Source organism: Salvelinus namaycush, chromosome 28 (genome assembly GCF_016432855.1).
Source record: "Salvelinus namaycush isolate Seneca chromosome 28, SaNama_1.0, whole genome shotgun sequence".
In the NCBI taxonomy this organism is placed as follows: Eukaryota; Metazoa; Chordata; class Actinopteri; order Salmoniformes; family Salmonidae; genus Salvelinus; species Salvelinus namaycush.
This window is the reverse complement of record NC_052334.1, coordinates 25,251,305-25,373,200: the sequence shown is the minus strand read 5'-3', so window position 1 is coordinate 25,373,200 and position 121,896 is coordinate 25,251,305. Positions and strand designations below refer to the sequence as shown.

General features: G+C 42.9%; 9 protein-coding genes across 9 annotated transcripts; 7 read left to right on the top strand and 2 right to left on the bottom strand.

Moving 5' to 3' along the window:
* The first annotated feature begins 459 nt into the window (after window positions 1–459).
* Window positions 460–17,228, top strand: LOC120023606 (autophagy-related protein 2 homolog B-like). Its single transcript, XM_038967646.1, has 42 exons — window positions 460–842; window positions 955–1,117; window positions 1,274–1,426; window positions 1,526–1,628; window positions 1,774–1,936; window positions 2,025–2,204; window positions 2,321–2,417; window positions 2,517–2,681; window positions 2,817–2,968; window positions 3,064–3,175; window positions 3,269–3,512; window positions 3,603–3,765; window positions 3,936–4,028; window positions 4,268–4,456; window positions 4,587–4,860; window positions 4,962–5,070; window positions 5,178–5,385; window positions 5,509–5,651; window positions 5,832–5,995; window positions 6,231–6,406; window positions 6,528–6,678; window positions 6,818–7,011; window positions 7,164–7,244; window positions 7,368–7,474; window positions 9,976–10,068; window positions 10,155–10,225; window positions 10,329–10,405; window positions 10,501–10,671; window positions 10,838–10,970; window positions 11,063–11,262; window positions 11,367–11,596; window positions 11,776–11,893; window positions 11,991–12,182; window positions 12,292–12,393; window positions 12,566–12,644; window positions 12,782–13,001; window positions 14,233–14,302; window positions 14,436–14,518; window positions 14,690–14,811; window positions 16,154–16,308; window positions 16,444–16,593; window positions 16,734–17,228. The coding sequence occupies exons 1-42, from the start codon at window positions 681–683 to the stop codon at window positions 16,962–16,964; spliced, it is 6,243 nt and encodes a 2,080-aa protein (XP_038823574.1). The 5' UTR covers window positions 460–680; the 3' UTR covers window positions 16,965–17,228.
* Window positions 17,229–22,542: 5,314 nt separating this feature from the next.
* On the top strand, window positions 22,543–24,403 carry tmed8 (transmembrane p24 trafficking protein 8). The gene is made up of 6 exons (XM_038967326.1): window positions 22,543–22,600; window positions 22,836–22,938; window positions 23,228–23,324; window positions 23,408–23,492; window positions 23,730–24,023; window positions 24,186–24,403. The coding sequence occupies exons 1-6, from the start codon at window positions 22,543–22,545 to the stop codon at window positions 24,401–24,403; spliced, it is 855 nt and encodes a 284-aa protein (XP_038823254.1).
* An 11,574-nt stretch (window positions 24,404–35,977) lies between these two features.
* On the top strand, window positions 35,978–37,906 carry zgc:163014 (uncharacterized protein LOC100038766 homolog). Its single transcript, XM_038967325.1, has 8 exons — window positions 35,978–36,002; window positions 36,091–36,213; window positions 36,349–36,536; window positions 36,642–36,838; window positions 36,966–37,057; window positions 37,150–37,204; window positions 37,473–37,570; window positions 37,680–37,906. The coding sequence occupies exons 1-8, from the start codon at window positions 35,978–35,980 to the stop codon at window positions 37,904–37,906; spliced, it is 1,005 nt and encodes a 334-aa protein (XP_038823253.1).
* Window positions 37,907–38,839: 933 nt separating this feature from the next.
* Window positions 38,840–40,375, bottom strand: LOC120023291 (maleylacetoacetate isomerase-like). Its single transcript, XM_038967324.1, has 9 exons — window positions 40,358–40,375; window positions 40,228–40,279; window positions 40,049–40,116; window positions 39,884–39,964; window positions 39,616–39,741; window positions 39,343–39,418; window positions 39,205–39,257; window positions 39,071–39,120; window positions 38,840–38,966 (listed from the first exon to the last, which is right to left on the bottom strand). The coding sequence occupies exons 1-9, from the start codon at window positions 40,373–40,375 to the stop codon at window positions 38,840–38,842; spliced, it is 651 nt and encodes a 216-aa protein (XP_038823252.1).
* Window positions 40,376–47,080: 6,705 nt separating this feature from the next.
* Window positions 47,081–51,814, top strand: aldh6a1 (aldehyde dehydrogenase 6 family, member A1). The gene is given in 13 exon segments (XM_038967323.1): window positions 47,081–47,104; window positions 47,381–47,542; window positions 48,094–48,183; window positions 48,506–48,672; window positions 48,674–48,768; window positions 48,975–49,081; window positions 49,519–49,561; window positions 49,564–49,698; window positions 50,146–50,322; window positions 50,419–50,600; window positions 51,356–51,453; window positions 51,710–51,741; window positions 51,744–51,814. Coding segments are annotated over 13 exon segments (1,383 nt in total).
* A 23,678-nt stretch (window positions 51,815–75,492) lies between these two features.
* Window positions 75,493–85,151, top strand: entpd5a (ectonucleoside triphosphate diphosphohydrolase 5a). Its single transcript, XM_038967322.1, has 13 exons — window positions 75,493–75,751; window positions 76,226–76,305; window positions 76,617–76,760; window positions 77,135–77,210; window positions 77,809–77,844; window positions 81,199–81,287; window positions 81,386–81,465; window positions 82,257–82,318; window positions 82,507–82,608; window positions 83,397–83,540; window positions 83,760–83,816; window positions 84,851–84,966; window positions 85,068–85,151. Exons 1-13 carry the CDS (start codon window positions 75,493–75,495, stop codon window positions 85,149–85,151), a joined length of 1,329 nt encoding a protein of 442 aa, XP_038823250.1.
* Window positions 85,152–87,545: 2,394 nt separating this feature from the next.
* Window positions 87,546–97,735, bottom strand: coq6 (coenzyme Q6 monooxygenase). The gene is made up of 12 exons (XM_038967680.1): window positions 97,382–97,735; window positions 96,868–97,002; window positions 93,910–93,968; window positions 92,132–92,258; window positions 90,766–90,896; window positions 90,557–90,664; window positions 90,414–90,476; window positions 90,210–90,317; window positions 89,291–89,493; window positions 88,869–88,984; window positions 88,368–88,534; window positions 87,546–87,684 (listed from the first exon to the last, which is right to left on the bottom strand). Exons 1-12 carry the CDS (start codon window positions 97,578–97,580, stop codon window positions 87,655–87,657), a joined length of 1,446 nt encoding a protein of 481 aa, XP_038823608.1. The 5' UTR covers window positions 97,581–97,735; the 3' UTR covers window positions 87,546–87,654.
* A 903-nt stretch (window positions 97,736–98,638) lies between these two features.
* fam161b (FAM161 centrosomal protein B) lies at window positions 98,639–101,713 on the top strand. Its single transcript, XM_038967714.1, has 8 exons — window positions 98,639–98,923; window positions 99,030–99,538; window positions 99,661–99,998; window positions 100,097–100,218; window positions 100,326–100,493; window positions 100,604–100,703; window positions 100,846–101,018; window positions 101,285–101,713. The coding sequence occupies exons 1-8, from the start codon at window positions 98,643–98,645 to the stop codon at window positions 101,355–101,357; spliced, it is 1,764 nt and encodes a 587-aa protein (XP_038823642.1). The 5' UTR covers window positions 98,639–98,642; the 3' UTR covers window positions 101,358–101,713.
* A 6,234-nt stretch (window positions 101,714–107,947) lies between these two features.
* On the top strand, window positions 107,948–111,501 carry LOC120023056 (neuroglobin-2). Its single transcript, XM_038967002.1, has 4 exons — window positions 107,948–108,045; window positions 110,056–110,164; window positions 110,350–110,469; window positions 111,349–111,501. Exons 1-4 carry the CDS (start codon window positions 107,948–107,950, stop codon window positions 111,499–111,501), a joined length of 480 nt encoding a protein of 159 aa, XP_038822930.1.
* The last annotated feature ends 10,395 nt before the right edge of the window (window positions 111,502–121,896 follow it).

Sequence of the window (121,896 nt, the reverse complement as noted above, 5' to 3'; positions counted from 1 at the left end):
GATTGTGGGGATTTAATTTTATAGCTATCGACATACCCTGGTAAGCTTGTCATACTACCTACATATTTGTAATCAAACTAAAATAACCTAGGAGTATTGTCAAACCATTAAAACCTATCATATTTCGCCGGATCCTTTAAGTTAACGTTATGGACAGGATTATCAAGCGAGTAACGTTAGACACCCGGTTTGAGCAAACAATGATGTGATGCTAGATAGATATTGCCACCCATTCTTTATAGATATTAGCCCGACGCTTGGAAGTCAGGGTGGTGTTACTAACATGCAGCTACCAACAGTAATACTGTCTACTTCTCTTCCTAGGAGTGAAAACAATATTGCTATGGTACTGGTACTGAAGTCTTAACTTGTTATCTAGTGTGGTGTTCAAATGTGAAGTTGAGTTTCAATCTTATGTTCCTTTTCATTGATAGGTACAGCAAACTGAAGTTGGAATTATTGCCACATATCTCCATAGAAACCATAGAATTCTCCCTGTATGTATAGGATGTTTAAGCTGACATTTTCCTGATTTGAAATTGCCAGGATGACAAGACCGATACTACCAATGCTAAATTATTTTATGATTAATATATAGTTCTCCAACATCCTTTTTCTCCATATTTGTTGAATACTGAATTCAACAGCCATTTGGCAGCCACCACAATTATCAGACCAACATGCCTTGGCCATTTTCTGAGTCTATAAAGAAGCGGGCATGCAGATACCTTTTGCATCGGTATTTGGGCAATTTCCTACAAGAGAAACTGAGTTTAGATCAGCTTAGCTTAGACCTCTATCAAGGCACTGGATCCCTGGCACAAGTGCCGTTGGACAAGTGGGTAAGTTCAACCTTTGTTGTGTAAACAAATAATAGCAATGGCATAATTGGATTTGTATTGACATAAATGCTTTAAGTATACCTTTGCCTGAGCGCTATTTCTTCCCCTTCAGTCTTTGAATGAGATCTTGGAGTCAGTGGATGCTCCCTTCGAGGTAATAGAGGGCTTCATCCAGACCATCTCTCTGACCGTACCATGGGCGTCCCTGCTGCAGGAGAACTGTGCCCTCGAGGTCAAGGGACTGGAGATGGTGTTCAGACCCAGACCACGCATGGGTAAGAGGACACCTCCATTTGTTTGTTTCTTCAGCATCATTGTACTATGGCTGCCTGCTACTAGTGCGCACACAGCTAACTAGCTAACGATTCCACATCGACTACAAATTGAATAAATCATGTTGACCATGACTGTTTCTTCCTGTGTGCCCCTAGCATCAGGTATGGAACCCATGTACTGGTCCAGCTTCATGACGAGCAGCATGCAGCTTGCCAAAGAGTGTCTGAGCCAGAGACTAACGGATGACTTGGGGGAAAGCTTTCAGCCACTAGAGGGATTGGAGAAGTTTGCAGAGACCATAGAAACAGGTGCAGTACAAAATTACTGTACAATAAGTCAACACTTGATTGGGCTTTTTTCCCAAGGATCAATAGGGTTGATTATGATTTCTACTTTCATTTCTGTAGTTCTGAGAAGAGTCAAGGTGACTTTTTTGGACACGGTTCTCAGAATAGAACATGTTCCAGAAAATTCCAAAACAGGAATCGCTCTTGAGATGCGAATCAACAAGTAAGTTATGTTATAACAACTACTTGCACATTCAAGTAGTGTCCAATAACTTTTACTTAGGTATTCCTGATTTTATTGAGCAGTTTACAGAGCTTTCCACTCTTTACATGAGCTCTTAAATCCTTATCTGTTTTGTGTTGTTCAGGATTGTTTATTGTGATGAGACGGGCGAGGAGAGCTCCAGTGTGAATGTGCACCAGCCCACCACGTTTGCACATAAAAACCTGCAACTGGAGGGAGTCACCGTCTTCTGGGACGAGTTTTCAGAGGCGGCCAGAGCTGGCTTCAAATCCTCACCCATCCCAGCAGTGAGTCTACATCCAAATAATCTCCTGTGTAGTTTTAAGCACAGATAACTGATACTCACTCGCTCTTCCCTTTTCTGCACCCCCTTAGGAGACAGAGGCCAAGCTATCCCCCAGCTGGAACCCCAGAATAATCTGTGAGCCACACCCCCAGTTCACAGAGCCTATTTCCTCTGCAACACCCTTTGAACCCATGCAGATTGGTCACCTTAGTGGCAGAATCGATCTGTCGCTTGTCCTGAAACAGAACCAAACCATGCCTGGAGCAAAGGTTGGGTCAGCATTCTCACATGATTGAAATGGCACAGCATCTGTGAAACTTGGACACACTGAAATGCACAGAATGTCTATTGTCTTGGTCTTTGAAAGGGTATTTTTGTTTTTCAGTTGGATGTTGATGGACAGATCAGTACAATGATCGTGCTGCTATCTCCACGGCAAGTTCACCTACTCCTGGACATGTTTGGAGTTTTTTCAGGCTCAGGTGGGTTTAATGATTGCAATTTAATGATGATATCTTAAAAGGAGCTGCCTCAGAGGTTGTTGAGTGAAACACTATAAGCCTCTGCTTTTGTGTCCGAAGGTGGGCCGGAGTGGGGGAAGGACAAGAGGAACCGTCCCATGCAGCAGGAGGATGAGTATCGGCTCCACATGGAGCTAAACCGCTGCCTGAAGAAGGACTCAATGATGGCCGGGGAAGACCCTGACCTTTTCGAGAGCCAGACCACCAGAACTGTGTCCAGCCGAGGTTCAGATGAATTGTTACCTCCAACCACTGTTTAATAACCTGATGACTTGTATTGAGCTTTTTGATAGTTATTGTAGGCTTATATCTAAATATCATGAACAATTGTTTGATCTAGTTTCTTTCTTGTTGGAGCAGAGGATGTCTTCTTCTCCATGGCTGACATGGACATGTCTCACAGTCTGTCATCCCTCCCCCCACTGGGGGAACCGCCCACTGTGGACCTGGACCTGTCACTCAACAGTAACTACTCCCCCTCTCCAGGAGAGTCTCCCTCTGGCAATGCCACGGTACGTCTCACTGGACTTAGTAAAAGCATCTTAACCTGATCTAATGACATGGTTATTGTAACATAGTGTAATGCTTTGTTCCTTTGTCCTCTAAGAACCTCTGGGACGATTACCTTGATGTGCCCAGACAGAGGGAGAAACAGACCCAAGAAAGCCCTTTCCTGATGCGGGACTCACCACTCCAACACAAGCTGCTGAGGCAGACCTGTAAGAACCAGGATACACTGTCACTACCATTTGGAATAAACTGAGCAGAGTGTTTACAAGTCAGTAATTCACTCATTTTGTACTGTGTTTCAGCCCACCCAACCAAAGCCCATGGTGATGAGTCCAGGCCGGAGCTGGTCTTCAGGCTGACACTGGGGAGCCTGGCTGTGTGTGTTCTCCACATCGACCCCTTGCCCCCACCAGATGCTGCCCCCAGCCTCCTGGCCCCCATGGCTGCTGACTTCTTCAGGGTTGTCTGCTCCGACCAGCTCCCCCCAGCAGGGTTCATCCAGTTACGCACAGCGTTTGACGATGCCTGCCCCTATGACCACCTCAGGTGATCATATTGACATATTTTGCACTTCCCTGCCACCTTAGTAACCTGACTGACTCAATCCCATGTCATATGTGTCCTCTATCTCTCCAGGTTTGTGGCTCAGGGGATGAAGGTGACATATGAGCATTGTCAGGGCTCCAGCCTGCACAGCTTCAGCACAGACGTGTCCCTGGGCCAGATGGAGCTGCTGGAGTGTCTCTTCCCCTCTGAGGCCCAAAGGGGTGTGTCCCTAAGAGGGGTCCAGTACACAGAGGTAAAGGCCTCCCCACCAACAACATCCACAGTGTCCCAGTAATCAGATTACAACACATGGGCATAACAGATATCATAACATAACAGATGTTTAATTCTATTTTTGGATCTAGGCATAGATGGCATGTGCTTGTAGAGATGTTGATGTTTTCTCGGTCTGTCCCACCTCAGCTCCTGACATTTGATACCCCTGTCACCACTGAGGCACCATCTGCCACCTGCCTCCACCTGCTCTACAAACTGTCTGAACGCAGAGGGCCACAGGTAAGAGCAATCTTAGGGAGATTCAAATCTGCAGTGAATGCACCGTAATTAGATTCCCAGTTCCGCAACCCAACTTGCCATACTCTCAAGTAACTTCAACTTAATTCTGCATCAGTCATGCATTAATGTCAAACTGAGATTTGTGTGCATCTCAAGTTAGTATTCGGCCCACAATGTACAGTACGTAGCAAATCCTGTACAGTGCCTGATACAGTACCCCCTTACATGCTTTCCTCCAGGGTGGACAGGTGCGTCTGAGCACCATGCCCAGGAAGGCTGACTTCCAGGTGGAGCTGGGGGCGGTCCGCTCTGAACTGGACATCAGCATCGTGGACCGCCTCAACTCTCTGCTACAGCCACAGAAACTGGTCACCACAGAGATGATGGCATCTCACATGTACACGTCCTATAATAAACACATCAGCTTGGTGAGGACCGTCTTAATACCATCTTTACACAGTCATAGCAGCGATTTTACCATGTGTTTAAGGAAGCTGCCTATTATTGCAATAACTATGAAAAAGTAAATCACCGCAAATTTTTTCATCCACCCCATAGCACAAGGCCTTTACAGAGGTCTTCCTTGATGACAGCCGTACTCCAGCCAACACCCACGTGTCGATAAGAGTCAATGCTCCTGTGTTGAGCCTGGTGGTGCGCTTCCCCATCCCAGACCTGCGTTCGGACCAGGAGAGAGGCCCCTGGTTTAAGAAGTCCCTGCAGAAGGAGGTTCTGTACCTGGAGCTGGAGGACCTGGAGGTGAAGACAGAGTTCACAGGCGGCAGCTCCCCAGAGCAGACCAAGATGGAGCTCACCTTCAGAGAGCTAGTCGGTATGTATGTCACCCAGCTGCTAACGAACAGGTTAGCCTCAAAACCAGAACCACTTTTGATATATATAATTTCTGTATTAATTTTTCATCCATTCGCACAGGGAAGTTCCAGGAACAGGAGGACCAGCCTGCAGCCAGGTTCCTCAGGGTCTCCCACACCATGGATGGAGACATGACCACCTCTGACAGTGGGAAGTTTGACTGGCCCAGGTACTGTACACCAGTCCGTGTAGTACTGTACTGCTTCATGTCATACCTACACCTTGTCTCTTAGATGTTGTGAAACTCTCCTTACTAACCCTCCCCTGCCCCTCCAGAGTGGTGCTGAAAATCAACCCCACCGCTGTCCACTCCATCCTGGAGCGTGTGACTGCGGAGGAGGATGAGGGGGCCGAAAGCCACTCCCCAGAGGAGGAAGAGGAGGAGGAGGGGGGAGGTGCCCACTCACTGAAGGATGTCTGTGATTTTGGGAAGCCTGAACCCTCCCCCTTCTCCTCACGCCGGGTCATGTATGAGAATGAGGAGGTAGGAGCACATTTATTATTGAAACGCTAATTTGAACATAATTAGGACTGATTGATCAACATTTAGTTATGACTGGTAATTAAGGCAACTTGAATTATTGACATTTCTTCCCCTCTCCTTTAGATGGTCATTCCTGGTGATGTGGCTGAAATGACAGAGTTCCAGGAGAAAACCATGAGCAATTCCCGCTTTATCCTAGAGTTGTGCTTGCCAAATGTGCAATTATCATTACCCAACAAGGCCTTTTATGAGAAACTGCATAACAGGTACTGTGCACAAGAAACTGGGGAAACGAATCAAATGTTCTAGGAATGCGAAAACTATAGTATCACAATAACTACTACATCTTCCACTGCTTCTACCACAGCTATTACTTTGACTATTTACTATTCACTATAATTATGATCATTTTACTATGTCTATAATCAACTCCCCCTCTCTTGCAGGATAAACAATGACCTGCTGTTATGGGAGCCCAACGCTCCCTCGCCTGTGGAGACAGTGGAGAACATGCCGTATGGAGTAGGGCTGTCTGTAGCCAGCCAGCTGATCAACGCTGCACACTACACCAAGGACAGCTTCAGCCCGTTCCGCTCCACTGGCCCTGAGGGTGAGACTCTCCCTACATAGTTCAACCAACATCTGCTGCATCTCAACCTCGTTCATGGTTTTCATACGCTGCTGCAAGTCTGTAGTGCACTCTGTTCTGTGCATTAATATTATTGAGATGTACTAATGTACCAGGTAAAAAAGTACTGAAATGTAATGGTTAAAATGTTATTCCTTCATATCAAATGAACTGCAACTTTCCCAACCCATATGACTGTGGTGTCCTGTGCTTGTAGAGGAGGACAGTGGATCAGAGGAGGAGACCATGCACCACTACTCCCCTGCCTCTGAGCAGTGCTTCAGATCTCGCAGGAAGAAGAAGCCCAAGGCCCAGAGCAAGACCTCACAGAGCGTGTTCTCTGTAATCCTCACTGTCAACCACGGCCTGGTGGCTCTGCAGACCAGCGCTAAGGTAACCCTGAGTTACATTTACAATGATCTGTCATTTCTCAGTTACATTGCATTTAAACAGCTGGGTATTCTCTGAGACTGTTTGACTGACTGGTCCCCCAATTTGTATTTTTATTTTCCAGCAGGAGGATAAGACTATTTTAAATAACCGACATGGAGAGTTCTGGTTGGAGGTGAAGAATGGGGTCCTGTTCAGTGTTACACAGTACGAAGGCTACAAAGACAGGCACTACATCTGCTTCCACACCAGCAACATCTGTCTCTATCACCAAGGTAAGACTGGAGACATTAAGCCTGGGCACACATTTGAGGTGGAGCTTCATAGATCCCCTCTGCAAATGAGTCAATATGCCATTGTTCATGGGGATGCCACTGTGTCTGTTACATTGTTTGGGTTTATATCTCTACCTAGGTCTGGTGGAAGGAGACACCCCAGTGTCCGACATCAAGCTGCCCTGCAGGACGCGTCCTCATTGGCTGGAGCCGGCCATCTACCCCTCTGAGACTGATAGGGCGTCCCCTTCCGAGGGCATCGGCCTGGAGGACCACAGCATGTTGTCTGTCGCCGTCAAGATCTCCTCCCAGAACATGGAGCGCAATGTCAAGGTAGGTACACCCCATTTACATTTCTACTATTGGTGTGCATTAACTTGTGCCAGTGTTTCAAACACTAGTCTGTTGCTTGAGAAAGAAAAGCCATGTCATTTTTGACAGACGGGGAGATATGTGCTCACTGTTAGTATGTGTTTCCTCTGCAGGAGTTCCTGGTTGCAGTGGGAGTGAGAGGGACCACACTCCAGCACCGAGTGGTTCCCCCAAAACTGGGCTGGTATGACCAGGTAAACACAACACCTATCCATCCAAGGTGTTTGTGTACGGTCTGAGGCCACAACATTAAGCATCCCTTGGATAGAATGAACCATACTCTTGTCTGATCAGTGTTTCTTTGTTGTGTGTAACAGATTGTGGACTTCCTGAATGTGTCTGATGAGCCTGTGTTGGGTTACATCCCACCTGCCTCAGTCACCACCCTTCATCTGCACCTGTGGAGCTGCTCATTGGACTACAGGTGCTGTTGACTAGACCAGTGTTTCCCAACTCCAGTCCTCGAGTACCCCAAAGCAGACGTTTTTGTTGTTTCCCCAGCTTAACATAACTCATTCAACTTATTTAGGGCTTGATGATTAGTTGGTAAGTTGAATCAGTTGTGCTTGTCCAGGGCTACAATAAAAATGTGTTCTGTTGGGGGTACTGGAGGACTGGAGTTGAGGAAACAGTGGACTACACTCCAGTGTAGATGCGTCACGTTTGTAACCTAACTCGGCTGTGTATCTGGATCAGTGGTTCCCAAACGTTTTATAGTCCCGTACCCCTTCAAACATTAAATCTCCAGCTGCGTACCGCTCTAGCACCAGGGTCAGCGCACTCTCAAATGTTGTTTTTTGCCATCATTGTAAGCCTGCCACACACACACTATACGGTACATTTATTAAACATAAGAAAGAGTGAGTTCTTGTCACAACCCGGCTCGTGGGAAGTGACAAAGAGCTCTTATAGGACCAGGGCACACAATATAATAATAATAATCAATCATTTTGCTCTTTATTTAACCATCTTACATATAGAACCTTATTTGTTCATCAACAATTGTGAATAACTCACCACAGGTTAATGAGAAGGGTGTGCTTGAAAGGATGCACATAACTCTGCAATGTTGGGTTGTATTGGAGAGATCTGTGTCTTAAATCATTTTCCACACAGTCTGTACCTGTATTTCGTTTTCATGCTAGTGAGGGCAGAGAATCCACTCTTGCATAGGTACAAAATTGCAAAGGGCATCAGTGTCTTAACAGCTTGATTTGCTATTGCAAGAAACTCTGAGCGCTGCCCAATCCAGAAATCTGGCAGTGGCTTCTGATTAAATAACATTTTCACAGAACTGCTTGTTGCATTTTCGATGAGGCTCTCTTGTTCAGATATCGGTAAGTGGACTGGAGGCAGGGCATGAAAGGGATAACGAATCCAGTTGTTTGTGTCATCCGTTTCGGGGAAGTACCTTCGTAATGATGCACCCAGTTCACTCAGGTGCTTCGCTATATTACATTTGACATTGTCCGTAAGCTTGAGTTAATTTGCACACAAAAAAAATCATACACTGATGGAAAGTGTAATCCTAGATTCAGATCATTCAGGCGAGAAGAAACATCATCCAGATAGACCAGTCGTGTGAGAAACTCGTCATCATGCAAGCAGTCAGACAAGTGAAAATTATGGTCAGTAAAGAAAACATTAAGCTCGTCTCTCAATTAAAAAAAAAAAATGGGTCAATACTTTGCCCCTTGATAACCAGCTCACTTCTGTATGTTGTAAAAGCGTTACATGGTCGCTGCCCATATCATTGCATGATGCAGAAAATACACAAGAGTTCAGGGGCCTTGCTTTAACCAAGTTAACCATTTTCACTGTAGTGTCCAAAACATCTTTCAAGCTGTCAGGCATTCCCTTGGCAGCAAGAGCCTCTCGGTGGATGCTGCAGTGTACCCAAGTGGTGTCTCGAGCAACTTCTTGCACGCGCGTTACCACTCCGCTATGTCTCCCTGTCATGGCTTTTGCGCCATCAGTACAGATACAAACACATATTGACCACCAAAGTCCATTTGATGTCACAAAGCTGTCCAGTACTTTAAAAATATCCTCTCATGTTGTTCTGGTTTCCAGTGGTTTGCAGAAGAGGATGTCTTCCTTAATTGACCCCCCATAAACGTAACGGACATATACCAGGAGCTGTGCCAGGCCCGCCACATCTGTTGACTCATCCAGCTGTAATGCATATAATTCACTGGCTTGTATGCGAAGTAGTAATTGTTTCAAAACATCTCCTGCCATTTCACTGATGCGTCGTGAAACAGTGTTGTTTTATGAAAGCATTGTCTGTCTAGTTTTTTGGGCCTTTTCCCCCAGCATTGTCCCAGCCATATCTGCGGCAGCAGAAAGAATTAAGTCCTCCACAATAGTATGGGGCTTGCCTGTCCTAGCCACTCTGTAGCTCACCATATAAAATGCTTCTAGACCCTTCTTATTAATGGTATCTGTTGCTTTTATACGTGTCTTACTACTTGAAAGTAGTCTTTATTCTCACTCAAAAAAACTCCTGTGGCTTATTTTTCGAATTGTCATGTTTCTAAATGTCTGTGCAAGAGTGAAGGTTTCCCGCGAGAGAGTAACGGTTAATGTGATTGGATGTTAAGTATTTGACTAGGCTACCTGTATTTAACTTTGTGTTTTTTTGCTGAACACAAGATGGTGTAATTTTATTTTTGGCAGTGAATCGAGGCTAGTCAGGTGAGGGGGGAAAAAACTCACCCAACTTTATAGCCCCGTTGGAAAATATAAATGTACTGTTTGAAAATGTGAAGGGAAAAAAATCTTATTATTTTTTTATTTAAAAAAAATCAAAATGTGAAACACATTTTGTATTTGGCGTACCCCCGACGGCATTGCGCATACCCCAGTTTAGGAATACCTGATCTGGATGATTGTATTTTAACATGGTGTATATCCTCTCTGCAGACCCCTGTACCTGCCACTCAGGTCTCTGTTGGTAGTGGAGACATTCAGCATCTCCAGCAGTGTCTCCTTAGACCACTCATCCTCCACTCTCAGGTACAGTTGCAGCACTGGACGTGTCATTGACAGGAAATCAGAAGTTGAATGTTTGTGTTTCAGTATGTATTTTGTGCTGGTTCTAGGATCATTTTGGATGAAGCAGCTTTGTTCCTCTCTGACAAGAGCAATGCCGTCTCTGTAAATCTAATGCGAGGTGAGACAAACTCTGGTAAAATGTGTTATTCAAAGATGCTTTAACATATTCTCCATTTAAACAGATTTGATTGGACCAGTAACCCATGTGCTTTATCTCCCAGACTATGTGCAGGTGGTAGACATGGGAACATTAGAGCTGAGGATCACTGCTGTCAAACCTGGAGTGGACGGAGAATTGGTAAGAGCTGACAACCTCTGTTGATCTATGAGAAAAGTCTTTCCAACAGCAAGACGGCACCGTTGATCCAGTCTTCTCACTGTGTCTTTTGACAGACTGAGCCCAGATTTGAGCTGCGCTGCTCCAGTGACGTCATCCACATCAGAACGTGTTCAGACTCCTGTGCTGCTCTGATGAACCTCATCCAGTATGTGGCCAGCTATGGAGACCTAGTGACCCCTCCTGGGCCGGAGGCCAAAAGCACCTGTTCCAAGCATAGAGCCAAGGTCAGCATTTATACCCCTCAGATACATGTATGATTTATCATATCAAACTATTGCCTTGAGAGTAGACCAGTTTGGACTGTGTAGAATTTATACTGGTGTAAATACTGTTGTGAGGCAATGGACTGTCTGCTGAGTTAAAATGGTGTTCATGTCCTTGTTTGGTCAGTCGGAGGCTTCAAGCCGGCCCCCTTCCCAGGCTCCTCCGCTCCCCGACGCTGAGCAGCAGATGCTGCAGGACCTGATGAGTGAGGCCATGGAAGAGACAGACAACCAGCACAGCCTGGCCTTGCAACACAATGGTGAGACTACATACAACTAAAATTACTTGACATTTACTACATGCATAGTAGTTGTCTGTGTGATTTTACGTTGTCCTTACTCTCCCCCACAGGAATTCATGAGGAGCAGAATAATGACCTCGACCAGCCTCGCTCTGACCTCTTCCTTTTCCCGGACGAGAGCGGAAATCTGCCACAAGAGCTGAGTCCCACTTACCCTACGCTCCACTCACCCCTCATCACCCCTGCCCCTAGCCTGGTCCCAGAGACCGACGACTTCTGTATTCTAGAGACCCCGGGCTCCAGAGCAGACGTAAGAGCATGCATCTCATATACTTACTTACTCAGCATGTTGAATAACTTGTACATTTTAAGTGTCACTCCATTGCATTGGTGTGATGGGTGTGTTTGTCTCAGGATCGGGACGAGGAGCCCGTGGTGAACAAGTTAATCCCAGACTCCATTGAGATCAAAGACGACCACTTTGGCCTGCCCCTGGACAGCAGCGACTCCAGCAGAGGAGCCCTGAACTTCCCTGTCCCAGAGCTGCGCTACCTCATCAGGGAGATCTCTGTCATCTGGCACCTGTACGGGGGGAAGGACTTTGGGAGCTCCACATTCACCTCCTCTCCAGCTAGAAGTTGGGGGTGAGTGTGTGTGCTTTGGACTGTTCAACTGTTCTTTATTACAACAACAATACTGGGAGATGTGATTGAACTGAGATTGTGTGAAATGTCAGGATGGCTAGAGAAAGAAACGGATGTAATGGTCAAAAGGTGCAACAGATGATCAAGTGTCCTCTGTTAATGTTTGGGTTATGTTGAAGGTGTACCCCACACAGCTCCCCCTCCCAGACCCCAGTCAGACAGGGCAGGGGTGGAGGACGGGCCGGGGGAGGGCGGGGCAGGAACCCTGACGTCCTGATGGAGATCCAGCTCAGCAAAGTAAGAGAACATGACACAACCCCCCTCTCCTGTAACTATACAACATGTTGCCTATGAGTCTGAAGCTAAAGTTTAGGACATCTTGCTCTTTTCTCAGGTGCGGTTCCAACATGAGGTATACCCCCAGGCCCCGGTGGCCTCTGGGTCGGCGGCGGACCAGCCTGTGTCCCGGCAGGTTCTCATCGTCCAGGACCTGGAGATCAGAGACAGACTGGCCACCTCCCAGATGAACAAGTTCCTGTACCTCTACTCCAGCAAGGAGATGCCCCGCACGGCCCACTCCAACATGGTGAGGGACACTGGGCATCTAGAGTAATGTCCATGTGACTGTGGTCACATCAAAGACATGGTAGTGGATAAGGCATGTTGAGGCTGAATGTGTTTTTGTTTTCTTGCAGCTGACAGTTCGGGCTCTGCACATGTGTCCAGAGACGGGTCAAGCACCCCAGGAGTGCTGTCTGAGAGTCTCACTCATGCCCCTTCGCCTCAACATCGATCAGGTGAGCCAGAGAAAAACGTGCTGTTTTTTTCTAGTTAATCATACATCCTTCTAAGGTTTGCAAAAGATTTCAAGCCATGGAAATTGGTAGGCATTCACATGCTCTCATTTAACACGTTTCAGTTTTAATATTGATCCCTTTGAAATGACACAGGCTTTTTATTTTCATGTAGGATGCATTGTTTTTCTTGAAAGACTTCTTTGCTAGCCTTGCTGCTGAAGTTGAGATGTTCTCTCCACCTGATCAAGAAGGTAAAAGATCCTTGGCTATAGGCTACTATTGTATGAAATATGTAGCCTATTGAATAGCATTTTCATCACGTATTTTATTTCATGATTTGTCGCTGAGCAAAATGTTGACCCTCAATGATGCATTTGTTGGCCTGCAGCACTGTGTGTTTCAATGAAGAAGCCGTCTGCCCCAGAGGTCTCGTGCAGCTTCACTAAGAATGGAGGTGGGAGCCAGGACCCTGCCCCCATCATCTCTGTGCCTGCCCAGAGCCGCTCCAGCCTCAGTCTCAACGGCCTCACCCTGCCCAGTAACAGCGACTCTGGGGAAGCTGAGGCTGCCACTGCATCATCCTTCACTGACCAGCCCATCTTCTTCAGGTAGGTGTCCACACTATGTGTAGAGGTGGACAGGTACACTATATATACAAAGTATGTGGACAGCCCTTCAAATTAGTGGATTCAGCTATTTCAGCCACATCCGTTGCTGACGGGTGTATAAAATCGAGCACCCAGCCATGCAATTGCCATAGACAAGCATTGGCAGTAGACTGGCCTTACTGAAGAACTGTGAGTTTCAATGTGGCACCGTCATAGGATGCCACCTTTCCAACAAGTTAGTTCATCAAATTTCTGCCCTGCTAGAGCTGCCCCGGTCAACTGTAAGGTATGTTATTGTGAAGTGGAAACATCTAGGAGCAACAACGGCTCAGCGGCGAAGTGGTAGGCCACACAAGCTCCCCGAACGGGACCGCAGAGTGCTGTAGCGCGTATAAATCGTCTGTCTTCGGTTGCAACACTCACTACCGTGTTCCAAACTGCCTCTGGAAGCAACGTCAGCACAAGAACTGTTCGTCGGGAGCTTCATGAAATGGGTTTCCATGGATGAGCAGCAGCCACACACAAGCCTAAGATCGCCATATGCAATGCCAAGCGTCGGCTGGAGTGGTGTAAAGCTCGCCGCCATTGGACTCGTGCAGTGGAAACGTGTTCTCTGGAGTGATGAATCACGCTTCACCATCTGGCTGTCCGACAGAACCAATCTGGGTTTGGCGGATCAAATCAAATGTATTTATATAGCCCTTCGTACATCAGCTGATATCTCAAAGTGCTGTACAGAAACCCAGCCTAAAACCCCAAACAGCAAGCAATGCAGGTGTAGAAGCACGGATGCGTGGAGAACGCTACCTGCCCCAATGCATAGTGCCAACTGTAAAGTTTGGTGGATGAGGAATAATGGTCCGGGGCTGTTTTTCATGGTTTAGGCTCTTTAGTTCCAGTGAAGGAAAATCTTAATGCTACAGCATACAATGACATTCTAGACGATTCTGTGCTTCCAACTTTGTGGCAACTGTTTGGGGAAGGCCCTTTCCTGTTTCAGCATGGCAAGGTCCATAAAGAAATTAATAGAAGCAAGTCCCCGCAGCAATGTTCCAACATCTAGTGGAAAGCCTTCCCAGAAGAGTGGAGGCTTTTATAGCAGCAAAGGGGAGACCAATTCCATATTAATGCCCATGATTTTGGAATGAGACGAGCAGGTGTCCACATTGTGTTTATTGATGTTGTTAGCAAATTATGAAATATTTGTTTTCATTTGTTTGATTTCCCTCAGAGAGTTTCGGTTTACTTCTGAAGTTCCCATTCGTCTGGATTACCATGGGAAACATGTTTCAATGGAGCAGGTATGTTGTTTTAACAGTCTCTTAAAAACATTGCATACCAGCACATTCAGTTTTGTGTTCAGTGATTCCAGTGTTGACAGGCCTCACAGTAGCACATTTTGCTCATGTTTCCTACGCTGTTCCTCTGTTACAGGGAACATTTGCTGGTATTGTGATTGGGTTGACACAGCTGAATTGCTCCGAGTTGAAACTAAGGCGGTTATGCTACAGACAAGGGTATGTTTAATCAGTACAGTCCCCTCAAATTAGTATGATTCGTTATGATTGGACCTACCAACACTTAATTGGGTCATTCGTTATGTTAAATGATGACACACAAGCACTCTATGTATAGTATGAATAATACAGTATGCAGTAACTGTGAGGACATTATTGGTTTTCTTCCAGACTGTTGGGAGTGGATAAGCTCTTTTCCTATGCAATAAATGAGTGGCTGAACGACATCAAGAAGAACCAGCTGCCAGGACTGTTGGGTGGAGTGGGACCTATCCACTCGCTGGTACAGTTGGGTAAGTAGGACATGTGTATGTTGATAAACTGGTTTTGAGGCACTAATGTCTTCACCTATTAATCAGACAGCATGTTGCATGTGGTTTAATTTGCAAGGGCTTCCTTAAATGATTAACTGGATCTTTGTAAGAAGATTCTGTCTAAGCCTTCCAGCACCACACAAGATACTGTGACAAAGGTCATGCTTTTGGCCAATTGCGCCACACAGGAAATTAGTCTGTAAGCTTTTGGATCAACATAAAAAATACTATTGTTATGCTTACACAGAACAAAAATATAAATGCAACATGTAAAGTGTTGATCCCATGTTTCATGAGCTGAAATAAAAAATCCCAGAAATGTTCCATATGCACAAAAAGCTTATTTCTCTCAAATGTTGTGTACAAATTTGTTTATATCCCTGTTAGTGAGCATTTCTCCTTTGCCAAGATAATCCATCCACCTGATAGGTGTGGCATAGAAGGAGAAGCTGATTAAACACCATGATCATTACACAAGTGCGGGGACAATAAAAGGCCACTCTTAAATGTGCAGTTTTGTTGCACTACACAATGCCACAGATGTCTCAAGTTGAGGGAGCATGCAATTGGCATGCTGACTGCAGGAATGTCCACCAGAGCTGTTGCCAGAGAATTTAATGTTAATTTCTCTACCATAAACCGCCTCTAACGCCGTTTTAGAAAATTTGGCAGTACGTCCAACCGGCCTCACAACCGCAGACAACGTGTGAACAGAGTGCCCCATTGGGGTGGTGGGGTTATGGTATGGGCAGGCATATACTACGGACAACAAACACAGTTGCATTTTGTCAATGGCAATTTGAATGCACAGAGATACCGTGACTAGATCCTAAGGCCCATTGTCATGCCATTCATCCACCCACCACCATCACCTCATGTTTCAGCAGGATAATGCACTGTCCCATGTCTCAAGGATCTGTACACAATTCCAGAGACCACAATCAACAGCCTGATCAACTCTATGCGAAGATGTCGCGCTGCATGATGCAAATAGTGGTCACACCAGATACTAACTGGTTTTGTGATCCACTCTCCTACTATTTTTACGGTATCTGTGACCAAGGGATGCCTATCTGCATTCCCAGTCATGTGAAATCCATAGATTAGGGCCTAATGAATTTTTTCAATTGACTGATTTTCCTTATATGAACTGTAACACTTGAAGTGTAAAATCTTTTACATTTGCGTTTATATTTTTGTTCAGTATGTATTTTAGAGTATTTTTAATGTGTTAATGTATTAATAAACTAAATTAAAGTCAGAAATCCTGATCTTATGGGCCTTTTTTGTATTGACCAAATAAAATGTTCCGCCTGTTCAGTCCAGGGATTTAGGGATCTGGTGTGGCTCCCGATAGAGCAGTACCGGAAGGATGGTCGGGTTGTACGTGGATTGCAGCGGGGTACTGCTTCCTTTGGCACCTCCACAGCTATGGCTGCTCTGGAGCTTACCAACCGCATGGTGCGGACTATCCAGGTAAAAACACACCCTGGTTCAGATAGAATATGTCCAATGTAGGTTGTAACTGTCCTGCATCTCAACTTCTGTGTTACCAGTTTGTCAGGCTCCATAATGTAATGCAAAACAATTTGTTTTATTTGTGCTCTTCAGGCAGCAGCAGAGACTGCCTATGACATGGTATCTCCAGGATCCGATGAGAGGGAAATGAAGAGAATAAAACGGTTCTCTCATTACCGATTTGCTCATCAGCCAGTTGATCTAAGAGAAGGAGTAGCCAACGCTTACAGTGTTGTAAAAGAGGTAAATTGCAAGATGCTAGCAATTTGCATCTCATCTACTTGTAGTGCTGCTTAAAGTGTAACACACTACAAGATTGAGTACAGAATGAAGTTACTTATCAGGACTGTTATAAATCATGTTCAATGTGTGTGTCCCATCAGGGAATCACGGACACTGCTCTGACCATCTATGACACGGCCACACGGGAGCACGAGCAGCGTGGGATGACCGGGGCAGTGGGTGGGGTCCTTAGACAGCTCCCCCCAGCTGTGGTCAAGCCTCTCATCATGGCCACCGAGGCCACCTCCAACGTACTGGGGGGCATGAGGAACCAGATTCACCCAGACGCACGCCAGGAGGAATCCCAGAAATGGCGGCAAGGGGAGGAGTGATTGCCGACTGCTGTCCAATAACTGAAGAGATGATTGTGCGGAATCAGAGGGCGGTGTATTTTGTTTCAGAGAACACACTCCGTCTCAGCTGTTGCAAGGCCTTTTGAGTTTTACAAGCTGGAAGGAACTGACTCTGCAGATTTAATTTTTGATGCAAAAAATCGAATCACATTTTATTTGTCACATGCTTCATAGACAACCGGCATAGTAGACTAACAGTGAAATGCTTACTTACGGGTACTTTTCCAACAATGCCGAGTTAAAGATAAGATAAAAAATAAAATAGAAATAGTGATGCGAGGAATAAATACACAGTAAATAACAAATAAAAATAAAGAGTAAAAATAACATGGCTATATACAGTGCCTTCAGAAAGTATTCAGAACCCTTGACTTTTTCCATTTTTTTTTAACTTTACAGCCTTATTCTAAAATGTATTAAATTGTTTTTTTTCCTTCTCATCAATCTATGCACAATACCCCATAATGACAAAGCAAAAACAGGTTTTTAGAAATGTCTGCTAATTTATTAAATATAAAACCGGAAATATCACATTTACATAAGTATTCAGACCCTTTACTCAGTACTTTGTTGAAGCACCTTTGGCAGTGATTACAGTATTGAGTCTTGGGTATGACGCTACAAGCTTGGCACTCCTGTATTTGGGGAGTTTCTCCCATTCTTCTCTGCAGATCCTCTCAAGCTCTGTCAGGTTGGATGGGGAGCGTTGCTGCACAGCTATTTTCAGGTCTCCAGAGAAGTTCGATCGGGTTCAAGTCTCTGGCTGGGCCACTCAAGGACATTTAAAGACTTGTCCAGAAGCCGCTCCTGTGTTGTCTTGGCTGTGTCTGAGGTCCTGAGTACTGTGGAGCAGGTTTTCGTCAATGATCTCTCTGTACTTTGCTCCGTTCATCTTTCCTTCGATCCTGCCTAGTCTCCCAGTCCCAGCCGCTGAAAAACATCCCCACAGCATGATGCTGCCACCCCCATGCTTCACCGTAGGGATGGTGCCAGGTTTCCTCCAGACATGACGCTTGGCATTCAATCTTGGTTTCATCAGACCAGAGAATCTTGTTTCTCACGGTCTGAGAGTCCTTTAGGTTCCTTTTGGCAAACTCTAAGCGGGCTGTCATGTGCCTTTTACTGAAGAGTGGCTTCCATCTGACCACTCTACCATAAAGGAAACAGGATGCACCTGAACTCATCTTTGAGTCTCATAGCAAAGGGTCTGAATACTTATGTAAATAAGGTATTTCTGTTTTTTTTTTATTCTAAATTTGCTAAAATCTCTAGCAACCTGTTTTCGCTTTGTCATTATGGGGTATTGTGCGTAGATTGCTGATGAAAAAAATGTATTTAATCCATTTTAGAATAAGGCTGTAATGTAACAAAATGTGGAAAAAGTCAAGTGGTCTGAATACGTTCCAAAGACACTGTATAGGGAGTAGAAAATAACATGGCTATATACAGGATGGAGTATATTGCCAAAATGTAGTGGCGCTGAAAAGTCAGCGCTGGTGTAAATAAAACACAATTCATCTCGTAGACTTGTTGCAGTTTGAACTCGTGTGAATCAGCTTGTGTTAACTTCCTAGTACATTTTCCCCTGCAGTGCCTTCATGGTAATATACTGTTGTAATACCATATGTTAGATAGAGGGACTCGTAGGAGCAGTTAATGTAGAGTCATAGAGGTCACTGTCTTATGTCCCTCCCTACTGTGGATCATAATTTATTACCTTAGCTTTGAGGATAGGACTGGATAGTTTTGAATGTTGAGAATCTTTCCATAACGGTAACAGTGAGGAAAATTAATATACCATGTCCTTAAAAGGGACAGAGATAAGGAGTGGTGTCTGGAAGCTCAGCATTTCATTGAATCTTTTTTTAACAATTGTCATAACAGCAAGTCTGTAGTTTGTCATATTCAACATGATCTTATCCTACTTGGTGTCAAATAACACTATATCTCGACCAGAGATGTTGTAAGCTATTGAAGTGTATGCCCCCTAACATTTTATAAGGTTTAGCATATGTGGATATGTATGTGTGAGCTTTATAGCATTCTATGTAACATTTCTTGCAGAGAGCATCCTAAAAGAGTCTCAGCATTGTGGAATGTGTTGCGGTAAAATGTATAGATCATCTGCACTTTTAATTACAAGTGATGTGAAGGTCACTTGTTACCAGTACAATGGGGGGTGTTAGACTTTTTCATGATTTTATGGCTTTTGTCTTCGAAATACATTTATAAGAGAATTGCAGGCTGCAGTCGTACGGTATAATTGCCTGTGTAGCAAGTTCTTTAATGTGCGAAGTAGACTGCTTCTCAATTTAAAAAAAATTCAAATGTCAGTGTGAAACTTTATTTCACTATACATTTGCCTAAGTTGGCTTGTGCTGTCTGGTCTTAAATATCATGCCCATGTTTGAAATATTGGACTAGTGTTTTTGGCTTATTTTGGGGATAGCTCATGTGATACTGCAGCCTTAACATTTGCTCTGAACCCCTGAGTTGTTTTGGACAGTAGTTCACTACAAAAATGTTTAACTGTAATGGGAATTGTAATGCATGTGATAATGGAGAATATTGTTTATTGTACATAAGTGTACAGTTGATCTTCACAATTTGTATTTAAAGCATGAAATATTCTTAAAAGGGAAATAAACTAATGTCCACTGAAATATTTTGCCTTTTGAGAAGAAAACCAAAGATTTTGTGGCCAAACGTTATCTCCTTTATAATAATGTTCATGAATGGAGCATAAAAAATAAGTGTAGCGCCAGTTTGTAAATTTGTTGTACTACTCACATACCGTACTTGTGCAGATATTAATACAACGTAACCTTACAATAGTACATTGTCATGCCCAATACTATCACAGCTTATTAAATAGACACATTTGAAATTCGTGACATACGTCTACTGATTACATTGTTTCTCACCTAATCACCTGCTAATAGTCGGAATTTGGCATCTCCATTATAAGGCAAGTCTGGTTTGGAATGGCGTTTTATTTAACACTGGAAGCAAACAAAGAGTAAGCTAAAATAGTTCAGGTATATTCCTGAATTAGTCAGTCAGCGGAGAGTTAGTGACAGTACAAAAGTGCAGACTGGACCGTAGTTTTATGGACACAATAGTTTTTTCCCTTACAGTGCTATATTTGTACCATATAGTGTCGAGGGGCCCCACGCAAACTTTTTCGTTCAAACTCATCCTTTTTGAATGCTATGGACTCTAGTGAGTAGATCATTTTGTATGGCGCGATATGTATGTCCAATATGACAAAAACGATTGGATTTAAGTTGATGGGCTGCTCTATATAAGGGCCGTCAAATGGGCAGCCACTCCCCCCTGAGTGTAACCACTGTGGATTTGGAAACAAATAATTTTGTACGGTGCAATATGTATATGTCCAATATCAAAAACTCTTTAAGGGGTGCAAATTGAGCAGTAACACTCCTTGGGGTGTAAACTCTGTGGATTTGGAAAATAGAAGTGCTCCTGAGTAGAATGGACCAAACGTTTATTGCGACACAATGTACAGATCATTTTGTAAGGGGCAATATGTATATGTCCAATTTGAAAAAAATATTGGATTTATACTGAACAAAAATATAAACACAACATGTGAAGTGTTGGTTTCATGAGCTGAAATAAAAGATCCCAAACATTTTCCATATGCAGAAAAATCTTATTTCTCTCAAATGTTGTGAACAAATTTGTTTACATTTCTGTTAATGAGCATTTCTCCTTTGACAAGATAAAGGGTTGGGATGTGGTAGTGGAGTTACAGGGCGGGGGATAGAATGACGGTCAAAGATAAAAGTATAAAAAATAAAGTAAAAATAAAACATAACAAAAAGTACGTTTGAATGACACTGAGGGGCAGTGTTTTTACATCTAATACGTTTGCCTGAGGCTGATGCCTTGCAGGTGTTTGTACTCGTGCATATACACACACAATCAAATGCACATGCACAAAGGTAAATAGTGCCATACATACACTCAAACATATTCAGTTGGCCTTGCTGTTATGATTTTTGTTGTCATTGATATCTTTGTTTTTTGCATAGTTTTCTGGTTTCCTTTGTCTTTCTCTTTTGTTCAGTTGCTGGTGCATTGGGGGGTGGGGAATGGAATATTTTTTTTCTCTGGGGGGGGTCTCGGATGATTGAGGGGCAGCTCTTGGTGAACTGTGGGGGGGAGCTTGGGCCGGTGGCTGATGGATCGCTGGTTCCGGTCCCCGTTTTCGATCTTGTGGGAGATCTGTCGACGTGCCCTTGAGCAGGGCGTTGACCCTGGTTGCTTATGTGTGTTGCTCTGGATGGGAGTCTGATAGATGACTGTGGCTGAGGTCTTAATGATGAAATGCCTATGTATTGTTATGTTGTAAATGTGAACATAATGCCCCCATTTCAGATTACTCAGACGTTCCCAATGATTTATGAAAACTTGCTTGATGGGTCTATGTCCTCATTGTGGTTTTACAGACGTGTTTAATACGTTTTATATACACACTTTATTAGAATAGTTATGAAATGAACATTGTTATATTTGGTAACGCTTACTTATTTTCCTTCGACTCCAACACCATTCGATGCATTGAACGGATGTGGGTGTCTACGTAAGGGTGCACATTTTTTTTTTTTTTTACTCACAAAAGCCTTGGGGTCGATACGTAAGGCGTATTAAAGAGCAGTGTGCGGGTTTCTTCTTATTTCTAATCTTATTCACCTATTACCATGCACCTGCAAAAAATATAGCTCAGATGTGCGAGTGTCTTTATCATAATCTCTGGTAGTTTTTTATTTTATTTATAATTTGTTGACGAGTTACAAGATTATGTCGAGATGCATCGATTCCAAGAATGGCAGAGGATCTTACGACTAGTTCAACTGGCTAGTTAACTATAGCTAACGTTAGCAAGCGTACGTCCAGCTCAGAATGGCCAGTGGGTGCAGTGATTGCTCAGCGGGGACATCAGCTTGCTAGTAGCAGTCTGTCCCAACTCAATGTATCTTGAGCTGTTACATTTTATCATCTAGCTGCAGCAATGAAATTGGTTTCAAATCTGTTGCAATTTTGTGACCAGGAGGCTATCTAGGAATGTTACTTTGTAACCGCGCGCGCACCAATTGGACTTTGAAGTTCGCTGACTAAATCAAATCAGTTTATTGGTTGCGTACGCAAAATCAATCTAATGTATTTATCAAGCCCTATTTACATCAGCAGATGTCACGAAGTGCTATACAGAAATCCAGCCTAAACCCCAAACAGTAAGCAATGCAGACGTAACACCACGGTGCAGCGAAATGCTTATGTTTCTAGCTCCAACAATGCAGCAATATCTATCAATTCAACAACAATACACCCCCCCCCAAAAAAAAAAAAATTCTGGTGTCTATTCGTTTTTACGTCGGTGAAAATGTATTCTGGTGTCTATTCGTTTTCTTTCATGATACAGGATCTGAATGCCTTCCAGACAGATTGACAGTGTCTTCTAATATGATGGTAAACTGCGCTTTATGGTGTGTTCAAGAACTTGAAACTGTGAAAAATACGAGGTCAAATAATGACGACATTGATCTTCAGGTCGAAGCTCAAGAAAGAGGTCCGAGTTGGAATTCCGAGTTAGATGACGGTTCAAAACGATTTTCCCCAGCTCGTTTTTTTATGATTTCCAGTTGTCTTGGATACACTGTAGTCGGAGATTTCCGAGTTCCAAGTTGTTTTGAACGCGGCATTCGTGCTTGTGCGTGCGCGTGTGTGTGTGTGTAAAGGGGAGGGATAGAGAGAGGGGGTGGGGGACTTAATACAGTACGCTATTTAGAGCGAGATTGAACGGTGTTTATGCATTCATTTTAGAGATAGATAAATTGGAGTCTACTTCGGAGCGTCAATCCAGATTGACAGTGTTATCGGTTTTCTCTTTCCCTTGGATAACGTCGGAGACCAATCCGCTAGACAGGTTACTCACTTACATTTACATTTAAGTCATTTAGCAGACGCTCTTATCCAGAGCGACTTACAAATTGGTGCATTCACCTTGTTCTTGCTAGACCTACTTTGATATTTTGCTGTATAGCTACAGTATTTAATTCCTGCAATATGCTATAACTAAATACAATTTAAATAATGCATAACAATTTTGTATAGTTGTAATGCATTGCCTGGTTTATGTATGCCTTACATAGCACAATTGTATTGTATGCTGAATTGTGTTTAGAAGTTAGAATGGTCATACTGTCTATGTACAGGCTCCAGAGCAGAGGCCTCTCTAACTCCAACCACCCCATAAGTCACCCTGATATGGATGGAACCAATGACACAGAGGGGTCCAACCAGCCAGCTGAGGTAAATATCATGCCACATAAAAAGTACATGGCAATGAAATGAAAATACTGCAAGCACTTGTGTGTTTTCAGGTTAAACAACAGTCTCCTGCCGGGCAGCAGGCCATGGGGGGAGATGTTGAGGAGAGCAACAGCAGTGGGAATAGCCAGAACCCTGGAGAGAGAAAAGGTGAGACAATTTAGTCTAGGGTTTAACACCCACTGCCACTAAAGATAACTCATAGCTTTCATCCATGTACTGGAGTCTGATGTCTGTATTGCAACATATTAATAAAATAATGAGCATGCTGAAAAATGTCTATTTGACAAAGGATCTCAAATTGAGTAAATATATCACACATTTTTGAACACTGCTCATGTTTGGTTCCCATGTTGTCCTCACATATAGTCTATGGTTGTGCTCTAGCCCAAATGCCACCGCTGAAGCCTCCCTCCACGTGGACCTCCATGGCGATGAAGGAGCTCAAGTCCAAGCTGCGACTGGAGAAGGACAGTGTGGTGACAGTGAAACGAGGAAACATTATGACAGTGCATGTGCCCACCGTTCCTGAGGGAAAGCAGGTGTGCTGGGAGTTTGCCACAGATAGCAATGACATAGCCTTTGGAATCTACTTTGACTGGACCCCTGTCACCAGCCAGGCCATCACGGTCCACATCAGTGAATCCAGTGATGACGAAGAGGAGGAAAATCAGCTAGAAGGTCAGTAGGTACCTCCTCTTTTGGTTTGACATTTTAGTTCCAAACTAATTTAATATAATCAAAATTTTATTTGAAAAGATTTAAACATCTTTAATAATAACTTCTCTTTAAATTAGTTGAGGTTGTAATTGTCTTGAAGGCCATATGTGTTGTCTCATGCAGGACTTATCAACACAGGGGATGTTGAGAAGGGTTCTAAATCATTGGCCAACTCCAACATAGGGGAAATCTTACCTGTGTATCGTCTGGACAGTCACATTGCAGTGCAAGGTGGCAGTCACGAGTATCCAGGAGAAGGCACTTACCTTCTGAAGTTTAATAACTCCTACTCACTATGGCGAAATAAGACTCTGTACTACAGAGTGTATTACAGTGCCTGAGGAACTGTAACCGTCAGCTATTGCATATGACTGTATGACTTACTAGAATTACATTTTTGATTCCATAGAACATGTTATCATTAATTATAAGTGCATAGATTTTTCATCACAATCAGCAGATGTTGCTCGCTCCTAGTCTACACTTAAAATCTAAGAGGACCAGAGAATTATGAAGTGGGACATTTTGCTCATATGTTTTACTGTGTTTATAGAGAAAGATTTGACGTAGCCTTGTGTTTGTGCCATGTTCTGTTTAAAAGTTATGTGCAGTGAGTTAAGGCAAATTGACCATATTTTAAAGATATATATTCTATATATAGTTTATGTACAGTACCAGTCAAAAGTTTGGACACACCTACTCATTCAAGGGTTTTTCTTTATTTTTACAATTTTCTACATTGTAGAAAGACTCTACACATGGAATGCTTTTCCAACAGTCTTGAAGGAGTTCCCACATATGCTGAGCACTTGTTGGCTGCTTTTCCTTCCCTCTGTGGTCCAACTCATTCCAAATGATCTCAATTGGGTTGAGGTTGGGTGATTTGTGGAGGCTAGGTCATCTGATGCAGCACTCCATCACTCTCCTTCTTGGTAAAATAGCCCTTACCCAGCCTGGAGGTGTGTTGGGTCATTGTCCAGTTGAAAAACAAATGATTGTCCCACTAAGCGCAAACCAGATGGGATGGCGTATCGCTGCAGAATACTGTGGTAGCCATGCTGGTTAAGTGTGCTTTGAATTCTAAATAAATCGTTGAGAGTGTCACCAGCAAAGCACCCTCACAGCTCCTCATGTTTCACGGTGGGAATCACACATGCGGAGATCATCCGTTCACCTACTCTGCGTCTCACAAAGACACGGTGGTTGGAACCAAAAATCTCAAATATGGACAGATTTCCACTGGTCTAATGTCCATTGCTCGTGTTTCTTGGCCCAAGCAAGTCTCTTCTTATTATTGGTGTCCTTTAGTAGTAGTTTTTTTGCAGCAATTCGACCATGAAGGCCTGATTTACACAGTCTCCTCTGAACAGTTGATGTTTAGATGTGTCTGTTACTTGAACTCTGTGAAGCATTTATTTAGGCTGCAATTTCTGAGGCTGGTAACTCTAAAGAAATAATCCTCTGCAGCAGAGGTAACTGGGTCTTCCTTTCTTGTGGTGGTCCTCATGAGAGCCAGTTTCATCATAGCCCTTGTTTTTACGACTGCACTTGAAGAAACGTTCAAATTTCTTGAAATATTTCGCATTGATTGACCTTCATGTCTTAAAGTAATGATGGACTGTCGTTTCTCTTTGCTTATTTGGGCTGGTCTTGCCATAATATGGACTTGGTCTTTCACCAAATAGGGCTATCTTCTGTATACCACCCCTACCTTGTCAAAACACAACTGATTGGCTCAAACGCATGAAGAAGGAAATACATTCTACAAGTGAACTTTTAACAAGGCGCACCTGTTAATTGAAATGCATTCCAGGAGACCTCATGAAGCTGGTTGAGAGAATGCCAAGAGTGTGCAAAGCTGTCAAGGCAAAGGGTGGCTACTTTTAAGACTCTCAAATCTAAAATATATTTAGTTTTTTTTTAACACTTTTTGGGTTACTACATTATTCCATATGTGTTATTTCATAGTTTTGATGTCCTCACTATTATTATATAATGTTGGAAATAGTAAAAATAAAGAAAAACCATGGAATGAGTAGGTGTGTCCAAACTTTTGACTTGTACTGTATATTAATCAGACACAACATTTCTTTGGTGGCAGCGATCAGGGAACACTGATAGAAAGATGATTGCTAGGTAGAAAGCTTAATCAGGAGAGGTGCTCCAAAGAACTGTCATTTGTTTTATTTTTTGCTTCATGTATGTCACTTTTTTGCCTTTAAATTATTATTATTTTTACTTGAATTGTATGATAATCCAAATGCAGTTAAACAAATATTCTGCACAACAATTCAATAGTTTTTTTTGCATACTGTGATTGGAATGAGTGATTGTCAATGAAAGAATATTGAATGTTGCTCCGAGTCCAATGATAAAGCAAATGGTCACCGTCTGTCTTTATGACACAAATAAAAGCCATCCCCTATCACAAAAAGCTCTTATGTAATATTGGTTCAATATTTACATTACCAAGTCCCTATTTAGTTTGCTGGTTGTCAGGCGGTGGGTTGGTCTTTGTGGACAATAGCATGAGACTATTGTAAATACTAACAGATTCAATATATTTCCATACTGAACAAAAATATAAATGCAACATGCAACAATTTAAAAGATTTTACTAAGTTACAGTTCATAGAAGGAAATCAGTCAGTTGAAATACATTAATTGGGCTCTAATCTATGGATTTCACATAACTGGGCAGGGCATAGGCCCACCCACTTGGTAGCCAGGTCCACCCAATGGGGAGCCAGGCCCAGCCAATCAGAATGAGTTATTACCCATAAAAGGACTTTATTACAGACAAATACTCCTCAGGACCCCCCCCCCCCCCCCCCCCCCCCGACAATCCCATAGGTGAAGCTGCCTGAGGGCGTGGTTACATGTGGTCTGCGGTTGTGAGGCCGGTTGGATGTACTGCCAAATTCTCTAAAGCGACGTTGGAGACAGGTTATGGTAGAGAAATTAATATTCAATTATCTGGCAACAGCTCTCTTGGACATTCCTGCAGTCAGCATGCCAATTGCACGCTCCTTCAACTTGAGACGTTTGTGGCATTGTGTTGAGTGACTGCAAATTTTAGTGGCCTATTCTTGTCCCCAGCACAAGGTGCACCTGTGTAATGATCATGCTGTTTAATAAGTTTCTTTGATATGCCACACCTGTCAGGTGGATGGATTATCTTGGCAAAGGAGAAATGCTCACTAACAGGGATGTAAACCAATTTGTGCACAACATTTGAGAGAAATAAGCTTTTTGTGAGTATGGAAAATGTCTGAAATCTTTTATTTCAGCTCATGAAACATGGCACCAACACGTTAGATGTTGCGTTTATTTTTTGTTAAGTATAAAAGTATGATTTGGATCGTCCCTTTAAAGTACCATTTTATGCACAGATCTCTGTAAAAGAAGATAATTTATATTGTGTGTGTCTTTTCTGTGTTGTAGCTCTGTATGCACCTAATCATGTTCTCAATTGATTATAGCCACCCATACGAGGTTCCAAAAAATAATGTTTGTACCTCATCCATCTGTGTTGTGCATGTTTCCAAAGGTACTGTATCATATGAATTGTGCTGTTAAAATATAAGGAACTGAAAATAAGTGTCCCATGATTGCTGTGCTTTGTACTGCATGCAGTTCTGTTTCTTATAAGCTTTCCTTTTAAAAAGAAATCACAATAAAGAAGATTCTCATTTGCATTGCATGATGGTTTTTTAAAACATTTTCTACAGCTCATTTACTTTATGTTCCCATTAAGTACTTAAAGTATAGAGAGCTTGGTCTCAGCCAATGATTATCTTTCAAGATCAATCAAGGATTTTTGGGTCATATATACAGTACTAGTCAAAAGTTTGGGCACACTTACTCATTCAAGGGTTTTTCTTTAACTGCAGAGTGAAGGAAAAGCAGCCAACAAGTGCTCAGCATATGTGGGATCGCTTTCAAGACTGGTGAAACTGGTTGAGAGCATGTCAAGAGTGTTCAAAGCTGTCAAGGTGAAGGGTGGCTACTTTGAAGAATCTCATATAAAATAGATTTAGATTTGTTTAACACTTTTTTTGGTTACTACACGATTCCACATGTGTTTCATAGTTGTCATGTCTTTGTAACAGATGTATAATGTACTCTCCATGCGTTGTGTTTTCTCAAAATAAATCACTTCGGCCAGTGGTCCCAGTTGAGCATCATTTATTTCTGTTAAATGGGAAACAGCACGTTAGTTGTGCAGGGCTTAACAGTATTGATGGCTGTCAATGGCAAAATCTGTAGCATGAAGACAACTGTGTTAGCAGTGGCTTATGTGACCATGACATCGGTGTATGCTAGCTAACACACTTATTTACAGCAATCATATGCCAAAGCACATCCCAGAAAGCCCCTCAATCCCTAACAGGTACCATATACCCACACATGTATAAATCAGTAATGTACAGCAAACTTGTACACATTGTAAAATAGAAAATAGAAAACAGTATTCAGAACGTGACCTACCCCTTGCATCACATTTTCCTACTGGGAAGACCTGATGTTCGCGATCTCCCCCTATGTGCAAGCGGGGCCAATCACATCACACCTTATTGTCATCAGAGTTGAACTAAACCAATAAAATTGCTTGAACATTAAAAACACATTTCTTTAGAGGCAAGTAGAAACATAACCAACCCTGTTACATCTTCACTATTGTTCTACAATGTAGAAAATAGTAAAACATTAAGAAAAACCCTGGAATGAGTAAGTTTGTCCAAACTTTTGACTGGTTCTATATATATTGATTAAACTAATGTCTGGCTCTATGTGAACACATTGGTGTGTTAACCTGAGTGCTACATAACCCTCAACTGAAAGCATATATTTAGTAGTTTTGGAGAATAGAAATAATATCCTTGGTCATCCAATGTAATTTTGTCTAATATTTTTTATATTTTTATTTCATCTTTATTTAACCAGGTAAGCTAGTTGAGAACAAGTTCTCATTTACAACTGCGACCTGGCCAAGATAAAGAAAAGCAGTGCGACACAAACAACAACACAGAGTTACACATGGAATAAACAAGCGTACAGTCAATAACACAATAGAAAAAAAGAAAGTCCATATACAGTGTGTGCAAATGGCGTGAGGAGGTAAGGCAATAAAAAGGCCATAGTAGCAAAGTAATTACAGTTTAGCAAATTAACACTGGAGTGATAGATGAGCAGATGATGATGATGTGCAAGTAGAAATACTGGTGTGCAAAAGAGCAGAAAAGTGCTCAGATAGCTGATGTTTAAAGTTAGTGAGGGAAATATAAGGCTCCAGCTTCAGCGATTTTTGCAATTCGTTCCAGTCATTGGCAACAGAGAACTGGAAGGAAAGGCGGCCAAAGTAGGTGTTGGCTTTTCGAATGACCAGTGAGATATACCTGCTGGAGCGCGTGCTACGGGTGGCTGTTGTTATCGTGACCAGTGAGCTGAGATAAGGCGGAGCTTTACCTAGCATAGACTTATAGATGACCTGGAGCCAGTGGGTCTGGTGAGGAATATGTAGTGAGGGCCAGCCGACTAGAGCATACAGGTCGCAGTGGGGGGTTATATAAGGGGCTCTGGTGACAAAACGGATGGCACTGAAAGACTGCATCCAGTTTGCTGAGTAGAGTATTGGAGGCTATTTTGTAAATGACATCGCCAAAGTCGAGGATTGGTAGGATAGTCAGTTTTACGAGGGTATGTTTGGCGGTGTAAGTGAATGAGGCTTTGTTGCGAAATAATAAGCCGATTCTACATTTAATTTGGGATTGGAGATGTTTAATATGAGTCCAGAGTAGTGATGCTAGTCGGGTGGGCGGGTGCGGGCAGCGACGGTTGAAAAGCATGCATTTGGTTTTACTGGCGTTTAAGAGCAGTTGGAGGCCACGGAAGGAGTGTTGTATGGCATTGAAGCTCGTTTGGAGGATAGTTAACAGAGTGTCCAAAGAAGGGCCAGATGTATACAGAATGGTGTTGCCTGCGTAGAGGTGGATCAGGGAATCACCCGCAGCCAGAGCGACATTGTTGATATATACAGAGAAAAGAGTTGGCCCGAGAATTGAACCCTGTGGTACCCCCATAGAGACTGCTAGAGGTCCGGACAACAGGCCCTCTGATTTGACACACTGAGCTCTGTCTGAGAAGTAGTTGGTGAACCAGGCAAGGCAGTCATTTGAGAAACCAAGGCTGTTGAGTCTCCCGATAAGGATACGATAATTGACAGAGTCGAAAGCCTTGGCCAGGCCGATGAAGACGGTTGCACAGGATTGTCTTTTATCGATGGCGGTTATGATATTGTTTAGGACCTTGAGCGTGGCTGAGGTGCACCTGTGACCAGCTCGGAAACCAGATTGCACAGCGGAGAAGGTGCGGTGGGATTCGAAATGTTCAGTGATCTGTTTATTAACTTGGCTTTCAAAGACTTTAGAAAGGCAGGGCAGGATGGATATAGGTCTATAACAGTTTGGGTCTAGAGTGTCACCCTCTTTGAAGAGGGGGATGACCGCGGCAGCTTTCCAATCTTTAGGGATCTTGGATGATACGAGAGGTTGAACAGACTGGTAATAGGGGTTGCAACAATGGAGGCAGATAATTTTAGAAAGAGAAGGTCCAGATTGTCTAGCCCAGCAGATTTGTACGGGTCCAGGTTTTGCAGCTCTTTCAGAACACCTGCTATCTGGATTTGGGTGAAGGAGAAGCTGGGAGGCTTGGGCAAGTAGCTGCGGGGGGGTGCGGAGCTGTTGGACGGGGTTGGGGTAGCCAGGAGGAAAGCATGGCCAGCCGTAGAGAAATGCTTATTGAAATTCTCGATTATCGTGGATTTTTCGGGGGTGACAGTGTTACCTAGCCTCAGTGCAGTGGGCAGCTGGGAGGAGGTGCTCTTATTCTCCATGGACTTTACAGTGTCCCAAAACATTTTGGAGTTAGAGCTACAGGATGAAAATTTCTGTTAGAAAAAGCTAGCCTTTGATTGGTTCCTGACTTCCCTGAAAAGTTGCATATCGCGGGGACTATTCGATGTTAGTGCAGTCCGCCACAGGATGTTTTTGTGCTGGTCGAGGGCAGTCAAGTCTGGAGTGAACCAAGGGCTATATCTGTTCTTAGTTCTACATTTTTTGAAAGGGGCATGCTTATTTAAGATTGTGAGGAAATTACTTTTAAAGAACGATTATAAAGCATTATAAAGCAAGCGGATATCAAAGGTTCGAGAGCTTCAAGTTCCTTGGTGTCCACATCACCAACAAACTATCATGGTCCAAACACATCAACACAGTCGTGAAGAGGGCACGACAATGCTTATTCCCCCTCAGGAGACGGAAAAGATTTGGCATGGATCTTCAGATCCTCAAAAAGTTCCACAGCTGCACCATCGAGAGCATCCTGACTGGTTGCATCTCCGCTTGGTATGGCAACTGCTCAGCATCCGACCGCAAGGCGCTACAGAAGGTAGTGCGTATGGCCAGTACATCACTGGGGCTAACCTTCCTGCCATCCAGAACCTCTATACCAGGCATTGTTTGAGAAAGGCCCTAAAAATTGTCAAAGACTCCAGCCACCCTAGTCATAGACTGTTCTCTCTGCTATCGCACGGCAAGCAGTACCAGAGCGTCTAGGTCCAAAAGGCTCCTTAACAGCTTCTACCCCCAAGTCATAAGACTGCTTAACAGTTCATGAAATGGCTACCCAGACTATTTGCATTGACCCCCTTTTTTACACTGCTGCTACTCGCTGTTTATTATCTATGCATAGTCACTTTACCCTGTTGTGGAAATATTTGGTCAATCATATTTCACAAATACCGGAGCATGTGAGTTCAAATAGACTTTTATTAATCAATATAACAAAAGCCGAGTCAAATCATGAAGTAACTCCCTTCCAGTCTTAGCACAAGCTACTTATACATTTGTCCTCCTTACATCATACTCATAGTAACTCCTCTTAATGGCTTATCACCTCTGGCATTTAGCCACTGTTATCATTCTTATTGGCAGACTCAACAGCCTTGGTTTCTCAAATGAGTGCCTCGCCTGGTTCACCTACTACTTCTCAGACAGAGCTCAGTGTGTCAAATCGGAGGAACTGTTGTCCGGACCTCTTGCAGTCTCTATGGGGGTGCCACAGGATTCAATTCTCGGGCCGACTCTCTTCTCTGTATACATCAATGATGTCGCTCTCGCTGCTGGTGATTCTCTGATCCACCTCTACACAGACGACAGCATTCTGTATACATCTGGCCCTTCTTTGGATACTGTGTTAACTAACCTCCAGACGAGCTTCAATGCCCTACAACTCTCCTTCCGTGGCCTCCAACTGCTCTTAAATGCAAGTAAAACTAAGTGCATGCTCTTCAACCGATCACTGCCCGCACCTGCCTGCCCATCCAGCATTACTACTCTGGACGGTTCTGACCTAGAATATGTGGACAACTACAAATACCTAGGTGTCTGGCTAGACTGTAAACTCTTCTTCCAGACTCACATTAAGCATCTCCAATCCAAAATTTAATCTAGAATCGGCTTCCTATTTCGCAACAAAGCATCCTTCACTCATGCTGCCAAACATACCCTCGTAAAACTGACCATCCTACCGATCCTCGACTTCGGCGATGTCATAAAATAGCCTCCAACACTCTACTCAACAAATTGGATGCCGTCTATCACAGTGCCATACGTTTTGTCACCAAAGCCCCATATATTACCCACCACAGCGACCTGTACGCTCTCGTTGGCTGGCCATCGCTTCATACTCGTCGCAAAATCCACTGGCTCCAGGTCATCTACAAGTCTCTGCTAGGTAAAGCCCCGCCTTATCTCAGCTCACTGGTCACCATAGCAGCACCCACTCGTAGCAAACGCTCCAGCAGGTATATCTCACTGGTCACCCCCAAAGCCAATTCCCCCTTTGGCCGCCTTTCCTTCCAGTTCTCTGCTGCCAATGACAGAAACTAACTGCAAAAATCGCTGAAGCTGGAGACCCATCACTAGATTTAAGCACCAGCTGTCAGAGCAGCTCACAGATCACTGCACCTGTACATAGCCCATCTGTAAACAGCCCATCCAACTACCTCATCCCCATACTGTGTTTATTTATCTTGCTCCTTTGCACCCCAGTATCTCTACTTGCACATTAATCTTCTGCACATCTACCATTCCAGTGTCTAATTGCTATATTGTAATTACTTTGCCACCATGGCCTATTTACTGCCTTACCTCCCTAATCTTACCTCATTTGTACTCACTGTACATAGACTTTTTTTCTTCTTTTTTTTCTACTGTATTATTGACTGTATGTTTGTTTATTCCATGTGTAACTCTGTGTTGTTGTATGTGTCGAACTGTTGTGCTTTATCTTGGCCAGGTCACAGTTGTAAACGAGAACTTGTTCTCAACTAGCCTACCTGGTTAAATAAAGGTTAAATATTTATTTTATTTTATATATTGCCTTCATATTAGGACATGCAACCTGTAGAGTCTCACAGAAATAGTTTCATGCATGTATGACCATAGCAACAGACCTTGGCACGCTACAGGAATAACCAATACATGTCCTCCGGCTGACTCCTCTGAAAGGGACACACACCCCTGTTCTGGAAAAAACCCAAGAGGTGTAACCAGGTCTAATGGTGTTTAATGACCCAGAGCACAAAACTAGTGCACTGGTTTTGCTGGCTCCATCTGAAATAAATAATTGCCACATATGTACTGAAAAATTCACAAAAACCCCTACCTACACCTACACCCCTACCTACATTTTACCTCAATTACATCCACTAACCTGTACCCCCACACATTGACTCGGTACCGGTACCCCCTGTACATAGCGTTATTGTTATTTTATTGTGTTACTTTTTTCCTACCTAATTTTTGGTGGTATTTTTTTGGCAAATATTTTCTTTCTTTAAAAATGTTTTTGCATTGTTGGTTAAAAGGGCTTGTCAGGAAGCATTTCACTGTAAGGTCTACTACACCTGTTTTGTTAGGCGCAGGTGACAAATATAATCTGATTTTATTTTGTTTTGTTATCCTGCAACTGCTGAAATGACAGAATCAGTTGGATAAACTGAATTGTTTAACTCGTTCTGAAGATAGAGAACATTACATAAATGCTATAGGATTTGATCATTAGAGCTGACCTATCTCACACCTACAGTTTAAGGCCTATGCTCTTATGGGAGTTTGTCCCATGATTCTCCATTAAGAACAATCATGAGGGAGTTGATGTAAGTATAACACAGCTGATGAAACATCCATCAACAGTTTTATTTTGAGCTGTTCCAAAAAGTAATCAGATGAGGATAGAACGAGGTCACACGACAGCAGGGTAAAGTCGGCCCGCAAAATGGTGAAGATTTGGACTGGGTTGAGACTAAACTGACCCTAGATCTGTGCACACTGCAACCCAATAGAGCCGATAACAGGTGCGCAGTTTATAAATTACACGCCACTTTCACTGGCGCTGGCGAGCGATTTGTCCTGGTGATATTGGGACAATCTTCGTTAACGCAAATCTGCAATTTTGCTGATTCACTTCGGAGCAAATCAACATGGGACGGTTACATTTTTTCGTCCTCTGGTCGTTAAACGATGCACCCCGTCAGTTTATCAGGTAGTTATCAGGTATTTCGTTGTTGAAATTTTGAAAGTGGGCACGCAGCAACTCCCAATTTGAGCCATCGTTATTCATTACAGACATGCCCAATCTTCATCCTTGTAGTTCACAGCATAAATGTTTGTCCGTAATTATTGCAGCAAATCCAATCGCCAGTACCACCAAGTCCATGTTCCATTGCCACTTCCCAAACAACTTGTTGTATTCAGTCTTGGGGAATGGCGGTTCTTATCAAGCGAGACAACCATTTCAGTTGATGTTCTGGTTAGCCAGGACGTGAAACCGCAGAGGATTGGTACATTGTCAGACCAGACAAGGTACATTAGGCCTACATGCATTCTAATTAATAACAATTGCAAAAATGCATACAAGGTCTATATTGCTTGTTTTAAAGATGCTTGACTTGGGAGGGAGATTGGAATGCTGACCTTGTCCAAGAGGCAACAGAGAAAGGGAGGAGAGGAGTATACGGGAAGGTTTTGCTCACTGTTTGTGGAGAGGTATGGTTTCCAGCGTTTTTATTCTGTACATTTTCAATATTGTTATTGTGACAGGTGTCACTTTATTGTGACATCTCACATTATAAATTAAATACTGACCAGATACTATATTCGTCTTTGCAAAGGATTCTGGAATGATTAATAACAGCCTACATAATGTACCAGTGTCTTAAATAATGTTATTCAACTCTTTCCTCAAAAAGAATGAAGCCAGTTTCATCAGCAATACTCCACGTGTGCCAAGAAAACACTCCAGCCCAGTCGCGCACAACAGCCATCTCTCCCATACTCTGCTCAACACCTCTGGGAGTCAGAGGGTAAATTGCAGGGTTATCCACTAGTTAGTAGACCTGTCACTACACTCTTGATTTTGAGGCATTTTTCTGGTCTACACTGTCATTAAAATTGTAGTTCAGTGAGACAGAAATCAAATGTATCACTCTTTGCAGATTACAACCCCCAACTCATCACATCTAGGAGACAGGATTTGCTATGCCGAACTCAAAGCTAACAAGACAGAAATCAATGATTCCACTTTATCTGAGAAACCCTGTATTTCGCTTACGGTAGGGCTCATGCTTGAATAAGAACCTTTCCAAGTAGGGAGTGGTGTGGTGAGAGAAATTGAACCTGTCTTTTTAATCTTAATGGTATTTCAAGGATAAGACCCCCAGACGGACGGTGATTGGGAAGAGGGGTCGCATCGCATGGAGCCCTGAAATTATTCCTCAGGAGCACACTGGTCGAGCATCTAGCCCCCCAAAAATAAAGCTATCTAGAGAGAACAGTGTTGAGAAGACTGGAATGAAGAAGACCAACTGCAGAGCAGGTTACAGAATTCGCCATGAAATGATTTGTTTATTTCAAATAGCAGCTTTTCTGCTGAATGAAAAACATTAAGGATATTTTGTTTTCAGTTTGCCCATCAAAGCGCTGGAGCCACACCATGTGTCTGAGTGATCCTGAGACGGCCATTGTCATTGGAGGAGAAGCTTCTGACCAGACTCACTGCGAGGACTCCCTATGGAAACTGGAGATAGGTGAGATGAGTTGCCCATTTTAATAACTTGTATAAAACAATTTGGAGCCAAAATGTAAATATTTGTTACCTGGCATCTTGAAATGCCCAGCACACATTTAATTGATCAAATTGATTGTCAACATTATCTTCTCAGACAATGATTTTTGGTTCCCAATGAACTCCTCCACCTCTGGACCTGTCCCACCGTGTGCCCATGGCCACTCTGCAACCTATGACCCTGATTCCAAGGTCGTCTACGTGTACGGTGGCCTGAGGGAGGGCCAGCGCTACAGCGACCTCTATATCCTCAACACTCTAACCTGGAAGTGGAAGCTTGTCACAGTGAGTGTCCTGTCCAGTGCCACTTGTAACTTTATAGTTTAATTGACCTTAAGGACCTTCAAATGAAAAGTTGGATTTTCTCTCTTGTGGAAATTAATCTTCTAGGCAAGAGGTGATATCCCCATGTTGGCCTACCACTCTGCAACTATCTATAAGAAAGAACTCTTTGTTTTTGGGGGGGTTCACCCAAGCCGCTGTCCTGGAGGCAAAGTCTGCAGTAATGCTCTGTACATTTTTAACCCAGAGTTTGAGCTCTGGTACCAACCCATCGTCGAGGGGGACCGACCTCTACCTAGGTTTGGGTCAGTGTTCCTTGATTATATTTCTGTAGACAAGGCATTGGGCTATTAGAATATTTCACTTACTGTATCTAACCATTACAGGATGACAGTGCTTATTTAATAAACACATTTTGTGTTTACATTACAGGCACACAACCACGCTTTTGTCCAACCAGTTGCTCATTTTTGGTGGCAGGAAGACTGCAACCTACCTAAACGACCTCCACATTTTGGATCTTGGTAAGGCACTGACAGTGGTAATGTGGAGTACTCTATATAAAAAGCTAGTTGTCACGATCTTCAAATGTCATTTTCTTAATTTTTGGCAAAAGGCTTCATGGAGTACACAGCTGTGAAATATGAGAACATGCCACCACTGCCTCGAGGGTGAGAACATATACAAATCAAACCTTGTAAAATATGAACACAATGCCCATCTGAAATTTTTCGTATTTCAGATATCTAGGACATCAACAAGTATTTGCCGTGATGAAAAATGTCTATTGCCACACAGACCAATATTGTGACCATTTAATTCTATGCCATTTGTTTAATCTGATATTTATTGCTTAGTATCTGTAAACAACAAGGATGTATATTGGTGTAGAAATTCCTTTTTACTAAGTTAACGTTGCCCTATCATCTTTGTGGTCAGATATCATGCAGCACTGCCAGTATCAGACAACAGGATGCTGGTCAGTGGCGGTTGCAGTGCTGTTGGAGCCCTGCAGGATGTTCATATCTTCAACACGGGTGAGTACACACTCACCAAGGCCTATCATTTTTTTTTTCAAGAAAGTTGATGGTAATCCAGCCTCTTTCATTTGCTCTGAATAAAAATGCCTGTCTTGGTTATTTTCAGACACCAGTATGTGGCAGTCAGTGGTCTCCCCTCTGCTCTGTGCCAGGCCTCGTGCCGGACACAGTGTGATCAATCTGGGAGGCTCTATCATCTCAGATGCTGATAAACAGAAGCAGGGGGAGTATGCCAACATCCACTGCACCCTCTTGGTGTTTGGGGGCTCTGACTGCGCTGGGACCTTCTACAATAACACAATGAAGTGCACAGTGGAGATCCCTGTAGAATAAGAGACTGGATCTTAAGGGGGAGACGATAACGACCTTATTGGGAAATAAGGAAAATAAATTGACCTTTTATCCCTGTGTCTGGTTTACACATTCTAAATAATATGAATGTGCCATGGGCGGAAATCGTACAGGGACTTTTGAGTCCTTGGTATTTTCTGTTCTGCGTAAAGGCTCTGTTACGTTAGGCTTAGATTTCATCAAGTCTTCAGTTACAGTTTTATTGTGGCTGCTTAAGGCCCCTTTGTTTGCTCTGTGCTGTAGTCTTGTCTGATCAGCTTTTTTCCCTGGGGGGGCTGATTGTTAGTTATGGTGCAAGTGATGCCTTTTTATCCCATTGTGGTGTTTCACATTATGGGTCGTGACCCATTTGTTTTAAGTGGCATTTTTCCCATTGACAAGATGGTATACACATCAGATCTGACAAGCAATCTCTTCTGTTTTTAAATATTTTCTCATCAATGTGTGTTATCACATGGTAGAGCTGAAATCAATTTTCTGTTTTATTTGAATTTAAGTTAGCTGAACTTCAGCTTTTTTACAAAACTGATTATTTAACAAAGTGCAGACAGCCATTTTCACATTCCATAAACTTCTACAGTAACATGAAGGATCAACGGAGGGCTAGTATGGTACTTGGGAATTTGTACAGTAAATGTTTTTTAAAATTATTTAATATATCACTATTTGTTCATGTGTTTACATTTTGTATTGCTTCCCTTAACAAATCCACTTTGGTCAGCATTGGCATATTTTGTGTAGATGGGTGAATGTACTGTTTCTTAGAGGGTAAATATGAATATTAAAATAATGAAACTTCATCATACAAGTAATAGATCGTCTTTGGTTTCAATCTCATTAAATAAGACAAAGGTATTTTATAGAAGCAGTCAATGATGGTGGCACTACTGGCTCCCTTAGACATCAGAGGGGTTCTCATGTACATATTTCAGCAGGTGTGTCTAGTTGGCAGGACGGATGAGTCTCTTTGAAAGCATCTACCTTCAGTAAGGTTTGGTTTAGCCTTTTGATAGTTGGGAACTGATCAACATCCACTTTGAACCTGTTGGGCAAATGTACAAGTCATGTGGGTTGTATGTTCAGTGATGAATCGGTCTCATACTGTGGTGTTCTTCTGTAACAATTCTGAATGACTGGTTGCCTTACCGTTCAGCATTATAGACTTGAGGGACGAGACAGATGTCTGCCATGGAAATCTAAAAGGTGAACATGGTTAGTTCAAGAATTCCTAAACTTGAAGAGAGGTCTACTGTGTTTTGATGTGATGAGTGTCCCCTCACCTCGTCCTCTACACAGTACTTGCCAGCTGTCTCTTTCAGAATGGGCTCCAGTGCTGAAAGACACAGGGACATTAAATCAGGACTGGAATGGTTGTCTAGAGCGATACTGGTATTGTATGTAAGGCTATTTTTACCCACCTTCAAAACCTCTTTGGATGAAATGATGCGCCCACTGCACCTTCTCGGCTCCTATCTTCTGTAGCACGTACAAATTCTGAAATACAAATTATCAGACGTGACTGAGTAGCTCTACAGTCATCATTGTTGCAATGGCAATTCAAACACATGATGTCCTTACAGTAAACAAAGTTTGTCTTGCAAACTTGGTCAGATCTGCAGTGGACTGTGTGCCTTCAATTGGTTATACTTGTCTCTTGTTTATCCACTTTCTTTATGCTGTAATTCACTTACCTGCACAGGCTGGATCCCAGAGGCGATAAGGTCAGAGATCATGCGCACCTGGGCACGTTTCTTTGGGTCTGCAGGGAGAAGCCTGTGTCCTGTTCTGGTCTTCTCAATGTATTGGATCACTGCCAGCTGAGGGTAAGTGGATTAGTCTTGTCAATGTTACATTTGGGAAATTTGGAGTTAGATTTAAGTTGTATTTTAACTTTTATCAGTGTATCAGAAGTACATCACTGTTGAAACACTGACAAACCAATAACATCATTGGACTCACCGACTGTGACAGCGTGATGCCATCAATTTGGACAGCAGGCACTTGTTGCATAGGGTTTAACCCCTTGTATTGTTCTGTGAACTGATGTGTACAGTATGAGAACATATATTTTACATCATTGATGTTCAATACCTCTACCTAAAAACAAAAGCGTGAGGAAGTTACCTGCTGACCCCCATCTTTGATAAGATTGACTGGGACTTGGTCAAATTCAATACCTTTCAGAGCAAAAGCTGGAAGAAGCAACGTAGGTTATTTATTTACCGTGTCAAAAGGAATTGCCACTTTTCTTATGCTGTAAAGTACGCAGAGATGTGGACTATACATAGTCAAAAGGTACTTACCGATTCGAACCCTCCAAGAGCACGAACTCCTAAAATACCCATGAATAATGGGCTAAAGGAAAGAAAAGTACATCAGTGCACGCGATACGTCATTTTCTCATATCTTACTTAACATTCCTCATCGATTCACCTTGGTTTGATTTGCCATAGTATTCAGACCGATCAGGCGTTTAACTACTGCAAATTCTGTTACTCCAGAATGATAACGAAAACAACTGTGTTCCTTGCAGCCAATAGAAGAATGTGCTCCCAAATACCCTCCTCCCTGGTTTTCGTCTATGACTAAGCACTTTCCCAGCATCTTCAATTAATTCCACGTTTCAGTGTCTAGTACTGAAACGTTGCAAGCAAGAATTGGTACTGTACCTTTGTGAGACAAGAGTGAGAGACGCATTGCAGGTTATAAGGGGTAGGTAGGCTAGAGACAGTAGACAAACTATTACTTTGTTGTGCATTTAACAGCGGATGTGGCATTACATGTCACAGAATACTTCGATGACAGCTTATTATGCGGTTTTGCGCAATACTGCAAGATGGAAACGTTAACTATATTATGCAGATTATATAAATTCCCCCGTGTTTTATAAAATTAGCGCCAACTAATTGTACATTTGTAGGTACTTTTCCTATATAGCATAGGCGACCACATCATAGAGATAGGTAGAGGACTCGTTTTTGTAGCTGTGCAACTATAGCGTCTGCGACATCATGTGTAGCGCCATTGATGCTATCTCGATTTTAAAGTAATACATTTTATTCTTCATGATAGGCTGAGTCCTCCCAATGACCTGGTTGGACAAGACTCCAACAAGGTCACCAGGAGGGATCAGCCAACAAAAGTAGAAGTCCCACCCAGTTGACTACATTTAAAATGGTGGAAGCCCTGAGTGGCGCTGCACATTCTAATATAGCCTTTTGGCCACTAGAGACCTCTATCATTATCTTTGGACCATATTCAGCTATTGTCTGTGGTGGACCATAAATAACCCAGTCGAGTTGTCAAAAAGACGGATCTGCGCTTTATAAATGTTTTCTAAAAAGTTGGTTTGTCTATAATTTTACATAGAGATTGGCTAATACAATTGTAATTTCAGCCAATAAGGTTCATATTTTTGTGGGATGTGTTCTACGCCAATAAGTGATCAGCTATTTCCAGATTCCTCCCTCTTTTCTGTCGATGTAGGTGATGGAGAAAATTTGAAGGGTGTTTCTGCTGACACTGCTGGCCGGGGACATAGTTCGGGGATAGATCGAGCAATAAACACATTTTCATCATGGCATGGACTGTATCGAGATCACTGTTGAAAGAAAGGTGTAAGAAATCATGTTATAATGCTTTACCCACGAGTTAATGACGACTAAATGCTTTTGATAGGTTTCACTTTGTTTACAAAATGATAGATGTCGTGGCTTGGTGCTTGTCTTGTTATCGACTATTCTGTAGGTCACTTTTAGGAAGCATTCCTCCTTTAGAAATGGGTACCAAACCAACCTCCTGCTATTCTTTTTTTTAAAGTGCTTATCATATCCGCTGCCTGTCAAGGTATGCAGCTATATTTTATTTTTATTTCACATTTTATTTAACCAGGTAGGCCAGTTGAGAACAAGTTCTCATTTACAACTGCGACCTGGTCAAGATAAAGCAAAGCAGTGCAACACAAACAACAACACAAAGTTACAAATGGAATAAACAAGCGTACAGTCAATAACACAATAGAAAAATGTACAGTGTGTGCAAATGTAGTAAGATTAGGGAGGTAAGCAATAAATAGGCCATAGTGGCGAAATAATTAAAATGTAGCATTAACACTGGAGTGATAGATGTGCAAATGATGATGTGCAAGTATAGATACTGGGGTGCAAAAGAGCAAAAAAATAAAAATATTTGGATGAGGTAGTTGGGTGGGCTAATAACAGATGGGCTGTGTACAGGTGCAGTGATCGGTAAGTTGCTCTCACAACTGATGCTTAAAGTTAGTGAGGGAGATATGTCTCCAGCTTCAGTGATTTTATTTTTTTTGCAATTCGTTCCAGTCATTGGCAGCCAAAGTAGGTGTTGGCTGTGGAGATGACCAGTGAAATATACCTGCTGGAGCGTGTGCTACAGGTGGGTGTTGCTATGGTGATGAGTGAGCTGAGATAAGGTGAGGCTTTACCTAGCAAAGATTTATAGATGACATAGAGCCAGTGGGTTTGGTCGACGAATATGTAGCGTGGGCCAGCCAACGAGAGCATTCAGGTCGCAGTGGTGGGTAGTATATGCGGCTTTGGTGACAAAATGGATGGCACTGTGATAGACTACATCCAATTTGCTGAGTAGAGTGTTGGAGGCTATTTTGTAAATGACATCGCCGAAGTCAAGGATCGGTAGGATAGTCAGTTTTACGAGGGTATGTTTGGCAGCATGAGTGAAGGAGGCTCTGTTGCGAAATAGGAAGCCGATTCTAGATTTCATTTTGGATAAGCATCTCCAAATGTGAGTTTGGAAGGAGAGTTTACAGTCTAACCAGACACCTAGGTATTTGTAATTGTCCACATATTCTAAGTCAGAACCGTACAAAGTAGTGATCCTAGTCGGGCGGGCGGGTGCGGGCAGCAATCGGTTGAAGAGCATGCATTTAGTTTTACTAGCATTTAAGAGCAGTTGAAGGCCACGGAAGGATTGTTGTATGGCATTCAAGCTCATTTAGAGGTTTGTTAACACAGTGTCCAGAGAAGGGCCAGATGTATACAGAATGGTGTCGTCTGCGTAGAGGTCAATCAGAGAATCACCAGCAGCAAGTGCGACATCATTGATATATATATACAGAGAAAAGAGTCGGCCCGAGAATTGAACCCTGTGGCACCCCCATAGAGACTGCCAGAGGTCCGGACAACAGGCCCTCCGATTTGACACACTCAACTCTGTCTGAGAAGTAGTTGGTGAACCAGGCGATGCAGTCATTTTAGAAACCAAGGCTATTGAGTCTGCCGATAAGAATGCGGTGATTGCCAGAGCCGAAAACCTTGGCCAGGTCGATGAAGACGGCTGCACAGTACTGTCTTTTATCGAGGACGGTTATGGTATCGTTTAGGACCTTGAGCGTGGCTGAGGTGCACCCATGACCAGCTCGAAAACCAGATTGCATAGTGGAGAAGGTACGGTGGGATTCGAAATGGTCCGTGATCTGTTTGTTAACTTGGCTTTCGAAGACTTTAGAAAGGCAGGGCAGGATGGATATAGGTCTGTAACAGTTTGGGTCTAGAGTGTCTCCCCCTTTGAAGAGGGGGATGACTGCGGCAGCTTTCCAATCTTTAGGGATCTCAGACGATACGAGAGGTTGAACAGGCTAGTAATAGGGGTTGCAACAATTTCTGTGGATCATTTTAGAAAGAGGGTCCAGATTGTCTAGCCCAGCAGATTTGTAGGGGTCCAGATTTTGTAGCTCTTTCAGAACATCAGCTATCTGGATTTGGGTGGAGAAGCGGGGCGGGGGGTGCAGAGCTGTTGGTAGGGGTAGCCAGGTGGAAAGCATGGCCGGCCGTAGAAAAATGCTTATTGAAATTCTCGATTATTGTAGATTTATCGGTGGTGAGTGTTTCCTAGTCTCAGTGCAGTGGGCAGCTGGGAGGAGGTGCTCTTATTCTCCATGGAATTTACAGTGTCCCAAAACGGTTTGGAATTAGTGCTACAGGATGCAAATTTCTGTTTGAAAAAGCTTGCCTTTCCTAACTTTCCTGAAAAGTTGCATATCGCGGGAGCTATTTGATGCTAATGCAGTACGCTACAGGATGTTTTTGTGCTGGTCAAGGGCAGTCAGGTCTGGAGTGAACCAAGGGCTATATCTGTTCTTAGTTCTACGTTTTTTTGAATGGGGCGTGCTTATTTAAGATGGTGAGGAAAGCACTTTTAAGGAACAACCAGGCATCCTCTACTGACGGGATGAGGTATGACTCCCATGTGTGCTGTACAGCTAAATTGTCTAATTCATACATTTTTTGCTTTTAGTAATCCATCCAAAAATCACTGTGAAATTGACCCCAACATTCACCTTTATGTCCCAGTTGCACTTCTATGACATTCCGGATTGCCGTAGTTGTACATTAATCCCGTCCTAACAAGAGGCCTGGAAGTAAAAATTATATTTGCTTTTGTCACATACACCGGACAGTGCAGTGAAATGTTGTTTTACAGTAGAGGTGTCAAACTCATTCCTTGGAGGGCCTAGTGTCTGCATGTTTTAATTTTTTTCCTTTCAATTAAGCCCTAGAAGACCAGGTTTGGGGAGTTCCTTACTAATTAGTGACCATAATTCATAAATCAAGTACAAGGGAGGAGCGAAGACCCTCATACATTTGGCCCTCCATGATATGAGTTTGACACCTGTGTTTTACAGGGTCTGGCCATAACAGTATGGTGCACCTGGAGCAAGTGCCTTGTTCAAGGGCACATAGACAGATTTTTCACCTTGTCAGCTTGGGTATCAGAACCACCCCCCTATGAGGTAGTAGGCCTAGTGCATCTACTTTGCTTCTAATGCTATATAGCTGAGAGTTGAAATGATACTATTCACAATAAATGCATGAACTCATGCGTTATTATTATTTGCAGCAATTGCAAACCTCTTGCTTTCTACCAGAAGGTTGGGCGCATGTTACTCCTCCTCAGTGGTGAGTTAATAAAATAAATAATAATTTTATAATAAACTGTTCATTATAGTGGTTGTACAGTCATACAGAATGACACAAATATTAATTTTCAGTCTGCTGCCTCAGTTTGTATGATGGCAATTTGCATATACTCCAGAATGTTATGAAGAGTGATCAGATGAATTGCAATGAATTGCAAAGTCCCTCTTTGCCATGCAAATGAACTGAATCCCCCCAAAAACATTTCCACTGCATTTCAGCCCTGCCACAAAAGGACCAGCTGACATCATGTCAGTGATTTCTCATTAACACAGGTGTGAGTGTTGACGAGGACAAGGCTGGAGATCACTCTGTCATGCTGATTGAGTTCGAATAACAGACTGGAAGCTTCAAAAGGAGGGTGGTGCTTGGAATCATTGTTCTCCTCTGTCAACCATGGTTACCTGCAAGGAAACACGTGCCGTCATCATTGCTTTGCACAAAAAGGGCTTCACAGGCAAGGATATTGCTGCCAGTAAGATTGCACCTAAATCAACCATTTATCGGATCATCAAGAACTTCAAGGAGAGCGGTTCAATTGTTGTGAAGAAGGCTTCAGGGCGCCCAAGAAAGTCCAGCAAGCGCCAGGACCGTCTCTTAAAGTTGATTCAGCTGCGGGATCGGGGCACCACCAGTACAGAGCTTGCTCAGGAATGGCAGCAGGCAGGTGTGAGTGCATCTGCACGCACAGCGAGGCGAAGACTTATGGAGGATGGCCTGGTGTCAAGAAGGGCAGCAAAGAAGCCACTTCTCTCCAGGAAAAACATCAGGGATAGACTGATATTCTGCAAAAGGTACAGGGATTGGACTGTTGAGTACTGGGGTAAAGTCATTTTCTCTGATGAATCCCCTTTCCGATTGTGTGGGGCATCCGGAAAAAAAGCTTGTCCAGAGAAGACAAGGTGAGCGCTACCATCAGTCCTGTGTCATGCCAACAGTAAAGCATCCCGAGACCATTCATGTGTTGGGTTGCTTCTCAGCCAAGGGAGTGGGCTCACTCACAATTTTGCCTAAGAACACAGCCATGAATAAAGAATGGTACCAACACATCCTCCGAGAGCAACTTCTCCCAACCATCCAGGAACAGTTTGGTGACGAACAATGCCTTTTCCAGTATGATCGAGCACCTTGCCATAAGGCAAAAGTGATAACTAAGTGGCTCGGGGAACAAAACATCGATATTTTGGGTCCATGGCCAGGAACCTCCCCAGACCTTAATCCCATTGAGAACTTGTGGTCAATCCTCAAGAGGCGGGTGGACAAACAAAAACCCACAAATTCTGACAAACTCCAAGCATTGATTATGCAAGAATGGGCTGCCATCAGTCAGGATGTGGCCCAGAAGTTAATTGACAGCATGCCAGGGCGGATTGCAGAGGTCTTGAAAAAGAATGGTCAACACTGCAAATATTGACTCTTTGCATCAACTTCATGTAATTGTCAATAAAAGCCTTTGACACTTATGAAATGCTTGTAATTATACTTCAGCAGGTGTATTTCACTGGTCACCCCCAGGGCCAATTCCTCCTTTGGCAGCCTCTCCTTCCAGTTCTCTGCTGCCAATGACTGGAACGAACTACAAAAATCTCTGAAACTGGAAACACTTATCTCAAGCACCAGCTGTCAGAGCAGCTCACAGATCACTGCACCTGTACATAGCCTATCTATAAATAGCCCAAACAATTACCTCATCCCCTACTGTATTTATTTATTTTGCTCCCTTGCACCCCAGTATTTCTACTTTGCACATTCACCTACTGCAAATCTACAATTCCAGTGTTTTTAATTGCTATATTGTATTTACTTCGCACCGTGGCCTTTTTATTGCCTTTACCTCCCTTATCTCACCTCATTTGCTCACATTGTATATAGACTTGTTATTGTACTATATTTTTGACTGTATGTTTGTTTTACTCCATGTGTAACACTGTGTTGTTGTATGTGTCGAACTGCTTTGCTTTATCTTGGTCAGGTCGCAGTTGTAAATGAGAACTTGTTCTCAACTTGCCTACCTGGTTAAACAAAGGTAAAATAAATGTAAAAAAACAGTTAAGTGGGATTTGACTTTCAGCAATAAGAAGGTTAAAGGCCCATTTACTATTATGTAAAAGAAAAGCTTGACTTTTGAGTGTACATATTGTTGTGTTGTTTTCTTGACATTTATCTCCAGTTATAATTCTCAAGCATGCTTTTGCATGAATGTTCAAAGGTCAGTTAGCTGACACTGCTCGTTTGGCCTTTTGCTTTCAGTTTGATTATCATAAAGGTTTAGAATGACTCTTGAGAGCATTCCTCTCAGACGTTCCTGTAGATGGTCATCTTTTTGATGAAATGGCCCCAAATGGTGGTTTGTCAGTTGTCCGATCATAATGTGTTGAAGTTATCTGCTCAAGCTCAGCACACAGCTCATAACAGTCAAATATTTTTGTTTTATAATCAGTTTGCAGTTCACCCACTAAATTATTCTTCCCTCTGACTGTCACAGGCCTCCAATGAGGTGATAGCTTGTGTCCCCAAGGCTACACAGGATGAGATGCTGGCTGCTGTGGACTCCTGCTCACACTCCTACTGCTCCTGGTCTGAAACCTCCATTTTGGCGCACCAACAGATCTTTCTGCACTATCAGCAGCTTATTAAGGACAACATTGTAAGTCTGAAACACCTCAGGGATAAGAACCTGTTCTGAAGTACAATCCAATCCTGAGTGGCGCAGCGGTTTAAGGCACTGCATCTCAGTGCAAGAGGCGTCACCATAGTACCTGGTTCGAATCCAGGCTGTATCACATCCGGCCGTGATTGGGAGTCCCATAGGGCGGCGCCAAATTGGCCCAGCGTCGCCCGGGTTTGGTCGGTGTAGGTCGTCAGTGTAAATAAGAATTTGTTCTTAACTGACTTGCCTAGTTAAATTTAAATAAATAAACAGAAGCAAAGGTAAAATCTCATCATCCACACTTCATTGCACGTTTAGCAACATGAACTTGGCACATTGTTTTTGTCATATTATGCGGTTGAAAGACTACCCCTGAATGCCCTTGCCCTATCGTTTGAAACATTTATACCCTACATATTTAGCATGCCTCTATACATTTGGTTTACCCTTACTGTTGCTCGGGTTGACTTTAATGCAAGTTACTCATTTTAAATTAGGAAGCTGATTTGGTGTGTGTGTTGGCTCATGGTGTGTGTGTCTTGTTACAGAAAGAGCTTGCCAGGAGCATTACTCTGGAGAAGGGCGAGACCCTGGCAGATGCAGAGGGTGATGTGTTCAGAGGATTGCATAAGTCTCATGTGCACCAGCCTTTCTGAAGGGAAATATTTGGGGATATGGTCTATAAGCTTCTTTGGATACTTGTGGTGCAGCCAAGGAAATGGTTCATCTTTCCACTAGTGACCTAGACATTGAAATAATGTAAAGAGATCTTTGGTCTATCGCTTGTGACCGTCTCCATGTGAGGGGTAGTGACACACATTCTGGGACTGACCCAGCTCTTCTCTCTCTCTGACGAACATCCACTTCCGTCTCCAGAGGTGGTAGCATTCCGCTACACCCGCAATAACATCTGTTAAATATGTGTATGTGATCAATACAATTTGTTTTGATTTGGTAAAGCACACATGCAGCATCAACTCCCTGATGCTGGGGAAGACCCTCCATCACCAAAGATGCTGCCTGCCCATCAGGCTGTGTGCCGGCATCGCCCCCTTCAACTTCCCTGCCATGATCCCTCTGTGGATGTTCCCCATTGGCATGGCGTGTGGCAACACCTACCTGCTTGAAGCCAGCCTGCATCATGCTCTTGGCCAAGGTGCTGCAGGACGCTGGGATGCTATACGGGACCCTGAACATCATCCATGGCTGGCAGGACGGTAAGACAATAGCTACATGCCCCATCACCTGCTGTTCTCTGAGATATATCTGGAGGCATTACTAATGTGATGTGAATTATTCAATTTGTCTCTCTGCTTTGATTCTCATGCATTGACGTCGTTGTTGTATTACAAAGTGCAGAGACTATGAATTGATTTTGGCTGGCCTGTCAGTGCTCAATCTAAAATAAGTCCCTGTCTTTCCCAGCTGTATACCTTATGTGATCATCCAGCCATCAGCTCTGTGGGCTCCAACCAAGCTGGAGAGTACATCTATGAGAGGGGATCCAAAAACGGCCAGAGAGTACAGTCCAAAATGGCGAGTCTGACATGCATATGGTGTTTCTAGAAATAAACAGAGGGTGGCGGTGTTGTCTTAGAAACGGTTGTTGAAGGATGTCCTCTCTGCTTCTCTTCTCCAATTTGGCTGATTAGCTGTACAGCTAGAACAGGTATTGAGCCAGACAGCCAGTTACACACGTTGTGGAAATTAGTCTAATATTTTTTAACACATTCACATTATCTACAAATGAAATGCACTGATGTAATGTAAAGCACTTACAATATTGTACTTTCTATTGTTTGCTCACTAAAGTTCTTTAAGAGGATGAACTTTTGAGACCATCTCTGTTTGAATCTGCATTCAACCACATTGAAGACATGATGTGATGGGCTTTACTTGAATTGGATCACTCTCCTTGGTATTCAAGTCAAGTGGCAGGAGGCTAAACATTTCCCCCTTATGCTCTGCTGTAGGGAGCAAAGAACCATGGTGTGGTGATGCCTGATGCCAATAAGGAGAACAGCTGGTGGGTGCGGTGTTCGGGGAACCAGAACAGCGCTGCATGGCCCTCTCCACAGCCATCCTGGTGGGCGAGGCCCTCAGCTGGCTGCCTGAACTGGTGGAACGTGCCAAGGCTCTGCGCGTTAACGCAGGTACCTCACCCTGCTCACACCTCCCACCCTATCCAGCCCTAATGGGCCCTCTGCTTAGTCCTCTTAAAGCCTCCCACGCAGCCCTAACCACATCTCGCCTCTTTGCTGTACCATAACTTCAGATGGGGCTGAGCTGGAAGAGTCACTCATGCTGCAAATTTGCGGTGGCGTTTGCGCCCAATGCTTAAGAGTAGCTCAGAGCATCAAGTCTTTGTGAAAGGAAGTTGTTGGGGAGAAGAATGAATGATGCCCCTTATTTGCAATGATATACTCTCTAATTTATGTGGCTGCATTTAAACAGCCATTTCAGAGGGAGTGCTGCTGGGTGCCCCTCGCCCTGGCTGGGCTTTTGAGTGTTTGTGTGTGGCTGAAGGGGTATTTGTGTGAATGTGTGTGGCTGTGAGGGAGAGTTCTCACTGCAGGTTATTTTTCGGGGAACCCTCTCAGGGGACAAGGTGTGAGTGGACGTGGGGCCCCTGATCTCTCAGGCCAAGGAGAGGGTCAACAGCCTGATCCAGAGTGGGATGGATGAGGGAGCCCAGCTGCTGCTCAATGGCAGGAACGTCAAAGTCCAGGGCTATGAGAACGGCAACGTTTTTGGACCAACCATCATCGGCAATGTCACAGTAAGTTTGTGTGTGCTTGCAGATGACAAGCTGTCATGCCAAAAATTATGTTAATTTCTGTGCAAATCCTGAATCTTTCATTTCATTTTCTCTTCGCCCCAGATGAAGTGCTATACTAAGGAGATCTCTGGGCCTGTTCTGGTGGTCCTGGAGGCCGAATCTTTAGATGATGCCATCAGCCCGGTCAACAATAACCCCTATGGCAACAGCACAGCTATCTTTACCACAAACGTAGCCACAGCACGCAAATACACTCATGAGGTGGACGTAGGCCAGGTGAGTGGCTGTGGACCCCTGTGTGTCCCCCTATGTCCTGGGAGAATGGAGCCATTCATATCCCTCTGCCATGTCTATACCTTAAACAAGGAGGACATCGCACCTCTGTTCTAAAACATACAATCAACAATAATTATTTTCCATGAAAAGTATAGCCTTGTTTGCTTCTGCTCTAAAATCAACTCCTCTGCCCCTCACCACCTGGCCCCATGTGGACTACAAATAGCTATAGCAAATAAAGTATGTGCCTTTTTAATCAAAACAGGGGGGCATAGAAAGACATTTTCCTGGTAGGATTATAGGAGAGAATCTTAAATTAAACTCAAAAGGGATTCCTTAGGACCTGTTAAATATTTAAAGCATAAAAATGGCCCAAATTTACCCTATTTGTTTGCGGGCCTCAGCTATACCCAGTGTTTTCTCTTCACATGACGGAGAACACCGTGTAGGGCAGGCCATATGCTGTAATCTCCTACAAACCTCGCTGTAACAAAAGCCTCATCTTTTTTCGCTCCCTCAGCCAAAAGGCTTGACTCCGGTGTCCAAAATTACTCCTGCTTTTTCAAACATTCTCAACCAACCATGAGTTTCCAGTGGCCTCAAAAACAATAAGCAATGGTTTTTGGTTTGATGTAACTAATTTCATGCATTTAGTACACCTTCCTCTCCCAGAGTTACTCATCCAGTTGCTCTGATCCTGTTTTGAGTCAACAGCTTGCATTTCCAGTGCAGTAATGGAAGTTTGTGTTTTTCAGATTGGGATAAATGTTCCTATCCCTGTTCCTCTGCCCATGTTCTCCTTCACTGGCTCACAAGGTTCTTTCAGAGGAGACACCAACTTCTACGGCAAACGAGTATCAGTTGACATAAGGTAAGGTTGATAAACAGGAAGTTGCGCTGGACAATTTCCACATGAAGGTTGGCGTTTCTGTGGCTGACTAGTGATGTAAACCACTCGGTCCTCTTAACTAGTGATAACTGGTCAAAGCCAACTGTGTTCAGTCCAGATTTTCAGCTTTGTTTAATGTTCTCAGTGATGTAATACGGTCGTGATGCCACATATATAGTTACAGAGCAGCATATTATAGTTGTCTTCCCTACTTTCTACTGGGCATCCAGGTTTACACACAGATCAAAACTGTTCTTCACAATGGAAGGCAGAAGATGCCACTGTGCAAACTCCTTCAGTTTCCATGCCAAACATGGGACGCTAACTGGTCTGGAGGAAAACATTCCTCATGTCTTTTGTGAAGCAAAATGTCAAAACTACTGTGCCATTAGTTGCTTGTTATCTCAAGATTCATTCACTCACTCACTATGGATAAATAGTTTGGCTTCATTGTTGATTGACAGTACCCTTGTTCTAGGCAAGTTTCTAGTAATTATGTGTATATTAGGCTAGCAACTCCCAAGGGTTCTCACAAATCATGACGATCTATGTTACGTTTTTGGCAATAATGCAAAGTAACTGTAGGAGCTTAAACGGTGTGAAGTACTTGCATAGCTTTTCTTCTATAACGTCAGTGTTCAAAATATACTGCCTCAACAACATTATGATATTGATGAATGTGTAGCTGCCAAATGTGATGCCACTATTAATCATGGTTTCAGTTCATCTGGATCTTAGAAATGTGTGTTATGCACACATCCTGTGGTGCAGTTATTCCTGCATGTGTCTATTTCATTACGTTCAGTACAGGTCGCATTTTAATAAGAAGCTGTTTTAATTGAACCCTTTATCGTTCGTCTGTCCTGACTCCTTTTAAAAAGTTAAAGTATTCCTTTTGTACACTTTAAATTATGACGTTCAGAAAATACCACACAAACGTTTTTCACAAAACATCAACATAATTCTGGAGACTTCATTTAGAGCAGCAAAATTCTCAGACCGACCGTGACACTAACACCGCAGGGGACTGTCGGGGAGCTCATGTGTTCTGGATATCCGGCAGGGCGCTGGGGTTGGAGGGCAGGGTATACACAGGCGCCTGGGTGATGGTCGCAAGGGACGGCTCCTCTGTAATTCTGCAAGGCATATGTCATTATGTAGCAAAACATATACAAGGTCTGATAAATCACTGTCTCACTGCCAGTGTTTAAACATGCTCTATGGGACAGATAAATCTACCGAAGCTTTGTAATTACAAATAGAAACCAGGACATTCTCAAGTATTGTTTTGGTGTCTTACCCGGGATCTGTGTCGTTCTGGTTCCTATCTGGGGATGCCAACAACGCCAAAGGTTGGCTCAGATTCCTGCAAAAGGAAGAGTAGATTGAAATGCTGTAGATTTTAAAAAGGAACGTTTTCCTATACTGTGGCAGCTGTTCTGTCTAGCTGTAGACTGCAGAAATTAGTCATTATGATTCATACTCTACTGGGTTTCTGTAAATTCATCCTAGGTTGCCAAATGCTCTGTTTGCAAGGCTAGACGTCAGGACAATGTTGACACCATATACATTCAGATCCCCTGCACTCAACTTGACAATCATGCTGCCAGCTGTTCCCTAACCACAGACGTTCAAAGAACTAAATAAACTCCTTGTGCACGTGAAGTGGGGCCAAGAGGCTGAAGGCAAATCGGCGTGGCCAGATGTTTGTTTCCAAGCACAGGACTCTGTGGCCGGCCCTATTTTTACTATTGTGCCCAGACTCTTTCTTCCTTCTTTTTAAGCAGCTGGACGGAAAAGAAAATTTGGTTTAAACCTAACTGATGTTTTATGGTATCCTCTTCTGCTGACAAAAGACCTGTTTATTTGTGACTCCTTTTTAAATGTCTTAAAGGCCCTCAGACTGCAGCACGGCTCGTGCTTCTTATGGTATCACTGCGTTTTGATCTCAACTCTTTATTGTGCCAGGGGTTTTGTTTTCATGTTTAATGATTCCAAATTGATGGTATCATCTAAACTGAACGCAGTAGAAATAGAAAAGAGGGAAGCTAACAATGAGCATGTCTGCTGGCAGACAACACCGGACCCACACGATGTAGTAGCTAGCTGTTACCTTGCTTTCTGTCCTTTAATTTTGGCAGTCTAAGCTCTTTCTCCTTCTCCCACGTGAGTTCAGAGATGTCAACCTTGTTGCTCTGGAGATTTTTCCTGAAACACAAGTGTAGTGGAAAAATAGATTTTCATGTAGGAATAGTCTAGACATTATTTGTCAACTTTTGAACAGTGTACAATGTTTGTGTTTTGAATAGATGACTGCTGAATCATATACAGCTGACAAGGAGTTGCTAACAGAGAAATGGGGCAATGTACGGTAAGTGGTGGTGATGACCGCAGGCAGGCCTCACCACTTCTCAGCCTCCTCCAGGTCGGTGTAGACACTGTTGGTGCTGTGAGGGGTTTTGGGGGAGGTGTGGATTCAGGAGTACTGCTTGCCTGACCAGGCCTTACTCATCCTCCTACGGTGGGCCTCCTGCCTGTACTGCAGCGGGCAGGTCTGGATCTCATGCTTCACCTTGCCCAGGGCCTCCTGGAAGAATCATTCTAGCTCTGCGCATTGCTACACAATGCTGTGGCTGCCGCTTCACTCGCCCCATCTCCTTCTCCCGCATGGTCACCAGCTTCTGCAACTTGTCCAACTCCACTTGGCCGGCCTTGGTGCTGTCCAGGGCCCGGTGCTGTGTCTTTCAAACTCCCCCACCATGAGCCCTAGGGCCTGCTCTAGGCTCCCCACCTTCCCCCTCAGCTCTGCTATCTCCTGGGCCCTCACCTGGGACACATTCTCCATCAGCTCACTGGTCTTCTAGGGGTGGGAAATATTGGAATGGTTGAGGGGTTAGTCTTAAAATAGGGTTGCGATCATCATATATACATATGGCTTTATATACACTGCTCAAAAAAATAAAGGGAACACTTAAACAACACAATGTAACTCCAAGTTAATCACACTTCTGTGAAATCAAACTGTCCACTTAGGAAGCAACACTGATTGACAATAAATTTCACATGCTGTTGTGCAAATGGAATAGACAAAAGGTGGAAATTATAGGCAATTAGCAAGACACCCCCAATAAACGGTGTTGGGCTGTAAGCACAACCCCCACCTGTGGACGTCGGGCCCTCATACCACCCTCATGGAGTCTGTTTCTGACCGTTTGAGCAGACACATGCACATTTGTGGCCTGCTGGAGGTCATTTTGCAGGGCTCTGGCAGTGCTCCTCCTTGCACAAAGGCGGAGGTAGCGGTCCTGCTGCTGGGTTGTTGCCCTCCTACAGCCTCCTCCACGTCTCCTGATGTACTGGCCTGTCTCCTGGTAGCGCCTCCATGCTCTGGACACTATGCTGACAGACACAGCAAACCTTCTTGCCACAGCTCGCATTGATGTGCCATCCTGGATGAGCTGCACTACCTGAGCCACTTGTGTGGGTTGTAGACTCCGTCTCATGCTACCACTAGAGTGAGAGCACCGCCAGCATTCAAAAGTGACCAAAACATCAGCCAGGAAGCATAGGAACTGAGAAGTGGTCTGTGGTCACCACCTGCAGAACCACTCCTTTATTGGGGGTGTCTTGCTAATTGCCTATAATTTCCACCTTTTGTCTATTCCATTTGCACAACAGCATGTGAAATTTATTGTCAATCAGTGTTGCTTCCTAAGTGGACAGTTTGATTTCACAGAAGTGTGATTGACTTGGAGTTACATTGTGTTGTTTAAGTGTTCCCTTTATTTTTTTGAGCAGTGTATAAAAATATACAAAACAATATACATATGGCTTTCTCCAAAGTAATGTAATTAAAGCCACTAAATGGCATGTTGATGAATTAATAATGTTTTGGGGGGGCTTAATTGCCGAATGGAAGGAGGTTTGAGCATGGAAGGAAATGGAAGGAGGTTTGAGCATGGAAGGAAATGGAAGGAGGTTTGAGCATGGAAGGAAATGGAAGGAGGTTTGAGCATGGAAGGAAATGGAAGGAGGTTTGAGCATGGAAGGAAATGGAAGGAGGTTTGAGCATGGAAGGAAATGGATGGAGGTTTGAGCATGGAAGGAAATGGATGGAGGTTTGAGCATGGAAGGAAATGGATGGAGGTTTGAGCATGTGTCAGGATTTACCTAGGGATTATGATTGGGGCTGTACAAATGTTTGGTGTATTAGAATAATTGATTATGCTTATGTTATATTAATAGAAAAGGAGGAGTTATAAGACCTCCCTTACATTTATAGGGTCATAGACTACAGATTAACAATACAAATTCATTTTAGAGGTTTAGTATTCCACAATTGTTTTTAGTTCTCTATTTCATTATGAAGAGGCCCCTCGGAGTAATGTGTGACTGTGAAGAAGGAGCTCTGCAGGGGAGTGGAGGAGATAAGACTAGTCAAACATTCCACAATAAGTCAGCTTTGGGGAGTGGGCGTTAAAGATATTGTCATAATACTAATTTCACCAATGATTGACAAAGAAGGACGTAAGGAACGAAACCTAACACATGGAAGGGAATGGGTTGCGCATGGAAGGGAATGGGTTGCGCATGGAAGGGAATGGGTGGCGCATGGAAGGGAATGGGTGGCGCATGGAAGGGAATGGGTGGCGCATGGAAGGGAATGGGTGGCGCATGGAAGGGAATGGGTGGAGCATGGAAGGGAATGGGTGGAGCATGGAAGGGAATGGGTGGAGCATGGAAGGGAATGGAAGGAGGCTGGAGCATGAAAGAAGGACTTTAAAATAATGGGTGAGATTATGGTATTTGCTTTAGAGAAACAGTGCCCAAAAATGCTGAGGGGGGAAGCCACTGACTTGGAACCCAGAAGCCAGTGGAAACTTGCCACCAGCTCGCACTGTGGAGGGTATGAGGGGCCGTAAGCAAAACAAACATGGGGTCAGCAAATATAAATAAAAGGGGAAATACCATCTGAAATATGTCCACTGGAGATCTGCCACGTGTTTAACAATTTACAAAAGACAAGTTATTGAGATGATGAATCTTTGTCCAGGCACTGCCAGTGCATGAAAATGCCTACAGTTCTGTTTGTGGCGCCATTGGGGCTGGTGTACCTTATGCAGTGCCAGGGAGGCGTTTTCCTCAGCCAGTGACAGTCATCTTCCTCAGGTTCTCCACTTAGTCTCAGCCAGGCACTAGGCTACCAACGTTGTTGTTGAACATGAAGCGTGATGCGTTGTCTAGCTGCTTGACAGTTTTACCTGTCATGTGCCAAACTCTAAGGTATAAATGGCATAAAGGTGGTGCACTGGGTTTGGTGATGGGACAGGGAGTGGTCTGGTGATGTAGTAGAGAAAATTATGAGTGACATCAAATTCCAAGCTTAGAATGCTGGGGAAGATTTGGTTTTAATTTGCCTTAAGTCACCAAATTGGTCTGAAAATGCAGCTTACATTTATTTCTACAATATAAATCACCAAGAACTGAAGTATAGAACTGGCAATACAATCTATGAAAAATGCCACATTCAGTATCAGTGTTGAAGATCATTTATAGACTATAAAAGAACACACAGACTTCAAAGTGTATATATAGTACCTGGCTTTCGAACTATACACTACACAGAGAGGTCTTCCCCACTGTTCCAAACCAGGACCCTCTTCCCTCCAAGGCATTCTGGAACTGCTTGGGATGTCATCATTGGCTTAGGTGATGTACACTATCTTAAGGAAGACAAACTGGTGTGGTCAAGATAATAACCTTGTTTCCCCTCCCATGTTATTTATTTTGCCTCTTTTTTTTCTCCTGGCCTGAAGGTGCAGTTTGAACAGTAAAATTAGCCTGTAATTGGCCAGCGGAGACACTCGCACAACGGCTTCATTGTGGGCCCTCTCATCCAGTTGGGCGATCCTCTGCTCTGCCTCCTCTAGGCGAACCTGCAGCGAACACAGTACTCACTGTTCCTCTCGCCCCCCTCTATAGCGCAAGTAGGCTTTTCACACCTTAACATCTTTACCCATTAAATCCAATACTTTTTGATTAGCTCAAGGCTAGTTTTCCCTAAGTGTATTTTTCATGTACAAAATTATTTGTCCTTTTAAAGTCATACCTTTTTCCACTGAAGAATGTGTGCTCCATTCTAGCTAGGCTTTACTTGTGCTCCCTCTCCGCAATGTACATGCTTTCTTTAATCTAGAAAAGAGAGAGTTGATGATCATTGATAGAACTGTGAAATCATTCACAATCAAGAGTGGTACTTCAGGGTATGAAACAAGGTTTCTGTCCATCTTGTTCTCATGCTACTGAGCTCCTGTCCATTCGGGCTTTATTTTTCCCCAAACTCCTTGATAGTCTTCAGTTCACCCTGGATCATCCTGAACTCGATGGATCTCTTGAAGTTCTCATCCAGCTCAATGAATGTAAGAGTGTACTCTGAAACCTGCAACAACCAATCAGAGTTAGTTATACTGTATATTACTTGGATTTTGGAGTCAAAGAAAATGATGTTCTCTACACAGCAGGTGTAAATACTGTATACCGATATTATTAGCTACTTTATGTATACAATGAACATTTTGAGAATGTACACTTTCCAAAGCTAAGTGTGTGTCCACTTCATATTTGTACGTGAGATGGCAGCTGCTATTTCAGAAATATGATTGATGCAGATTTTCTGAGAAATTACCATAGCTTCCAGGAACAGGAGGAGAACAACCACCTATAAAATCTAAACGTTCAGATGAAATATGGCCTTTGCAACCAAACCCAAATCAGTCAAACTGAGGCTGAAATCAGAGTTTAAATGCTGCTGTGTACACTCCAGTCAGAAATGACTAAAGTGGACAAAGTTATGGAAGGCAAGCAAAACATTCACCCACAATCAGGTACATGATGACTAAATGATAGGTTAGCAACCATTTGATTATAATGTTATGCCTAATTGTTATTCTTTAGATTACTTTATGAATGCCATGCTACTTTAGATGCCACCTATTTTTCTGTGACTGTATTCCATAAACTTAGGACAGGGGTCAATTCAATTAGCCACAGCTTTCTTCAGAAAGCTTGCATTCTTTCATCAAATGGCCAGATTTGTGCTTCAGAAGTTTAGCATTTCTCTCCTCTGTTATTCCTAATGCTGTGTTTGTTGCAAAGAAAATATGGCACTGACCCAGTGAAATGACTGGAAAATGACAACTGCTAAATATCTTGATGATATAATTGTTTGGTGGCTGACTTTTTCAACGTTGTCAGACTAATTTTAGACATGCCACGGGGCTCATGTTCTCGGAGTGCTTTTATGTGATGATTTCCATTAGCTAAGTCAATTTTCAAGATGAACCATTTTATCACTTTACAATGAGCAAAGGGGGTTGAGGGGCATGTCGTGAAATCACAAAAAGAATTTTCCAGAATTAGTGCTACATGGGCATAAGTGACAATGCCATGCATGTCTAAAATGGGGATGTTTTAAGTTGGTCCAGACCGAGCGTCTTATTTCTCAAAAGCTTATTGGGTCCCATTTTTACCAGCATGGAGATGGAAAACAGCTGTCAGCAAAAGTGGAACATGTTGTTGTTTGACCATTCCAATGGCAGTTAGATATTTCAAGGATCTTTACTCCAATCAATGTGATTTATTTTTCTCTGTATAGATCAACTGTCAAAATTAACCCGTAAATAAAGTTGCACACCAGCACAAACAATCCATATGACACATGAGGGAAAGATACCTTAGCCTATATAAAAACTAGTTTGTATGTTTGAGACCATGCACATTTTAATGACTTTTTTTTCTGTATCCAAAGAAGGGCATTACCAAAACATAATTTCAGACTATATGGCTGAAAGTGTATGGGGTAGGTTCTTAGTTTTTGTTTTTGTTTGTTTTTGTTTTCTTTGTTTTTTCATATAAGTTAGCATAGGGACTGCCTAATTAAAAAGAACACTGTGGTTCAGAACCAACACAGCACATTTATTTTGATGGAGTACAAACAATGTATACCCTTGGGACTTACAGGACAATTAATATGTATTATTAGATAGACTACATGCAAATGTTCCTGGTCCATTTCTGCCCTGTCTAGTCACTCCTTGTTCTTTTGAATGTGGCTGTTAGGTCAAAATGATGGAAGATTTACCTGGGAGGTTAGTTACCCGAACTTAATTCACAAAGACTAAATACTTACCAGCTGTTAATTTTCCTCAAGGGCCTGTTTTATTTATTTATTTTACTTTTTAAATTGTCCCTCCAGCCTTGTAATCTGCAACAACAAAAAAAGTTAGGGAACAGGATATGATCATTTTTTTGTAATAAAAAAAAAAAAGTTGTTTGTATATCGTTGTATTTTACATTTGTGTGACTATCAGTGTACCAGTGTTTTTTTGTGGACACCAGGAAGAACAGCTGCTGCTTCTGCAAAAGCTAAAGAAGAGCAGCATTGACCTTTTCCTTCTCAATGTCAGACTCTTTATTGGCTTTTGACTCCTGTTTGCCTCATTTCTTTCCTTTTGTAGACATACAATTTGGACAAAGAATTGTAGTGGCTATACCTACACAGACCTTGCCTAACAATAGCTAGGTAAGCTTCACTTCAAGCCACTGGGGAACCTGTGTTTTACAATTTTGATGCCATAGAAACCATATCATGTGGCACTGGCTGTGGACATGCTAGCAGTCTACTTCACAATCACCTGAAGCAGGTAATGTCATATGCACAGTATACAAAACTATTCCAGGTAAATTTGACTTAGAATGCAATCACACAAAAACATATTCAAATGAAACAGGCTACACGCAATAAAGTTAGGCTAGCTACATAATATAACAAATAGGATCTCTGCGCTACAAACATTCAGACGAATAAAATACAGAAACTTCCCATCAACAGACCTTTGCATGAATATCAAGAAAGACATGTTCATTTTCTGCTTCTTGAGCCTCTTGTCATGTGAATATGTTAAATATAGCACACGTGACACATTAACACAGATCTGTTTATAGGCCTACATGTGGATTGAGGTGCACCCCCTGGTATGTAACGTCATTTGCACCCCTTCTAACAGGAATATTGTTCTGCGTGTCCTGGGAAGAACCTTGGGCCGCTGACAGGTTACACAGCCACCAGGATCACACTGTTTTGTTGGATTACATAAATTGCGGAGAAGCCACAAAAGTTCAACAAATTGCAGTTGACTTTGCAGGTTCTGAGTACCTGAACCAACTGAAATAAACAATGTCAAGTTATTGCGGGTCATTTGAATCCAAAAGCCACTGTCACATTACATGCCCTCTCTCAACTGGCTTCCAAATTGTGCTTTATGGAGAAACTTGAAGGTGCCCAAGGAACATTCTTCAACCAAAAGTTGAACAATAAAGTATATCACAGATGTCAGGGTGTAGTTACTGTAAATTTAAGCATATAGCTTTTTGCACTGGCATCATGCAGAGTTTGGGGACTAAATTTAAAGCTAATTGCTATGACAGGGAGTAAACTGAAATAACCCTGAGCATTTTGAAGCTGTCATTATCATTGGAATTGTAATAACATGGTTTAGGTCTCTTCAATAGAGTTTTGTGGTAGGACACCCGCAAACATGATATTCCTGAGGGTAACATTGCAGCATATTAATAATAGATTGCAAGCCTTGGATAACAAAGCTTGGGTCACCTCTCATGCTTTAAAGCTTTTGGTTAAGATGCAACAAAACATCAAAAGTTGTATTTAAGATACCACTGAGGATTTCTTTTTGGACCTTTGACTAGTATTTGCTGTGTCTTACTGCCACCTAATTTCTATAGGTCTATGCCTCCCTCCGTAAAGCCCTATAGACTAACACAACCTTTTATATATATATATATATATATATATATATATACATATTATTTACCAACTAGCCAACATATTCTGAAACAAAGCATGGTTGTGTACAATAAGCAATTACCTTGCTTTACAAAGATCTAAACTATTTTCAAACTAAACATACTTTTATCATAGTATTCAACCATGACCACTGAACAATGTAGTTTGTCTAGTTTCACAGTTTACAGCTCAGCTCAGAAATTGTCAGACCATGGCTCTCCTCTAAAATCATTGTAATCTGATCATGAAGGTTTGGCAAGTTTTGACACAATAGGGACTAGTAGTAAGATTCCAAGGGACAAATCAATCAAAACACTGCACATGATCCAAATACATAATTTTCTACAGTAGTACTTGCTGTAAGTTGTATGTCTGAACGCCAAACTTAATTATGCGGTAGAATACATTTGTCTTTGTCAGGGCACGATTCTTCTTCTCACGAAGGACCTTGGAGATGGCAGCATGGGGGAAAAGCAGACACAACGTCATGGCTTTCGTAAGGACTGGAGTTAGTAACTCTAATGTGACACCTTGTGTTTTTTGAGTGTGAGCAGCCAGCAACCTGTTAAATTGGCTCATATAGCTTTGCTGTTGTCAGATGTCTGTCAATGTGATTTTCCTGTGTTTTATATGCAGTATCAGTCAAAAGTTGACACCTACTCATTCAAGGGTTTTTCATATTTTTTTTAACGATTTTCTACATTGTAGAATAATAGTGAAGACATCAAAACTATGAAATAACACATGGAATCATGTAGTAACCAAAAAAGTGTTCAACAAATCAAAATAGATTTTAGATTCTTCAAGGTAGCCACCCTTTGCCTTGATGAGAGCTTTGCACACTCTTAGCATTCTCTCAACCAGCTTCATGAGGAATGCTTTTCCAACAGTCTTAAAGGAGTTCACAAATATGCTGAGCACTTGTTGGCTGCTTTTCATTCGCTCTGCGGTTCAACTCATCCTAAACCATTGCAATTGAGTTGAGGTCCGGTGATTGTGGAGGCCAGGTCATCTGATGCAGAACTCCATCACTCCTTCTTGGTCAAATAGCCCTTACACAGCCTGGAGGTGTGTTTAGGTCATTGTCCTTTTGAAAACAAATGACAGTCCCACTAAGTGCAAACCAGATGGGATGTTGTATCGCTGCAGAATACTGTGGTAGCCATGCTGGTTAAGTGTGCCTTGAATTCTAAATAAATCCCCAACAGTATCACCAGCAAAGCACCCTACATCACACTTCCTCCATACTTCTCAGTGGGAACCACACATGCAGAGATCATCCATTCACCAAAATCTCAAATTTGGACTCATCAGACCAAAGGACAGATTTCCACCGAACAGTTTATTTGAGATGTGTCTGTTACTTGAACTCTGTGAAGCATTTATTTGGGGTGCAGTTAACTCTAATGAACTTATCCTCTGCAGCAGAGGTAACTCTGGGTCTTCCTTTCCTGTGGCGGTCCCCATGAGAGCTAGTTTCATCATAGCACTTGATTGTTTTTGCGACTGCACTTTTAAGAAACTTTCAAAGTTCTTGAAATGTTCCTGATTGACTGACCTTCATGTCTTAAAGTAATGATGGACTGTCGTTTCACTTTGCTTATTTAAGCTATTCTTGCCATAATATGGACTTGGTCTTTTACCAAATAGTGCTATCAAATCAAATGTATTTATATAGCCCTTCTTACATCAGCTGATATATTAAAGTGCTGTACAGAAACCCAGCCTAAAACCCCAAACAGCAAGCAATGCAGATGTAGAAGCACAGTGGCTAGGAAAAACTCCCTAGAAAGGCCAAAACGTAGGAAGAAACCTAGAGAGGAACCAGGCTATGAGGGGTGGCCAGTCCTCTTCTGGCTGTGCCGGGTGGAGATTATAACAGAACATGGCCAAGATGTTAAAATGTTCATAAATGACCAGCATGGTCAAATAATAATAATCACAGTAGTTGTCGAGGGTGCAACAAGTCAGCACCTCAGGAGTAAATGTCAGTTGGCTTTTCACAGCCGATCATTGAGAGTATCTCTACCGCTCCTGCTATCTCTAGAGAGTTGAAAACAGCAGGTCTGGGACAGGTAGCACGTCCGGTGAACAGGTCAGGGTTCCATAGCCGCAGGCAGAACAGTTGAAACTGGAGCAGCAGCACGGCGAGGTGGACTGGGGACAACAAAGAGTCATCATGCCAGGTCGTCCTGAGGCATGGTCCTAGGGCTCAGGTCCTCCGAGAGAGAGAAAGAAAGAAAGAGAGAATTAGAGAGAGCATACTTAAATTCACACAGGACACCGGATAAGACAGGAGAAATACTCCAGATATAACAGACTGACCCTAGCCCCCCGACACATAAACTACTGACCCTAGCCCCCCGACACATGATTCAAGACGGCGTAGCAGTGAAGACGTGTTTTTGTTCGTCCTCTCGTGTACTTTTGTATTTTTCTTCTTTTTTGTATATATTTCCATTTTATTTTCACTCTTTTCCATTTTAATTCGATTATACCTTCCGGTAACCTGCCTCAACCAATGTGATACGGAATCGCTATTATTTTTAATTTTAGAACACATTCAAGAACCACCAGAAGCTAATTAGCTACAAGCTATTTAGTCATTGTTAGCCACTGCTAGCGGCTTTTACCTTCTGCACAGATACCAGCCCTGTTTTTAGCCTGGATAATAACCTGTTTTTAGCCTGGAATATACTCGCCAATCTACCAGTACTGGACTGTCTCTCCACTACAACGCCGGTTTCCTGCCGTAATCCCTGGACCACTGCCACTAGCTAGCTGTGAAGGTCAGAAGTAAACTTCCCTGCCACGAAGCTAGCACCAGTTAGCCGTGAGCCAGGCGCATCTCCCGGCTAGCAAACTAAATTCTACAATACCTCTTTCGCCATCTGGCTTGGATCCTCTGTCGACACGGCACCCCGCCTCACCACCACGACTGGTCTGCCGACGAATACTTCATCCGCTGTGCCTTCAACCGGCCTCCGTCGGAGCAGACGCTCCCACTAGCCCCGGGCTACTAACTTTAAACGCCGTGTCGCCCGCGTGCTAGCGTAGTGGCGACTACTCCGCGGCTTCCCTGTTCCATCTACTGCTGCCCCCTGGACACTATGATCACTTGGCTACATAGCTGATGCCTGCTGGACTGTCCATTAATCAGGGTACTCCATTCTGTTGTTTAAAAAAAAAAAATCTGTCGGCCCCAGCCGCGAACTCAGGCTCTGGGTGTAGTTAATCCGACCCTCTCTGCGTAGTCATCGCCATTTTACCTGTTGTTGTTGTTGTGTTAGCTGATTAGCTGTTGTCTCACCTGTTGTCTTAGCTAGCTCTCCCAATCAATACCTGCGATTACTTTATGCCTCGCTGTATGTCTCTCTCAAATGTCAATATGCCTTGTATACTGTTGTTCAGGTTAGTTATCATTGTTTTAGTTTACAATTGAGCCCCTAGTTCCACTCTTCATACCCCTGACACCTCCTTTGTCCCACCTCCCACACATGCGGTGACCTCACCCATTATAACCAGCATGTCCAGAGATACAATCTTTCTTATCATCACCCGGTGCCTGGGCTTACCTCCGTTGTACCCGCACCCCACCATACCCCTGTCTGCACATTATGCCCTGAATCTATTCTACCACGCCCAGAAATCTGCTCCTTTTATTCTTTGTCCCCAACGCTCAAGGCGACCAGTTTTGATAGTTTTTAGCCGCACCCTCATCCTACTCCTCCTCTGTTCCTCGGGTGATGTGGAGGTAAACCCAGGCCCTGCATGTCCCCAGGCACCCTCATTTGTTGACTTCTGTGATCGAAAAAGCCTTGGTTTCATGCATGTTAACATCAGAAGCCTCTTCCCTAAGTTTGTTTTACTCACTGCTTTAGCACACTCTGCCAACCCTGATGTCCTTGCCGTGTCTGAATCCTGGCTTAGGAAGGCCACCAAAAATTCTGAGATTCCATACCCAACTATAACATTTTCCGCCAAGATAGAACTGCCAAAGGGGGAGGAGTTGCAATCTACTGCAGAGATAGCCTGCAAAGTAATGTCATACTTTCCAGGTCCATTTCCAAACAGTTCGAACTTCTAATTTTAAAAATGAATCTCTCCAGAAATAAGTCTCTCACTGTTGCCGCCTGCTACCGACCCCCCTCATCTCCCAGCTGTGCCCTGGACACCATTTGTGAATTGATCGCCCCCCATCTAGCTTCAGAGTTTGTTCTGTTAGGTGACCTAAACTGGGATATGCTTAACACCCCGGCAGTCCTACAATCTAAGCTAGATGCCCTCAATCTCACACAAATCATCAAGGAACCCTCCAGGTACAACCCTAAATCCGTAAACATGGGCGCCCTCATAGACATTATCCTGACCAACTTGCCCTCCAAATACACCTCTGCTGTCTTCAATCAGGATCTCAGCGATCACTGCCTCATTGCCTGTATCCGCTACGGGTCCGCGGTCAAACGACCACCCCTCATCACTGTCAAACGCTCCCTAAAACACTTCTGCGAGCAGGCCTTTCTAATTGACCTGGCCCGGGTATCCTGGAAGGATATTGACCTCATCCCATCAGTTGAGGATGCCTGGTCCTTCTTTAAAAGTAACTTCCTCACCATCTTAGATAAGCATGCCCCATTCAAAAAATGCAGAACTAAGAACAGATATAGCCCTTGGTTCACTCCAGACCTGACTTCCCTCGACCAGCACAAAAACATCCTGTGGCGGACTGCAATAGCATCGAATAGTCCCCGCGATATGCAACTTTTCAGGGAAGTCAGGAACCAATACACACAGTCAGTCAGGAAAGCAAAGGCTAGCTTTTTCAAGCAGAAATTTGCATCCTGTAGCTCTAACTCCAAAAAGTTCTGGGACACTGTAAAGTCCATGGAGAACAAGAGCACCTCCTCCCAGCTGCCCACTGGACTGAGGCTAGGTAACACGGTCACCACCGATAAATCCATGATAATCAAAAACTTCAACAAGCATTTCTCAACGGCTGGCCATGCCTCCACCTGGCTACTCCAACCTCGGCCAACAGCTCCGCCCCCCCCCCCCGCAGCTACTCGCCCAAGCGTCCCCAGCTTCTCCTTTACCCAAATCCAGATAGCAGATGTTCTGAAAGAGCTGCAAAACCTGGACCCATACAAATCAGCTGGGCTTGACAATCTAGACCCTCTATTTCTGAAACTATCCGCCGCCATTGTCGCAACCCCTATTACCAGCCTGTTCAACCTCTTTCATATCGTCTGAGATCCCCAAGGATTGGAAAGCTGCCGCGATCATCCCCCTCTTCAAAGGGGGAGACACCCTGGACCCAAACTGTTACAGACCTATATCCATCCTGCCCTGCCTATCTAAGGTCTTCGAAAGCCAAGTTAATAAACAGATCACTGACCATCTCGAATCCCACCGTACCTTCTCCGCTGTGCAATCCGGTTTCCGAGCCGGTCACGGGTGCACCTCAGCCACGCTCAAGGTACTAAACGATATAACCGCTATCGATAAAAGACAGTACTGTGCAGCCGTCTTCATCGACCTGGCCAAGGCTTTTGCCTCTGTCAATCACCATATTCTTATCGGCAGACTCAGTAGCCTCGGTTTTTCTGATGACTGCCTTGCCTGGTTCACCAACTACTTCTCAGACAGAGTTCAGTGTGTCAAATCGGAGGGCATGTTGTCCGGTCCTCTGGCAGTCTATGGGGGTACCACAGGGTTCAATTCTCGGGCCGACTCTTTTCTCTGTATATATCAATGATGTTGCTCTTGCTGCGGGCGATTCCCTGATCCACCTCTATGCAGACGACACCATTCTGTATACTTCTGGCCCTTCCTTGGACACTGTGCTATCTAACCTACAAACGAGCTTCAATGCCATACAACACTCCTTCCGTGGCCTCCAACTGCTCTTAAATGCCAGTAAAACTAAATGCATGCTTTTCAACCGTTCGCTGCCTGCACCCGCCCGCCCGACTAGCATCACCACCCTGGACGGTTCCGACCTAGAATATGTGGACATCTATAAATACCTAGGTGTCTGGCTAGACTGTAAACTCTCCTTCCAGACTCATATTAAACATCTCCAATCCAAAATCAAATCAAGAATCGGCTTTCTATTTCGCAACAAAGCCTCCTTCACTCACGCCGCCAAACTTACCCTAGTAAAACTGACTATCCTACCGATCCTCGACTTCGGCGATGTCATCTACAAAATAGCTTCCAATACTCTACTCAGCAAACTAGATGCAGTTTATCATAGTGCCATCCGTTTTGTTACTAAAACACCTTATACCACCCACCACTGCGACCTGTATGCTCTAGTCGGCTGGCCCTCGCTACATATTCGTCGCCAGACCCACTGGCTCCAGGTCATCTATAAGTCCATGCTAGGTAAAGCTCCACCTTATCTCAGTTCACTGGTCACGATAACAACACCCACCCGTAGCACGCGCTCCAGCAGGTATATCTCACTGATCATCCCAAAAGCCAACACCTCATTTGGCCGCCTTTCCTTCCAGTTCTCTGCTGCCTGTGACTGGAACGAATTGCAAAAATCGCTGAAGTTGGAGACTTTTATTTCCCTCACCAACTTTAAACATCAGCTATCTGAGCAGCTAACCAATCGCTGCAGCTGTACATAGTCCATCTGTAAACAGCTCACCCGATTTACCTACCTCAACCCCTTACTGTTTTTATTTATTTACTTTTCTGCTCTTTTGCACACCAGTATCTCTACTTGCACATGATCATCTGATTTATCACTCCAGTGTTAATCTGCTAAATCGTAATTATTCGCTCCTATGGCCTATTTATTACCTACCTCCTCATGCCTTTTGCACACAATGTACATAGACTCATTTTTTTTTTATATATAATTTTTTTCCTACTGTGTTATTGACTTGTTTATTGTTTACTCCATGTGTAACTCTGTGTTGTCTGTTCACACTGCTATGCTTTATCTTGGCCAGGTCGCAGTTGTAAATGAGAACTTGTTCTCAACTAGCCTACCTGGTTAAATAAAGGTGAAATAAAAATTAAAAAAAATACTGCAGCATAAATACTGGAGGCTGAGACAGGAGGGGTCAGGAGACACTGTGGCCCCATCCGATGATACCCCCGGACAGGGCCAAACAGGCAGGATATAACCCCACCCACTTTGCCAAAGCACAGCCCCCACACCGCTAGAGGGATATCTTCAACCAACAACTTACCATCCTGAGACAAGGCCGAGTATAGCCCACAAAGATCTCCGCCACGGCACAACTCAAGGGGTGGCGCCAAACCAGACAGGAAGACCACGTCAGCGACTCAACCCACTCAAGTAACGCACCCCTCCTAGGGACGGCATGGAAGAGCACCAGTAAGCCAGTGACTCAGCCCCTGTAATAGGGTTAGAGGCAGAGAATCCCAGTGGAGAGAGGGGAACCGGCCAGGTAGAGACAGCAAGGGCGGTTCGTTGCACCAGAGCCTTTCTGTTCACCTTCACACTCCTGGGCCAGACTACACTCAATCATATGACCTACTGAAGAGATGAGTCTTCAGTAAAGACTTAAAGGTTGAGACCGAGTCTGCGTCTCTCACACGGGTAGGCAGACCATTCCATAAAAATGGAGCTCTATAGGAGAAAGCCCTGCCTCCAGCTGTTTGCTTAGAAATTCTAGGGACAATTAGGAGGCCTGCGTCTTGTGACCGTAGCATACATGTAGGTATGTACGGCAGGACCAAATCGGAAAGATAGGTAGGAGCAAGCCCATGTAATGCTTTGTAGGTTAGCAGTAAAACCTTGAAATCAGCCCTTGCCTTAACAGGAAGCCAGTGTAGGGAGGCTAGCACTGGAGAAATATGATCAACTTTTTTGCTTCTAGTCAGGATTCTAGCAGCCATATTTAGCACTAACTGAAGTTTATTTAGTGCTTTATCCGGGTAGCCAGAAAGTAGAGCATTGCAGAATTCTAACCTAGAAGTAATAAAAGCATGGATACATTTTTCTGCATCATTTTTGGACAGAAAGTTTCTGATTTTTGCAATGTTACGTAGATGGAAAAAAAGCTGTCCTTGAAACAGTCTTGATATGTTCGTCAAAAGAGAGATCAGGGTCCAGAGTAACGCCGAGGTCCTTCACAGTTTTATTTGAGACGACTGTACAACCATCAAGATTAATTGTCAGATTCAACAGAAGATCTCTTTGTTTCTTGGGACCTAGAACAAACATCTCTGTTTTGTCCGAGTTTAAAAGTAGAAAGTTTGCAGCCATCCACTTCCTTATGTCTGAAACACAGGCTTCTAGCGAGGGCAATTTTGGGGCTTCACCATGTTTCATTGAAATGTACAGCTGTGTGTCATCCGCGTAGCAGTGAAAGTTAACATTATGTTTTCGAATGACATCCCCAAGAGGTAAAATATATAGTGAAAACAATAGTGGTCCCTAAAACGGAACCTTGAGGAACACCGAAATTTACAGTTGATTTGTCAGAGGACAAACCATTCACAGAGACAAATTGATATCTTTCCGACAGATAAGATCTAAACCAGGCCAGAACTTGTCCATGTAGACCAATTTGGGTTTCCAATCTCTCCAAAAGAATGTGGTGATCGATGGTATCAAAAGCAGCACTAAGGTCTAGGAGCACGAAGACAGATGCAGAGCCTCGGTCTGACGCCATTAAAAGGTCATTTACCACCTTCACAAGTGCAGTCTCAGTGCTATGATGGGGTCTAAAACCAGACAGAAGCATTTCGTATACATTGTTTGTCTTCAGGAAGGCAGTGAGTTGCTGCGCAACAGCTTTTACAAACAATTTAAAGAGGAACGGAAGATTCGATATAGGCCGATAGTTTTTTATATTTTCTGGGTCAAGGTTTGGCTTTTTCAAGAGAGGCTTTATTACTGCCACTTTTAGTGAGTTTGGTACACATCCGGTGAATAGAGAGCCGTTTATTATGTTCAACATAGGAGGGCCAAACACAGGAAGCAGCTCTTTCAGTAGTTTAGTTGGAATAGGGTCCAGTATGCAGCTTGAAGGTTTAGAGGCCATGATTATTTTCATCACTGTGTTAAGAGATTTAGTACTAAAACACTTGAGTGTCTCCCTTGATCCTAGGTCCTGGCAGAGTTGTGCAGACTCAGGAATATGCAGATTTAAAGAGGAGTACATAATTTGCTTTCTAATGATCATGATCTTTTCCTGAAAGAATTTATTACTGCTGAAGTGAAAGCCATCCTCTGTTGGGGAATGCTGCTTTTTAGTTAGCTTTGCGACAGTATCAAAAATAAATGTAGGATTGTTCTTATTTTCCTCAATTAAGTTGGAAAATAGGATGATCGAGCAGCAGTGAGGGCTCTTCGATACTGCACAGTACTGTCTTTCCAAGCTAGTCGGAAGACTTCCAGTTTAGTGTGGCGCCATTTCCGATCCAATTTTCTGGACGCTTGCTTCAGAGCTCGGGTATTTTCTGTATACCAGGGAGCTAGTTTCTTATGACAAATGTTTTTAGTTTTTAGGGGTGCAACTGCATCTAGGGTATTGCGCAAGGTTAAATTGAGTTCCTCAGTTAGGTGGTTAACTGATTTTTGTCCTCTGACGTCCTTGGGTAGGCAGAGGGAGTCTGGAAGGTTATCAAGGAATCTTTGGGTTGTCTGAGAATTTATAGCACAACTTTTGATGCTCCTTGGTTGAGGTCTGAGCAAATTATTTGTTGCGATTGCAAATGTAATAAAATGGTGGTCCGATAGTCCAGGGTTATGAGGAAAAACATTAAGATCCACAACATTTATTCCATGGGACAAAACTAGGTCCAGAGTATGACTGTGGCAGTGAGTAGGTCCAGAGACATGTTGGACGAAACCCACTGAGTCGATGATGGCTCCGAAAGCCTTTTGCATTGGGTCTGTGGACTTTTCCATGTGAATATTAAAGTCACCAAAAATTTGAATATTATCTGCTATGACTACAAGGTCCAATACGAATTCAGGGAACTCAGTGAGGAACGCTGTATATGGCCCAGGAGGCCTGTAAACAGTAGCTATAAAAAGTGATTGAGTAGGCTGCATTGATTTCATGACTAGAAGCTCAAAAGATAAAAACGTCTTTTTTTTTGTTGTAAATTGAAATTTGCTATCGTAAATGTTAGCAACACCTCCGCCTTTGCGGGATGCACGGGGGATATGGTCACTAGTGTAACCAGGAGGTGAGGCCTCATTTAACACAGTAAATTCATCAGGCTTAAGCCATGTTTCAGTCAGGCCAATCACATCAAGATTATGATCAGTGATTAGTTCATTGACTATAACTGCCTTTGAAGTGAGGGATCTAACATTAAGTAGCCCTATTTTGAGATGTGAGGTATCACGATCTCTTTCAATAATGGCAGGAATGGAGGAGGTCTTTATTCTAGTGAGATTGCTAAGGCTAACACCGCCATGTTTAGTTTTGCCCAACCTAGGTCGAGGCACAGACACGGTCTCAATGGGGATAGCTGAGCTGACTACACTGACTGTGCTAGTGGCAGACCCCTGGCCTGCACCCTATTTCATTGTGGAGCTAGGGGACTTAGAGCCCTGTCTATGTTCCTAGATAAGATGAGATCACCCCTCCAGCTAGGATGGAGTCCGTCACTCCTCAACAGGCCAGGCTTGGTCCTGTTTGTGGGTGAGTCCCAGGAGGGCCAATTATCTACAAATTCTATCTTTTGGTAGGGGCAGAAAACAGTTTTCAACCAGCGATTGAGTTGTGAGACTCTGCTGTAGAGCTCATCACTCCCCCTAACTGGGAGGGGGCCAGAGACAATTACTCGATGCCGACACATGTTTCTAGCTGATTTACACGCTGAAGCTATGTTGCGCTTGGTGACCTCTGACTGTTTCATCCTAACATCGTTGGTGCCTACGTGGATAACAATATCTCTATACTCTCTACACTCGCCAGTTTTAGCTTTTTAGCCAGCACCATCTTCAGATTAGCCTTAACGTTGGTAGCCCTGCCCCCTGGTAAACAGTGTATGATCGCTGGATGATTCGTTTTAAGTCTAATACTGCGGGTAATGGAGTTGCCAATGACTAGGGTTTTCAATTTGTGAGAGCTAATGGTGGGAGCCTTCGGCGTCTCAGACCCCGTAACGGGAGGAGTAGAGACCAGAGAAGGCTCGTCCTCTGACTCCGACTCGCTGCTCAATGGGGAGAACCGGTTGAAAGTTTCTGTCGGCTGAATGAGCGACACCGGTTGAGCAATCCTACAGCATTTCCCTCCAGAAGCCATGAGAAAGTTGTCCGGCTGCGGGGACCGTGCGAGGGGATTTATACTAATGTTACTATCTGTACTTACTGGTGGCACAGACGCTGTTTCATCCTTTCCTACACTGAATTTACCCTTGCCTAACGATTGCGTCTGAAGCTGGGCTTGCAGCACAGCTATCCTCGCCGTAAGGCGATCGTTCTCCTGTATATTATGAGTACAGCGACTGCAATTAGAAGGCATCATGTTAATGTTACTACTTAGCTTCGGCTGTTGGAAGTCCTGATGAACCATGTCCAGATAAAACGTCCGGAGTGAAAAAGTTGAATGAAAAAAAGTTGAGTGAGGGAAAAACTAAAAATATAAACGGTAATTAAAAAGTAAAAACCGTAAAGTTGTCAGGTAGCTAAGTAAGGTTGGCAACAAAACGCACAGCAGCACGTAAACATGTCTGCAAGTTGTCACAACATAACTGATTTGTCTCAAACACATTAAGAAGGAAAGAAATTCACACAAATTCACTTTTAACAAGGCACTCCTGTTAATTGAAATGCATTCCAGGTGACTACATCATGAAGCTGGTTGAGAGAATGCCAAGAGTGTGCAAAGCTGTCATCAAGGCAAAGGGTGGCTACTTTGAAGAATCTAAAATCTGTTTTGATTTGTTTAACACTTTTTTGGTTACTACATGATTCCATATGTGCTATTTCATAGTTTTGATGTCTTCACTAATATTCTACAATGTAAAAAATTGTCAAAATAGAAAAACCCTTGAATGAGTAGGTTTTGTCCAAACTTTTGACTGGTAATGTATATATTTCCACACACTGGAATAATACTGTGAAATTGTGAAAATTATGATGCCCTTTTAGTGTAGCTGTTTTGAAAAGACTGCCTGAAATTTCAGCCTGTTTTAGTGGGATGGAGTTTTGGCCTTCCATAGTGACATCACCATGCGGTGAATGAGTTAATAAACCAATAAAGAGTTCCAAACCTCTGCCAATAACAGCAAATGTTCCGTTTTTCCCTCCCCCACTGAATTTTTTTTCTTTGCTAAGAAGCTATTTTGTTTGTTTTCAGTTAAAATTGTCAAAAATGATCACAGTAAGGTACTTAATTGTTACACAGAAATGATTTAATATTGAGATAAAACGGCTGCATTGGACCTTTAAATTGACACAAAGTCAATGAGAGGTCCTGCACATGCATGCTTTGATAGGGGAAATGGACCATAATGGTGAACCACAGGATTGGAAAAAAGTAGCCACAGTATTTAGACAAAAAGGAAGGAGGAAAGAAAGTGCAATATTTTTAGTCCAAATTACAGTGTTAGAACAGTGCGCTGCGCAGCGGAGTGTCCTGGGATTGGAATGGCATGCTAGTGCTAAGCCCCATCCTTTCCTCATGCCCTCTCTGTGGACCTTCTCTCTGCCCTTCTCAAGTCCTGCTGCAGGACCGCTGGCCGCCCCCATTCCGGCTTAATCACACCCCCTCAGCTGAGCTGGGTGACACATGCCACCACAGTGTGTGCTTCACTCACCCTGTGTGTGACTGTGTGGTGAACCTGTTAGCAGGAGCAGAGTTGGGTGATACCAGTTCAGCAAGTCTGCAGTCTCTAGAAATATACAAATTCTACCTGTTTCAGCCCTGTCTTTGTTTACTGTTGCTGCAGCTTCTCATGGGGACTGAGTGAAGGAAATCCCACTCTGGTGCAAAGCTAAGTTCATATGAGGTCTCTGAGTTAGCAGGGCCTCTTTGCTGAGCTGCAGAAGTACATTGTTATTGCCTCCCTCCCTCCTAGAAACCAGAAACTCTGAACATTACAGTACATTAGAATATTTTTGCTGATAGACTGGTTAAAGACACCTTGCCAACCACCCAGCTAAAACTGAAAACAGCTACTCATGCTTTTCATGGTTTCGCCTGTGAAACGTGCCTTTAAATATTCTTTCCTAGGAAAGCTTGTGGTTAGCACAGGGATGAGTGGGAGTGAGATTATTGCTTTCCTTCTTTCAGCATTTATGCCAGTTGGAGTGCAAGTTGCATCAGCACATCTCTTGTGAAAGGTTGGTTGGGTTTAAAGGTCTGCAGCATATGTTTTTATGTGGTAATTTTCACACATGTCATTATTGGTTCGGAATGTGATACACACAAAAAATGACTTGTACATATCCAGAGAAAGGTGTATTGCCTGTCTTGCCTTGGGCTGTCAGGTTACTACCTACTACCTGACAGCCCAAGTCAAGACGGGCAATACAAGAAATTAAGACGAATATGAGTAATAGGCTACTTGTGCAGGGAAGGAACTGTAGTAATCGACAAGCTTGCCTGTAAGTCTTAATTAAATACACCAATAAAATGTAAAATGTATTTTAAAATGTATTTTAAGACAATTGCTTCAAATTTCTACAAGCCAGTCATTTTGATGTCTTGATATATCCTCTTTCTTCACTTAGGGGGATTTTTGGCTCCAGTTTGCCCACGAAAGATGAAGAGAGAGAAAAATAATTGCTGCTGGTAAGCAGATAGTCAGTATCCAGCTCTTTCAGAAGGGGGACTCTTGAAGGAACCTAGATGGAACGCAACAGGATTGGTGGATGACCTGTCATGGTGTGGCCCAGCGCCAAGACATTATGTCTTTATATACTGTTAACAGATGACCAGACAGTCCTGAATGTGCATTGCTACCCACACTGTCTCTGCCTCTCCGGTTGTCTCTCATCACCTCTGCAAGCTGCTGCCACTGCATTTTGTGCTGCTCCTCTGAAGAAGACTATCTTGAATAAGGCACAGTTTGACTCTTACTGTATATCCATAGAGGAAAGTGTTATAGATTTTACAAAAGCATCAGTGTTTCTTTGGGTGTAAAAAAAAAAGATGGCTCTTCAGATGCTTCTCCTGACAGTAATGTCCATGTCGGTTCTGGCTTGGAACTTCCAAGCGGAGGCAACCTACCATCCCCGCCAGACAGTCCACCACGAACACTCTGCTAACATGGAAAACCTCCTGCCCGAAAACCTCCTGCTCGAAGTCGTGCCCAAAGTCTTGCCTGAGGTCTTGCTTGAGGTCTCCCATCCTGTCAACCTCAGCCGCACTTTCTATGGGATCATGTTCGATGCTGGGAGCACAGGCACCCGGATCCACATCTACACATTTATCCAGAAAGACCCAGGTGAGTGTTTTCTCTCTCTTTTTCTGTGTATCTCATTCAGTATCTCTCAGCCTTAGCTTAGTCCCAGGAGCCAATAGGGGTTTACATTCAGCTGTCTCCCAGAGAGTATATGTTTGCTGTTGGGTCATTCGCTCTGTGGTGTAAAGACGAACATGTGCCGTCAGCATGGGGAGAGAGCAATCATGGGCAAGACCGAACCAAGAGGCAGCTGAGTTGTAGTTTTAATCATCTGTTAGTGTGGCCGAAATCCCTAAAAACGAATCTCTAATAATGGACTTTGATATGCTGTTTTTGTATTTACTTTACTTTAAACATCAGTGATTGTAAAGCCTAGCAATGGAGTGATTGAGGCAACAAAGCAAATTTCAAAGCACACATTAATGCAGAAGAGTTCTGTTATTTCACACATTTCATATATTTATATCTTGTTTGAAAATTGAATGCATTCTCCCCATCTACTTTTTGTCTTTTTAGTTGAGCTGCCAGTTCTGGACAATGAGATGTATCATGCGGTGAAGCCTGGTCTGTCTGCCTATAAAGATAAGCCTGAAGAGGTATGTATCATGTCTATCATTTTCTCATTTAGGCTTTGCGATGTAGACCATGTAATTACATGAACTGATTCTGCTGAAGCTGTCACTAAGTCTGATCTTTATCGTCTTGGGATCTACATCTTAAAAACCAGACGATGTGAAGTCCTATGTGGACAAACATATCAACCCTTTAATCAACTGAATACGTTAATGCCGGTATATACTTCATTCACTGTTGAAATATCTATGTCAGCCCTTTTGGTCACGGCTGTGATTTGAGAGTGTTCCAGTGGAGACCCTGCTCATCTGTTAATGCCTTTTATCCCATTCAGGGTGGGAACACGATCAGAGCACTGCTGAAGGTGGCCAAGAAGACGGTGCCAGAGGATGAGTGGAAGCAGACCCCGGTGGTCCTGAAAGCCACAGCCGGGCTCCGCCTCCTGCCCGAGGAGAAGGCTAATGCTCTGCTGGATGAGGTGAGGCACGTTTTCTCTCCCCTCAGTTTGGCACAGGGATGACCCGTCCTGCCAAGGATCGGGACATGAAACTGCTAAGTGCTTACAAGTGTTCTTGAAAAACTGTGGGGGAAAGTCTACCCACTTCGAGGTGGCAATCACTGTGCAAAAAACTGCTGTTTTGGGGTCTGGAGTAGTGGAATATGTCATTTGAATTATTAAATTAGTGCGGCTACTCTAGCCATGCTTGTGGTTTTGCATTCCGTCATTCTCAGACAAATGTGCCTCATAACAATTCCTGAGTCTTGAGATAAGTATCTATTTTTATTTTCTTATTGTCTTTATTCAGCATGATCTTTATTAATATGCACTGTCATCATAAATTGTCTCCGTAGGTTCGGGAAGTCTTTGACGAGTCCCCCTTCTTTGTACCGAACAACAGTGTCTCCATAATGAATGGAACAAATGAAGGTATGTCACTTTGTTGGTGCCACAAACATTTGTCTTTCATTTTCTTTTATGGTACTGTGGTATTGTGGGTATGTTGGTAAAGAGGAAAACTGTAGAAATTGCTTAGATTAGCTAAACGCTGCAGTATTGTCAAACCAGGTGGTTGGTATCTCCCAACACTGTCCTCGTAACATGTGTTTATAAGAGCTCTATCGCTACCTCATAGAGCAATTAAATAACCTTGTCTGGGTTGTCCTTCCCACACTCAATATTAAGTGATCCTCCACATCACTCATTAAGACACCCGCACCAACTCCTGTTTCATCAGATGTGCAATTCATTAGCCTCACTTTATGAGAGCCATAACATGAGCTCTGAGACAGTAGTAATGCCCTGGGTTGGTCTATCCATGTCAGACAAATATTGCTAATGTAACAGCTGCTAAATGAATGAAAACTAGTATAACCTCCAATATCTTAACTGACAGTCTCTGAACTGCATGTGTTCAAATGGCAATATGTATCAGTAACTTCCAACAACACGATTACAAAGGCAACAATTGCGTATGATTTGGCTCGAGTGTTTTACTCATACACTCTCCATCTACTCTCTCTTGTAGGAGTCCTGGCCTGGGTAACAGTGAACTTTTTGACAGGTAAGACATTGCTCATGTTTTGTTAAGGTGGTGTTAATGGTCAGGGGGGTCATTTCTGAGGTTTAAACACTGTACACAGTTGCAGAGCAGTGAAAGTCTCCTGTCTGACTGTCTTGAATGTTGGCCACCATCTGGTCACGGTGGGATGCAAAATTCCCTCACTTTTTACACAGAGTTAGTGTAACATTTATTTTAAAACCTATCCTATGCCCAAAATGATAGCCGCCGTGTTAAAGAAATCTAAATATATTTTAGATTCTTCAAGGTAGCCAGCCTTTGTCTTGATGACAGCTTTGCACACTCTTGGCATTCTCTCAACCAGCTTCATGAGGTAGTCACCTGAAATGCATTTTAATTAACAGGTGTGCCTTGTTAAAAGTAAATTTGTGGAATTTCTTTCCTTCTTAATGCGTTTGAGCCAATCAGTTGTGTTGTGACAAGGTAGGGATGGTATACAGAAGATAGCACTATTTGGGAAAAGACCAAGTCCATATTATGGCAAGACCAGCTCAAATAAGCAAAGAGAAACGACAGTACATCATTACTTTAAGACATGGTCAGTCAATGCGGAAAATTTCAAGAACTTTGAAAGTTTGCAGTCACAAAAACCATCAAGCGCTATAATGAAACTTGCGCTTATGAGGACCGCCACAGGAAAGGAAGACTCAGAGTTACCTCTGCTGCAGAGGATAAGTTCATTAGAGTTTCCAGTGTCAGAAATTGCAGCCCAAATACATCTTTCACAGAGTTCAAGTAACAGACACATCTAAACATCAACTGTTCAGAGGTGACTGCGTGAATCAGGCCTTCATGGTCGAATTGCTGCAAAGAAACCACTACTAAAGGACACCAACAAGAAGAACAGACTTGCTGGGGCCAAGAAACACGAGCAATGGACATTAGACCAGTGTAAATCTGTCTTTTGGTCTGATGAGTCCAAATTTGAGATTTTTGGTTCCAACCGTCATGTCTTTGTGAGACACAGAGTAGGTGAACGGATGATCTCCGCATGTGTCGTTCCCACCATGAAGCATGGAGGAGGAGGTGTGATGGTGTGGGGGTTCGTTGCTGGTGACACTGTCTTTATTTATTTAGAATTCAAGGCACACTTAACCATCATGGCTACCACAGCATTCTGCAGCGATACGCCATCCCATCTGGTTTGCGCTTAGTGGGACTATAATTTGTTTTTCAACAGGACAATGACCCAACACACCTCCAGGCTGTGTAAGGACTATTTGATCAAGAAGGAGAGCGATGGAGTGCTGCATCAGATGACCTGGCCTCCACAATCACCCGACTTTAACTCAATTGAGATGGTTTGGGATGAGTTGGACTGCAGAGGGAAGGAAAAGCAGCCAACAAGTGCTCAGCATACTCCTACAAGACTGTTGGAAAAGCATTCCAGGTGATGTTGGTTGAGAGAATGCCAAGAGTGCGCAAAGCTGTCAAGGCAAAAGGTGGCTACGTTGAAGAATCTCAAATATAAAAATATTTTTATTAACACTTTTTTGGTTACTACGTGATTCCATATGTGTTATTTCATAGTTTTCATGTGTTCACTATTTTTCTACAATGTAGAAAATCATAAAAATAAAGAAAAACCCTTGAATGAGTAGGTGTGTCCAAACTTTTGACTGGTACTGTATACAGTTGAAGTCGGAAGTTTACATATACTTAGGTTGGAGTCATTAAAACTAGTTTTTCAACCACTCCACACATTTCTTGTTAACAAACTATAGTTTTTCCAGGTCGGTTAGGACATCTACTTTGTGCATGACACAAGTAATGTTTCCAACAATTTTTTACAGACAGATTATTTCACTTATAATTCACTGTATCACAATTCCAGTGGGTCAGACGTTTACATTACAACACTAAGTTGACTGTGCCTTTAAACAGCTTGGAAAATTCCAGAAAATGATGTCATGGCTTTAGAAGCTTCTGTTGGGCTAATTGACATCATTTGAGTCAATTGGAGGTGTACCTGTGGATGTATTTCAAGGCCTACCTTCAAACTCAGTGCCTCTTTGCTTGACATCGTAGGAAAATCAAAAGAAATCAGCCAAGACCTCAGAAAAAACATTGTAGACCTCCACAAGTATGGTTCATCCTTGGGAGCAATTTCCAAATGCCTGAAGGTACCATGTTCATCTGTACAAACAATAGGACGCAAGTATAAACACCATGGGACCACGCAGCCATCATACCAGGAAGGAGACGCGTTCTGTCCCCTAGAGATGAACGTACTTTGGTGCGAAAAGTGCAAATCAATCCCAGAACAACAGCAAAGGACCTTGTACAAGGTACAAAACTATCTATATCCACAGTAAGACGAGTCCTATATCGACATAACCTGAAAGGCCGACTTTTTTGGAGAAATGTCCTCTGGTCTGATGAAACAAAAATAGAACTGTTTTGCCATAATGATCATCGTTATGTTTAGAGGAAAAATGGGGATGCTTGCAAGCTGAAGAACACCATCCCAACCGTGAAGCACGGGGGTGGCAGCATCATGTTGTGGGGGTGCTTTGCTGCAGGAGGGTCTGGTGCACTTCACCAAATAGATGGCATCATGAGGGAGGAAAATTATGTGGATATATTGAAGCAACATCTCAAGACATTAGTCTGGAAGTTAAAGCTTGGTCGCAAATGGGTCTTCCAAATGGACAATGGCTTAAGGCAAAATGGCTTAAGGACAACAAAGTCAAGGTATTGGAGTGGTCATCACAAAGCCCTTACCTCAATCCCATAGAATATTTGTGGGCAGAACTGAAAACGCGTTTGCGAGCAAGGAGGCCTACAAACCTGACTCAGTTCCACCAGCTCTGTCAGGAGGAATGGGCCAAAATTCACCCAACTTATTGTGGGAAGCTTGTGGAAGGCTAACCGAAACGTTTGACCCAAGTTAAACAATTTAAAGGCAATGCTACCAAATACTAATTGAGTGTATGTAAACTTCTGATCCACTGGGAATGTGATGAAAGAAATAAAAGCTGAAATAAATCATTCTCTCTACTATTATTCACATTCTTAAAATAAAGGGGTGATCCTAACTGACCTAAGACAGGGAATTTTTACTAGGATTAAATGTCAGGAATTGTGGAAAACTGAGTTTAAATGTATTTGGCTAAGGTGTATGTAAACCTCTGACTTTAACTGTATCTATTAGAATGCCTGTCTTTGTCTCAAGCGGGTGGTTGGAAAATGAATGAATTCTAAATGCAGTATGTGGTCAATGTACAGTACCTGTATGTTCTACTTTCTGTTTATAATGTTGATGATGAATAGCATCCTGTCTATAGTTTTCTATTTCCAATTCTGTGTGTTTGACTTTCCATCTGTTTGCTTTAGGTCACTTGTATGCCAAAACCAGGAAGACAGTGGGGATCCTGGACTTGGGTGGAGGATCTACCCAGATCACTTTCCTTCCAAAATCAAAGGTAAATGTTAAACTGAACTCCACTGATGTTTTATGAAGATTTAGATAACCATTGCTATTTAATTAGACATTACTCAACCCCTCTCTCTGTACCCATAGAAAACAGTTTTCACTGCCCCAGCCAGTTACATTGCCAACATCAACATGTTCAACCACACTCTACAACTCTATACTCACAGGTGAGTAAACAAGCATTGGTGCAGCATTTATAGTACAGATCTTCATTTTGTAGGAAATTAATCATGCTGTAACAGGAAATGTGAATTATTATGTGGATTATAATTCATGGAAATATTTGTAGGGGTTGATACATTTTTCGTAAAGGAAAATCAAGTTGGAAATTTCAAAGTGGAAATTACAAACTTCAGAAGCCTTTTTAAAACTCAACACACTACAAGTTGTACATTTTCCTTTTGCTCCCAGAACAGCCCTAATTTGTTGGAGCATGGACTCTACAAGGTGTCAAGCGTTCCACAGGGATGCTGGCCCATGTTGACTCCAACATGTTGACACTGTTGTGTCAAGTTGGCTGGATGCCATTTGGGTGGACCATTCTTGATACACACAGGAAACTGTTGAGAGTGAAAAACCCAGCAACGTTGCGGTTCTTGACACACCGTTGCGCTTGGCACCTACTACCATACCCCGTTCAAAGGCACTTAAATATTTTGTCTTGACCATTCACCCTCTTAATGGCACACATACACAATCCGTGCCTCAAATGTCTCAAAGCTTAAAAATCCTTATTTAACCTGTCTCCTCCCCTTCATCTACACTGATTGAAGTGGATTTAACAAGTGACATCAATAAGGGATCATAGCTTTCACCTGGAATCACCTACGTCATGGAAAGAGCACATGTTCTTAATGTTTTGTGTACTCATTGTATATCATGGCATGCAATGAAAATAGCATACTCACAATACCTTGGCATTGTCATGAATGTATTCTGAATATCTGTCCTCATTCAGCTACCTTGGAAATGGACTTGTAGCGGCTCGATTGGCAACTCTTGGGGCTTTGGGGGCTGATGGTAATTTGAATTGTCATACAGTATTTGCTTAGCTATTCAAGCTAGGCAACTGCAGTCATCTGTTCAGGCTGGATAAATACATTTGTATAATGCTGCAAGACACACTAGATTTCTATAAATCAGACACACTATTTAACTGTCATCCTCGTTGGGGACAATGCAATAACCAATCTGGTTTACTCTTTCAGGTCTGGATTGGAAAGTTTTCACAAGTTCCTGTCTACCCAAGAAATTCAGAGAGGACTGGACTTTTGGTGGAATCACCTACAAAGTTAGTGGAATTCCTGACGGTAAGCACAAGATAAAACATACACTTTCGATAATATTACATTTTTTTATAATCCTCGAAACTAGAAATAAATTATTCAGTCTCAGAGCGCAATGTTAGAGTTTAGTTCAGTCTGAGTTGAGAACATTTTCCCACTGGCCAGTGCAGAATGCATGTTTTGTCATTCTTTCTCTCTGCATGCAGACTTTAAACAGTTATAATAGAGCAAACCTTGTGTTTTAAATGAGAGGAAAATTGTGAGTTAACTCCGCAAATAATGCAACACTCCCATACCACGGTCATGTAGACAAAAGATACTGGGTTAGTCCCCGAGCTGTAATTTTTTCTGTGTAAAGAGAGGCTTGATGTTGACCGCTTACAATTATGTGGTAAAAATAGATAACCCAACAGGCGTGTGCTAGTCTTGTCAGCACTTGGTTTCCCCGGTTGTAACCAACAAACCAATCCCAGGGTGCTGTGAAAGTATCCTTTTGGGGTTTTTCTAGTGTAGAGCCCTGGAGAGCCCATAGCCTCAACCCCATTTTGATCTCATAAAGAGGCTCCGGGTTCTCCCAGTGCATTCCACCACAAGCATGCAGCAAACTCAGTTATTTTACTCTCATTTAAAAATAAACCTTTTATTGTTGGTGCCAATTTAAAATTATTCGGACTTGTTAACAATTGACTTGAGTGTTATGTTGTCATGAAGCTGACGTAACTCTATACTTTTATGATACTTGCCTTGAAGATTCAGTAGAGTTTGTGATAACATCAAAATAATCATTAGTATCTATCTGTGTGTGTCTCCAGGCTATGCAGGTTACAAGCTGTGTTACTATGAGGTGATGAGGGTGGTGAAAGGCATCGTGCACCAGCCGTTTGAGGTGAAGGGCAGCAGCATCTTCTATGCCTTCTCCTACTACTTCGACAGAGCTGTGGAGTCAGGCCTCATCGGTGAGTAGACACAGACCAGGACAGATACAAAACCACCATTCAGAAAGCATCCAGTTAAACCTCATAATGATTTGAAAGGATTAAAGTAAAAAAATGAGTAAAATGTTTAGTTATTTTCTTCTCATATACATTTAACTGTAGTTTTTAGGATTTGCTTGGAAAACTGAAATGACAGCTGTTGTTGCAGATGAGAATAAGTATAAATGTTTTGTTTTCCAGATGGCAGTCGCGGTGGCATGGTAGAAGTCAGGGATTTCAAGAAGAGAGCCAAAGAAGGTGAGTGCTAGGCTTTTCCCCTCAGAAACATGTTGACTATATTTATGCAGTACACAGTGTACAAACAAGAAATATTGGTGCTTATTTGCATGTTAGACTCAACAATCTGACGGGCCTTACCAAACATCAGTTCCTCACCACAAAATCCTGCTGTAGAAATACACGCTGTTCTACCTCACACAAACACTCAACCTTGTTTGTGCCCAAACATCTTGGCACTACTGTAACCTAACCTGGAACATTTCCAATATAACCAAGGACCATCAGATGAAATGTCTGATTGATAACTATTCTCAGAGCATAAACAAATATGTTGATATTTGACATACACGTTGACATTTAGCTACTTAACACATTTACAGTAATCTGATGTGGAAAGTGCTCTGGCACGTTAGATTGACATATAGCCTGGGTAAATCTGTTAGAGCGCGTGGCACAATAAATGCCTGTGCTAGATTTACAGCTAGCAGGAACGAGTTGGTGTGTTATGTAAAGTCTGTTTGCATTGCGAAAACAGTCATATAGCCTTGATGAACACGTCAGGCGTTGGGCAGGTCGTCAGGTGTTGGGCAGGTTGGCAGGCAGTTGACCTGGGCAGCTGTGAGCTCTCTCTCTCGTACCTGACAGCCAGAGAGAGACACTGTGTACAGCTAGTCTGTTGGCTCTGCCACCCATCCCCAGAATCACCAACATGTGCAGACCCTCAGTACTTGACTCTTCTCACACCCCCTTTCTCAGTCAGCTAAACAAACAAAATAAACCAAACAAGTTGACCAGCTTTCTATTATGTGGTGTACAGGTTAGAGGTTGTCTGCTGCTTGACCCCACATGAGACATGATACAAGATGTCTCAAAATATGCCCACGCGTGCTGTCATCATAAAACTCAGCATTAGCAGGACAGAACTATGTTACTGTTAAGTAAATACTTGTTAAATATCCACCAAATAAGGTGAATACATAATATTTCTATCACAGTGCTCTCTGCCCTTTGTGATTTGTTGTTAATGTAGTGCCTACCTGATTTGTTTTCAGTGTGCAACAAGATGACCAAGTACCGTCCCATCAGTCCCTTCCTCTGCATGGATATGACATATATCACCTGCCTGTTGAAGGAGGGCTTTGGCTTCAAGGACAACACAATGCTGCAGGTGAGACAGGAACAGGTCACTGGGCACAAAGGTAGGGGACAGGCACCAAGACGTTAATAAGTCAAAACTTAACAAACATCGTTTTTTGTTCTGCTCCACAGCTCGCCAAGAAGGTGAACAACGTTGAGACAAGTTGGGCCTTGGGAGCCACATTTGATCACTTTAACAACCTCAACATCCACTAAGGGCAGCTATCCTAACTGTCTGCAGGCACTGAGAGGGACAGCCTGTTACTTGGGGCATCTCCTCTGCCACTGACCCCTGACTAGCCCCTCCCTCCTGCTCAGCATCACTGCCACGCTCCTCCAGCCTACCCCTCCCCTCCCTCCCTCCTCAGCAATCTCCTGCAAATAATCCAAGAACTGTTGACAAAGAAATCACTATATTTTTTATAAGTAAGGACAGCTATTTCTACTGTATGTTTAACCCATAATTAGTGAGATTACTTTATTTTTGCAAAGCAAGCGTTTACATTTTCGCTTCCTTAGGGCTGTCTGACCTGAAATGCAGTCTTATTTCGCTACCTTTGAGTGTGTAGAGTATTTAAAAGCAATGCGACTAGTAAGGTATTTAGAGAACTTGGGTCATGGAGTGCACTGTAAAGTACAGTGGAATATTTGAAAAAATGGGTTGCAGGAATGACAGTGGGGATCCTGGACTTGGGTGGAGAATCTACCAAGATCACTTTCCTTCCAAAAGGTAAATGTTAAACTGCAACTCATTCTATCTGGAAATGTGTTTCCAGTACATTCTACTGTAGGACAAGTGAATAAGACATTTTCCCTCACAAGGCTTATAACAATAGATGGTTGAAATGACTTAGCCAAAGCTTTCCCCCTCATACTTTGCACCGAACACTTTAACTGCAGATACTGTATTGGAGATCTGTTGCTTGGATGTTGTCTGCAGAGTTGTACATATCCATCCATGTTAAAGGGAGCTGTCCAATTTGAAACAACTCAGGAGGCAAGTAAAGCTCAGAGGGGGGAGATGATAGTGTTCTCACTGAGTAAGTCTTGCATTTGATACATGAATACTATTGTATGTATGGTGTTAATGTTTAAAAGTGCTGCCTTGGTAGACGTGTGGCCTTGCGTAGGATGGCCAGTTGTGTTGAATCAGAGTGAGTGACTTGTGTTTGTGACTGTTGGTGAACTCTGTGTTATTTGTGTTGTCTACGGTGGCGCACTAAATTATCATTGTTCGATCAACCGTGTACAGGACCGTCAGAGGTTTAGCTTGTTGCTGTATTCAGCAACCAGTCATAATGTTATTATTAGAGCGTCTAAGCATGTCAGGTATATCAAAGACCTTCAACCCATTAATCTTTCATTTGTAGGGATATAGCTCTTGGTGCAAGACACACATAATGCTTAATACTGTTTGTAATTTTCTTCTTGTGAACTGTACAAATATTTAAAATGCTGTTGCAATCTGTACAAAATTAAACTTTGCTGTATTACTGCTCCTCGTGCAATCATAGCCGCTATCTGTCCAGTAGCAAACATGTCCAATAACTACTGCTGTATATAACACTACAAAGTAAACCTGTATTAGTAAAATACTTACCAGTCTGTAACTGCTTTGACTTTGCAGATGAAAACTTTCTGCTGCATAATGTTCACTATGTTTTAAGGCGAACTGTTTGACAGATCATGTCAATATTTTATGAAAACCTGGTGCAAGTAAAATGTGTGTATACATTATACATGTATGTTTCAATAAAATACTAAGTGTATTTGATGTATTTGTTTTCCCTAACATGTTCAGTCTTTAAACAGCCCAATATTCAAAACATTAAGAACACCTTCCTAATATTGAGTTGAACACCCCTTTTGCCCCTAGAACAGCCTCAATTCATCAGGACTTTGTGTTGAAATTGTTCAACAGGGATGCTGGCCCATGTTGACTCCAATGCGTCCCACAGTTGTGTCAAGTTGACTGGATGTCCTTTGGGTGGTGGACCGTTCTTAATACACACAGGAAACTTTTGAGCATGAAAAACCCAGCAGCGTTCCAGTTCTTGACACAAACCAGTGCGTCCGGCACCTACAACCATATCCCGTTCAAAGGCACTTAAAATATTTTGTCTTGATAGTTCACCCTCAATGGCACACATTCACATTCCGTCTCGCTTGTCTCAAAGCTTAAAAATCCTTCTTTATCCCGTCTCCTCCCCTTCATCTACACTGATTGAAGCGAATTTAACAAGTGACATCAATAAGGGATGAAAGCTTTCACCTGGTTAGTCTGTCAAAGAAAGAGCAGGTGTTCATAATGTTTTGTGAAACTGGGATACAGGATTTTTTTTTTTTTTACCTTAACTAGGCAAGTCAGTTAAGAACAAATTCTTATTTACAATGACGGCCTACCTGGGAACAGTGGGTTACTGCCTTGTTCAGGGGCAGAATGACAGATTTTTACCTTGTCAGCTCGGGGATTCGATCCAGCAACCTTTCGGTAGCCTAGTGGTTAGAGCGTTGACCTAGTAACCACTAGGCTACCTGCTGCCCCGGAAATGCTTGGAAAACCCCAAAATCATCTTCACACAGAAAGAAAGACGTGCAGGAATAACTGTGTTCAAGTTATAACAGAGCATAAAATATAACTTTATTCATTTACACTTTTACATTCCATTCACAGAGTCATTGGCGTACCATCAAACTGCAACGGCAGGACCAGTGTATGTCACTTGCTTGCAAACGCCATGATCTGAGCCTGGAGAGAAAGAACATTAACTCACAAATCTAAACATCCATTTTGTCAATCCATCCATACCTATCCACAAATACATGAATCCAACAGCCACGTATAGCACTAGCAAGTTCTACAAAAAACGATGACTAGCATCTTTCCCATCTGTGTAAAAAGTGGCACTACAAACCTCTGTATACAAGATCTGTAAACTCTGAACATTTAATATGGAAAAATGTCAAGCATAACTTTGGGTCTCCAGAGAGAAATGCCTTTACAACCATTTACGGTTGCTTTGGTCTGAATCACTTAGTAGGGAATAAAGCCATTTCACATCAGCGGTCTGTAATAAAAGGGGTGAAAACACAAGCCAACACCACTGTAACACAGCCCCGGGCCAGCACTGCACCCCACCCACACACTTTCTGTAACACTACATTTGGGGCTAAACTAAGCTGAAGTAGTAGTAAGTTGACAACCATGGAAATTATAGGCAGAGCTGAAGTAAAAAGACATGTAATCATAAAAAAGGTCCGGATCGGGTGGGGTCATGAACGAAGCCAAAGTGGGGCTTACTTCTGATATGTGGCCAAACCTTGGGAATGGAAGAAGAGATGGCTTCTACTTGAACAAGTGTTGTGGGTTCACTTTGACAAGGGACATGACATTCGAGAAAGGTGGGGTTAAAGAGGAAACAGCATACTAACTTTCATGGCTGGCAGTGTATTGGTGGCCTGCAGACCGAAGGTGCGTAAGACAACCATGGGGGCAGCGTTAGTGGAGTACAGTCGTTTCATCAGGTCGATGGCAGCCATCATGGGCAGGTTGTGTCGCTGGCGCTCTGTCTCATATTCCAACAGGTGCTGCATGGCCCCTGCTCAACACAACACAGGCAGAGCAAAACACCAGGGGTTAACAAATCATAGAGAAAAGAGTTTCTGGACCTGTGTACATTGTTAATGTGTTTTCTGCATTGGAACTATTCAGAACAAATAAAATATTCACATAACAGGATTTCCATTTCTGTGAACTGTCCTTTCTGCCAAGAACTGTATGAAAAAAACATCAAATAAACTTTGGACGAAATACTGTTCTTTTTATAATCAAGATCAACAGCAAGCGTCCCAGCCTGGGCTGTGGAAAAGAGCTTCTGAGAAACCACTGGCTACGGCTACTGTGTTTGGTGTCTGTTTAGGGTAGTCACTAACCCAGATCCTTCCCGTTAAAGGCCGCCTGGCTCAGGAGCTGAGTGAGGCAGGCCACATCCCCAAAGCCCAGGTTGGCTCCCTGGCCAGCTAGAGGGTGGACGCGGTGTGCTGCATCGCTGCAAAGAAAAATAAAGACCTCCGCCGTGTAAATCTAGTCACCACATCTACAGGGTAGGATCAAAGCAAGCATTCCCTTCAAATAGACAGAAATAATTGGATAGAGGCATTAACCCTTAATTTTTTTTGATGCAGTTGATAAGTATCTTTTTTATTTTATTTATATGATCCTGTTATACCTTCATAGAATAAGGGCATATAATCCTTACATTTACAAAATGCCAGGTCAAATAGTCACAATTTTCTAAAGCAAACCGATGTGAAGTTCAATAACAGCGTGTCCCCAGGGGTGAGTGGGGATTTACCCAATGAGTGCCACCCGGTGCCTGATGTACTCTGACGCATGGCCCATGCCCAGGGGGAACATGACCCGACTCTTTGGGCCGATCCCGGCCACGCTGGGGGGTAGCTGGCGTGCCGAGCCTGCAGAAGGCATGAGGACTGACAGGGCAGTGCGGAACAGAGAGCCAGCAGTCTCCACCAGCTCACTGTGGTTCTCATTACTCCACTGACACAGAGAGAGAGAGAGACAGAGAGGAAGAGACGGAGGGAAAGAGGAAGAGACAGAGAGGTACAGGAGAGATAGAGGGGCGTGGTAGACAGAGAGATAGAGAGAGGTAGAAACAGCAGGTAGAGGAAGAGACAGAGAGGTACAGGAGAGATAGAGGGGCATGGTAGACAGAGAGAAGAGAGATGTTAAAGAAACAAACTAGAGCAGAAATGCAGAGTGAGTGTACTTTTCCTCACTAACAAAATGGTTTGGCAGCGTTACAGGACCCTTGCTAATTAAAAGAAGAGGCTGGTCAGGCCTGCTGTTGAATTAGCTTAGTTTAAAAAACATTCCATGCAGTAATGACCAACTGGCAGACCACAGGTTTAATTAGCAAACCAGGCCTGAAACCAAGCATGACAACCGTGGTGACCCCATCGGCAGGACCAGTAAAAATAGTAGGCTTGGGAAAGCAACTTTAGGCTGGCAAAACGTTGGTATTGTCTACATGTATGATGTAGAGTAGACAGAAAACAGTGACAAGTGCACCCATTGGCATTGACTAACCGGTTCATTGGTGCACTTGCAGCATGTTGGTAACAAGAGGATTTCCATTCATAAATGTACTATTCATAACGCATACAAATGTATCAGAAATCCATTTCTTTCTCTGCTGTATAAAGGCACCTGTTCCTCATCATTATCTGATTCGGTGGGGTCAGGCCGGGACTCACAAAGGCAGTGTTGATGGAGTCCACGAAGCTCTCCTCATCCAGCTGCAGTAGCTCCTCAGCATTGCGGTGGCTGGTCGACCACACCAGAGAGCTCTCTGTGTCTGACAACTACAGCCACAAGAGAGAAGGGGGAGTTGGTTAAAATTAAGGGACAGAAAAAAGCAAAGAGCTCAGCTGCACTTTGAACCTATGATACAAACTTACTGGTAACATTGCTATGGGGCCTGTTGGAAGGAACCTCTGCCAGGCAACATTGTTCTCTGTTGGCTATAGAAACACATGATAACAATTAGTATGGCCTCCATGTGTCTTGATGAAATAGACAGGTTGTAAGATGTATATCTCACCTCAGACAGATGCAGGACAGCCACAACAGCTGATTGGTCGTAATTCCACTTGACCGTGGGTATCCCCGCCTCCCGCCTTACCATCGAATTTGGCCCATCTGCTCCAATCTGCAAACCAGCCAATCACAGCGGTTACATCCTAGAGCATTATGGTCAAAGACAAAAAAACATTCATAAAATAAAAGAGTTACTACTCAGGATGGACTGACCAGTAGTTTGGTTTGAAGAGTCTGTCCGTTGGCCAGGATGACCTGAACCCAGGGGATGGCGTCAGCTACCTGGTGGGACTTGGGCCAGGTGTATTTCACCACCTTGGATTTGTACTGGACCCTCACCTGATCTGAGAGACCGAACACAGAGAAAAGAAATGGTCAAAAGCAGAGCCAAGGGGATTTTGGGTTCACCACAGAGAATCATTTTCACTAAACAAGGAAGGGGCCAGTAAGTATTTTTCATCACAATTGGTCACACTAATCAAGACTTTGCTACTTGTTTCCTCCAAAAAGGAAAAAAATAGAGTAAGGTTTGGCTGTAAGTGACTAAGGCAGTGGAGGATCTACAAACCACCTTGTAAAACACCACTGGTTTCCCTCTCTGGCAGGGACCAGCTGCCGAAGCTCACATTGACAATCTTCTTAATGGTCTTGGCTTGCCGCATAGCATTGATTAATAGTGTTTATCTACAAGCAGACCATGCCACACTTTCCGCATGCTGGGATTGCACCAAAACTCCCACTTTCTTTGAATTATCGGTAGTCGGTCATCCCGAACATGAAAGTATCTGGAATTACACTTGGCGTTGCCCACTTGGAGAGGTTCCCGTCCGCAGATTGACTACTGGTTCCTGAACACGAGCGACAAATATTGGCCTGCAGTGACTGGAGAGCAGAGTTACTACCAAACTAGTTAGCTTAGTGCACGCTTTTCATGTACTGCCTCAGAAGCAGAGAAACATCATGGCCAAAGGAAGAAAAAATTAAGTAGAGGACCAACATGATGCCTTTAAGGAAAACCTGCTGCCTGCAACCACACATCTGTTTAGTGCAAAATGTAGAAAAGCCCGTTTATAAATATGCTGTTTTACAGTCGGACGCAAGGCAGTGCTAAGGTTTCATTTCTGAGCCTCCAAAAAGTCGGCCTAATTTCAACAGCAATACAGCACAACACACCGTCAGCACTTTAGCATCCTTAATGGCGTGGGAGCACATGTCAATGTGAAATAGGTAATTGGACAACTGCACGTGCCTTTACATGGCACCCGGTCTATGAGTGCACTAACTGGCACACAGGAAATATGGAGCTTGATTGAAATAGCAGGAAAAACATGGATGCGTCCAAGAGCTGCACTGGTCTTTAAAAACAGACACTGGGGAAAATACAAATAAACAAAACACAGGGACAGGATGGAACAAATGTGGTGACATTACATGAGCTGCCAGACCCAGTGCTCATTAACAGGATGTCAATGAACTCAATATGTCTTCTAAGGAGAGTCACATCACTACTCGTGCATAGTGAGGGTTTCATGGGAAAATCAGCAATGCAACTGGACTGTGTGTGGCGCTGCTTTCTTACCAGAGAGATTCTCCAGCTGTTTCGTCAGGGCTGCCACAATGATGTCATTCTCCACAATGTATGCCATCTCGTCCTGCAGGTTCTCCTTATCAAATGTAATCAGGGCATCCGAGCAGGCATCCCAAACCTAAATCAGAAATCAATTATCCCTGTGGTCAACAACTCTATCCTTAAATGCATCCCCATTCCCTATATTTAGCCGGCCAAAGAGCCACAGCCTAATTGAACTGAACACATCAAATTTGTTCAGCTGCAGCCAGAGCTTGGCAGGCACTACTTAAATGACCAAACTAAGATCTAGAAAGGTCAACAACACCCTTCTATGGTTGACTTAGGGAGCTTACTGATGCACGATGAAATGCCATTTGTGATGTGGATTTATGGCAATATTTTTGGCCCGACAGAACACATTTGTTAACATTACCGAGCGGGTAAATATTGGTTAATGTATCCCAAAAAAGTTGTGTCAAAATAGAACACATAATTGAGGCACATCATTTCTGAGATGGTAAATGACAAGACTTTTCATGTGACGCAGGGAAGTGGTTATGCTTATGTAGGACTCTCTCTCAGACCTTATCATTCAGAAGTAACACAGCTAAACTACTTTCCCCCCCAACATGCCATAAAGTAGTGGGTTTTACCCTACAGAAAACCACTAATGGTGGTGGGTTTGCAACTTGTGACAAGTGGTTGGCTGCTTGAAAGATTTAATGAAACCAAACCGCAAATTCCAAGGAGTTTTTATGTTGAAGAAAAATATACTTCTGTTGATAAGGAATGTGTTGCTATGTACTTATTGTCCTCTTTGCTAGGAGAAATCCACAAATGGGAGCTTTAAAACCTGCTTATCTTTCCATCTTAACACCCAGACAGGAGAGAGACCATTGGAAATGGCCTACTAATATTCAGGTTATTTTTCCTTCTTCAGCCAGTAGTTAACTATTTAGGATAGTGAATGAAGATTTTTTGGGGTTAACCTCAACGCACTACTCTATCCTTGTAATATGCATCTGCAAACAAACAAGCAAAAAAAGGAGCAGAGCAGTTAAGGTATTATGGAAGAGGTATATCACTATAATCACCATATTATATTTTATGATGACATCCTTGGCCATGAGAGAAACCCTGTGTTTTTTTCTTTGGTATAAACTGACCACATCTTACAGAAGGGACTCAGCCTGCGCCCACAGCTGTAAAACACGGTCACTTTGCTACTGACATCCACACATCCTGTCATCTTCCATCTTCTGCCTCCTGCTTGTCACATTCATCTTTATAATTAGTACACACAGGGGATGAACGCCTAGTTGAAGATGCCAAATAGATATTTTTCCGATTAAATATAATCCTAATTAAATAATTACTCTGATTGTGGCCAGAGGGGAAAAAACAAACATTTCACTAAGCCAGGGAGTTTTGATCATCGGTTTAAATTGACCTCCTGTCCTTTGGGGGTTGAGGCACCCTGGCATTTGCATGGCCTCTGAGGATGTATAAATTGGGCAGAGGAATGAACAAAATGCGTGTTTTAAACCGCCATTGGGTTTGCGTTTTCTTTGTGAACAATTACATGCTCGAGAGAAATGGCATTGTAAAGTACATGATTGAGTAGAGGTTAAATGGCAGGGGAGATACAATTTTCCTAAAACTTTATAGCCAAACAAGTTACTGATGCATGGAGAATGAGAGTAAGTATATAGCAGTATAACTCTAACGACTTAAATGGGCTTCTCAATAAAAAATTACTTTAGGGCTTGGCGTTTCCAAGAACTGACCTGCATCTTCTGATAGGGCTTACATCTCATGTTCATAATGTGATCCCATGCGCCAACACCTGAAAGGCACACACAACATTTTAATAGAATACAAGATCTATAAAATCTAGGGATGTTATGTATGAGGCATACAAGCCCCATAATTACTTGTTAGAGGAGTATGATTAAATGAGACAAGAACTCAAGTGGGCGATGTCAACAAAAATATAAATGCAACATGTGAAGTGTTGGTTCCATGTTTCATCAGCTGAAGTAAAAGATCCCTGAAATGTTCCATATGCAGAAAAGCTTATTTCTCTCAAAAGTTGAGCACAAATGTGTCTACATCCCTGTTCATGAGTATTTCTCCTTTGCCAAGATAATCCATCCACCTGACAGGTGTGGCATATCAAGAAGCTGATTAAACAGCATGATCATTACACAGGTGCATCTTGTGCTGGGGACAATAAAAGGCCACTCTAAAATGTGCCGTTTTGTCACTGAACACAATGCCACAGACATCTCAAGTTTTGAGGCAGCTTGCGATTGGCATGCTGACTGCAGGAATGTCCACCAGTGCTGTTGCCAGATAATTTAATGTTCATTTCTCTACCATAAGCCACCTCCAATGTCATTTTAGAATATTTGGCAGTACATCCAACCGGCCTCACAACTGCAGATCACATGTATGGCGTCGTGTGGGCAAGCTGTTTGCTGATGTCAACGGCGGTGGGGTATAGGCAGGCATAAGCTACGGGCAACTAACAGAATTGTATTTTATCGATGGCAATTTGAATGCACAGAGATACCGTGACAAGATCCTGAAGCCCATTGTCGTGCCATTCATCCGCCGCCATCACCTCATGTTTCAGCATGATAATGCACGGCCCCATGTCGCAAATATCTGTATACAATTCCTGGAAGCTGTAAATGTCCAGGTTCTTCCATGGCCTGCAAACTCACCAGACATATCACCCATTGTTTTGGATGCTTTGGATCGACGTATACAACAGCGTGTTCCAGTTCCCGCCAATATCCAGCAGCTACGCACAGCCATTGAAGAGGAGTGGGACAACATTCCACAGGCCACAATCAACAGCCTGATCAACACTATGCAAAGGAGATGTGTCACGCTGCACGAAGCAAATGGTGGTCACACCAGATACTGACTGGTTCTGATCCACGCCCCTACCTTTAAAAAAAAAAGAAGGTATCTGTGACCAACAAATGCATATACATTACATGGCCAAAAGTATGTGCACACCCCTTCAAATTAGTGGATTCTGCTATTTTAGCCACACCTGTTGCTGACAGATATATAAATTGAGCTTCCCCGGTCAACTGTTAGTGCTGTTATTGTTAAGTGGAAACGTCTAGGATCAACAATGGCTCAGCCGAGAAGTGGTAGGCCACACAAGCTCACAGAACGGGACCCACCGAGTGCTGAAGCGTGTAAAAATAATCTGTCCTCGGTTGCAAAACTCACTACCGAGTTCCAAACAGCACAAGAACTGTTCCTCGGGAGCTTCATGAAATGGGTTTCCATGGCAGAGCAGCCGCACACAAGTCTAAGATCCCCATGTGCAATGCCAAGCATTGTTGGAGTGGTGTAAAGCTCGCCACCATTGGACTACGGAGCAGTGGAAACGTGTTCTCTGGAGTGATGAATCACGCTTCATCTAGGAGTCCGACGGACAAATCTGGGATTGGCGGATGCCAGGAGAACGCTCCCAATGCGTAGTTCCAACTGTAAAGTTTGGTGGTGGAGGAATAATTTTCTGGGGCTGTTTTTCATGGTTCGGACTAGTCTCTTTAGTTCCAGTGAAGGGAAATCTAATGCAACAGCATACAATTACATTCTAGACAATTCTGTTCTTCCAACTTTGTGGAAGGCCCTTTCCTGTTTCAGCATGACAATGCCCCCGTGCACAAAGTGAGGTCCATACATAAATGGTTTGTCGAGATCGGTATGGAAGACCTTGACTGGCCTGCAGTGCCCCGACCCCCACCCCATCGAACACCTTTGGGATGAATTGGAACGCAGACTGCGAGCTAGGCCTAATCGCCCAACATCAGTGTTGCTGAATGGAAGCAAGTCCCCGCAGCAACGTTTCAACATCTAGTGGACAGCCATCCCAGAAGAGTAGGGGATGTTATAGCAGCAAAGGGGGGACCAACTCCATATTAATGCCGATGATTTTGGAATGAGATGTTCGACCAGCAGCTGACCACATACTTTTGACCATGTAGTGTATGTATTCCCAGTCATGTGAAATCCATAGATTAGGGCCTAATGAATTTATTTGAATTGACTGATTTCCTTATATGAACTGTAACTCAGTAAAATCTTGGAAATGGTTGCATGTTGCGTTTAAATCTTTGTTCAGTATACATCCAAGTCAATTTAACTGGGCTTGACATAGCCATGGGTATCCGAATCACTTCCTTCACTTCCTTACTGACATGCAGTACATCATCAGGGTGTCAATTAAAACCCAAGGAGACATGAATAATAGTTGAGAGGATCCCATCAATGATTGATGTAGACTAGAGTCCAGATATGATCCCTGCTAAGCATGTGTGACTAGACAAGCTGGGCCTGATCACTAACCTACTTCCTGACAACCTTTTATGCTGAGCCACACCACAAATAGGCTTAATCAGACAGGAAGCTGGCCACTTAAACATGAGCTCTTGTCATTGGACAAGATGTACTGTTTGTTCTTTTTAAATGGATAAACCAATAAACCAACCCTGACAAATAATAGACAACTACCAAACTATCTACACACAACTCTTCACCCCTACTGTACTTTATGAAGCTCATACTATTGCAGCCATGTCTATCTGTATGCAGAGAGGTTCCCTACATTTTTCTGATGCCATTGGCTGCCAATGGAAAACAGAGCTTCTAATGCCATTAGAGAGATTACTTTCTCAGGGAACATGATAATAGTGTTTCGTAATATGGTTGTGTACCACTGAGGAGGGTGGCAGAGCCCGGGCTGATGGAGCTGACTCTTGTACTGTAGGCGTCTGGGACCTTGTCCATCACTTTCTTGTTGCCTGCCTCAAGCAAAAGAATCTTCTTCCCCTCCAAGTTTGGATCCAAGCCTGTCAACAATAACGAGCATGCATGAAATTGATTGATGCTCTGTCCAAAATGATAAACAGACAGATTAAAAGTTGTGGTGGGAGTAGCATTGATATAGCCTACATTTTGGCATCACTAGTGGTGCCATGAGAACAAGAAATGAAAGTTCCTCTGCATGTTTGTCTTAATTATACCTTAGTTGTTTAGCAACACAGAACTAAGGCAAATGCTGTATGGTGTAAATCAGCAGCAAAGCCACAACTGCAATTTAGTTGTGAGAATGAAGTCTGAGAATTTGCATCCAGGAGCGGAATTACGGCTCCTCCTCCTTTAGATGGGGGCAAATAGGGGCAGAGGGGCTGTTTGACTGGGCAGCATCAGGAGATCACCTCGACTCACCTAAAGAACAAGCCATAGCGGTCCCAACCATCCCTCCTCCAGATATAATGACATCATAGAGCTCATTTTCATGTCCCCCATGTTCTGCTGCGCACGTGAGTCCTCTGCAAATGATTCTTGTTTCTGAAAAACGGTTCAGAGCAACACACCGCCGCCCGATTCCTTTGAAAGACAGTGCCGTTTTAGTGAGACTATGCATCTTTAAAACAACGTAACGACGTGGTACTCGTCTAACCCTTAAACAACTCCAACTGTATTGTTTAGAATCAGAACTAAATGTTTCCCCTTGAATATGTCCTACTAATCGCAGCTGTGTCCATTCTATAATGCAGCCATGTTGTATATTTTGACATACGTAAGAGGCAAGTACTTCCTGTAGTGCTCAACCAATCAGAAAAAGGAACCGCACTAGTTTCACTTCACAAGTTGTCCGCACTTTGGTGCTATTGATATTTAAACATAATTCCGTTTTATTCAGGAGGACAATGTAGAAGGGATAGTTAAGGCGCTTCTTGAATAAAAAAATGTGTTACAAATGTGTCAACATGATAGTGCCCAATCGAGATCACTGAGGTATAGATCGAGATACCGCAATCGTTTACTTCAGCCAATCAAACATTAGAGAGTTCCAGGGGGTGGAGTCAAATATCTTAGCTTTGACAACAAGTAGCGAAACATCATCCATTGATTCGAAGTTATTACTTTGTAACAATCAATATATGATGTCGATACATGACAGTCTTTGTTGTGAAGCAGAGAAGCAAGAAGAGATGGACAACAATGGACAATAATTATAATAATAATAATCCACTGGAATAAGTAGGCTGTAGTTCTAAAGTGCACGAGCATCAGGTTATATTTTCTATTTTGCACTATTCCAAAATTGTCATCTCAATATGTATTGTAGTTATGCATTGTGTAACAATACACATTTTCTGTCCTAAAACAGTTTAGCATGTAGCCTACTATGTTAACATAGACATATAATAAGACTTCTCTGGCAATGTTTTGGAAGAGCAGTTTGGTTGCTAGGGCAACCCTTGCGGAGGCTCACATCATGTGCTGCTGGAGTTTTGCATAACTTTTCATTATATTAATGATCATTAATTGATCAAATGTGGGACACAGTTCTATGGAAATAAAAATATCTGATCTAAACAAGGGTTTATCTCACTGTGGGAGGTGTTTTTGGATTAGGTGTTTTTGGAATATAATTCAAAATATCTTCCCCTTTTTCCTTCTTTCCATAGCTGTTTGGTGAATGTTGGGTTCAGGAGGACACACTGCTGCTAGGATGCAAGAGCAGAGGAACATGGCTGACCTGCAGGCTTTCCTGGAGGATGGCCTGAGTTCAGAGCTGCTGCTCCAGCACCAACTACAGGAGATGAAGGAGGCCTACAAGCAGCAGCTGCAGGAGACAGAGAGGAGACAGAGAGAGGGCCTTGAGAAAAGGATCCAGCAGAACTCTATGCTGTCAGCAGGCTTCGACAGGAAGTCTAGTGCTGACAGACAACTGGACCAGTTTTTCAGCTCTCAGGCCAGGTATGTCAAGTCACCCAATGATGCAAATAAGTTATCACCATATATTTGTTTTGTAAGTCTCAAATATCCTATTGTTCTATGTTAAATAAAACAATCTCAAATGTAGGGGACCGAGGAAATCCAGTTCCCTGTCTGAACTGATGTCAGGTAGGAGGTCTACCTGCAGGAAATCCCCACAGCTCAGACAGTCAGGGAGGTTTGTCACATCCTCTGCAGCCTGGGCTTCTGACACAACTGTTTCACACAGAGGACCACAGCATTATCAGCACCAAGGACCAACAGAAACAGAGCAGCTCCAACTAAGCAAAGAGGAGAAAGAGGAGGCGGAATGTCAGAGGAAGTTTTGTGCTGTTCCTGTGCCTGGCCATGTGTTTTTGCCCCTCTATGATGAGATGACGCAGGTGCGGCAGAAAGAGAGGAAGGAAGGCCATGAACAGAGGAGGGACTTCCTGCTCTCCATGCAGAAGCCCTTCAGCTTCCTGGAGAGAGATGAGAAGAAGAGAGAGAAGCTGATGCAAATGATAAGCACGGTGGCACAGTCTCAAAAAGCCACCAATGTCAGGAAACCAATACCGAAAGCAATCAAAGACCATGCTGTCTCTGAGCATTTAAAAGGTGTGTTGCCTAAATAATATATCTCCAGAGATCTTGCTTAGGTGCAGTAAATTGTATTATAAAAGTATTATAATCTTCCCTAAATCTTAAGTTTTTCTCACTAAATTCTGTATGCTCTGTAGAGGAGGAGCTGCGCAGGAAGGTACGCATCCAGCTGAGGGCCCAGGAGACTTTGAGGAAGTCCACAGCACCTATAGAGAACCAAACTCATACTGAGAACCCGGAGCCTCGCACCGCCCAACGGACTAAGAAGGAGGTTCTGGCCTTCCTGGATCAGAAGCCTACCTTCCAGCCAAAGACCAACTCCCAGGTCCCTGATTTTGACAGGCTGCACAAGGCCTTTCAGAGGGAATCACTGAAGAGGGCAGAGAGGAAAAATGTTACCAAGTGTCAGCCCTTCCACCTGCGGACGTCAACTCTGCCTTCAAGACCAAGCAGAAGCAGCTCTGAAAAAGAACAGGTGAGCTTACTGTAGAACTCTGCAAATAGAACTTGAAATTAAATTTCTCTTTGTATCTTTGGAAACGTTTTGTTTCCTTGTATTATTTTTGTCCTCAGAAACCCATAGTCAGTGCCGTTTTGAAGAGAAGCAATTCCTTTGGAGGCTTAACATCACTGTCCACAGATACGCTTCCCACCTATATCACAGATGCAGCAAGGAAACGCTGTATGGCCATTAGGTAAAAGGGAACTGTGAACTTCATTATTGGGTGTGTCTGTCTCAATACGTAAAGATACAGGACATAGTCATACTCATCTCTGTCCTGTCCTCTCCCTGGTCCATCAGAAAGTCTGTGGAGCAGAAAGAGAGCAAGGAGCAGGAGAGTGTAGAGTGGATGCGGAGACATAGGAAGAGGTCTCAGGCCATGAAGAAGACAGTGGCTGTCCGCGCCAAGGTCATGGACCCTCATAGCAGCCTGAAAGAGGTGTATCATGAGAAGCTGAAACAGCACCGGTGAGTACTGGGAAATTCCTCAGATGAAAACAGAAAAGAACAGACTGATTAAAGAGTTGTTAATCTGTACTTAATGTTTACTTAATGTTTATGTGGCTCTGTACATGTAGGGAGGCCGACCAACAAAGGACGAGAGAGTATAAGAAGGAGCTACAGGATATGAAGGCCAGAGTAACTGTCCGTCCTTACCTGTTTGAACAGGTGTCCCAGGTAAACTATGGGCTTGCATTGACCTGGAAACTCATTTTCTGGAATTGCAAACACTTGAGAAGAGCCTTTAAGCGGTCAATTGTTGTATTATTTACTGTTGTGCACCTTGTCTATTCCCTGGCCTTTGATGGAATTGCTCTAGAAAAACGCCAAGGTTGACGCGGAGCGTATATACAGAGACAAGCTGAGGGAAGCTGGTTTGAATGAGCAGTTTGTCAAAACAAAGGGAGAAGAGTTTGGAACGGCACCAGTCTTCATATTGGATGACAATGACGATGTTGATGACCAAAGTGTTGAGAGTGACATGGAGAAAAGGTACCTACAATGACAACAAGTGTGTGTCGCAGTGTCTTCCAACTAACAATTAGTTTTAGTCATACAATATCTAATGCCAATAGGAATACCACTGCAGCTGGAAATCCACGGACGCCATGTGGTATAGTTCTATATACAATGTTGCATTACATAATACTGTGAGACTGTTGTAAAGTCTTTAGTGAAGAGAAGACAAATACTGCAGTCAAGCAAAACTTTGATGCAGTTACAATATAGACATTTTCTAACCGACATGTCTGATTTAGGGATGGAAACGTAGACGTCGGGGAGAAAATTGAAGAGGTAGAAGAAGAGAGCATGAAAACCAGAGTGGAATAAATGCATTGATCAAAAAGGTAGACCCGGCATGTAATGGAACTTCATATAGCTATTCTGCTTCAAAGAGCACTATGTTCTAAAATAATTGTAGTGTAGTTTAACTATGTTGACCCAGTCTTGGACTGTCTGACATGTTTTCTTATGATTTATGCTATTTCTAAAATGGGGACATCTGGCCTCTGGAGCTGTTAAATTTATATTAAATGGAGCAAATGTGAGAAAATGAATAAAGGTTTATGGAACTGTATATGTTTATAAGTAATTTAGAATGTTATATGTTGACATTTTACAATGGTAGGGGATTATGGCATATTAAATGTTTGGCGGCATAATATTTAAACCTTATTAAAACTGAATATCAAAGGCTTATTTGGTTTTATGAAATTAATTTAACATGGCATTATAGAGAACTACTTGGTAACCAGAAAAAAAGTGTTTGAAAAACAAAAATAGACCTACAATGCTATGGATTCTGACCGGTCCTGGTGTAGTTAATATATCATCCCTCACTTTGAAATCAGAGGGCTGACAGTGGTCTCAGTGACATTGCAGTACAGTAGTACATATTCAATCTGTCATGCTGTCTAGTTGTATTCGTCAAACTCTGTTTGAGCAAGCCCATAAATATTTTGTCAATGGACAGGTCCTACAGTGGCTTGCTAAAGTATTCACCGCCCTTGGCATTTTTCCTATTTTGTTGCCTTTCAACCTGGAATTAAAATAGATTTTGGGGGGGGTTGTATCATTTGAATTACACAACATGCCTACCACTTTGAAGATGCAAAATATTTTTTATTGTGAAACAAACAAGAAATAATACAAACTGAAAACTTGAGCGTGCATAACTATTCACCCCCTCCCCCAAAAGTCAATACTTTGTGAGCCACCTTTTGCAGAAATTACAGCTGCAAGTCTCTTGGGGTATGTCTCTATACGCTTGGCACATCTAGCCACTGGGATTTTTGCCCGTTCTTCAAGGCAAAACTGCTCCAGCTCCTTCAAGTTGGATGGGTTCCGCTGGTGTACAGCAATCTTTAAGTCATACCACAGATTCTCAAATGGATTGAGGTCTGGGCTTTGACTAGGCCATTCCAAGACATTTAAATGTCCCCTTAATCCACACGAGTGTTGCTTTAGCAGTATGCTTAGGGTCATTGTCCTGCTGGAAGGTGAACCTCCATCCCAGTCTCAAATCTCTGGAAGACTGAAAGAGGTTTCCCTCAAGAATTTCCCTGTATTTAGCACCATCCATCATTCCTTCAATTCTGACCAGTTTCCCAGTCCCTGCTGATGAAAAACATCCCCACAGCATGATGCTGGATAGTGTTCTCGGGGTGATGAGAGGGGTTGGGTTTGCGCCAGACATAGCGTTTCCCTTGATGGCCCCAAAATTTTTTTTTGTCTCATCTGACCAGAGTACCTTCTTCCATATGTTTGGGGAGTCTCCCACATGCCTTTTGGCAAACACCAAAAGCAATGGCGTTTTTCTGGCCACTCTTCCGTAAAGCCCAACTCCGTGGAGCGTACAGCTTAAAGTGGTCCTATGGACAGATACTCCAATCTCTGCTGTGGAGCTTTGCAGCTCCTTCAGGGTTATCTTTGGTCTCTTTGTTGCCTCTCTGATTAATGCCCTCCTTGCCTGGTCCGTGAGTTTTGGTGGGCAGCCCTCTCTTGGCAGGTTTGTTGTGGTGCCATATTCTTTCCAGTTTTTAATAATGGATTTAATGGTGCTTTGTGGGATATTCAAAGTTTCTGATATATTTTTATAACCCAACCCTGATCTGTACTTCTCCACAACTTTGTCCCTGACCTGTTTGGAGAGCACCTTGGTCTTCATGGTGCCGCTTGCTTGGTGGTGTTGCAGACTCTGGGGCCTTTCAGAACAGGTGTATATATACTGAGATCATGTGACTGATCATGTGACACATAGATTGCACACAGGTGGACTTTATTTAACTAATTATGTGACTTATGAATGTAATTGGTTGCACCAGATCTTATTTAGGGGCTTCATAGCAAAGGGGGTGAATACATATGCACAAACAACTTTTCAGGAATTATTTTTAAATAATTTTTTGAAACAAGTAATTTTTTTCATGTCACTTCACCAATTTGGACTATTTTGTGTATGTCCATTACATGAAATCCCCCCAAAATCGATTTAAATTACAGGTTGTAATGCAACAAAATAGGAAAAACGGCAAGGGGGATGAATACTTTTGCAAGGCACTGTATAAGGACAGGAATCATCTGAAATTGTACTTTCTCGGATGCTTTGGTTAAAGTATCTGGCTACTTCAGAAACTACAGTGCCAGTTAAGTAAATAGGCCTAGCCAGTCATCTGCCATCACAAAGGGCATGTCAGTGCACTGCTCTCTGCCCAGTCCCACATCAAATGGGGTTTTGTACTGGTCTCCACTGTGAGCTGAAGCAGCTTACTGCAAAGAATTGATGGGATTTTGCTAACCAGATGGAAACATCTGAATATGTACATAACTGGATATCATTTTGGAGTTGGCTGCTGAAAAACACTCAAAGAAGCTGACAGCAGCCATTATTATAGCGGATCCCTGCACACTGTAGCTGGCAGCAGAACATCATTCCAGAGCCATACCTTGCTGTCTCCATGGAGACCAGCTCAGATGGTCATTTGGGGGGTACCATCAGAGACACATGATGTGTTTAAGTCCCCGCTCAAAATGTTTGGATGAGTTCAGATGAAGACGGGAGTATGGGAGTCATTGACAGCTTATGGTCTTTCCCCTAACTGAGCTCACTCTACAGTGGACCAACAATAAAAGCCAAACAATCAAACCAGCTGTGGGGTTCACATCGGTAGGAGACTCTTGAATGATAGATGCAGTCACCTCCATGAGAGCTCAAAAATCACATGTCAGAGGTTCAAGGGCTCCAGTGAGGTTGTCATGGAAACCATGTTTTCCCTCCTTACACCGTCCAGTGGTCCAGCAGGAGACTGCTGTGCACCATCTATGGCATTCCACACAACAGTTACTATACATACAAAGAATGCCATGGCTAACAGCATAAGATCATAAGAAATGCAACACTATCACCCCTCTGACCCAGAGAATAGTAGAGAAATGCTGTTCAATAGCATCCTTACTTTAAATGTGGTGGCAAAAACCTACAGTATCAGTCAAAAGTTTGGACACACCTACTCATTCAAGGGTTTTTCTATATGTTTACTATTTTCTACATGGTAGAATAACAGTGAAGACATCAAAACTATGAAATAACACATATGGAATCATGTAGTAACCAAAAAAGTGTTAAACATATCAAAGTACCCAACCTTCGCCTTGATGACAGCTTTGCACACTCTTGGAATTCTCTCAACCAGCTTCATGAGGAATGCTTTTTCAACAGTCTTGAAGGAGTTCCCACATATGCTGAGCACTTGTTGGCTGCTTTTCCTTCACTTTGCAGTCCAACTCATCCCAAACCATCTCAATTGGGTTGAGGTCTGGTGATTGTGGAGGTCAGGTCATCTGATGCAGCACTCCATCACTCTCCTTGGTCAAATAGCCCTTACACAGCCTGGAGGTGTGTTGGGTCATTGTTCTGTTGAAAAACAAATGATAGTCCCACTAAGCGCAAACCAGATGGGATGGCGTATCGCTGCAGAATACTGTGGTAGCCATGCTGGTTAAGTGTTAAATTCGAATAAATCACGACAGTGTCACCAGCAAAGCACCATCACACCTTCTCCTCCATGCTTCATGGTGGGAACCACACATGCGGAGATCATCCGTTCGCCTACTCTGCGTCTCACAAAGACACGGCGGTTGGAATCAAAAATCTCAAATTTGGACTCATCAGACCAAAGGACAGATTTCCACCGGTATAATGTCCATTGCTCGTGTTTCTTGGCCCAAGCAAGTCTCTTCTTATTGGTGTCCTATAATAGTGATTTCTTTGCAGCAATTCGACCATGAAGGCCTGATTCACTCAGTCTCCTCTGAATAGTTGATGTTGAAATGTGTCTGTTACTTGAACTCTGTGAAGCATTTATTTGGGCTGCAATTTCTGAGGCTGGTAACTCTAATGAACTTATGCTCTGCAGCAGAGGTACCTCTGAGTTTTCCTTCCTGTGGAGGTCCTCATGAGAGCCAGTTTCATCCTAACGCTTGATGGTTTTTGCGACTGCATATTCAAAGTTCTTTAAATTTTCTGGATTGACTGACCTTCATGTCTTAAAGTAATGATGGACTGTCATTTCTCTTATTTGAGCTATTCTTGCCATAATATGGACTTGGTCTTTTACCAAATAGGGCAAATAGGGCTTCTGTATACCACCCCAACCTTGTCACAACACAACTGATTGGCTCAAACGCATTAAGGAAAGACATTCCACAAATTAACAAGGCACACCTGTTAATTGAAATGCATTCCAAGTGACTACCTCATGAAGCTGGTTGAGAGAATGCCAAGAGTGTGCAAAGCTGTCATCAAGGCAAAGGGTGGCTACTTTGAACAATCTCAAATATAAATGATAAACTGGGTGGTTCGAGCCCTGAATGCCGATTGCCTGATAGCCATGGTATATCAGACTGTATGACAAAACAGTTATTATTACTGCTGTAATTAAGTTGGTAACCAGTTTATAATAGCAATAAGGCACCTCGGGGGTTGTTGGTATATGGCCAATATTCCACGGCTAGTGGCTGTGTCCAGGTACTCCGCGATGCGTGTGCCTAAGAACAGCCCTTAGCCATGGTATATTGGCCATATACCACATCCTCTTGTGCCTTATTTCTTAAATATAACACTTTTTTGGTTACTACATGATTCCATATGTGTTATTTCATAGTGTTGATGTCTTCACCATTTTTTTACAATGTAGAAAATAGTAAAAATAAAGAAAATCCCTTGAATGAGTAGGTGTCCAAACTTTTGACTGGTACTGTATGTAATGAAAAATTTGATCAAGCATTTAAATGAAGCAGGCAATAACATGGTTGAGAACAAAACATCTCTTATGTGGGGTAATGACATCCTCTAAATTTGGCCATCAGACTTGGTTATCTGAGTGTCTGAGAATACGCCTCTCCAAGCAGTTAAACAATTACCATGTACCATTTTACAAAAGTGGAGCTCTTAGGTCTGTTATTACTTCAGCTACAATATTAACATTCCCACACATTGCATTATGAAATTGCTTCAAGTGCTCCAAATCAAGTGTCTGTGGCCTCATGCATGGCGACACATCTTCTCATAGAGTTGATCAGGCTGTTGATTGTGGCCTGTGGAATGTTGTCCCACTCCTCTTCAATGGCTTTGCGAAGTTGCTGGATATTGGTGGGAACTGGAACACGCTGTCATACAGGTCGATCCAGAACATCCCAAACATGCTCAATGGGTGACATGTCTGGTGAGTATGCAATCCATGTAGAACCTGGACATTTTCAGCTTCCAGGAATTGTGTACAGATCCTTGCGACATGAGGCTTTGCATTATCATGCTGAAACATGAGGTGGGTCTCAGGATCTCGTCACGTTATTTCTGTGCATTCAAATTGCCATTAATAAAATGCAATTGTTTTCGTTGTCCGTAGCTTATGCCTGCCCATACCATAACCCTACTGCCACCTAGGGGCACTCTGTTCACAACGTTGACATCAGCAAACCGCTCACCCACACAACGCCATACACGTGATCCTGCAGTCAGCATGCCAATTGCACACTCCCTCAAAACTTGTGACATTGTGTTGTGTGGCAAAATTGCACATTTTAGAGTGGCCTTTTATTGTCCCCAGCATATGGTGCACCTGGGTAATGATCATGCTTTTTAATCAGCCTCTTGATATGCCACACCTGTAAGGTAGATGTTTATCTTGGCAAAGGTGAAATGCTCACTAACAGGGATGTAAACACATTTCTTGTGCGTGTGGAACATTTCTGGGGTCTTTTATTTCAGCTCATGAAACATGGGACCAACACTTTACATGTTGTTTGTATTTCTGTTCAGTGTATCTGGAGGGAGGTTGATGTTTTTGACAGCCCTTGGTTCACCTGTAGGAGGAGCTATAGCTCGTCACATCCTCAAAGGAGAGAAAGAGAGCGATCCCTCCTTTCCTTCTTCAGTGGCGTGAACAGATCCACAGCGCTGGAGAGAGAGTATAGTGGGAGAGAGTGAGGGAGAGAGAGAGAAACAGTAGTCAGTTTGACAGATAAGCACGGCGGATGACTTGTCTCTCTCTGAATGTACCGTGAGCAGGAGAGCAAGTAAGTACCAAGAGTACCAGCCAAGGCAGTTCTCCAGATGCACAAACACACACACAGACTCCACAGCCTGGTACAGACAGGGAGCGTGTGAAGAGAGAAGAGTGTCACAACTAAGGTATGCTGGGATCTAGATTCGCACATGTACAACTATCATGAATTCCTCTTTCTGTTGTTTTGGTTTTAATATGTTATCTTTTAGCTCTTGCACTTACACTTAGTTTCCAGGTGGGTCATCAAAGGTTTCCCAAGCGGAGTCTACCAAAGTGTAATGGGTTGCCCAGATCAGAGACTTTTCCTCTGATCCTGCAAAGAGAGCTAGTCCTCACACTGAGCGACCCCCGCTCATGGAGAAGCTGACGGAGAAAGACAAGGAGCTGATCCGAGGCAGCTGGGAGAGTCTTGGCAAGAACAAAGTTTCACACGGAGTCGTCATGTTCTCCAGGTACAGTCATGATCTAAAGCTTTTTATTTGAGTTGGGTATGAAGGAGTTGGGTATGGAGGAAATGAAGGAGTTGGGTATGGAGGAAATGAAGGAGTTGGGTATGGAGGAAATGAAGGAGTTGGGTATGGAGGAAATGAAGGAGTTGGGTATGGAGGAAATGAAGGAGTTGGGTATGGAGGAAATGAAGGAGTTGGGTATGGAGGAAATGAAGGAGTTGGGTATGGAGGAAATGAAGGAGTTGGGTATGGAGGAAATGAAGGAGTTGGGTATGGAGGAAATGAAGGAGTTGGGTATGGAGGAAATGAAGGAGTTGGGTATGGAGGAAATGAAGGAGTTGGGTATGGAGGAAATGAAGGAGTTGGGTATGGAGGAAATGAAGGAGTTGGGTATGGAGGAAATGAAGGAGTTGGGTATGGAGGAAATGAAGGAGTTGGGTATGGAGGAAATGAAGGAGTTGGGTATGGAGGAAATGAAGGAGTTGGGTATGGAGGAAATGAAGGAGTTGGGTATGGAGGAAATGAAGGAGTTGGGTATGGAGGAAATGAAGGAGTTGGGTATGGAGGAAATGAAGGAGTTGGGTATGGAGGAAATGAAGGAGTTGGGTATGGAGGAAATGAAGGAGTTGGGTATGGAGGAAATGAAGGAGTTGGGTATGGAGGAAATGAAGGAGTTGGGTATGGAGGAAATGAAGGAGTTGGGTATGGAGGAAATGAAGGAGTTGGGTATGGAGGAAATGAAGGAGTTGGGTATGGAGGAAATGAAGGAGTTGGGTATGGAGGAAATGAAGGAGTTGGGTATGGAGGAAATGAAGGAGTTGGGTATGGAGGAAATGAAGGAGTTGGGTATGGAGGAAATGAAGGAGTTGGGTATGGAGGAAATGAAGGAGTTGGGTATGGAGGAAATGAAGGAGTTGGGTATGAAGGAAATGAAGGAGTTGGGTATGGAGGAAATGAAGGAGTTGGGTATGGAGGAAATGAAGGAGTTGGGTATGGAGGAAATGAAGGAGTTGGGTATGGAGGAAATGAAGGAGTTGGGTATGGAGGAAATGAAGGAGTTGGGTATGGAGGAAATGAAGGAGTTGGGTATGGAGGAAATGAAGGAGTTAGGTATGGAGGAAATTAAGGAGTTAGGTATGGAGGAAATTAAGGAGTTAGGAGAAGTTGTGATATTGCTTGTCATACTGTATTATCTATTCAGATCAAATCAAATCAAAATGTATTTGTCACACTCGCCGAATACAACAAGTGTAGACCTTGCCGTGAAATGCTTACTTACAAGCCCTTAACCAACAATGCAGTTCAAGAAATAGAGTTGATGAAATATTTACTAAATAAACTCAAGTATAACAAATCTAATCAATCAAAAAGTAGCACAATAAATGTACATAACAATAACGAGACTATATACAGGGGGTACCGGTATACAACACTATACTTCATAACCAGTGTTTGCCCTATATTCGACTCTGCTACCGCTGCTTAAAAAAATCCAATGGGAAACACTGAGAGCTATACCATGCATGTGTTCCTCCATGAAGATTTCATGGTGATTAGTATATCAGCCTTTACTGTTTGTGTACCAAAACAGAGTGTTGGTTGATATCTGCAGCATTTTTTTGTAAGAAAGTTTACTGAAACCTAACCATTGACTACAATTTGCAGTTGTATACAATACAAATATGTCAGTATAGTGCAAAGATACTGTAAATAATGTAGTTGTCATAGTAAACAGTACTTGTGTACTGAGAGAGAAAAATACACTACACCTACATAGATACTGCATCACACACTCCCTATACTGGGACTGGAGGCTTGACTTGTTGCTTGGCGACAGGCTGCAATAGTCTTTATTTTGAAACAGCTTCTGCTAAAACAGACTCTAGAGAAGAACTGTTGCTGACTGTCCTATTTTCTTTAACCGGACATTAAAATCGTAGCTATTGTGGCATTCGAGGGACTTACGACTACATGTATCTGTCTGCACCTGCATTGTGTTTTGTGTCTGTGCAGACTGTTTGAACTAGAGCCTGCACTCCTCAACCTCTTCCACTACAACACAAACTGTAGCCCCACACAAGACTGCCTCTCCAGCCCTGAGTTCCTGGACCATGTCACAAAGGTAATCCTGCGTAGCCCATCACCATTAAAACTGACATCTAAATGGTTGATTCTTGGAAACAAATCCACGGCAATAACCTCTTGCTGTGTGTTGGTGTATGTGCACATTCCTTTGTGTATGTGTGTGTGTATGTGCGTACATGATTGTGCGTGTATGTGTATGTGTGTGTGTGCGTATGTGTCCAGGTAATGCTGGTGATCGATGCAGCAGTCAGTCACCTGGACGACCTCCATACCTTGGAGGATTTTCTGCTCAATCTGGGGAAGAAGCACCAGACAGTTGGGGTTAACACCCAGTCTTTTGCTGTAAGAATATAGTCACTCTGATCACTCACTGTAATACACTGCTGTCATACTGAGTGTACTGTACACTATACTATACTACACTGTAAAACAAAAAAAAGAAAAGTTGATTTTACGTACAATCTTAAGTCAATTCCAATTTAATTTGAAATTCCAATTAAAATATTGAATTAACTCATGAAGTGGAGAATTCATGTTGAATTCAATTCAAATTTCAAAAATCTTCAAGTTTTGGAATTTAATTGGAATTTGGACTGAATTGTAAAAACATTTCATATTTGGTATGGAATTGGAATTCAATATTTGTAAATTTCCCAGTTATTGGAATTATTGCACTTAGTATAAAAATGTGCTGCAGGATTTGTTCTAAATCATATCAAGTTCTATCTCTATATTTCCAGTATAACCAGGCTGTCAGGACAGTGATATGATCAGCCTGAAAGTCTGAGAGAATTGAATTCAAATTGGAATTTGTGGAAATGTTGGGGATAATACTGAATTAGGAATTGAATTATTGGAATTGACTTAAGATTGGAATTGAGAGGAATTAAGTTCTCTCTGAATTCAAAGACTGACCTGGAATTTGATTTGAATTAAATTGAATATACAGGGAGAGGAAATTGAATTAGAGGAAGTGGAATTAATCCCAACCCTGATTGTAAGACAACCAGCTGCAATAAGATTGTGAGTTTGCTCAACAAAAATGTTGTTGAGCAAACTCACGATCCTATTGAAGGCATTTGCCTTACAATTGTACATTGAAATCAACACATTATTTTACAGTGTACTTTTAAGGAACAAAACTTGCAACAATTTATAATTGTAGGCCAATATTCATAATATTTGCTTGCGTGCATCCGTGTGTGCATGTGTATGGTGCAGGTGGTGGGGGAGTCCCTTCTCTACATGTTGCAGTGTAGTCTGGGTCATGGGTACACTGGCCCACTGCGTCAGGCCTGGCTCAACATGTACACCATCGTAGTGGCGGCCATGAGCAGAGGATGGGCCAAGAACGGGGAACACAAGACTGACTGAAACATTTGCTGGGGTCTGCTACCAGTCTCTGTCTAATCACCTTCATGGTTGCTACGGAGTAAGGTTGTATAGCTCACAGCCTGAAGGTTTTGATTGCTGTATATTTCCTCAGTGAGTCAAGGGTTACAGTAGAGGGAACGAATAATGTTATCACACTTGACACCACAAACGATGGTTGAATCACCTGATGTTCACAGAGTTAACTGTTTTTGCTGGGGATGTTGTAGCTGTAGAAAATGCTGCTATAACGTTGTGGGGATGTTATGTGTCAACCAGCTTTGCACGTGCTCTAAGTCTTCAGTTTCAGTTCCTCAAATTAGAGAATTGGTTAAATTAATGTAATGACTGAATTTGCTTTGTAAATAATTTTTTTGATATACATTGGCTTGTGAAAGTACTCACCACCCTTGGCAATTTTCCTATTTTGTTGCCTTACAACCTGGAATTAAAAAAGTTTTTTGGGGGGGTTGTATCATTTGATTTACACAACATGCCTACCACATTGAAGATGCAAAATATTTTTTATTGTGAAACAAACAAGAAATAAGGCTAAAAAACTGAAAACTTGAGCTTGCATAATCCCCCCCCCCCCCCCCCCCCCCCCCCCCCCCCCCCAAATTCAATACTTTGTAGAGCCACCTTTTGCAGCAATTACAGCTGCAAGTCTATTGGGGTGTATCTCTATATGCTTGGCACATCTAGCCACTGGGATTTTTGCCCGTTCTTCAAGGCAAAATTGCTCCAGCTCCTTCAAGTTGGATGGGTGCTGCTGGTGTACAGCAATCTTTAAGTCATACCACAGATTCTCAATTGGATTGAGGTCTGGGCTTTGACTAGGTCATTCCAAGACATTTAACTGTTTCCCCTTAAACCACTTGAGTGTTGCTTTAGCAGTATGCTTAGGGTCATTTTCCTGCTGGAAGGTGAACCTCCGTCCCAGTCTCAAATCTCTGGAAGACTGAAACAGGTTTCCCTCAAGATTTTCCCTGTATTTAGTGTCATCCATCATTCCTTCAATTCTGACCAGTTTCCCAGTCCCTGCCGATGAAAAACATCCCCACAGCATGGTGCTGCCACCACCATGCTTCAATGTGGAGATGGTGTTCTCGGGGTGATGAGAGGGGTTGGGTTTGCGCCAGACATAGCATTTTCCTTGATGGCCAAAAAGCTACATTTTAGTCTCATCTAACCAGAGTACCTTCTTCCATATGTTTGGGGAGTCTCCCACATGTATTTTGGCAAACACCAAACGTGTTTGCTTATTTTTTTCCTTTAAGCAATGGCGTTTTTCTGGCCACTCTTCCGTAAAGCCCAGCTCCGTGGAGTGTATGGCTTAAAGTGGTTCTATGGACAGATACTCCAATTTCCGCTGTGGAGCTTTGCAGCTCCTTCAGGGTTATTTTTGGTGTCTTTGTTGCCTCTCTGATTAATGCCCTCCTTGCCTGGTCTGTGAGTTTTGGTGGGCGGCCCTCTCTTGGCAGGTTTGTTGTGGTGCCATATTCTTTCCAGTTTTTAATAATGGATTTAATGGTGCTTTGTGGGATATTCAAAGTTTCTGATATATTTTTATAACCCAACCCTGATCTGTACTTCTCCACAACTTTGTCCTTGACCTGTTTGGAGAGCACCTTGGTCTTCATGGTGCCGCTTGCTTAGTGGTGTTGCAGACTCTGGGGCCTATCAGAACAGGTGTATATATACTGAGATCATGTGACAAATCATGTGACACTTAGTTTGCACACAGGCGGACTTTATTTAACTAATTATGTGACTTATGAAGGTAATTGGTTGCACCAGATCTTATTTAGGGGCTTCATAGCAAAGGGGGTGAATACATATGCACGCACCACTTTTCCATTTTATTTTTTATTTTTTAAATAATAAATAAGTAATTTTTTTCATTTCACCAATTTGGACTATTTTGTGTATGCCCATTACATGAAATCCCCCAAAAATCTATTTAAATTACAGATTGTAATGCAACAAAATAGGAAAAACTGCAAGGGGGATGAATACTTTTGCAAGGCACTGTATCTACTCTAATAGCAATGATTGTGGGGTTCTTCGTGATGTATCTTAAAGAATCACACAATTGCCAAAACATTGGCTGTATTACTTGGCATAACTACCTCTACTGTGATCATTACTGTAGCTGGAATGGGCAGCTATGAGATGGGCCCTTTGCCAAATCAAACCAATGATAAAGAAACATTGATCACAAAAGTATATACAAGATTATTGTTTCGAGTGATTATCACAAATCTATTTCTATGTCTTTGAGTTAGGCTAGGGATCTGATAATGGCACATACTAATACTTTCCTTTCTGTGTGTGTTCATGACCTGGGGTGTAACAACCCTTAGGGGTGAACATGATTCTTAAAGACATTGATATTATTAAGTAAACTGTTTTTTTGGACAATGCTCAATAGAAAGTTCAAAAGTTTTTCTATGGGATCTCTATGACTGTAATGGCACCTTTGTCTGAAAGGTGTACACTCTTAGAAAAAAAGGGTTCCAAAAGAGTTATGTGGCTGTCCCCATAGGAGAACCATTTGTAGTTCCAGGTAGAACCCTTTTGGGTTCGAGGTAGAACTCTTTCTAGTTCCATGTTCCCTCTGGGGAAAGGGTTCTACATGGAACCAAAAAGGGTTCTACCTGTAACCAAAAGGAGTTCTTCAAAGGGTTATTTTATGGGGACAGCCGAACATCCCTTGTAGGTTCTAGAGAGCACCTTTTTTTCTTAGAGTGTAAGTGGCACTCTCCTCTGACAGTAGAGGTTGTAAAGATCACGTTGCCATATGCGTATTATCATATTTCAATAGACTTCAACTGACTGTTACTCTAAATAGACTGTTATTCTCCTCTCTTGAGTTCTAGCTAAATGATGGAACCCAACAGTAGATTATTGGCTTGAGTGTCTTTGGGCAATTAGTTTTCACTAACTGTAAATGTGAAGTGGTGTTGAACCACATAATGTATCAATATTGTGATGATACGTTATGAACAAGCCACAATTACAGAAGTACTTTGGCTTTTTGGACCCATTAGACAATCATAGTCATTGACAAAGCCAGGATTTATTCTTTATTTTTTACTTCCCTAGTGTTTTCATAATACTGCAAAGTTAACTACTTTTAGAGCTCTGAGTGTCTTTCTGTGGACAACCCTAAAACATTTATGAATAAACAAGTTTCACTACATCCTACCTGAGCTTGCTCAGATAGTGATTAGAGATGATAGTTAGAGATCTGTACATCCTTTTTGTCGCTATGAACACATTTACCTATATGTTCTATACAGTGTGTATCAGTGGCATGAAAGACAAAATTCCAAGTTAGCTATAATACGTAAATTATTTGATAACAACACTACACTACTGTATATCCAAGCTGCTGATATGTGGTGAATATTGCTTTAGTCCGAGATTACTTTTATAAAGTTTATTTTTGTGTTTTCAAGTGTTTTATATGTGTAAATGACTATATACCATTGTGAACACAATTTTTCCTAACATGTTAAATTACCCAAAACATATATGTAAAATACATGATGTTCCCTTGAACATGTATCATGACTTAAGATATAACAACCACTCAATGTGGTTAAATTGCCCGAGAGCCTTGTGCTACAAACAAGAGCGCAATTTCTCCTCAATCAGTAAACATATTTGCCATATTATCAATTTGTCAACCCTAAAAGGAATGTTACTGTTGGCATTGGATACAGAACCATTTCATTACTATTTCAATATGAGAGCTCACTTTATTGTTCAATTACCTGTGAGCTTTCTTTTCGGGCCATCGCAGCACTTTTCTACTTCAGGGGGTTCCTCTCTCCCACTTTCCAACTAGCATAGTGGGTTTCCCTTACCATATGAATCCTTCTCCTGGACCAAAAAGCATTATAAATAGAGAGTACACATCGAAAGTGCTTTTTATTCCAGGAATAAGCTTCATCTGAGTCTAGGAAACCAGCCCTATGAATTAAACACATTTTGTAATATCTATATAATGCACTATGCAGATTGTTGTGGGTAATGTCTTTATTTTCAATTATCTGAGAGTAGGTCTGTTTAATGTGTATGTGTGGATTGCATTGGTACATGTAAATAACATGATATTTTGATTATGAGTGTCTCCATGTCTACCTCATGAAACTCAGCTGCTATTGAACAGCAATGATTTCACCTATGTAATGTGTTGTGTGCTTACTCAATTAAGACTAAATAAAGGTGATCTTCTGTGGACATACAACTGAAAAAAGAGGACAATGTTTATTGTTTTTCTTCCACTTTGATGGTTTGTTTGTTTGTGTGATGGTACTAATGTTGAGTTCAGGGTTTGTAATCAGTTACACTGTGCCCGATTGTTCTCGCTCCGCTTGGTTATTCCGTGGGATTATGTAACATCAGTGTACTGGCTGGCTCCTTCCCTGGGGGTATAGAGACTTCATCTGAAAACCAGAGAGCTGAGTGAATATCATTCTACTTAATCATGCAAATGCCACATTCATCGCATCTCCAGGATTCCAAGAACAGCCACTACACAGCTAATGTGCTTTCTTGACCTTAAAATGCAGACAGCTCTATTTTGTAAGTATTAAGATAAGCTCTAAAGCTCTGTGTGTGTGTGTGTGTGTGTGTGTGTGTGTGTGTGTGTGTGTGTGTGTGTGTGTGTGTGTGTGTGTGTGTGTGTGTGTGTGTGTGTGTGTGTGTGTGTGTGTGTGTGTGTGTGTGTGTGTGTGTGTGTGCGCGTGTGCGTGTGTGTGGGAGAAAGAAGAGAGAAAGAAACAGAGAAAGACAGAGAGATGGCGGCTAAGTTGTTATGTCCCAGATTGCCTGAACTCCATTCAACACATTGGGTTAATCTATCCTACAAAGCATTCACATATTACAGTTGATTGCGTCATTGTAAAAGTCACATCCATGGGCAGGCTGTCTACCATGGTGAGAAAGCAGTAACTGACGTGTCCCAAATCTGTCTGTCTGCGGTGCTCTTCATCTTCCCCTCTATCTGAAATGTTGGTTTATTGATGCTAGTAAGTCGCTGGCTGTCCTACTGTGACCCACAGAGTAACACTGAGGCTGGGGTGTGAGTTCAGGGGATTAGGTTGAGAAAAGCAGTGGTGTGGTGTGGCCTCCATTAGTTGAACACATGATTCATCCCATAACATGGAGATTATCTGCTGTCCTGAGGATTGCTATAGCGCGGTCACCTCCACTATACCACCACTACAGGTCAGGTATAAAGGTCTAGTGAAGCCGCAGCTGTATAACCCGGTCATTGGCATATGTAGGGGATATAGAGATGAGAAAGGTGGATACAGCAGCACTGAGGTGATGCACATCAACAGAACTGCAGCAGAGTCAGCACTTTTAAGTTCCTCAGTGTTCACATCACCAAGGACTTGACATGGACCAAGACTCCACCACCACTCTTGTCAAGAGGGTGCAACAGGGTTTCTACTATCTAAGGCGGCTGCACAAATTCAGCAAGCCACCCCGAGTCCTCGCCAAAATCTACCCGCTGCACCATGAGAGCGTCCTGACCGGGTGCATCACAACCTGCTACGGGAATTTCTCCATCCACGACCACAAGACCCTCCAACCGGAGGTGAAGATGGCCCAGTACATCACTGGTACCGTGCTCCCACCCATCCAGGACATCTACTCAGAACGGTGCCTGAGGAAGGCCCGCAGCATCATTAAGGACCCCACACACCCCAGCCACAAGCCGTTCACTCCCTTACCATCAGAAAGTCGGTATCAGAGCTTGAGATCTGATACCAACAGGCTCAGAGACAGTTTCTATCTACAAGCCATCAGACTGATGAACACTAACTGGACTGACCACCTGCACAGACTCTCTACAACTTAGCACATAATGTACTCACCTGCTGCTACCATACTCTCCACAACTTAACACATAATGTACTCACCTGCTGCTACCATACTCTCCACAACTTAACACATAATGTACTCATCTGCTGCTACCAGACTCTCCACAACTTAACACCTCTTGAAGCTAGGGGGCAGAATTTTTATATTTGGAAAAAAAACGTTCCCAAGGTAAACGGACTATTTCTCAGGCTCAGATATTACAATATGCATATAATTGACAGATTAGGATAGAAAACACTCTAAAGTTTCCAAAACTGTCAAAATATTGTCTGTGAGTATAACAGAACTCATTTTGCAGGCGAAAACCTGAGGAACTCCAACCCGGGAGTGCTTTAAAAAAATAAAATAAAACTTGTTCCATTGCTTGCCCCTCCTCCATTTAAAGGCGTATCAACCAGATTTCTTTTCCAATGGCTTCCTCAGGCTGTGACCAGGCTTTAGACATAGTTTCAGGCTTTTATTTTGAAAAATGAGCGAGATTTATCAAAACGCGTCAGTGGATGACCAGGTGTCCTTTGATTGGTTCCTGCGATGGAGAGATTTGGCTCGACATTTTCTAGCTCTGTAGAATTGAACAGTTTACCGTCTGGTTGAAATATGATCGATTATGTATGTTAAAAACAACCCGAGGATTGATTATAAAAAACCTTTGACATGTTTCTACAAACATTACGGATACTTTTTGGAATTTTCGTCTGCCCTTCAGTACCAGAACGAACTTGTGGTTTTCTGAACATAACGCGCAAACCAAATGGCAATTTTTGGTTATAAAACTAATCTTTATCGAACAAAAATAACATTTATTGTGTAACTGGGAGTCTCGTGAGTACAAACATCCGAAGATTATCAAAGGTAAGCGATTAATTTTATTGCTTTTCTGACTTTCGTGACCAAGCTAATTTAAGGCTAGCTGTTTTAGCTATTCTTTTGTTCTTTGTCTAGTGAATGATAAACTCACAAACGCTTGGATTGCTTTCGTTGTAAAGCATGTTTTCAAAATCTGACACCATAGGTGGATTAACAACAAGCTAAGCTGTGTTTTGGTATATTTCACTTGTGATTTCATGATTATAAATATTTTTAGTAATATTTTTGAATTTGATACTTCCAGAACGAACTTGTGGTTTTCTGAACATAACGCACAAACCAAATGGCAATTTTTGGTTACTCACCTGCTGCTACCAGACTCTCCGCAACTTAGCACATAATGTACTCACCTGCTGCTACCAGACTCTCCGCAACTTAGCACATAATGTACTCACCTGCTGCTACCAGACTCTCCGCAACTTAGCACATAATGTACTCACGCACGCCTACCAGCTTTCACAGTCTCATGTCAGAATTAGATGTTCATCCATGTTTCTCAAACATCACATTTCAAAGTTGTTCCAATTGTACAATTTCATCGTGTTTAAGGTTAAGTTCAGGCATTAACTCCAAAATCTTAAGGTTAAGCATTAACTCTGAATGGTTAAGGTAAGGGTTAAGGTTAAGGTTAAGCATTAACTCTGAATGGTTAAGGTAAGGGTTAAGGTTTGTGATAGGCTTAAAACAAAAAAATTAAAAACAACTATCTATCGCTGGATTCAAACATGCAACCTGAGGCAGATGCTTACGCTCATCAAACATCCCGTCCACAATGCTGTAGCAAAACGGAAACCTACTAGAATGCTCACTGTTGCCCCTAGTGGCCGGTTTACACGTCATCTCCCAACGTCCTCAGACATGGATGGACGTTAGGACGTTAAATACTGACTTGTATCACCGGTGACCTGGCTGCGCACGCACGCACGCACGCACGCACGCACGCACGCACGCACGCACGCACACACGCACACACGCACACACACACTGTGCAACTGCAGCTACCAGACTCTTATTATAATTGCTAAATACGGAACAATTTAAACACTTGCCCTCAATCCCCTCTTCCCCAAAACACATGTAAATATCGGATTGTAAATTGTGCCTTCTTGTATTATACTTTTGCTAAAATGTATATTCTATTCTACTGAGCCATTTACTTCATGCTCGTATCCTTCCCAATGGGCAAAAACTGGTTCAGCCATCGTTGTTTCCATGTCACTTCATCCCCAAAAATCAATGTGGTGATGTTGAATCAACATGCAAACTGATTGGTATCGCAAAAGGTCATCAACATAAGGGAATTTAGTATTTTTTTCACCCAACTTTTAACCTAAATCCAATGACATGGTGAAATGTTTTGTTGAATTCACGTTAGTTGACAATTCAACCAAATGTAAATTAAAATTGCACATTGAACTGACGTCTGTACCCACTGGGTTTTCTTTTATGATTTCTTATTATTGTTGCATTGTTGAGAAGGAACCTGCAAGTATGCATTTCGTTGGACGGTGTTCACCTTGTGCATCCCGCACATATGAATAATAACACTTGAAACTTGAAACTATCTGTACTGCAGAGTAATCAAATGTTGTCCCTTGACGCCAACTGAAGATATTGTGCCATACCTGATGGCTGCTGGGGGATCAGTCCTGGGGCTTTCTGGGGGAGACAAGCCTGTTAGAAAAGACAACAGACACATTATTTTTTAGAAAGTCTGCAATGTGCTTTGGAATGAAGGGGGATTGGATGTTGTCATGGAAACTGCTAAGCAAGGGTCCAGAGAGCTATTTGTTTTTGGAGGCATACAGACACTCTTCAGTGGAGCTGGCTGGCGGGCGGGGTAGGGTGACTGATGTATGATATAGAGGAGAGGGGGGCTGTAGGGAGGTGGAGGGGGCTAGCAGACTGGGGCTGATCAGGTTAACACTCTAAGATCATCCAGCCTGGAGGCAGCTGAATACTAATGAGTGAGTCTGCCATCTCGCTTCGCCTCAGCTCAACCACTGCAGCATGGCAACCACCATTGCCTTAGCAACAAGAGGAGAAGCACTTCTCTTTTTGTGCTCTTTCATGACAGTTTGATGACAGTGTTAAAATGTCATAAACAGGTGAAGATTTTTAGTTGAAATCTTACAGAGTTTACAACTGACTTCCCAGTTAATTTGAGGTCTCTCAATTGGCAAAGAGTGTTTGTTATATTTTCCTCTATGCTGGTACAGACTGTGCCACTAAAAAGTACAGGCAGTGATACAGAACATCATTCAAGTAACGTAGTCCCTCTCTCTTTCTCTCTCTCTTGACTGGCTTGCAGTCTAAACATTAGAAAGGTTACATTCTTTATTTCTTTACCCCCTTTTTCTCCCCAATTTTGATCTTGTCTCATTGCTGCAACTCCCCAACGGGCTTGGGAGGCAAAGGTCAAAAATTACCCGCCAAACCATGCATCTTAACACCCGCCGATCAGCCGCACCAGTGTGTCAGAGGATACAGACGATGCTGGGCCCAAACGACGCTGGGCCATTTGTGCGCTGCCCTATAGGACTCCCGATCACAGCCGGTTGTGATACAGCCAGGGATTGAACCCGGATCTGTAGTGACACATCTAGCATTGTGATGCAGTGCCTTAGACTGCTGCACCACTCGGGAGGCCCAGAAAGGTTACATTCTAATTGAAGTATGAAGCCATGGTAACAGACGAAGCCACCTTCTAATGGCCCTGTTCTCCTGCATTAGATAACAGATCTTGACACCTTTTCTGGGAGATGGAGACAGTGGCATTTCATGCCGACAACATTCCTCTAATGAGCTCAACCTTTTGTGACACGCTGCCTGCCAAGACCTTTACAGCGCCACGCTGGATCTCACATCGATCTCCTCCAAGATCTGAGGGCAAGACACTGTCCCCCCTGTCTGGCCTTCAAAGCCCTGGCTGACCTGGAACACAATGATCAACTATAGCCACTCAACTATAGCCTGCTTCTACAAGTCTTGTGTAAACTTATGCAATCTGGGGTGGAATAAAAAGTGAGAGTGAAATGACAACTGCAACTTATATTTTCATTACATTACATTTTTTAACTAAAGATATGTAAATATAAAACAACAGCAACTGATTAAGCTGAATTTGCATGTGAAAATAAGGAGGCTGCATAAACTGTGGGGGAATAATAATATTCTATCCTGAGCATCTGGAGATAAGAGGGGGAAAGTTCTTTGCCACACACCCAAAGGAATTCACGTGCTCCAAGCAGTTGCCTGTGGTGACAGGGGAAAATGTCAGGCATATTTTTTTTTTCTCTCTCTTTCACTCAGGATTATGGGGGACCCCCTGCCTGCGTCTGAGTGATGGAAGCAGGGAGCACAGGGCATGGCTTGGGTGGCTGGGGTCCCTGATGATCTTCTTGGCTTTCCTACGACACCTGGTCTTGTAGGTGTCCTGAAGGGACAGTGTGCACCCAAATGGGGCTTTCGGCTGAGCGTTACACCCTCTGTAGTGCCTGCGGTCAGCGGCGGTGGAGTTGCCATACCAGGCTATATGCTCTCGATGGTGCTCCTGTAGAACACTGTGAGGTCCCTCGGGGACAGGCCACATTTCTTCAGCCTCCTGAGGTGAAAGAGTCACTGTTG

Excerpts from the sequence above, each read along its gene's own strand:
- LOC120023606 (XM_038967646.1), top strand. The coding sequence starts at position 681 with ATGCCTTGGCCATTTTCTGAGTCTATAAAGAAGCGGGCATGCAGATAC. Across the intron at positions 5,071-5,177 it reads GGGAAGTTTGACTGGCCCAG|AGTGGTGCTGAAAATCAACC; the intron begins GTACTGTACACC and ends CTGCCCCTCCAG. Across the intron at positions 5,386-5,508 it reads TCATGTATGAGAATGAGGAG|ATGGTCATTCCTGGTGATGT; the intron begins GTAGGAGCACAT and ends CCTCTCCTTTAG.
- tmed8 (XM_038967326.1), top strand. The coding sequence starts at position 22,543 with ATGACGACATTGATCTTCAGGTCGAAGCTCAAGAAAGAGGTCCGAGTT. Across the intron at positions 23,493-23,729 it reads GAACCCTGGAGAGAGAAAAG|CCCAAATGCCACCGCTGAAG; the intron begins GTGAGACAATTT and ends GTTGTGCTCTAG. Across the intron at positions 24,024-24,185 it reads GGAGGAAAATCAGCTAGAAG|GACTTATCAACACAGGGGAT; the intron begins GTCAGTAGGTAC and ends TGTCTCATGCAG.
- zgc:163014 (XM_038967325.1), top strand. The coding sequence starts at position 35,978 with ATGAAGAAGACCAACTGCAGAGCAG. Across the intron at positions 36,839-36,965 it reads CGACCTCTACCTAGGTTTGG|GCACACAACCACGCTTTTGT; the intron begins GTCAGTGTTCCT and ends TTTACATTACAG. Across the intron at positions 37,571-37,679 it reads TGTTCATATCTTCAACACGG|ACACCAGTATGTGGCAGTCA; the intron begins GTGAGTACACAC and ends GGTTATTTTCAG.
- LOC120023291 (XM_038967324.1), bottom strand. Across the intron at positions 40,117-40,227 it reads CTCTTGGAGGGTTCGAATCG|CTTTTGCTCTGAAAGGTATT; the intron begins GTAAGTACCTTT and ends TGCTTCTTCCAG. Across the intron at positions 39,742-39,883 it reads GCATCACGCTGTCACAGTCG|CTGGCAGTGATCCAATACAT; the intron begins GTGAGTCCAATG and ends ACTTACCCTCAG.
- entpd5a (XM_038967322.1), top strand. The coding sequence starts at position 75,493 with ATGTCGGTTCTGGCTTGGAACTTCCAAGCGGAGGCAACCTACCATCCC. Across the intron at positions 82,609-83,396 it reads AGTTAGTGGAATTCCTGACG|GCTATGCAGGTTACAAGCTG; the intron begins GTAAGCACAAGA and ends GTGTGTCTCCAG. Across the intron at positions 83,817-84,850 it reads CAAGAAGAGAGCCAAAGAAG|TGTGCAACAAGATGACCAAG; the intron begins GTGAGTGCTAGG and ends ATTTGTTTTCAG.
- coq6 (XM_038967680.1), bottom strand. The coding sequence starts at position 97,580 with ATGCATAGTCTCACTAAAACGGCACTGTCTTTCAAAGGAATCGGGCGG. Across the intron at positions 93,969-96,867 it reads CTCTGCCACCCTCCTCAGTG|GTGTTGGCGCATGGGATCAC; the intron begins GTACACAACCAT and ends TGTGCCTTTCAG. Across the intron at positions 87,685-88,367 it reads ATACACTGCCAGCCATGAAA|GCTCAGATCATGGCGTTTGC; the intron begins GTTAGTATGCTG and ends CTTTCTCTCCAG.
- fam161b (XM_038967714.1), top strand. The coding sequence starts at position 98,643 with ATGTTGGGTTCAGGAGGACACACTGCTGCTAGGATGCAAGAGCAGAGG. Across the intron at positions 100,494-100,603 it reads GAGAAGCTGAAACAGCACCG|GGAGGCCGACCAACAAAGGA; the intron begins GTGAGTACTGGG and ends CTGTACATGTAG. Across the intron at positions 100,704-100,845 it reads TGTTTGAACAGGTGTCCCAG|AAAAACGCCAAGGTTGACGC; the intron begins GTAAACTATGGG and ends GAATTGCTCTAG.
- LOC120023056 (XM_038967002.1), top strand. The coding sequence starts at position 107,948 with ATGGAGAAGCTGACGGAGAAAGACAAGGAGCTGATCCGAGGCAGCTGG. Across the intron at positions 108,046-110,055 it reads GGAGTCGTCATGTTCTCCAG|ACTGTTTGAACTAGAGCCTG; the intron begins GTACAGTCATGA and ends GTGTCTGTGCAG. Across the intron at positions 110,470-111,348 it reads TTAACACCCAGTCTTTTGCT|GTGGTGGGGGAGTCCCTTCT; the intron begins GTAAGAATATAG and ends TGTATGGTGCAG.